The following is a 125,200-nucleotide window of genomic DNA, read 5'->3' on the forward strand; positions in this document are numbered from 1 at the left end:
AAACAAGAACAAGAACAAGAACAAGAACAAGAACAAGAACAAGAACAAGAACAAGAACAAGAACAAGAACAAGAACAAGAACAAGAACAAGAACAAGAACAAGAACAAGAACAAGAACAAGAACAAGAACAAGAACAAGAACAAGAACAAGAACAAGAACAAGAACAAGAACAAGAACAAGAACAAGAACAAGAACAAGAACAAGAACAAGAACAAGAACAAGAACAAGAACAAGAACAAGAACAAGAACAAGAACAAGAACAAGAACAAGAACAAGAACAAGAACAACAAGAAAGATTTTTAAACGTACCTGTAAGTACACTTGCAGCAAAACACTTTTATTTTGCAAAATATTACTGACGCAGCACCACTAGTTTGCAGCTTCTTCAACAATTTTCACTTCACTTCTCAAATTTCAAACACATTCAGGCACATACATGTATGCTAGCTTCATCCAAGTGTTGACCATTTTCACTCAGTCCACCTTTCAATCAGACAATCTTTGTTTTCAATCAACAGCGCCAGTACCATCACCGACCAAAGCATCCAGCACAGTGAACCCAAATAATTCAATTCGACTAAACAACTAACCTGGTGTTTGGAATTTTAACCATTCGCCGGTGTTCCATTACTGCGCTCTGCTGCTTTTTTTGGTTTTGGTTTCTTAACATAATTATTTAATTGAAGTATTGAAAAAGTGAGTAGGCAAGCGAGTAAGTGCATTTAGGCTTAATGGACGGTTGAATATCAATAGAGATTGAGCATACTCACTGAAATTTCATTGTTCAGTTGAATACTTCGCGAGGGGTTATCACTTTTGTAAATGCGGGCGCAGTGATTTCTTCTATGTACGCCATCAGTAATTATTTTAATTGAACGTGGATGGGAGTCTATTTTGACATAAAACGTATTTGCTTGTGTTATAGCAATGTTTAGATGGCAAAACAAAATACATGCATGCGATATGGATATGAGATACACTTTGGATTAAATTCAATTAATGCTAGCGAGAAAAACAATAATTTGCTGTGAAATTTAAAGAAACGAAGAGAACAATAAACGAAAAATTATCACTGGAATGAAAGAGAGCATGCATAGTTTGAAACATGATTTAATTAAGTAGAAATAGTAATGGGCAGGGTAGTTAATGAACGTTTCTATCTGCCAGCTGATATTTTTTAAATCGATCTTCATGCACCGTAATAATCCCAGACTAACAACGATCTATTTAAAAAAATATAACAGTACAGTCAATACAAGAGATACGCGCATAATGCATTCCAGAGAAATCCGCGTATCTCGAGTTTCTTCTAAAACATCGTTTAAGGGATAGATTACTTATTTTCACGATACGTAGCCCATTCAAAATTGATAGTTATGCGTTTTTTTTTCAAGCATGACAGTAGAATGCTATGAAAATAAATTTTTATAATAATTAAATGTAACGATTCTTTTAAATCTGCTAAATCTTAAAAAAAATCTGCATACAAAACTTAGTATAATGGGTATCTCCGAATCCGCGTTTGTCGAGAACTGCTCAACTCTGGTATTGACTGTAGTATCTTACACCGATTTAGTTACCTATACATTGTGTTATCCCAAGAGAGACATGAAATTAACTGGATTGTACGATGTACATACAAATTTCCTGATTCGACTATATCGAATTTACTAAATTGAAACATTCCTTTTATTAAACTGTGGTCGCAATGATATTTGTTCAGGAAGTAGATGTCAGCATGAGATGGGATACCATCAGAAACCTGGAGATATAGGTAGTTTTCGAAACATTATCGTGGTCGTCCTTCACTCACCGTAGAATATCGTGTAGATCGTCTATAGCAGGATCGACCCTATAACAGGGCTACGCAACAGAGTTTGAACTTTTTGTTCGAGAGCATTTTATCTGGCCACATGTGTCGGGCTGATGAAATAAAAAATCTATCAAAAATCCGATGCTTGCGTATAAAAATGTGTTCCGCTGACAATCGAGTGCAAAGAGTCAAAAAATGTGGGCAGCCAGTCAAAACTAAATTTTAAAACCCTGTATTACAGAAAATGTCGGGTAACATGTGTAGTTTGATCGTAACGTGTGTGGCCTGGCACTAAGCTATAAGTTTCAGTTTCGTTCAAGGTATACGCAGTTTATAATTGACAACTCCCCCCCATTATTTAACATTATTTTTTCAAGAACGGTCAGGTCGTTTTGCTGCCAAAAATTTTTCATTCGTCCTAAAAAAAATGACCAGTCTCGTAAAAAATCCAACTATGGACGATAACTGTTTCGCAATTGCAATTCCAAAATATTCGGACGATTATGCGCAATCCCAGTCCCGAAAGTACGATGATAAAGATGATGATCGAAAGCAATTAGGCTTGTCTGATGTGATTTGACTGCGGATAGTAGTCTGTAAATTAACGAGTCTTCCATGCAACTGGTTTATCCTGAAGTTTATGGCGATATTCACTATTTTAGCTATTTTGCATTGGTTAGCATGTTGACCATTGGAATTTGAAGGTTCGTTACGATCACAAACTGCATTAAATCCTCGACACTACATCAATTGACGACCTAGCACGGAGCCATCTCCTTCATACCATACCATACAAGAGCGATTTTGCAAGATCGTCATCTGTAGTTCCGTGAGATTGAGCATCATTTCCACTAGTATACAAACAACATTGCCTAGCAGTAAAAATGAATTGTTTACGTTGGATTCCACATTACTAAAAATAATGATTGTTGTAAAGAACTTTGCAAGAAATTCAAACGAAGTGTTCTAAAAGACGCGTCCGAAATCCTCACAGGCAATGAATTGCGCGCCTATGCGTATGAGCTTGAAATAAACAACAGTTGATCGTGTGGGTGTTTCAAAATAAACCAATGAAAATGAATTCAACGAAAGCAGTTTGCGGTATAAGGTAAGCGAAGTAAATGAAAGTTTATTTTTCTTTTCAGAAAACCTGGGCATTCGGCAGCTCCACTTGAGGATCGTAGAACGGTCAATTATGAATGGATCACAACCATTCGTTTGATGGAATTAGTTAAGGATATTAGGAAAACAAACAGCCATACGAGGATCCCATAACCCATAACCACCATACGGCCGTACTACCGATTACCAAAAATCCCATCAAAACGTATTTCTGGGACCAACTAGACCAGGGGTCGGCACAGCTTTCATGAATAGGACCAAATAGTTGTAGCTGCCTTAACTGCCTGATCTTTGAAGCTGCCGGTCAGACATTTCAAAATAGTTTTCAGACATATGAAGTAGGTAAAACCCTTGAAAAAAACTACCTGTATTTTTCAAACTTTATGGGATCTGCTGGAGAATACGATATTTTCAAAATTAAAATTGCAAACTATTAGCAGCGCATTTTTAATGTTTCATACTTTTATGTAATTCTTTTTTCATTTCGTTTCAAGGTTCTTCTTCTTATTTATCTTTACAACAGCCTCAAGAGGTCTAGGCCTGGAATTCCGCCATCTAGCTTTCTTTGATTTAATTTACCCTGAGCTAGATAGTCAAGTCCTGCGTACGGAGGATTACCACCCCAACGTTAATTTTTACCCCTTTTCAAAGTTACTTGGCTAAAAATACTAAGAATATCTGCGGGATGTGCGGGTTGGACTATATACCCATGTTTGAAAATAAGGTGACACATGCTTCTACTATTCACAACGAGCACATAACGGACGAGCACGTGATAGGAGTTTGATAGAAAAGCCTAAGAGTTAGGAGGCGTCTTCCTGCAAGAAGATTCGTATCTCATCCCATCGAAGAGTGCTGAAATTTTTTAAATGTTTATTAATGAAAAAAATATAAAAGAGTAAAAGAGTCAAAGAAGAAGGCAGGTCATATAAGTTGATATACATTTGCCCTGTATGTGCCCTGAACACTTAAGCTTTTTCATACTTATATAATTTGTCATCGCAACACTAATCTGTCTGTACTTGCAAATGCTTCTGTCAATTATTAGCGGTTTTCTAGTATTCCGAGGTTTCAAACTTTTTAGCTGGCGGGCAGCATTAGCTCGAAGCTAATTAGCCAGTAACTTGCAATCTATTTGCACATCAATATTTTCAGCAGTTTGTGGTTTTTTATTTGATTAACTATGAACATAATTATTACTTTAAAGAGTAAGAAACATTACTACTTTATTTATTTCATGTTATGTATAGACAAAAGCCTAGCCTGTATATACATATATAAAACACACTTTCAATAATCTTGTTTTTCGTTGTGTTTTTTGTTGAGATATGTGAATAATGTAAGCATGTAATAGATAGTGGTAGATAATAGTACTATACATAGGGCACGAGCGATCGGATGCGCTGAGCGCTCATCCTTCGACCGCCGGCCAATACGCATGCGTAAAGGATCGTTCCGTTCGTTAGAACGTTATATCGTTAGAATCGGATCGTTTAAAAAAAAATGTATCGCATAAACCCTGCAAGGTCGGACCGCCTTTCAAAGCGTTTCTTGGTCCAAGACAACACTGACGTCGTGAAACAGCGTCGTTTGCAAAGTTCACTTTTGTTCGACACTTACTCATACATCATATCATATGAATTAAATAGACATTTCATTTGGATTATTTGAAGCAATTGAAATGCAAATTCATTTTCATTTCTAAAAACTTGGTACCAACACTTTTTATATACCACTATAAAATTACAGGCATAGAAAATATGATGTAATTTTTCCCATCTGTGTGTAACTGGGAATCAATTCTCGTGTAACTCACTCATTCAATTACGACCAGATATTAATACTTAATATGTATTTTACTGTACTATTTCTAAATTAAGAATACAATATAAGGAATGTAGCGCCGAAAGAAGTACGGGCGACCCAGTAGCATGATGGTGGTAGCGCCGGTCTTCACATGAACGAATTGGAACAAAACCCCATCCGGACTACAATCCCCCGTAGCAAAGACCGACTCTCCGGCTACGTGGTAAATTAAGTCTAGTAAGCCAGAAATGGTAGGCAATGACCTAGTAGATCGTTACGCCAAGAAGGGAGAGAGAAAGAATAACGAAAAAATAATTTCTACTCTATATTGGTTTTAGAGATATGAAGTATTTTTGTGTAAGAAATTATTGTATTGTTTATTATGGGTTTCACACCGTCATACAAAAACTGTTTTAGTATAGTAATTACAATGTGAGAAAAAACTTAACCGTGCAAATAGACATGCAGCGATTTTTCTCAGTGCGAAATTTCGCAATGCTATTCGATGAAATGCGATGATAAGTTCATATATATAAAACGGCTTGTTGATGTAATTATTTGACAGCCTCAGTAGGCGCTGAATTGTCTCCAATGAGAAATGGGATTTTTGCAAGATTGAGCTACTTTGCGAAATTTCGCACTGAGAAAAATCGCTGCATGTCTATTTGCACGGTAACAGCGGTTTTGAGAAAAAAAATCACAATGTTTCAGTTTATCCGTAGAATGTTTTGAATCATACAAAAGTGAGTATATGAAAAAAACCTAAATAGAATATTAGGTGTACACAATTGGCAGCACGTTTCGCAAGATATGATGGTTTCGTATGAACAGAAAGAAAAGTCATATTGATTCTACATGATACATTGATTGATTCACCCATAAAACAGGACACTAGTATTAGTTTTTTTTATTCATCAGTATAACGGCTTGGTCGTAAATTTTATTGACTATACTTAATCTCTACTATTTCCACAAGCTGATATACTGCTATGTGGTGGGGAGACATTTCCTTCTCTCGCCATTAGAGTGCACCTTATCCCGGGAGGACTCGGTGTACATTGTTCTATCCTTTCGGGATCCCATAGTCTTCCCCCCTTTTCATTCGGACTCTATGTGACCGGCTATCTATGTGGATCGGCTATTCAGGTTGACAACTTCAGTGTCCTGAAGACATGCAGTGGCACACATTCCCTCTGACTTTTCCTGTCTACGGTGTAGGATAGTCGGCGTCATGACGTGCTTCCTTGACATCAACTTGGTGATCCCGTCTTCGTCCAGGTAGATACAGAATGTATCTGTCGCAAAGAGCGTACCAGACTACGTCATGGCATTGTCTGTCTCAATCGCTATGGAAGCGTCCGCCAAAGCGTCCCTAGGTGAAACCTCGACAACAATAGTAGCGCATATAATCAGAATGATAAAAAAAAACACTGGACGAACATCTGTAAAATGGACAAAATAATAGGAAAAACAAACGATAATGCGTACAACATACAGGATGGGGAAGGGGAAGGAATGATAGGGTGATTCCGATCTCTTTGACGAAGTCGAACAGAATCCGTACGTACACGTAGTCCTTCTCACCCAGAATGTCGCGAATTGGTACAGCAGGGGAACTTCTTGATGCCCGAACGGCTGCTAGAAGTTCGGGTCTTGCTTTATCGAATTGTGTTAGTAATACATATAGAATTCAACAATATAGTACCGTTTTGACCTCGTTACCCAAAAAATAAAATTATGGAATTATGGAATTTTAGGATCCGTTTATAATTACGCTCACCAAGACTATTACCACACCGCTTATTAATTTTACATAATTGCCACCAAGAAAAAGAATTGCCATGAAATACTAGAATATACAGCCAGGTAAGTACTGCCTTGTATTTTACAGGATAAAAATGCTAGAATATTAAAAATGTCAGGAATTTGAAACTGTCCGTACTTTGATTAAGAACGGTGTTACATTTCCATCATTTAAAGAATAGAGCTGCAGGGCGTATCATCATCATAGTACCCGAGATACGCTATTATAGTGGACCGCTATAACCCGGGGCAGATCCACGTATCTAGAGTTTTCGGCGTAAGTCAAATCCGGAAGTAAAATCGTTTCTATTTCAAAGTTGACTTCTTTATTTCTCTGCACTTTCTTCATCCAGTCGACTTTATAAATGAAAACGTAGAAGAAATAAAACAAATGTTTTAAATGAAAAGGAACATTCTACCAAGTTTCAATACTAATAAACCGCGTATCTCGGCGTATCTATTGCCTAAATTTTGAAATGTAAATAGGTAAACCGTAGATAAGAAAATAATTGGTTTTGGTCAGGTTTACTTTATTCCAAGTTTAGTTTTTCGTTGTTTTTTGTCGTTTTTTTTCTCTTCTAGGATTTAGATTCAAAACGGTCCACTGGAAACCTCAGTCCAATCATAGGATGCGGTTAAGACAGACATTAATTACCGATTACCTATTATTCGATGGGTGGAGTATCCGAAAAAGAGCCTAAAGCAGTATGCGGCACTCTATTAGCAATATATGTATTGCTTGACGGAAATAAAGCGGAACAGTAAAATTGCAGCGATATTTTACGGTTGATATTAGTGTTGGGTTAAAGTAATTGAGTGTGGATCGGATTCTGGTTTCAATTTCAATTATGAAATGTCTTTATCCCGAAACCAGATTTGACACCGGGATTTGGTCATTCGGAATCCGGCTGATTCATGATCAGAAATGAGAATTTGATTTCATTTGATTTTAAACCACAAAACAAATTTGTACAGAGCTCATTATGCAAAACAAATGTTTTAGTATAATTTTGATCATTATATATACCATATCATTATATACGAAAAGAGGAAATCAGTTAGTCAAAAATTACCAGCTTCATTCACAAGTATAAAAAAAAACTGCGCGATACACCTAGCGTTCATTTCAAGTATTTTTCGTATAATAGTTATCTAGTCCGCCTAGTTATCCGCCTAGCTAGTTCAGCTATACTGCTCCCTTGGTACGACCGTATCTGCGGATACGGTAACCTTAACCTAAGCAACGGCGTGGAGTGAATCGTGCTTACTATAGGCTCCACAAATACCTACGTTCCAGAAGACTTCATCAAAGCACGAAATTCAGTATATATCGTACCCTGTCACGTCCGGTAATCTTCTATGACCACGAGTCCTGGACAATGCTAGCGAAGGATGCCAAAGCGATCTGTGGAGTTAGTTGTGCAAAGGCGGATTTACCCTTTTCTTAGTTTTTTCCCATAATTTATGCAATCTAATATCAGTAATACATGAAAATAAATAAATAAATCATTTCAGTTTTATTAAGTATCATTTATTTTTCTATACAAATAAAAATCTTCAAAATATTACTCAATTATTTCAATTTCTCAATTACTTTCAAATAATTCCATTTCTAAATTAATTTGATTGGAGAAAATGACTGGCACAACAACCATGCGAGGCCTAGAGTCCTGCTGTTTCTGACTTTTCTTTGACCTTATTATTCCGTAGCCGAATAGTCAGTCTTTGCTTCGGTGGATTAGCCCGGATGGGATTTTGGATCGGTCCTCTTGCGTGAAAACGGCGCCAGTATCAATTATACCTCGGGCCACTCCAAAGATGGGCAAAATCAAACATTTTTTAATAACATTACAGTCAAATGTACATGAACATGAACACCCACACTACGTATTTTCTTAAGTTTTAGAGTTTTTTAGAGTTCGAAGAAATTATTTATGTGAATATGTAAGTTTTTTTATCAAAAAATCCTCACAAACTAAAACATACCCCTTTGTATCACAATCATATTGTTCGTTATGGGCTTTAATGCTTAGATGTGCACTACTAACAAGTTTATTGTATAAACCAGCACCAACTAATTTTTCACGAACAGGTCAAATGCAGTCTTCAATATTTCTATCAAATATGTTTATATTCGAGTGCATTGTCAGTACGTGCTGCACAAAATACTTTAAAAAAATCGAAATGTAATGCTTTCTGGAAGCACGACTTGCAACTAAGGTTGAGGCCCTCGCGTCCACTCAGTCCGCTAATAGGAAGATCTGTATCTGTAGTTGTGAGCAGGATGCGTGGAGAAGAAGGTGAATCATGAGCTAGCTGAGCTGTATACCGAAGCACCCTAACAATAGGAAATTCTGGAAAGATACCATAGAGTACGTGATAAGGATGCTGGACTCCCGTCCTACCTGGAAATTGCAGCAACCCATTCGACACGAAACATAGATGAGCACAGCGAGCTCGATGGCTGGATCAAGTGGAATTGAACTATCAACCCCAGACTCTGTACACTCCATCAGCAGTAGACCGAGTTCCTTGAAAACGGATTGATGACCTGACCATGACATCACTCAGCTATCAGCAGGCCAAAGACAAAGAAGTTTTCATCGAAAATGAAGCGTATTCACTTTGAGTCACTTACGTGGATCTTCCACGAAGCGTCATTCGAATCATAAGTCGACTCTCCATAGGCTGATTAAATTCTGAACCACAGTGGCGGGTCAGGCTCCCTCACAAATCACTGTTCGTTTCACTATGGTTGATGAGAACGGAGTGTGCGGTTTACGGACGTTGGCGTGCATTGACGTTTGCGGAATACGGTTGACAAAAGGATAGAGAAGACTGCTTGTAGAAAGGCGCAGACCGGGAGAACGAGAGAAATATTTAAAAAAGGAATGCCTACACTAGAAGACTAACACCCAATTTAGAGTATGTACGTTACTCTGTTGATACAAACACTTACTATCTTGGGGTTTGCCTTAAACAACGGTACAGTAACACTAGTTAATTTGGAAATATAACTCGTTAATAAGTTTGCCTCTTTTTTGGTCTATGAAATATCCATCTTTGTCGATTCTGAATCATTCTCTGTAAAAAAAATCTTATATGTTTTTAAAACAGGGCAAACTTTAAAACTCCAAACTGGCATGCGTCTCTCGAGTGCCTCCAGCCGCTGTATAAATGGCTCGACGGTTAATGTGTAAATGGCCCCAGACTTCGGTAGTTTCAACCAATGCGGCCCATGGACGGAAAAAATTGCAAACCCCTGCTTTAAAATAATGATTTATACCCATTCGTGCTACTATTTTTTTTATTTAGTGCAATTAATGTATTTCATATGCGTGAATATAATTCAATAGAAAGTGTGTCCGAGGACAGTGAATTCCGATGGAAATATGTGCAATCAGTATCTTAAGCATTCCAATCATTAAACGTTCACATTAATAATCTTGTAATTTCAATGTTTTGCTGGCATACTTGTTTTCTATTCATCAGTTTCTGAATATTCATTTGTGGTTGGTGGTATACCAGACAAGCAGTAATTCGATTAACAAGAACGGCACAACTTTGTATAAATGAAGCAAGCTACAGATACCTCGTAGATTAAATGGGTATTTAGTGGAGTCAGCTCATTGGATGATATTTCATTCATATACTCATCCTTTACAAAACAAATATAAAAGGAAGACTATACGGAAAAGGAGAAAAGGATGGGGTAACGCGGTGATGTGTTGGTAAAGGCGACGGTCTTCACACGTCAGGACCGGTTCAAACCCCTATCCGAAACCATCCCCACAATTAGTAATAGCAAAGACTAACTATGCGGCTAGGAGGAAAAATAAGTCTTTTAAGCTAGACTGTAACTAGCTCGTTACAGAAGGAAGAAGAAGAAGAAGGCAAAAGGAAAACAAACATAAAACTTAAATTAGCAAAACTGTTCTAAGCGTCACATCAAAACATACCCATACTGCAAAGCCAACAACCTACATTCGAATGTATGCTCAGATCTATGCCTACACCGATATTCAAATTTATAATGCGCAGTAAAACTATTTCAATCAAGCCAAACCGCTACACTAGAAGTTGCTTGCAACGAAACTGTTTGACTTCACGTTAATTGTCCTAATCTAATTAAATTGCAGTGTTGCTTATTGCTTCAGGCTCCTGGTAGTATACTTTCGATACTGTACCTTGTAATTTTCATCATTTAATGTGAAAACTTATTACCAAAAATATTGACGAAAATATGACGAAAAGTAAACATTCTACTTTTAATTATTTGTTTACGGCATTGGTAACTGTTTGTTATGCATGTTTATATTTTCGCAGCTATTTTATTCGAATTATAAGCTTTTACTCTCCGTTACATGTCGATGGAACATTATGTTAATTAATTGGTTCTTGTTCAAATAGTTGATTCCGATTCATCTCAAAACACCTACACAATTCGTTAGTGTTTGCGTTGGGACTCCACAAAAAAAGAATGTATTCAAGGTTCTTTTATTGAAATGAGGGGACCGAAACAAAACGGTGTAAAAATTAAGAAGAAGAACGTGAAACTAGAATTAACATAGCCGAAAAAGACACTAGCCAAAGGCTTAACTCTGTTAACTCATTCACAGTTCTGTCTGACCCGCGTAAGCGGCGTGCCTTTGTACTGATTTGCCCGATTGAAACTCGGGCAGTTTTCTCGTCGTCCGTTTTGTACCTTTCCACGCCGCGTGCCGGTTCGAACCGGGCACGTCTGTGGGCTAGTTATTCAAACTATCATGCTAATCTTTTTAATGAAATCCTGTAGCACATGTTTTAACATCTTATTATAAATTCGTATGTGCATCGAACCACATTTATTTGAATATCGATGATAAAAATTCGTCACGTGTATAAATTTGGTGCATGATTTTTTTTTACAGATAGTCCCCGATTTTTTATTGAAGTTAAATTTCGTTTACTATTTAAAGGCATCAAGTTGGTTTCATAAGTTGATTGCATAGTCTGCTTATTTAAAATATAGCATTTTAGATATTCATTTAAAATTGCTGGAACAAATGATCTTTATCATCCGATGTTTTTGTAAAATTATAGATTTTTTGCGTTTTTTTATTGTTAGTAATTGTCATTAATCAAAAATTTATTTGCGTTGTATCTCGGTAACCTGATTGCTGAGGAATTGCTGATTTTTTCTTTCAACGTGTAGTACAAAAAGCAAAATACATTGCAGTCAATTAAGAACATCCGATACTAAAACATTCAACTGAACATGACAATCTACACGAGTTCAATATGTGATACAGTAGTGAATATCGGGGACTTCCTGTATGAATAGTTTAAAAACTGATTTAGCAATAATCAATCAAATACATTTTGGTAAAACTACCCAAGCTAGATATTCTTACTCCCAAGGTATTCATAATTCTATTTACACAAAAGTGTTATGCAGTAGAGATACACAAATATTCAAATGAAATAATACGAATTGTTGGACATCATTCTAAAGCAGACTGCATAACACAACTGTGTAAGTGACATAACAAAAAAGATCAAAAATGTATGAATTAACCATTCATACATCGAATACATTTATTTCGGTGCGAAGACATCAATCAACCACAATTCACAATGAATGTGGCATGAATGAAAACAACGGTTAAAGAGTGAATGAAATATTTCTTCAGTCAAAAACCACACACATTCTCCACAACTCGTTTTAACGTGTCTCGCTATCAACAAACCTTTTTCTTTAGAAATGCAAAAATTAACACCTTCAAATCTGTTTAGTTCCAAACACCAATTTAACTGCGCGAGAGTGGGGCGAGAATGAATGTATCGCAGACGAAACAAATCTAAAAGCAAAACAAGTTGCACGAAAAGATCGGCGATCCAGATCATATAGAATACTGCCGCTAATGTGTAGGTGTTGATTTCAAAACCAAGATCAACGATCATTAAAACGAATGGACCGGAAATGAAAAAAAAACTGGTTCTACAGAATATGATATATCTCTTTTTCACTCTTTTTCAGAACTCGCTCGCTGGTTTATGTTGAGGAATCAAAAATTGTACACGATACTTGAATTCTATTAATCTTATGATCTCACTTATCTGAAAACATAGGAAGTGGAAGATTAATTGCAGAACATAACATGCATGTGTACTTCCACACTCAAACACACCGAAATAAAAGTTTATATACATTGGAAAAATATATACATGCACATGTATATATATGTTATAAGTCATAGATATAAATGTACGAAATATATTTGTTCATGTAACATATGCTATACATATGTGTGTATGTATGTATGTAAATATATATATATATATATATATATATATATATATATATATATATATATATAACCCCGTAGTTGGACGGTCAATTGCTTGGAGTAACAATTTTCACGTGTGGTTATGTTATATATTTATATTATGTTTACATAAATATACAATTATTAATTTATTAAATCCATTGATCAAGATATATACCAGATATTATTATTAGTAATATATGGATAAAAGTATCTCGAATCTCTATCGGACTGCACTCCTTCACACGCAAGGCCATCTTTTCAATTACAATGGAATGGAATTCATACTTGGCCCAATAAATAGACTAGGGATCAGCAAATCATTACGTAACGCTAGGATTACGGGGGATACTTTCAAGCTTACGATTATTTTTGTATGGATAGAAAAAGAGATTCAATTTTGTTTTATTTGATATAAAATAATGCCGATAAAAAATCTGTACATCAACAAAACAACCCATATTTTGGTATAAGACCGATCACTTCTCGCATAGCTATATGTGAGATATTTGCAAAAAGATTAGAATGTCAATTCGACTACTACAATGACAAAAGTTTACTGAAACGCCTTAAACGTGTTGAGTTTTAAGAATTCTTCTCGACAAGTATTTCAGCTTTAGACTCCGCAGGACTAATCTAATAAATAGCGGTAAACAGATTAAACTAGGGTATATATATTTTTAATGACCGAAGCGTTTCGCGACCAAAAAGCGGCTTTTTAACCCAGACAATCTTTACTTCACGAAAAAATATCTTCGCTTATTCTGTTCAAAAATAACGGAACCATTAAGTCATTTGGGCATGTATGCATATAGTGAACATACAGTCATTTCCCGAGTTACGCGACATACGAGATACGCGAAACTCAAAATTTTGACAGTTCGTTTAATTTTGTATCTGGAATAATTTTTTCATTCCACACCTTCCCCTTTCACACCTTCACCTTCACACCTTCCAAACATTCCACACCTACAGAATTATTTGTATCCAAAAGGAGTGATAAAACACTTTTACTCATTCCTATTCATCGATTTCATTCCAAAACGTATAATAAAACACTGTCACTCTCTTTTATACTCTTCCTATTTTATTCAATTATTACAATCCAACAAGAGAAACAACACATTTTACTCACTCTTACTATCCCGAAATCCCCTGGCGGGCATTAAAATCCAAAGAGAATGACAAAACACGTTTGCTCACTCATCATCAGTGTTTACAATCTCAAAAGAGTGATAATACTCTTTTACTCACTCTTGCAGAGTGATTATAATCCAAAGAGTGATAAAACAGTTATACTCACTCCTGTGTGAGTTTCTAGTCGGCACAGAGAGTGAGAGTGAGTATAGGCACAAAAGAGTGGTTAAAGGAGTCATAAAAACTCTTCGTGCTGATTTATACTCATTCACTCTCTCGAAGGTTTCAAATCACTCACTCACTCTTACTCAGCGTGCACATCACTAGTCTGTATGTGCCCAGCCTATGGGGCATCCATGATTTCGAGAGTTCCGTACGATATTTCCGACGTTTCCAAGGGTTCTGACGGTTCCAGACGACTTCGACAATTCCGACGGTGCTTTACTGGCGTTCATTTTTCCTGAATCGGAATCGAAGTCACACTAGCCACAGCCGGATCGGAACCGTGAGTGCGCTCCACAGAACCCATCATTAGAGAGCATACACACTGGGCGCAGAAGCAAGGACAACATCTACGCGTGTCTTCCTGTGCGCTTTCGTTCTCTCTTCCCCAAGCTTACGGTGTGTCATAGGTATGGGAATAGCGTTTCGCGAGAGTGTGCGAGAGAAAGAGATGTCTGAATCTCAGCCATGTTTTCCTTCATTTCGTGCACGAAACGACGTCCGAAAAAGCGACCGAAAAACGGAATGTTTACTTACTTGGGATGATTTTTTTCTGTTTGTCATTGATAGGGTTTTTCCATTCCATGACCAATTCGAGCCCATAGTGCAACAAATATGTCCAGGGTAGCTTCAAACCCTATTGAGGAGGACAAAAAACATGTTTTTTTACCCACGACACTAGTAATTATCAAAAGCATTACGTTGTGGAAATTTTGTAAAGTACATACATAATTGTTTTTGACATTTTGCATTTTGCAAAAATCATATCAATTTTAAAGAGCTACAATATGAAAACGGCTTTGGGTTGAGTCGAATTATTAATATCAATAGAAACCAGATGAGTTGAATTAATTTGCATCCCAACATTGCATCGATATTGGTTAAAGTATTCAAAAGTTATATGCTCCCAAAGTTTATGGCTACGCGGGTAACTGGTTGCCTGGAATATGATGTTTTTCTGGTTGCCAGTGACAGGGTTAAAATTTTCCCATCCATGACCATTGAAGCCCATAGTACAACAAATATGTCCAGGGTTGCTTCAAACCCTATTGAGGGGGACTACACACATCTTTTACCCAGCATTTGACGTGCAGTTAGCGCTATTGCGCATGACCTGCAAACAGAAAGAATAAAAAACAGTCAGTACATTTTTGCCCAGACCTCTTGCGCCTGCTCAGAAAGATCAACGATCAGCCGTGTTAACGTTAACGTTCAACATAACAACAGAGTGATAAATAGATAAGATAAAGTTCTAATAATCCGGAAAGACGGACACGTAGTGCGTAATGTGGACCAGATCGTTTTATGTGTGGTTTGCATCGATGATAACATTACTACTGACGACCGAGATCGCAACAACAAATGGTGGGTTAATCACCGAAGCAAACATCTGCAAGACTTCGATTCAACCATCTTCTTAAACAACAATGTATAGCATTAGTTGCTATAGCACAAATAAACATTTGTGTTTGAATTGTGTTGTGTAGTGGATGCATCCATGCCACAATTCTTGGAAATGCCGTGTAGCACAATCAATACGAAATGATCGTATGAAGGCCATCTGTATTCGCTTTTAGAAAGTCTCGGATGGAGTGGAACAATCAACGATGCGTTGCCACCGCACAACCCAAGCCAACGTGTCAAACGAAACGAAGAGAAGGTGTTATAGTAAATTGAATCGAAATATTATCAACTTTAATTTCTTTATATTCTAGCTTTGCTAAAACGATGTTATGAATGTCGATCACGAAGCGAGCTCGGAAGTTGCAAAGATCCATTCCTGTTGAATGCTACTCAAGTTGAAAGTGAACGTGGCGTGTCAGCTGTACCATGCGCATCCGGTTGGTGTGGTAAAGTAATCGAAGGAATGGGCTCGTTTCGTGAAGATGGTAAGTAAAATACGCGTTAACCTGCACTGTATGTCCTGTTGTCATCCATCTAATATATATATATATATATATATACGATTATTTATGTTACGCATACAGATTATGATATGGCTACCCAACGCATGTGCGTTCAGCGTGGACCCTCTGATTCCGAGGACCGCTGCGCGTACACCGTCTACAACCACAAGAAGGTCTACATGTGTTTTTGCCAGGGAGATCTCTGCAACGCGGCCAACACACCTAGATACTCACACCAGTGGGTCGGCTTTTACAGTAGTACGCTACTACTAATGTTAATGTTTTGGTCCTACTAAATATTAAAGATTTAAAGATGTCCAGGTAACCGATCACGATCAAAAGTCACCGATTCCTCACAAAGCGCTTCTTTTGGAAAAGGATGCTTAACACGATCAGCATCCTGTTGCTTCCAAATTTAGGTGATGCTTTATGGAAATCGCCTTGAACATTTTTGGCGTTGAACGTGTTGACATGCTTATGATAATTCCACCCAACTGTTAATACAAACAACAATACTCCTATTATACCTTTGTTTTTACAAACCATATTTTTATATATTTGTAATCACGTGTAACGTTCCATCCATTTTATTCCATTGCTATTTAATACTTTTATTAGGTATTTGTTAATTGTATAAATTCTCAAAACACGACTAAATTAGTTGAAGCCATTTTTATTTTTCGATCGCTTTTATTGTGTATGTCCTAGAGAAGTATATATTGATAAATAAACTATATTCTTTTCGTGGTCAACAAAACAATGTACCCATGAGATCTTAAATTCTTAAATTATTAAATGAATTGAGTAGTCTGCAAAGATCGGTTTATGATCATTTTTCCTTAACTATACGATGATTTTCTTTATGCAATAATTTATTGTTAATAATTTATTGTTCTCCAAAGTGCCTTTTCAAGAGTTTCGGATATTTTGCATGCTATCGATTTCCAATAGGTAAGACATTGTTGTTGTTTTTTTTAAATATTTTTCATACTTTAATTTATTTACTAATTGCTTTACCGAAACAGAAAGTTGCTTAAAAAGTAATACAAATTATTATGATAGTTGCAGTAATGAGTAATCCCAATTTCCAGAGTCCAATTGTTCATTTGTTTAACTCTATCGCAACAGAGCAAGCTATTTTTAATGCATGGGTTAAAATTTATTGTGCAATTAAAAATGCTATTGCTTGTTTAATCTGATTAAAATAACTATTATTCTTTTTTATGAAATCAAAACGAAAACATTTTATAATGATTTGCTCAACGCTTTAAAAGAATATTTTAATCTAGACTAAAATGTATACACTTTGATTATGTGGTCTTAAAAAATTTCTGTTAACATGTTTGCTTGGTTTTATGATATATTCCGTTAAACTGAAAAAAAATCGCGGATTTGAAACCCTTCATGGTTGATTTTTTATGATATTGTATAGTATAATTAGTTCATTTTATTTTGTTTGCGTGAGTTTTGCAGAGATATAACAGAAGGTATTATATAGCCTATATGGGCTATTGCTTAAAATTCTAAATCTTATCTTATCTCTATTACTTTTTCCATTTTGTCAAAATTCACAAGTTCTGTTAAATTATTGGTTCTGTTTCATTATATACTTTGCTACGAGGGAACGATTCTTATTAAATTTTATTTCGGTCCTGTACAGTGTGGGACTATCGTCGCTAGCAAAGTAATCACACGACCAAGCTGCCCCGACTGGAGACTATTTATTAGAAAATTTATGATAATTGAATCCAAAATTTTTTCATGCTACAACAAGCACAAGCAATGATAGAAAAATTTCTAAAACCTTTCAAAATATACAACTTTAAATGGATGTTTGATTTAACATACGTGACATGAAATTTTCTGAAGAGCAAATGATATCCCTAAACAAAGAATATATACATTCACATCTGAACTTTAAAACAAATTGAGGCAGTTATACCTCGAAACACAAAAAAGGAAAAGATATGAAAATGGAAATACATTACACAAACGACAAATAATTCACTCAATAAATAAAATTATCCAACAATTTATACCTCCATATACGGTTTCATTTAATAGATACGGTATACTTATAGTGCTATTAATTATATTAGTGGATTAGTGTGCCCTGTCAAATTTTAAAAACAATTTGATTAACCTGTAGAAACATAAATGTATGACGCACGCTGCTATGTTTGTTCCACCGATAATGTAGTAATCCCACAATAGACTATAGCTATAGAGCTAATAATTAAGAAACTCAGGAATCCATTTAATTAAGGATATATTAACCTTACTTTTTTTAAAAATTATACAAAATAAAGATTGCAAACTATTTTGTGGAAAAGGTTCAAGCCGTATACCGCGGTATAAAAGTTAAAAATTGATGCAACTTAATTGTGTTATTATGTTATCATTCCTACATCATTCCTCACGTTTCTATCTTAGTTCTTTGTTTTGTCCATAGGTTTAAAAAGTGTTTTGATCTTTTGTAAAAATTGTTACAAACTACAACTCGAAAATATAATTTTAATATTATAACCCTATATACTACCTTGGAATGGCACATTCGGCGGTACTGTGCTTACGTATGTTCCGATGTCAAGCGATGCGTCTTGACGCGCGTCACCATTGTTGAAGTCGTCTGCCTTTTCTGTGTATTCGATGCGGTTTTGGTTGCGGTCGCGACAGTGTTATCACCTGTTTCGATAACACCCGTCGTGGTTTGACTCCGATGGTATTTGGACTTGTGCGTTGACAGCGACCATTTCGTTTTGAACCGAGCGTCGCACATGGCGCAGGCATAGGAATCCTGCAAAGCAAAGTGTTTTGCCTGTCTGTGTCGCTTCATTGCATTCATTGAGCAGAATGTACGTCGGCATTCGGGGCACTTATGCAGCTTTTCGTCGGAGACAACCACTATTTTTTCCATACTTACTGCAAGTGTAAAAAATCAAAACATTCTCGTTTCATATAGTTTAATTTTTTTAACATGCCTGAGAAACAATATCCCAAGTAATAATATAATAACGGATCCCACTATTGTATTATTTAAAACCATTCTTCCACTGCGTTGCTAGTTTACAACGGATCAGTTAATAACATGGTAAAGGGTTCTATCGGCTTTAGAAAATAAGTTGCCCTATGTTTAGAGGTCATTTTTAGTAGGGAAATTTCTTCGTCAGTCGATAGGATTTCGATCACCTGTATCGGATTGTAGAAATATATGTTTATCGTATTACGTGTGAAAAAAAGGTTCATCAATAATTTAATTAAAATAGCTAAAGAAAGGTAGACTATTACAAACATTACAATTAAACAATAAAAAAGTTCTGAAAATCAAGAAAAATAAAGGTTTATAATCATAATATCGGGTCTAACGCTTCATACGAAGCTTTTACGTTAATATGTTATAACACTAAACGTTGTTCGTAGCAATACGGGCTGGTGGTTTATCACGAATAAAAAAAAGGTTCGTATTCCCTTTCACAAAAAAGATCGATCTAATAGATTTTTGTAATTTTATATTTTGAAATACTCCATGTTCACAACAGATCTAGTTTTGATAATTTTTCGTTTTTGTTATATTCTCTGCTCAACATAATTGCACAGTGCAGTTTTAAAAACTAAGAAAAACAGGTGCTCCTCCGGCCGTTCATATGCAGTTGAAAAATAATCATATTTACAAAAGCGGTCCAAGGAGCGTTATACAATGTCCGAACAAAAATAGCATCCTGAGACCGTTCCGTAAGAAACGAAAGGAATGAGCGAAGAAAAATTAAAATCAAAATATTTCATCCGTATTTTTTTTTTTTCAAATATATATTGGAATATATAAGAACGCCGCTGCTTCTAAGGCAATCTTTATTTCGGAGCATATAAGCCAACGCAAAAAAGAAAACAAAACAAATGCAATCAATAATTTGACAATTAGAATAGACTAAATTAAACGCTTAACAAAGACAACTTTATCTTCACGATAAACATTATCTTCACGATTCTTACTAATGAGTTGATTCTATCTGCTATGAGAAGTCTGCTGTTAATGTAGCCTTTTATCAAATTTTATCAATCGATATGGTAAATGAAATACAACATGAATGAAAGAAAACCCAAGCTCGATATATACAAAGAATGGCACATTGCTATTCGACTTCCAGATAATTAAACAGATCTTCACTGTATTTCAATCTGTTGCCCTATTCATTTCATCTCGAAGTTGTTTCGATTCATGTGTGATTCGAACATGTTCGCGCAAGCTGTATTTGTTCTTAAATTGTTTGTTGCAGTGTTCACACCGTTTTGGTTCGAGACGGCTATGCTGCGTGCGCACATGTCGCCAAAGATTGCTCGCCGTGATTAGCAACCGACAAACTTTACATCTCGCCCACTTGTTATCGCTATCAATATCTAAAAGTAGACAGAGGAGAGAAATTAAAACTTTAAATAGAAAGATGAGGAACATATGACCCGTGGGCACAAACATATGCCAAACAATAGTTAAAAAACATTTTATATGTAAAAACAAGCATACAAAATAAAATTGTATTTAATTTTGTTATTGCATTAAAGTGCATTGCCGGATACGTTAAAAGTGCATTCAATATTTTCAATAACGTGTGCCTTTTCTTATAGCGATACAGAATAAGGGACAAATCTAATACACTCACTAAACTCTGGAGAAAATCAACTGCATAAAATGTATGCAAGTTAGTAGTATGTCTTTTGTCGCAAAAAAAACCCATGCACACAGTCAAAATTCTTCAATTGTGTACATTCAGCAATGCGAAACCTCTTGAAAGTTCTACAGATCGTCAATTATGCAACTTCTATTCTGGATGCATTTGACACCGCATGACCGTAGTAGACCCTTACTGCACAGTAAGTACACGGGCTAGTCCCAGCCCTTGGATATACGGTAGCCCCAAGGTCGGTTGTCAGACAAAGGAGGCATGGTAGGCCTCAATTGAGTGCAAGAAAGGACGGTATATTGGATTTGGAGACAACGGCCATTGACCATGAGCGATTTAGAGAATTCCTGCAGCAAACCAAGACCGCGAATCGGTTATATCACCGAATATTTAGCAAGTAAGACAATTCTTTGGGGCTCTTGGTGGAAAATTATAAATAATATGCTAAACTTCCAGAGAATGAATGATCAATTCTACAAACAACATTTGAGCACAATTAGAAATCGGAATGCTTTTACAACCGTTGCGTTCAGCTGTCTGGAATAACTTAGGATTGTGCCATAGTGTAAATAAGTTTGATAACATAATGTAAGAATCAAATGACTGCTAAACAATTATTAGTTGTTTACATTAAGCTACAAACAATGTAATAACAGCTCGTAACTCCTGTACTCTACCAGCAGCGTTCAATTTTGGGTCAATTGCATAGTAGTCAAACATTTGCACGTCATAGTCCAGTAGGTATTTCTCTCTTTTCATAATGTTTGTGCATGAATGTTGAATTTAGTGAATATAAATAGTTATTGCACATTTTCGTATGTAATGTGCAATATGCTCTGACTTTTCAACAAATAATTGATGTACCAAACTTTATACGTGGCATCTGAAGTTAGTTACCAAACTTCATATGTTGACCATTAAAACTCGTTCCATGAGAATTTTTTTTATGATAATTTCTTATTTATTATTTTCCCATTAATTGGTTGAATCGGATCGGATTGTATGTGGCCCCCTTAAAGCGTTAGCGCACTTTACAATTTTTAAGCATTACATTTTCACATGCATAACAAATCAGTTTTACAATTTAAAAATGCGGAACACGACAGATTTAGTTTGAAACAATCACAAACAGAGGAACGGATCAGGGGGGCCAAAGCATGTACGACATTCCTCTACGTCAAGTAGCGATCAAGTAAGTTACGGAGTGACCTCGCCGAGACGTACACATTGAGTCCAGAGAGCAGCAGCGGGGGAGTCGATCAATAATCTTTGCGCGCTACTAATACGGTATGAATTAAGACTGTCTTTCAAGAAAAAAAATGCAAAAGGTATAATTAAAAAAGGTACAACTTCTACAAATGCACCGAGAAAAGCATTGGTCAATCGTAACCAACAAAGTTTACAATCTGAATGTTAAATTGTAATCATTGGCATGTTTACTTTAATTATAGATTTATAGTCAAATTGCTTTTTGGACTGTATTTTGAGAATAAAATTATATTTATGGAAAATTATAATTAAAAAAACATTTTTATACTTTTATCCTTTTTCTTAACATTTTGCCGTGATAATTGTATGTTAAATTTAAAAAAAAACTTTTTTAATTATTTCATACACAAATCGTTTCTTGCTTCCTTTGTTTAAAGTGGTTTTAAACATGGGTACAGTTTTGGGTTACATAGCATCGGCACGGAAAATAGTTTGTCACTTATCACTGCACTTCGTACGAGAAAACGATGTAAATAAAAAGGGTAAATCAGAACCTGTAAACGGAGAGAATTGACTACATAGACAATATGATTTTCTTTTTCTTTTATCCTACAAAACAAAAAAAAAACATAACACACGATAAGAAAGTAATTATCGTTTAATTGTCAAAATATTCATATACGTACGTAAATATAAGTAAGCGAAAAGTCAATAACTTTTTTGAGAGTGTGTACTATACATTATCCATCCACGCATTACGGATTAGAAAGTATGGGAGATTCGATTATATGAACTGTTTCATATCGGCACACAAGACTTCAATGTTTACGATCCTCGGCAATTATTATTTTTTTAATAAACAGCATTTTTTTGCATTTGTCCATTACATCGCAGAAAAGACAATTTCATACAAATAGTTTTTAGATACGTTTTTTTTAAAAGCTGTGTTTATAAAAATTAAGTTTTAAGCCTGGATGTCTTTAACATCAGTAACACTTCGTTGATCTATTTTTGCTTCGTTTTTGTATTAAATCGAGTCGAAGAAGTAAGATTCTAATATTGCAAAAAATGCATTCTTAAGTTATGTCCTATGTTATTTTAAGCTTGATTAAATGATAATAAACATCTGTAAGATTTTTTTCCGATTGAACGTCCGGGTCGTATATCTTACGATGTATGAACTATGGTCAAATTAAAATTATGACCTAGCTCCCGTCCCGAGAGTGGGATATAATGGGTTAATTTACAAACAAACTTTATGGAACGGTTCCATCGTAACGTGCTTCAATCTAACGCCACATGAAAAATGAAATTATCCCGATTCAATACCGAAGAAAAAAAACATCGTGCAATATACATGTTAATTATTCATCTACGAATTTTTGCTTGTAAACATAGCTACAAACATTGTGCAAAAAAAATTCTTCTGAGTTGCGCAGAGCACAGCGATTTTGCTTGTATTCAATGGTCGAGGTTTTTGCAAAGTTCTTCTTCTATTTGCGACAAAAGTGTATCATATGTTTGTTTCTACTCTTGTATAAACTCCAACATTCAGTAGCTTACTCTCTGTTCAGACTTTGATTATCTAACAGTTGGGTAGATTGCTCTTAGCCAACATAATTGTCTACGAGGGTGATGCAGTGGTTCCTCATTTCCAAATCCATTACCCATCCCGTTCTTTAGTTTTTAATTTCATTTAAAGAAAGTTTTGTTAAACGATTGATGAACAAACTAAACATGAATTGATTTGAATTCAATCGAATCTCATCATTGGACCAACATTTCTTTCCGGTCAACATTTTCTACAAGTTTGCAAATAGAAAATTGTCACTAGGGACCAGAAATCAAGAAAAAATAGATGAGGAAGTAATTCGAACCTAAATTCGTGTAGTTTCTTTATCATTCTAACCGATTTCACTACAAATTCGGACTACAACTTATCTACCAACCTGTTAGAGTTATATGTCTTTCTGTTCGGAAAGAGCATAATTTCAGCACTTCCAACTATAATACGACATAAAACTTTACATCTGTAAGACATATTGCAGATATTACGTGATAACAATATTTGCTCGCTTAAATCTTGAGTATGAAATAATTGACAACATTTCATCAAATAATTACAGATAATCCCCAAAATACACTATTATAGCGCACTGCTATAACCCACGAAAGGTCCGCTTATCTCGAACATCCACGTATGTCGAATCCGAGAGCCACATCGTTTCCGCTTGAAAGTTATAAAGTGTACTTCTTTCTTTGCACTTAATATATTCATAATGACTCGTGACTTTGTTCAAGAAAACATTTATAAAACACAAAAAAGATCATTGAATCAAATTAACATGTCATATCTACCTTTTTTTAATGGTTTTAACTAGCTGAACTGTCCAATTTCAAAACCCAGGCAAAAGAGATAATACCTGTATATATTTTTTTTTTTTCAAAAAGCCCACATGTTAGCATCAACCGTCAACCAATCCATCGATTTTGATTTTTTAAGCACAATGGTAGTTTAGCTTTATAAGTAAAATTTATCGCATACTGGCTTACATTCGATTCTCACATACTTTCATATACGCATCGTGTGTAAAATATAAGGTAAGGAAACAATAATTCAATTTGACGCAATGCACCACCTACATCTCTCTAAATCATTTGTCCGGTTTTAAAATATGACCACACTTGTCACGACTTTTGTTTATAATGATTTCTTAGATTTAGTTAAAAACTATAAATCCTCTTTTCATTTTTTCCATTTTATTACATGAAATAGGAATGGTAATTTCGCCATTTTGTTTCATAAAAGAAGCATTACGTTTTATTTTCTACACATGCGTTAAAACCCCTGGTAACATTTGCGACTTTATTAGACCGAAATTGTTCTAAAATCCTTAGATTCGATGAAATTGTCACACCAAAAGCGTTATTCTACACACTATTCGCATAAATCAAGTATGCATAGATAGACAAATGATGTCGGTGATTCCGTAAAAAAATACTATCATAGTACCTTTGCAAAAACAATAATGGCGAATTCCTGTATGTTAAAAGAGGTCTCATTTGTCACGTTTTAAACTTTGTTTATTTGAGAAAAGTATCAAATGGAGGATTTTTTGGTATGTTGTTTTCAGATAATTTACAATTTACTATTTACTATCAAATTGAGCCTCTGTACCATAGATTAAGTTACCAACAGTTATAAGCAATGGCCGTATTGCCCGTTCTTCTTGAATAAAAAAGTGCCTGAATAATAAGACCGTGTTTCATACTGATGTAACTGTGCAAGTGAAAATACGAAGCTCACGACATAAATCAACCTTTTCTTTATTCATCGCCGAAAGCACAAATATCATCGAAAGAGGCATCAACCATAATTCATAGAATTCGGTGATTTCGATCTTTTAACTCCTTCTATTAGATCAATTTACAGGCCGCCAGATTATGGTCTAGTACATCCATTTTTTGTGCAAAATTGTTACCAGGGATGTGTTTCTTGCAGTTTTCTTCATGTTCATGTTTATGCTGTATAGTTACAATAAATGTTTACATTCTAAAATCATGATTACCCTTCATTCAATCTAACACACAAATATAAATCCTTACAGTATGTACTTGATTGCTTGCATTAATTTTGATAAAGTAATTATTTCTTTTTTTTCTCAAAATGAGCAAATCGGCAGCAATACAGGCCGTTCCTCGTGAATAAAAAAAAGCAATTTCGATGCTACGAATCCCTGTTACGACGGTTTTGCGTTGTAGAATTGTATCGAAATCAATTATGTTAAGCTCAAGTAAAACGTTGCGGAGCGCTGGGGTACCGGTTTCTAACGACAGGACCGGTAGCAAATTCCAATCGAATGTATTACTGTAACCTGGGGCGGCCCGGTGGCATGATGGTAGCGGAGCCGGTCTTCACACGAACGGCCCGGACCAAAATCCCATCCGGTCCAATCCTCCGTAGCAAGGACTGACTATCCGGCTACGTGGTAAAATAAGTCGATACGGCCAGGCCGTTCTAACGAAACAAAAAAATGTATTACTGTAACGTAATGTGTATTACTAATAGCTTAGAAGACTATCTAGCTCTATGTGAAAAAAAAAGTCTAGTATACCCGTTAAGACATGCGCGCGCAAATGTCCTAGTAGGTAATTATGCCAAGTGCAAACTTTTTGAAACTATCAACATATTAGTTTCGATGAGTTGTCAAACGCGTTTCATTACCTGGTTCAAAGACATTTAAAACAATTGTATCACTAACATTTTATACTTATGCGTATTTATTCAAGTTTCCAGTTTAATAGGAGGTTTTAACGCCAAGCACTAAAAAGTTTCAAACAGGTACAGGGGACGAACGAAGCACGGTAATTTTATATTTCTTCAACCAATAGCTGAATACTTTGGCCAGGACGTTCTTGAATCAGGACGTTTATGGATAAAAAAAATGAATTCTTAGATTCAAAATGGAAAAATCTATCAGCGGACCCAAAACATGAAACATAAAGTAATATATTGCACCGTCTATTCACAATCCAAATCCATTAAAAATATTTTTTTTAAATTATCAAAATTAATGCAAACACCTAGCTGATAATGTTTACATTAATTTAATGCATTAGCCTATTGCAATTACAAACTATGCCTATTACACTGCCTATTACAAACGAAAAACACATATAAACGTTTACATAAAACCACTATTTGGATCGTTGAAAGCAAATGCTTCCATACAATTGAATATGACAATCATGAACCATGCATGCTGTATATTCGGACTGCAACCTAACGAACATATTACACGACATTTTACTAAAATGAATATGCAGATTATTCATTACACTCTACCCATGGCATACAAATTCGCAATAAGTGTTCGCTTATTGCAAATGATTGGCCGAATGGCTTTTCAGAATCTGCAATAGGTTAATCTGTAGAGTCCTTGCAACAGCAGGTAGGAGAGTTCTCCTATCGTTTCAAAATTCTCGTTAGTCTCGCCTAATGGCGATGGCTACACGGTTTAGACTATATCTTTTATATACAATACCTGATATTATAAATAATACACACGGTGATGAGCTCGCGTTTGTCACGTACGTGGGGCAAGTACCAACCAAGCGATGTACCGGGATCGGCTTAAGCGAGCCAATTATGGTATGATTTTCTCGTGCTTCAGCTTCATGTGACGCTTAAGATTGGCCGTGCGTGACAAGACTGACCCGCAGATAGTGCATTTCGTGAGGCCCCTGTGTATATGCTGATGCATCGTGAGCGATTTCCAGGCGGCGAAGCTTTTGTCGCAATCTTTGCACTTGTATTTTTTGAGTTTCATTTTTTGCTCAAACACTTCTGCAAGAGAGAAGAGAGGAAAATGTCATAAGAGCTGCTTATATTGGTATCTGGAATTCTTGTTATAGGAGTTGCTGCTGCAGTGTTACAATTTCATGTTGCGTGACATGCCCATATTTTTAAAATAATGGTTGTTGCTGCTTTTACATTTTGCATAACAGTACAGCCTCATAGACACTAGTAAATGGAAACAAAACTTCTTACGCTGTATACCAGGCACAATGTTTGGTAACGGGTAGTTAACTTCTATTGTAAAGCGTGCATATAAAATGGCAAAAGAAAAAAGCATTACGGCGTCAGACATGCCTGATTTGTAATTCATATTTTGTATCAATAACTGCTTAGAATGTTATTGTTAAGCAACAGTAAATGTAGCATCGCTACTAGAAAGACACAAGTCATCCATAGATAACGGAATTACTGGCAGCTATATGGCACAACTCTCTGCGTTCCATCTTGAGATGTGTTCGAGCAAAATGATTTAAAATTTAATCCAAATTAAATCTAATAAACCTGTGAAATCTAATACGCTTCTGAAGCATTTCAAGAATATCAATCGATTTTTTCAAGAATATCGAACAGTTCGTTCAAGCAGATCAAAACGTCAAAATATATACAAAAAAACACGGCACACGGTCAAAATCGCATCCCGATCAATGTGTTGCTTTCATTTCACTCACAATGTTGTTTTTTTATTATGTGTGTACTAGTTTCTAAATAATTTTTCTTACTCTTATTATAATTGCCAGCAATTAATAAGTAAAAGGACGTAAGATACATTTAACATATTCTGGCATCTATGATAATGAAGAAATGATGCTGCCTAATACAGCACCATTTTCTCCATCATATAGTCAGTGTCGTCATCACAGTCCTACTGTAAACAGACAGTTCCGAGACTAGTTCATCAAAATACTAATTTGTGGTATTTTGTAGAATCATTTTTTTTCGTATAATGCATAGTTTATCCTAGAATCACATCTTGTATAGATATGCATTACTATACCAAAACAAAAACAAACTAAATTGGAAAATGCGTTTGATACAATCTAAAAATGCACAATTGATCGTTATTTGCATTCGACAGTTTTCCTACTGTTAATAACACCAATATTCCGTAAAGATAATAATGAAACAAAGTTTATTTTTTTCTGAGCCCCATACATATCAGCAGAACCTGATAAAGATATGATATGATAAACATCATAAAAATAGCTATACCGCACCAAATATTAAATATTTTTTTCTTCTAAAACGACAATTAATTAAATATTGCAAGTCATCGTGTCCATTGAACATGAGAGGTAATTTTATGCAATTACGTTAAGTACATTTCATCTAACCTAGTATAAACAATATACTCTAAATTTCTTCAACATTCATTGCTGTTCTTATATTTTTGTTTTTATAAAATCACCGTAACTATCCAACTAGCTGTCTATTACTCCGATTTCATGTTTTTAAAGTTGAAACGGGCATCCAGCTTCAGCGTCACCTGGTGGATTTTGTTCAGGTGTATACGCATGTCGTAGCTGCGCGAGAAAGAACGCAAACAAACCGGACACTTAGTTTTCCCCGAGTGCAAATCCTTATGCAGTGTCAAAGACATCGGGTGCTTGAAGCCCTTCCAACAGATACTGCACCGGAAGCGAAGTTCTGTGTCTGGAAGTTTAGAGATACAAGAGAAGAGGAGAAATAGAGGAATGGAGGCAACGAGACAGAGCGGACAGTGAATGCGTCATTAGACAGACTGTCCAATGACGTTAAGCAACTACTATTTTATGTGTTAAACATACGCACAAAACATTAAAACTTTGAAACAGACATACCACGCTAAAACATTTCATGTATATTGAAGCCAATAATGTTATAACACAATGTAAGCAAATACACAATGAATGAAATTCATAATGAACGTGAACGTAAATGCAATAGTTGCTTTGAAAAAGTGCTGTAATCTGCTTTTTCGGCTTACATTATATAAATGTATGCTATACGACAGGGGTATCCAAAATAAGATTAAAAAGGCGTCAAACAAGGTGCAGGCGGCGCTCAAGAGCAGCCTCCAGTGCAGCACGGGATGCGAAATTGCATTATTAAAATAAACTTCTATAGTTTTCAACCTTCCAAATAAGACCTGCAACATTGAAAACCAAAAATTGCCGAAAAAAATATCTCGTGCGCAATACATGTGCAAATGACTCGAACAAAACAATACACATACAAGTAGTCCCTAGCCAACAATCCAAGAATAATATGCAAGTGGCCCGGGCTACGGTACTTTTAATCAATGCAGTCCGACGGCAGAAAAGTTTGGAAAAAAGAACAGAAAGTTTGTTCTACGATGAAATGATAGCACTTTCATTCCTCGAGTTACGCGGTTCTTGACTTACGCGGATTCGGAGAGAGCGGGTTTTATAAAGTTGACGATTAATGGAGTTTTGTATGTGGAATTGAATTTCAAATTTACAAATTTCTCAATATAGACATTATATTTTATTGTTTGCAATTTAGCTCGAATTAAACGTCCCTTAATACGTTATATAAACGATGTTTTCAAGGAAATTAGAGTTGGGTGGATTTTCGAGATACGATAATTTATCAGGAAAGCATCTCCGTATCTCGTGTATTGGCTTTAGATTGTGAAAGGTCTGTACTAATGTACACATTTTTCCAAACAATTTAATGGTAAAAAATGTAACGAACGCGAGTAATAAACTCGTCGTAGCTAAAAATCGATTTAAGCTCTGCGATATTCCTCTGATATCAAACTGTTATGACCATTACTACTGGTAAACAAAAATATAATATTTTTCCCTATATTATTATCTCTCATGTTCTTGAACAACACCGGTCAAGTATTTTCTGATCTTTGAGAAAACCTATTGTGCGGACTTTCAACCATTTTGCATTGTTGCTTCTTCATTGTTGATATAATGCGTACAAAATCGATTTATCTTTTTCTAAATCGACTTTAGTTAAAACGGCCAGGCTGTTTTAACGAAAAAAATACATCTTTTTAGAATATTATGTTGGTTCAGAAAAGCGTCGATTTGATAACAGAATAAATTGTGTTAGGAATCAAGTGTATGCTGTTAGCTTAAAATTTCAAACCGGTGCAGGTTGGCACGCAATCTCGTTAGCAATCCGATTAACGTACGACACGTTCGATGTGTGCTTGGTGGAATACGCCATTTACACATAGAAGCCTGCAAGATTTTTGAATTTGGTTTCGTTAAGATTTTCCATCCATCCACAGTTATATACTGCCTTCTTTATCGTAAAAAAAATCTCCAGGCGGTAAATGCAAATAAATTTAATTATCGATTGTATAGTAAGAATTGTCAAATACAACAGTATAGTTCGACTGTAGCTAATATAATATAGTATGTATTATACTAATACAAAAAAAAAAACAAACTAAAATATATACTTAAAATTTGCCGTTTGTTTTAACATGATATGTGCTACCCTACCATCATCAGCATATTTCTCACTCAAATTTACGCACCCTTTTATGAAAGTAAGAAAAGAAGCGCTTACTTACAACCATCCGTAATCAACACAATAACCTGACAAATCGCTTACCACACCTTGACATTTGAAATACTGTTTCGGTGATGTAAATTCAGCAGTATCAGTTCAGCAGCGCACTTTGCGGAAGCTTGAAAGTACCGATTCGATTATGTTTATAAATTTCTTTATTACGAGCAGGTCGTATCGACTTATTTTTACCACGTAGCCGGATGGTCAATCATTGCTACGAGGGTTTGGTCCGGATGAGGATGGGATTTTCCTCAGTACTGTCGTGTGAAGACCGGCGTCGCTACCAGTACACCACCGCGACGAAGTTTCGATTAGTTAACAATATGAAAAAATATCAGAAAGCGTCTAAACCCTTTTTTCAATAGTAAAACGTAAATAAGGAACCATCCGTTATTACACCCGTGGTATTACACCCGTACGCAGTACTGACTACCCAGCTAAAGGTAAAAATAAAGACAAAGCAATCCTAAAATGACAGTCTAGACATCTTCAGGCTGTTGTGCCAATGAATCAGAACCATTTTTAGTTTTTTTACGATTGCTTTTTTTATTCTGAAAATTATCCGGTGCTATATCTTGGTCTCAAAGAACAAAAACTGAGTGAGCCTATCACTTTGCATCGCAGTGTATACTTTGAAATTCAAATTCCTCGCAATCAAACATTTGTAATACTGTAGTGATTGGAGAACTTTATATTAGCATAATAGATGCGCTTTAGTACAGCCAAATCCAGAGAAATTAAACCAAATCCAGAGAAACTATTATCAGTACGGAATTTATATTTTTAATAAGGTAGAAATTTACGGCGAACCGTATAATACACGGAACTGTATGCATAGACGAACTGTATGCATAGATTTGACGTCGACGTCAAATCCAGAGAAACTATTATCAGTACGGAATGTATATTTTTAATAAGGTAGAAATTTACGACGAACCGTATAATACATACGGAACTGTATGCATAGACGTCTTGGTCCACTCTCCATTCTGTTCAGATTTGTCAATTTCAATATGTGCAATAGAAACAATAGACAGCAAGAAAAGCATCATCTAGACCAGGGGTCTCTAAACTGCAACCCTCGAGAGCGTGCAGCCTCCGTGTAAATGGACTGTTAGTTTTTGTGCAAATGGCCCCCATCTACAGTAATTTCAACCAATGCGACCCGTGGACTGAAAAGTTTGAAGACATCTACACCAATGGTCGCCAACCTGTGGTCCGTGGTACATGTAGAAGTGATGCTCGGAAGAAATTGTTGGGCAGACCGTTACTACTTTAAACGCCGTTTAAGCGAGTTTGGTTGCTGATTTGACAGAGCAAAATATCGCAAGCCGCGCAATTGACATTTGTATCACTATCTCCTCATATGTGATTGCCCAAATTAAAATTCGACTTAAGTTTGGAACTCTCCAAGTTATTATATTTTGATTAACACCTAGTATGACTGATTGTCCCGTTTAACTGCTCGAATTCAGGAGGATACATCGAACAATTTAATAATGCAAAGTTTGATTCTAGCGGCACATGTGGGTCGAAATGAACATAAGTTGAACCAGGGTGGTCCACGGTACTAAAAATTTGGGGGTTCTAGTGTTGACAGAAACTTACATTTAAAATTACCAACAGTCTGATAGCTTCATAAAAATGAAAACAATAATATTTCCAAATATTTTCCTTATCCCATCACATAATAATGAACAGTAGCAACCACAACAAATGAAATCATTCGGTTATCGGTCGAGTAATTCAGATTGCCGAAATTAATACTATTGTGTTACTGATTTTCCCAACAATTTAATGTAAATAAAACGATCCATACCTTGCAAAATATTAGATTTTGTCTGCTCATCGGTTGATCCTTGGAAAATGCGACCTACAGAAATAACATAATGGTAATAAGATCATAAAACGAAAATAAGAAAATCGAACAACAGCATCATCATGAATTGGATATGTGACTACTTACTCATATCCATTTCCGAGCCTTCGATCTCTATATTGTCCTGCGCCATATCTTCGTCTTCATCCTTTTCTTCTATGTTTTCTGGCACCAGTTCGTAGCTTTCTGTGAAGCAAAGAAAACTTAATTTTACTAATTTGCTTGTAAAAACTGACAGAATAAAAACAGTTCATCTAAAAGGCTCTCGTTGGAGATTTTTCGAGACCAATTGTACAGCAGCTACCTTGGAGGTACGTATTATTTGAGCCGTTACCAGAATTAATCGGCTCTCCAACGCTGATAAACTCCGGGATTTCCATCTTCAGTGCAGAACCAGACGTTTGACCATTTTCTGTATACTGTTCAGCTAAGGGAAATATTTCAAAATATGTTAGAAAACCATTTTGATACTGCATAATTTCCTAAATATATCTAACCATGTTTTTGTTCCACTCGTCCATCGTTCGTAGCGAGAGTATATGTTTCTGTCTCATATATTTCATTTTCACCCGATTGCCCCGAGGTTGTCGATGTAACTGTTACCGTCGATCCAGAAGGAACTGATGTATTTGACTGCGACGTGATCTGTTGGCCCTTTATTTTTTTCTTTCTAGGCTGAACGACATTGTCTACAACCTCCTGCAAGGTAGTAGCTTGGGTAGTTTGGTGCTGTGGTTGTGATTGAACCTGGGATGTTGTCTGTTGCTGATTCTGTTGTGACTGCTGCGTCTGCTGTACCTGTTGCTGCACGGCTACTTGCTGCACGGCTACTTGCTGAACTTGTACCGGTTGCTGTTGTTGTTGCTGTGGCGATGCTTGTACCTGTATTTTGGCAATTGTAGGTTGCTGTTGTTGCTGCGCGATTGGCACAGCCAGGGTGGTTGTTGAGGCGGCCAGGGCAGGCATTTCGGGGGGCGCTGATTTGATCAGAGGTTTAGTGATGATCGGAGCCGTCTGTATTTGTTGTACAAGCTTCGGTTGATGGACTATAGTAGAATTTGATGGCAAGGTTAGGTACAAGGAGTCGGTTGTTGTGATCGTAGCAGATTTGTCCAGTACGGCTTGGCTTTGTATTAGCTGCTGCGCGATAGCAGACGTAGTGGTGCTTGCTGGCTGACGCGAGTCTGACGTATTATCCGTGAGTCCTCGAATCGCCAGTATCTCTGCTGTATGTAGGAAGGATGGGAGCTGTTCCTGTGGTACGCTCACCTCACCCTGATACATAAATTCCACCAGCGACATCAGGTCCGTGTAGCGCACATTTTTGAAAATAATGACGGGATGCTGGCAAGGATTCTCTTTGAATACATCCTTGAAGTATGGGCTGCATGCTGATAGCAAAATTTTATGAGCGCGTATCTTGCGCCCTTCGCAACACAATGTCACATCTACGAAGTCTTCTTCATAGCGCAGTGAGTCAAATGCTCCGGCTATGTAGGAAGTGTAATTGTTCCACCTTAGAGAAAATTGCTGTGGATTCATGTTTATAGGATTTGCAAGTTGCCGTAGGGCAACTCACTGCCAACGCACGAACACTAGTATGTTTCACACTTGTTCTATTTTGCTGTTGTTATGTGAAACGCCGTTCAATGTTTTATTCCACTAGCAACATCTACAAAATGGTGAATGCAATCGTAAACGAAGGGAAAAAAGAAATAGCAAGAAACGGATAGAATGAGTATGAGAGAGGGAGATAGAATTCATAATAAAATAATAAATTTAATATCACATTTCACACTATTTCCTGGTATTTCTTTTTACAATAAGAATGCAAATAATGTTTCCGGGAAGAATGTTTTTAGATAGCAATCATTTTTCGCACAATAATGGATTAATCGTCGCCAATTTCAAGATTTAACAATGGAGCGCGTATTAGAAAAGGAAAGCTATTGCAGATAGGTTGTGCAAACACAAACTAGTTTCTACTAAGATTTCGCTATTACTGGTGAAATGAAAGTTAGTCACAACTATTACCGCAACACATTGAACTTACTGTTTATCAATTTACCAGTGCCAGCACAGTTTTTACCGCGATTTTGCTTCAAGACGCTATTCCAACCTCCCCCACCGATGCCTTTTTTCAATTGTTCTTCCTGTTCTTCTTACGAAGTATAGAAGGAAAAACACCCCTTCATGGATTGTCAAATAGCGTCTTCTACAATGACAGCTGCCCAAGGTTTCTTGAGTTAATCAAATTTTAACGCTCCAAATATTTCTATTATTAACTATAATACGAACCAATATTTTTTCCGTGTTGAGCTTTTTTTATTTTGGTAGCGCACGTAAAAATAATTTCACAATTTTTTACTCTACACTGATCGTTTCGTAATGATACATGACGTACATGCGTTACATTGAGGAAAGAAAATTCTAAGTGGGATTGAATTCTTCAAGCAAATAAAATTAAAAAATTAGGCATTATCGATTTTTAAAAATTGTTCATTCCTAAAAATTTTGTGAATGTTTAGGTAGATTATAGTTAAACTCCCTGGAAAATGTTCCATGATGATGATAAACAATAACGTTAAATATTTGAAATAAATTTACGCTTCTAGCGTCTACCAACAAATATTCTCATCAGAAACATGCACGATCCGAATACGAAACACGGAAACATCATTACGGGTACAGTCTATTCTCGAGTTACGCGAATAATGCGTGCCAGAAAAAATCACATAACTCAAATCCCCTTTCGAATATCGTTTATATTTAGTATACAGGTATCGATTTCTTCTTTTCGCGTTACGAAGCACTTTCAAAATTGTTATTTTTGCGTTTATTTCGACATTTAGAATATTTTTTTTACCAAAGTTAACGTTGAAAAAATTAAATGAAATTAAAATGTAACGTTTTTTTTTTGAAAATTTGAAATTACACGACTTACCAAAATTTTGAGATTCGCGTAATTCGAATGTTGCGTAACTCGGGAAAAGACTGTACTTATCGCACCTCCCCGCAAGACATTAAATAAAAACGTACATATAAAAATATTTCAATAAGATATATCAATTATCTTTGTGTACTTCTTGTGACAGGAAATTCTACAACTTTGAAATACGTTTATAGTTCGTAAATTATAAATCTACTTTATTTGTTGTTTAGAAATCCTCATAGCCAGGCAGAGGGAATTGCTCACTGTACAGCTCAACTTCCTTGCGCAAACTTTGCACCTTGGCGCTAAGTGTGGTGTCTTCGTGAATGACACGCTTGAAGTCGACGAGTTTCGGCCCTGAAACGTTGGCAATATCCTTCGACAGGCGTAAACCACGATCAATAAACTCTACTACTTGCTGCATGTCTTTCTCGAGCAGGCCACGAGTTGTAAGAGCAGGTGTACCCAGTCGAATTCCAGATGGATTTAGTGCGGATTTGTCACCAGGAACGGTATTTTTGTTGCATGCGATGGAAATTTCCTCCAGAATGTATTCCGCGCGGGCACCTGTAATACTGGCCGGGCGAAGATCTACCAGCACAAGATGCACATCAGTACCACCCGTCGCCACGGAATACCCTTTCTCGAGCAAACCGGCACAAAGCGCACGTGCATTTTTGATTACTTGCTCCTGGTAGGCACGAAACTCCGGAGTCTGTGCCTGCAGCATACAGGTCGCAATACCAGCGATGGCGTGATTGTGCGGACCACCTTGCAGTCCTGGGAATACGGCCTGATTAACGCGCGACTCCAAGTCGTACATCACCTTCTCCCCGTTTGCTTTCACAGTGCGTACGCCCTTCCGGAAGAAAATGACACCTGCACGCGGTCCACGCAACGTCTTGTGTGTCGTTGTGCTGACCACATCCGCATAGTCGAAGGGGGATGGTATGATACCAGCGGCTACCAGCCCAGATATGTGTGCCATGTCAGCGAATAGATACGCTCCATTTTGGTTAGCAATTTCACGGAATCGTTTGTAGTCCAAGCAGCGTGAATAACACGATATGCCGGCAATGATCACCTTCGGTTTGAACAAACGTGCCGTTTCCTCCATTTTATCGTAATCGATCAACCCCGTTACGGGATCGACTTTATATGGCATGCTTTCGAAAAAGATGGACGTGGCCGAAATTTTCTTCGTCTGCGTCATGAAGCCGTGCGTTAGATGTCCACCATCCGGGAGATCTAGGCCCATTATGCGACCGTGCGGTTCAATCAACGCAGTGTAGACTGCGAAATTTGCTGGTGATCCAGAATAGGGTTGAACGTTGCAACCCCACTCCTCGGGGTTTAAACGATATGCTTCTAACGCACGTTTTTGAGCCAATAGTTCGATCTCGTCAATAAACTCGTTACCTCCGTAGTATCTGTGAACAGAAATCGAAATAGCAATGCAACGAATGCCCTTACATTATTATTTTGTATTGAGAATAATATTAATTATCATTGAAAACGACCTTTACCTTTGACCGGGTAATCCTTCCGAGTATTTATTATGCAAGCAAGAGCTTAGGCACTGCAATACTGACAGAGACGTGAAGTTTTCGCTGGCAATCATTTCAAGGCCCCTGGTCTGGCGCTTCTTCTCCTTTCGTATCAAATCCATAAGCTCCTTATCCTGATCCCACAGGTTCTCATGCAAGAGCTTTGCATTTCCAGCCATCTGAAACAAAAACCCGACAATTGGCGACATCCGTTATTATTTATTCTCAATATCTTGATTATCCATTGTTGAATGTTCCATTGTTCATTTTAAATATTTACAGAAGTCTTCGCAACGTGCTTGCTCATGTTGATTGGTGACAAATAGTAGGGCTGTGACTTCGATAGGAGCGGAACGTGTTGAAATAAAACTGTTAAATGATCTTAATTGCACAACGTATGCCAACGTGGTCCCAGTAAATGGGTCTATAGTGTGAGATACGATCCTACTGACTGATTGGTGAAGAGCATCAGAAGAATTTATAAGCCCTCTACACTGCTTTACGAATCGAAACACGCAGAAAGCGATCTGATTAAATCACGATCTTGGCCCATCGTGCAAGGGTACCCGTTCAGCAAGGGTAGGAGGAAAGTCGGAAAGGATGATAGGAGTCGATGAAATCAGTTCAATTGGAAGCTGAAGGATGGCAATGGGGAGAGTTTGAAACAAAAATAATACGTTTGTTGTGAAGAGCATCTTGAAATGTGGCGTCGACGTTCGTGCCCTTATCTATGTTTGAAATATAACGCAAACCCTGACTACCAACAGCTTCATTGTATACCAGGCACCATCAATTTTTTAGTCGTCAGGCGGCAAAGATTACATTACTGTACAATATAAACTAGACACAATCTTTTTAAGAACACGCCTTTAGCTTTACGCCACGGTTCTGCAACCGTAGGATAATCGTTTTAAGGCGTAGTGAATGAAACATTGAACATAAACCAAGTAGAGGTTAGGGTTGTTTACCATATGTAAGAAAGCTTTTTTTTTGCTCGAAGGCAACAACGCACAAACTCGTAGCAACAAGCCGCAGTGAGATTGATGAAAGCCGATCGCTCTTATCGCATGTGTTATGTGTGCAGGGAACGTTGATTATTAAGCAAAACAAAGCAAAAATGGTAAATAAGTTCACTAAGATAATAAAAATTTACGTAGCGATTTCATTCTAAATTATATTGTAACCGAACCTATACAAATGGCCCTTTTTCCCTGATCGATGCTGCATAGTTCAACCAACACAATGAAACCGGATATGAAATCCTTTTATTACATGTATTAAACTTGAACTTAAACCTCGTGGTTGATAGATCGGTTCACGCTTGGAAATAGCGGGAATAATTCGTTACTAGGACAGTTAGGGATAATAATGGTATAGCAATCCATTAACACAAAGTAAGCAACTTACCTTAGAAGCAGATTTTGGCAACGACGAACTGAACCTGGCCTGATCGTTATTCACTTTAGCCCCAAAAGACTCGTGCAACCGTAAACCGGTATCGGATGTAACTGGAGAACAATGCTTTGGCAGTTGTGCCGGCAGAGATCTCCCAACTCGTGCAACTGTTGACAGGCGTCGCACGTTGAACATAGGTGCGAGCGAGACAAACCCTCTCAGTGCTCTAGCCATCGCTCTATATCGGTTGTGAGAAATTTTTTTTCTCTCTTGGCGCGTTTACATACACACACTTAAACACGTCGTTACTATATCCACCAAGATCGCACAGCCACAGAAGGTCAGACTACACTTAAAGCCGGCAAAAAGGTTGCGTGAGTGGCACCGTGGCCTTCTTACGCTGCTGTCAGATGTTTTCTGCAGTGCATCGTTACGCACCCAGGCAAAACGGATCCTACACCGCCAATCCGGCTATCATGGTTGTCATCCACCGAAACCCTGGCTACCGCAAGGGTTATCAGTTTCACGATTGGGAGGCCGCTGTTTGAGCGCGATAACCTGCAGTATGTTTTAGCTTTTGTTCTATAAAGCACGTAAAATGTAGTATCGATGTTTTTTTGACCACGAATCACGGTGAAATTTCATCTTAAGTCTTCGTGTGGGGAAGAAAATGACGCATTTATATTATGTATATGGTAAAGCTGTGTTCAAAACAAATACAGAGACAATGTTTACTTTTGCTACAAGTGTGTATAGAACAGCGTTTACATCTATTCCGCTTGAGGTTGAGTTGGTATTGAAATCTGACAATGGAACTGACTATGGGACGGTTAACAACCAAATTGGATTTGTTTGTGTAGTGTTATATTAAAATAATTTAATGATCTTTGCTGAATCTATATATTTTACCAATTGCTAATGTTTTCTTACTTGTTGGTATGCCGATTTTCTTTTTTCTATTGAATGTTGTAATTTTTAGTTAATGGTTTTATTTCCTAAGACATATGGCCGGTCCTATTGAAAGTAGAAGTAAAAGAGCACCCAATGCTCCAACCGGCGGAGTAACTAGGGAAGTACCAGGATTCCCAGTCATATCGGTGAATTATCTCGCAGAAAAGAGGAAGATTTTGACCATCGGTTTCAATAACTCAAAAATATATATAGTCAGGCAATCATCCTGTAAAATCAGCCAGGGCACGAAATATGGAAATATGGAAAATGAATATCAGATCATATCAAGGTATCGCAAACCTTTCTTGATTTATGAATGTACTAACATAGTTTAGCTGAAAAAGCAATGGAACGATGTAGACGGAAAGTTCATCAAGAAAATTAAGTGCTATGTAAGGAAAAATATGCCAGAATGCTAAAAACCGCGGAACTTCAATTAAGTGGGAAACTAAAAAGCGAATATGATTCCTAGAAGTCGAAAATAATAGTGAGCTAATCCTCTTAAACGAATGGATGAATGGAGTTTCCCCTGTCATGGGTAGGTTAGTCCATACATATTCAATAAGTTCGGATAACCGAGATTCTGGTATTGACTGAAAGAAAAGAGCGTTTTCCTGGGTTGTTGCTGTTGTTGCTTCCAGTACCATTCAGATCCCATTTTATTTTAAAAAAGATAAAGAGTGACACGATTTATAAACCGTTGCTGTACAAACTATCATTGTGATTAATTTTTTTTCAAAAACAGAGCTATTTTATCATTCATGTGACTGACCACAGCACCTTAATGATCGAACACGCTTTAATGCTTCCAAAGTTGCTCTAAAAGCGCGATTACGAACAACTTCCTACTAATGCCGACATTCATTTACAATCGATATCTAAAGCGTATGATGGTTTATAAGAAATGAGGTAAAGTATCATACCGAGCAGATCAAACTGGATAAGAATAATGTACAGAAAGACTGCCACAATGATAGTCTTGCATATTTTATCCAACAGCTTCATCCGTTTGAGGTGTGTAAGTGCTCTCGGAATATTTTCGTCCTTCTCCTTCAGTAGGTACCGCCGGGCCCCGAGAATGCAATTGCGAAAGTACAGTGTTACATCGAATTCAATAAAGTCACGGTAGTAGAAGTCTTTGCTTTAAATAGAAAGAGAATTGCTATGAAATAAGGCAAAGATGAAAAAAATGAGTTAGTACTTGTCTTCTGGCTTAATTTCCGACGCTAGTTTTATAAAGTTGCCATTTTTAAAATCCCAATTGTTCAAAATAAAGTACTCGAGTGCCACGTTTGCTGTGTAGATTTTCCTTTGTAATTTCGCCAAGCTATAGTGAAATAAGGAATATTCGTTTAGCAGATAATAATATTTAATACATTATCTTACAATATCATACTTACAACGGCTTTTGACCCATCAGACGAAATATTCCATCAATTAAAATAGCAGGCAGTATGTGGTATAGAAGCACTCGTATCAAGTTGTGTATACGAATTTGTGTAATACCCCCACCAGGGGCCCAAATGCATTTGTCCAGTGGAATCTCATCGGATAAGGTACGACCCATCTCTACAATCTGTGACATGGTAGAGTTTCTCAAATTGGAAATGCAGCAATTGTATATCGGAAGATCTTGATTAGAGTTGCTGTAAACATAAGAAAAAAACACAGTTAAGATTCATACAGTCCAAACGAAAAACAAATCCTTAGTTTTATAAACTAAGTTATATAGTCTAATAATAAATTAACAATACAAATTGAAAATGTTAATAAATCGTTGTTCAACGCAAACCATTAAGAATTACGCTAAACCAAAAAGTGTCGAGATGTGTTTACTAATATGTAGATGAACTCTCCCTTGTAAACCAATATTTGTAAGAAGTTTGTTTAACAGCTAAAAAAAGTTTTCTTGTACATATTAGCCGACATTTACGTCGAAGTAAAAATTAACAATACCCAACAGTGTAGTATGAATTGCTCAACTGGGCATGTTACAGTGGCCTCTTTTAAAACGTTCAAAGGTACACAACGTACGAAAAAGTTGTCTGGCCGCTTGACCAGTCTGACCCTAGTTTGCTTAAAAGCTTCATCTAATCTAGTTTGTTGTGCTTTTGGTGTTCCGCAACAGTTGTTACATTGACAAAGTTGAACTAGCATACCATGTAACAAATACCAAAAACCCAGATTCAAGGTTACTGGGCAGCCAATCAAAATTGTTGATTTTGTGAGCGGTTCAGGCCATAATTATTTATGTGCGTAGGTAATATGTTAAAAATCGCTTTAAAAATTTATTCAGAAAATCGCACAATTCCATAACCTTCAATACCTCTCGTACACAAGACCATGACCTATATATTGCGGCCCTGTTATTGGAATGTTAAAGGGCTTACTTATTTGAGTTTTTCGGATGAAGGTTGGTGAATCGTAGAACATAAATGCACTTTTCAGATCACCACAAATACCGGCGATTTTTTGCCGATTGTTGGTGTACAAACTGCGATATTTCATTTCGTTCTATTCAATTTGAACCATGTTATCGATTAACCAACCGGTTCCCACCCGAAACTTCTCATTGTTTCTAATAGCTACGATTACGTAATGCATATGCAACCAACGTGGAGGTAAGTTTGGAACAGTAGCATCAATGGGATACATCAATTCATCGGAGCTAATTGCCTTTACTCGGCATAATAGAAGCGGTTTTAAATTATTAAGCTTACCTGGGCATTGGTTCAGTGCCACGTTTCCACGCGGCAACGATCATTGCCTTGATGCACACGTCCACCGGTGTAAAATCGGCTATGTTGTTGGGATCGCAGTACATTGTACGACATATGCCAATGCCGCATCCGACCAACAACCCAACCGGGCCGTTGAAGTTGTCCATCCAGCCTGGAATAGGGTCTTTCATGGACGAGATGACAATCGATGGCCGGAACAAAATCATGGGCAGACGGTCCTTATGCTCATTTACAATCTGTTCGGCGAGACTTTTGGTAAACACGTACGTGTTTGGCAAGAATCCCATATACTTCGGTGCGAGCACATCGAGCGTCTGCTCGTCGAAGGTTTCCGCAATGCGTATTGTGTCTCGCCAATCGGCGTAGGCTGGATACACCTATACGGAGAGTCGATCGATCTTACACCTGGATGTTCCAATATGCCTTGTATAAGTACATACCTCTTCCTCAATTACATATCGATCTGGGTTCGAATAGGTAGAAGAAACGTGCATTAGCACACGAAGTGAAGGTAACTGTTCTGCAAAGTGAACCAGCTCACGTGTACCGCGCGTATTCAGCAAAATTGCGGTCTTGAGTGGATCGTCGAATCGTACACTGGCGGCTACGTGAAAGATGACCGACACATTGCGCATCAGCTCGATTTCATTCTGAGACAGGCCGAGCCCTAGAAGGGAAACATCACCTTGCACCGGAACCATCTTATTTAATAGTTCCGGCTGCTCCTCGCGAAGTTTGTCGAACAACTAGCACAAACATAAACATTGAAAATAAATCAAAATGCCCTGAACGGTTGCAGTTCATTGTACAAACCGGTAGCTGCTGCATCTCCAAAATACGCTCCTTTATCGATTTTTGCTTTTTCTCACGAATCAGAATGTAGATATTATTTAGCTCAGAGCAGGATCGCAGAAGCTTTTCTATTAAAACTTTGCCCATGAATCCTGTGCCGCCGGTGACAAAGATGTCTCGACCGGTAAAAAAATCCGCAATAGAAGGTTTAGAGGGGTCATAGTTCTGCTCCATCGGGAGCAACCCGATCGGATGATTGGAGAAGGTGTGCATCGTAGAGCTGTGATAGAGTTTTATCTTTCACAGCGGATTTCCAGCAGTCCGGAAAATTATGTCCACTTGATTGGAGATGTTGGTTTTTAGCAGTTTCTTAACTTTGCAGTGTTTGGAACAATCACGTTTATAGTTTACATCGATACTATCACCACTTGTATTGCTAGTTTCTACCACTATACTGCGCACCGCAAGCGCGAATGGCGAGCAACCGTCCGCGTGGATACGATCGCACTGAATGAACGATCAGACGATACCGAACCTCGTAAGTCGCGCACCAACAATGACGACGATGGCGACGAATGGTAACGAACTAAAGTTCGTTATAGTTAGATTAGCCACTAAAACGAATGAAAAAATTAAAACAACAACGAATTATATACTTCACAAACCAGATACACTCAAGGTTTTCACAAACATTGAAAACTGGTTCGTGTAAGGTTATTTCCAACAGGTGTTGAATAGTATTAGATCGAATACGGAAACATTCCTATCGTTCTTCATCCGAAGAAAGAGTGAGAGAGAGAGAGAGAGAGAGAGAGAGAGAGAGAGAGAGAGAGAGAAATGAAATTTTCCGTTCCAGTCGAGTATATATAATTCTTATAATTATACAATATAGTATGAATCCACACGACAATATGAATAGATATCACCTGGACTTCTCAAAAGTCATTTTGAAGAATTACGACTCTCGTGATCTATCTGTTAATTCGTTTATGTTTTGTTTTACAACGTATCTCCTCTATACCGGACCAGCAAAGGTAGATTTTAAAAAAACTCTGTTGCTGAGGTTGAACTAAAGATTAGCACCTCTAAGTTGCGAGAGTTTTCAGTGAGGAAGGTCAACAAATTTATGGCCATTCAGTAAATTGCTGTCTGGTTTCAACGTGTAATGCAGAAATGTTTACTAAAGAAACAAAGCATGTTGTAACGCTAGCATCCGTGAGACCGTCGCACATGAAATTGACTGGAATTTGCACTGGTTTAAGGAACGGGCATTTTTGGTTAGGCTCATCATTGAACGGTTGTAGATAATATGGAAATGTTGTAGACGGGATTACTTATTCCAACGCATATTTTATCCGTGGCTATAGAATCACCAAGAAGCGTTTACCAGGCAAGACTGGAAGATTCATCTTCTTCATCTTATAGAATTTAAATATCGTATAAAAAATAACCGGTTACGTAAAATTTTTGGTTTTAGGTTTGGTTTTGGCATAAACCTACTAAACCTGTTCAGCACACCGAAGGCGTGTGTGTCGCCCTTTTTAATGGGCGGAAGCTTACCAACAAGTGGCACCATTTGAGGGCCGAAAAAAATAGATGTTTGGATGTTTCTTCAAGATATATAAAATTTTATCCCTTACTTAGGTCAATGACACTTTTTACATAATGAATCCACTGCAGCCAGATACGATTTACAACAAAGTATAATAAAAACTGCCCTGGCAAACCAATTGGGTCTAAAATGAACAAATCAGCGTGTTCCTGCCCTAAATTGTATACCTTATTAGCTCGGACTAACGCGATATGTTGATTTGATATTACACATTTCTATTTCAATTCCCTTCTTCACGGCGACGGCGTCGGTCTTCACTCGGCAAGACCGATACAACATCCCATCCGGAGCGTTCATCCGAAACCAGGACTAACTACCCGCCTACTACTAAAACAAAACAAATATTTTGAACATTAACAAGCCTGAAACACGTGGTATCAAACAAGACACGGAAACTCCTTGATGAACATATGAACGTATTTCATCAGCTAATGCAATTGGAGGGTTTTGTGTGATTTTCTCATCGATTGTTCTAACTGTGTCGATTTCAGTCGTTAACTCATTGATAATTGTTGATAAACTTTGCTTTTGCACAACGTGACTAATTTGAAACATCGACTAAGGATGATGAGAAGGTTCTCTAAACTAGCCAAGTGTGAAACCGGTTCATTATTTTAATTATGCGACTAACGGAACCTATAGAGCTGATTATTCGGTTTTAATCAACTTATATACACGAATACTGGATACAAACGAAGCAACCAAACTGGCAGCAAGCATTAAAAGGAAGAAGGAAATGCAGATATCTTATATGAAGGAATGGAACCACTTTTTCAAGCCCTTTTGGGTCATATGCACACTTTAAATATTGAATGCATTTGAATTAGTTATTTTTGGATTTCGTAAACAACAACAGTAAGAACTCCCAAATGGCGAACGAAATTTTATTTTTTCTGTGCTTTACCGCTTTTTGAACAGTGCAACAAAAAGGTGACACTATCTGGGAGGTAATGTGTTGTTTATCCGTTATAGCTTTTAATTACGGCACAATGAAAGCAACATGAGAGTAACGATGAGAGTAAACAGAAAAAGGTTTTATGTTATTTTTTTTCCTTTTCATCTTTTTATACGAATTGTATATTGTAGATCTTAACCGCTTCGTTGTGGATCTGTGGACTTAAATACACTTACCGAAGAATAGAATATCCAGACCGGTATAAAAACAGTAGCGTTGTTCAGAGGTTATTTGAACTTTTTTTCTCTTATCATAGTTTTTATACAATTGTTGGAAATGATGAACTAAGTAGACCACAATTGTAAAGGAATAATGAAGAAATCTCAAGAAGGCTATGAATTAAAAAAAAGTTAATCAAGGTTTTAAAACATTAAGCAAGTAACCTTGCTGGCCTTCAGTAGGTAACAGGTCCAGAATGGAAACGTGCGATTAGTGATGAAACACGTTCACATTAAAAGAATAACACGTGAGGACTTGTTGATCTTTTCGCCGGAGTGGGTGTTTGAGATGAAATATTCCGATCTATAGACAGATATAAAGCGCATCTACTCCTGAAAAGATGTTCTCAGAGAGAACGATATGATTACTAAAAAACGCACTATGCACCCGTACTACAATTGTAAGAAATTCCCTACGAGTAGCAGTGCAGTAGCAGAAGCAGATGTGCGCACGGCATTTCGAAATAGAAAATATTCGCTTTGATATTATAATATATGGAAAGAATTATTCATGTAAAGAAACAGTTTTTTGTTCGTAAGAACAGTCTCTGTCTCGTCGTGTCTGGCGATGCTACCACATATACCACTAGGTAAATTCAAATTCGAAATGAACGATATGATAAATTAAAAAAAACTATGTTGGAGCCAAGCTCAAACACATCAAGCCAAAAACACCGCGTGAATAAAAGCGATTGAATCATTTTGATTTTCAATATATAAGCGAATGTATTCAAAATAAGAGTTTAAAACATGTTTCGGTAGAAGATCAACTTGTCGATAAATTTTCTAAACGACTTCCCATAGACGCAGATTACTAAAAATAACGTTCTACATGGTTTTAAGAGAGGTTATTGAAAATATCGAACTTAGTGTATCAAAATTGTGATCTAACAGAATAATGGAGAAATCTTAAGAAGGCTATGCTTTGAAATCTCTAGCAAGTGCATCAAGGGTTGTTAAGACTATAATATTACCACCAAATATTTGAAACAATATAGCATTCTTATTTCTATTAGAGATTTCTCCATTGTAAAGTATTGTTATTCCACTATCGATTTATGTTCAAAATCCAAAACTCCTAATCGAGGATTATGCACAGTATGCACAGCATACGCAAATACTGCTGTTTTCTAAATTATTGATTAAGAATAAATAGAATAAATCTATCGCTTATACTATTTGTTTAAATCTTTAATTTAGTTTGGTTTTGGCTCTTATTGGCTTATATGTACGAGGGTGAGCATACGGATGTACTGAATATGTAAATCAATCTATTATGTTAACTACTTTAATGCAAGTTTATTGAACTCCTACCTTACTGCTTTAGTTAGTATTTGTGCGGACGAATCGCCTTTTCGGGATCGAACAATTTTGGATCATTTAGGAACTCAACAGCCTTATGGTATGTAGGCATAAATCCAGCATTTTGTGCCTTAATGATTTCCCGTTCTACTTGCTCATGTCGATTTTTGCACAAACCGGTTATGTGCCGACCGTAAACACGGCCAGTGTAAGGACTTTGAAATTGCGACAATAGTTGCACGTTTTTGTAATCCGGGTTTACGCCATGTTTGCACAAAATGCACTGTACTTTTTCCTTTGCGAATGGGTTTTCTTCAAACTGGACTGGGGTATTATTATCGACGGTAGTCGTGTAATATTTAAGGGTCGGCAAATCTGCTGCAGCTGGCACTAGTGCGGCTTTGTTTACATAACCTAAAATAACAGTCGGTGGCCACATTATACAAACATTTTAGAGAAAAGTATAAAAACATCTTACCCCAAGCGACACCGAGTCTATTTCGTATCCCGTACATCATGATGTAATATACCAATATTCACAAAATCCTAGAATATTGATACATCGACACTGGAAGCCAGCAAAATACCTGAGGTGAAGTCTTGTAGCTTATTGACGTTACTGCTGTCAAAGTACCCAAATGACAAAAATCGATCATTTGACGAATAACGTCAAGAACAGAGATGACGTCAAGGTGTATTAACTTTTTTAAATTTATTCCATTATGACGGACCGTATGATCAAGGTGTATCAATTGTAACGTGAATTTTGATTAATTATTAAGAAGCGTCCAGACTGTAGACCATAACAGTTATACGTAACAAAATTTTGTTATGTTATACTTGTTACGCGTAACAAAAACAGAATGGCGAAATGTCGAATCCGTACCGTAACATATGCTCGAATTTAGCAAATTCGAGTTGTTTTGCACCGGGAACAATTTTTAAAAATTAGCAGTTGATCTAAGCACGGAATTAAACTTTTTCCCATGGTCTTTGTGCGAAAATAATGTATTTCAGCGATAAAATAGATTCTTGTTACGCTACGCGGGGGATTTTGCGTCCACACTTGTTACGGTCCGTTCAGTGTTGCCAAATCATCCTAAAACGCAATTTTATGTCAATTTGGTTGCCAGAAACGCCGATTTTCTGCTCGAAAACCATTCGAGCGTATGTTACGCTTACAGTCTGGACGCTCCTTAATAATAGTTTGGTACAACGACCCCTTTTTTCGCACCAAATGCAGTGCACGGCAGAGACTCTTTCTCGGGAATCCCGGGAGCGAGTTAAACACCAGTTCATTGTTTAGGCATGGATGGTCCGCTGTATTTCAAATGCTTACCGTAAAGGTGTGATGAAAACTGAATTATTATTTCTGCAAGAATGTTGCAGAATGATAACTATCTCAAAAATATCGTAATCAAACGAAGCTCAAAAAACAGTACATTTTGGCAAAACACTTGGTTTTGCGTTTGGCGTTTCCGCTACAAATAGCCTGGCTTTTTAGGTGCGGTGCCAGTCCTAGGTGGCTATACATGCTTTATTCACTATTTATTAATAATTTTTTCCGTTCACATTTATCTATCACTTTGTTTTAAAGCACGAAAAGCACTGTTTACACGGTGGTGATCTGTTGTGTTAACCGATAATGGCGGCGAGTTGATTTGCTAAGGATTTTCACTCGAAAATTATATGAAACTTGAAAAATGCATTATAATTAGGAAGGAGTTGACCCACTTATGATGTTTTTCTCAAATTTACTTACATTTTGTAAAGAGTTGTCCGTTATTTTCACAATTTTCTCTCTGACGCACATACATCCTAAACCCTCAAAGGTATTTGCAATCAGCGATACCATGTCATAAAACCCTAGACCCGAAAAAGAGTGACAGCAACCTGGCGTTAGAGTGAGATATCATGAGAAATCGTGTTACTTTGTCAATAGGGGACCTAGCAATGTCACCACCCTAACTTTTGTTATGCATATACCTTGGTTTCTTATTCGATGACAAGAACAGCAAAAGCATGGTTGTCAATTGTTGTCAATTGAAAATGGCGGAAAGCACTTGCGTGTGATGCAACCAGTCTTACTTCATGAAATATATTTCTTCATTGTTCACGCATTGAATGATGCATCACAATTGTTTGTGCACACGGACGGTAAGGTCGCTTGTGTAGAACTGTGGTTGTGTTTTCGTTGTGATTCACAAATTTGTTTGCCGTTGTACGCGTTTGTAAAATTGATAACGTTTCAAAGGAATAGTTTTGGTTGGTGTGACATACATTAAAATTAGATAACTAGTGTTGCTGCGTTGTGCGAGTTGCTGTAGCAGGAAGTAATCGTGATGATGAAATCACGCCTGCTGGGACTGGCTGGCATTTTAGTGCTAGGTAAGTACAATCATTATTGTTGAGGATTGCTAAAAGGAATTGAGCGAAAATAAAAAAATCAATCAACAAAAGTAAAATTAACGCGTCACGCGTAGGTTTACGTCCCGCATTCCTCTCGTAATAGTAAATGGCGTCTTAGCGAAAAATAATCATTTTCAAACATTTGTAAATTTATTTCCATCCCACTCACACCTAGTGTGAATTCGAATATGCTGACACATTGCAAGTCATTTCATTATCTACCTGTATCGATAAATTGTAAGCCAAAACAAAGGCACAGCCTACGAAGAACAACACGTCTATGTCGGAAGCAAAATGGTTGCTACCGCAATTTTTTTTCATTCCATTTATGCGAATGGTTGATCGACAGTTTCAAAACAAATTTTGCGTTTGCTAATTAAATTTCAGGAAAACAATGATTCATTATCGTTTCTACGAAGGGTTTATAGGCTTGTTCTCGATAAATCTACTATGTCTTTATTCGATTAATACACATTTGTGACGCAAAAATTCGTTCGATTTAGAAACCCAACTTAACTTCCATTTGTCGGTGTTAAATATTGCAGAATCTCCTAATACTTCCTACTTCCACGCTAGTAACATTATCTAACTGATAACAATTGTGAAGTAGCAATTTGACAACAACTATTAAAATGAAACCTAATTAACGTTCTCAGTTCATGGAAAATAACATTTTTCTTTCTTTTTTTTATATGTGCCTAATGTCTTGCGATCAATTGCTAGCCTGTTCCGCCGTACTCAGCTCACCCGTCAAACAAACAAGCAACTCATCAAGCAACCAGCGGTTGTTGGGTGCAAAAGAATGCACTTGGGGACCATCTTATTGGTGTTCTGATATCAGGTAAGCGATTAGAGACTGCATAAAAAAACTTTGCAGCGTTTACACAACTGCACGCTATATAGTTGCAATATTATTTTATGTAGGTCGTAATTCGAAACGGTCTGTAAAATGCGTTTCCTATTTATGTGGTACATGTACATGCCTGTACAATTCATGTTTACGATTTGTTGCGGTAAGCATTGCGTTTCCTAGTGCGTCCTAAACATAGTTCGAAATTCCCGAGTCCTGTTTATTCGTCGGTTGAACGGTTTAATGGATTTGTCGATTTACAAAAAAACAGTATGTATGAAATTATCACGACCACCGCAGTTATATTCTCATTCGGCATTGCGAATGAGGTGCTAAGTGATAAGAAATCAAGAAAAAATTGTTGTTCTTGGTTAGCTTGTGTTTGTGAGTTCTTTGTGATGATTTCGCAGGCTTCGGACACTTGTGTCCTCATTTTTTTGCCTCTAACGCCAATGAAGGAAATCATGGTGTAGTAGTGACGATGACGCATTCATGCCGATAATGGCTTCTTCTGTTGATGCCGACGTTCTTTTTAACGATGAGGGGAGGTTATCAGCAAATTGGCGGAGGTTAAAACGATCATCGTCTAAAAGAACAATACGAAAAGCAGAATCCGTGGAATACGAATGACAAGTCCCGCACTAGGAGTTGTTTATTCGTTGTGTCTTTGTTGTCTTTAAAATATGTACACACTTATCGGTATCAATCAGTGCAAACTCGGCAGTTTGTCCGCCATGTGATGGACGAGTCATCAACAAAAATTACCACAAATAGCTGACTGTATGGAAACTGCTATCTCCTGCGTTCCATTCACTCAAGCTAAGCGTATTGGATTAGTTAGCATTAGTTCAGGGCCCAACAAAATAGTATTAAAATCTTACCTTTGTGAATAAAGGATGACGGGAGTTCTAGAAAAACAACAACAAAAAAGGTATTATTTTATTAATCAGATTAATATATTGTTTCAAATTAATCGAACTTAAAGTTAAAATTAAATATTTAATCGATTTTTCTTAAACTATAATTCCGTGAAAATGATCTCTTATGTCAAAATGCTACGTCCTATACGGAACTGTTCAGAATTACACAGCCCGGCATAAGATCTGCCTTTTTTATGAATTATTAAACTTGTTAATGTTATCCTTCCCGTATAATCAATTTTGAGCTTCGAGTGGGGAGAATTTCCTATCCCGATTCGAAGCCACCATTTGTTGCATTTCTCCGATTCTGTGTATGCTGGTAGATGCTGTGAAACTTCATGCATGTATGAACGAATTGGATTAGTTGTTAGGTTACATGACTGGTGTGACGTAAACGTTGAAATTCAACAATAAAAGTAGAAGAATAAGCATAAAAGCATGGAATATGCACAAGGTCTATGTGACCGTGAAGAATTGATGATATAAAAACACACTCATAGGCAATGCAATGATATGGCGCAATACGCCCCAGCGCACGGTACCAACAATACCATTTACTAATTCAATTATGAAGGATTCTGTCTCTAGCCAACTGAAATATGTAAGTCAAGACGTAGTACCGATAACCTTATCAAACGAAGTGTAATGTAGAAAACCGCATTGTACTAGCAAATGCGTAATCGATTATGGATAACATGGTAGTGGAACGTCGTATATACTTTCACTTCAGGTAATTGACCTTATGGAAATTTTCGATGTTTTAAATTCTTATATGGATTGATTCGATACGATATTTAACAAACAGGGTTTTTTGTAGTGAATATTTTACACAAGAAGGAATCGAATGCCGGTTTTGTAAGACAAAAGAGCTCTTAACTCAGAATAATACGGTGTGCTGGAAAAGTATAATTTAATGCGTGTATAACAACGAAATTGTGGGAACTTTCATGAACACATGTTTGGCACTAAATTAGTTTCATGTGTTGGTGTGAGTTTTTATTACGATTGTTTCTGGAATGTGTGTAGAAAATTGGCACTCGGCAAGTTTTCTAATGTGTTGTTGTTTTTGCTTCAGTACGGCTAGCAGTATAGCAATACGGTACTCGTTTTTCTTGAATAAAAAAAGCAAGCTATCCTGAAATTACTCAAACGGTATGATTCATTGTGCAAAATTACTATAAATGCAAGCGCGTCTCACTTGCAGATGTATTGCAAATACATTAAACCATATACTTTGAGCAGCTTTGTCAAAGGAAGAAAAGACGAATAGCATTTGAATTCCTGGAACTTTGTTTTTGCTTGGTACAGAAGTCAAAACTTTACCATGATATGGAATGGCAACATTGCCATGATATGGAATGGCTTGATATTAATGCTAGAACATTATTTTCATTCATCTAAATTCAGAATGTTCCTTACAGAAAGCTTTGTTTAAAAATATAATATAACACTTGTCTATTATTATTTTTATCACAAACTTTTTCAATATAGAATCCGTGAAAATGCAAACTTTTTTAATTCGATAATGCTATTTTGTTGGACTCGATTTTACCACTCTCTACATACAGGACCAAAATGTGACGAATATATCACCAGGAAACGAAATGTTTCTGGCACCAAAAGCACTCTTGAAATATCGTCTGATATCATTCTTCTTTTTCTTTTTCTTATATTTTGCGGGGCAGGGATTATTCCACGAAAAAAAAACAATGAACAACGCAATCGTGGAAACGGTTACTTTCATGAACACATGTTTGGCTCTAAAATGAGTTTCGTGTGTTCATGCGAGTTTTATTGTGATTGTTTCTGGAAAGTGTGTAGAGAATTGGCAATCGACTTGTTTTCTGATCCGCTGCTGCTTTTTCCATCAAGGCCATCAGTAGAGAAATTACCTAATGGGTATGATTCGTTGTGTATAGTTACTAAAAAACAGGTGTATGTCACTTTCAGACGTAATAAATTTGCATCTCAAACGGTTATTAAACACATTCTCTCTCTTCTTGGCGAAACGACCTACTAGGTCTTGCCTGCCACTTCTAGCTTACTAGACTTATTTTACTACGTAGCCGGATAGTAAATACTTGCTACGGGAGATTGGTTTGGATCCTGTACTGGTTAGAAGAGGGAAAGGGACTTTAGGGAATGTTCAAGAACAAATACAGCTATTTTCTGAGACAGTATATTCCTAGCAAATGATACCCTACTTGGGAGCATACTGAGCAAGCCGAGAATGTTCGATCTATCCTTAGGATTAGTATGTCGTTAGGAATTTTGATGTTCACTAGCAAGTGCAGCGTTGACCTCTGGCCGATGACAGCTGGTGTTTGGTGATGCTTTTCAGACCCATTGCCAGGCAGGTATCTTTGCACCCGGAAATCTATCAACCATTAATCGTCAAAGAATGCTGGTACGTCAGGTGATACATACCCGTTCTCAGGCAAGGATGGTTGGTTAGTATATAGCCTATGTTCGGATGATTATTCGGAGGGGTAAAGAGAGAAAATATCGTATGATACTGAAGATCCAGGCTATGTACATTGATTGGGCGCCACAAAGAATTCGGTTAATCGATTCTGTGGAATGCATGCGATCATTTCTGTGAAATATGCGCCCGTTACAAGCCAGGCCGTTTTGCTTATAACTAAAGGTCACTTAATCTAAAATTCAATTCACATTCATTTGAATCCCGGGTGTACTCGGTCGTGTTGCTACAATCATCAGCTATGGATTTATTCGACTTGCTGCTAAATTTCTCAATTATTTTTTTATCTTATGATTAGAAACGCTAAGACATGTGGAGCCGTAACGCATTGCATTCAAACTGTATGGGAGAAGCAACATTTTCCGGTGGATAATGATGAGATCTGCAACATATGTTTGGATATGGTAAAACAGGCCCGTGATCAGTTGGAAAGCAATGAAACACAATCGGATCTAAAAGCAGTCTTCGAGGGTTCCTGCAAGTTGATCCCGGTGAAGGTTGTAAAAAAGGAATGCTGCAAACTAGCCGACGATTTTATCCCAGAGCTGGTGGAGGCACTCGCTTCACAGATGAATCCGAACGTCGTATGCAGCGTGGCCGGACTGTGTAATAATGCCGCTATTGACAAACTGCTTGCTGAAATGCCCGCCACTAAGCCGCAGATGGAGGAAGACGTGGATGATGAAACAGCATCGAGCGAACTTACTGCAGCCAATGATGATACGTTTAGTTGCGAAGAATGCAATTCGATTGCTGGTCAAATTGAACGACGGTTCCGGTCGGCTGATCGGGATAGCGTACTGGAAGGATTCTTGAGAGTCTGCGGCCAAATGTCTTCCTACTCGGACGCTTGCTCGAGCCTCGTTCTTACATACTTTGGAGAGATGTATGAACATTTGGATCGCAATCTAAACGCGGACGCTGTATGCCATCTCAGCGGAGCCTGCTCAGAGAAGTTCCATCAACACGAGGACGGCAAGCAAATTGAGATACGACCAATGGGAGGAGTCGGTATGCTGCCGGTAACCGGTGACGATGTTCCATGCAAACTGTGTGAGCAGCTAGTTGATCATCTGCGTGATGTGCTGATCGCAAATACGACGGAACTCGAGTTTAAGCAGGTGTTGGAGGGTCTTTGCAAGCAAACTAAGACCTTTGCTGATGAATGTAACAATTTGGTTGAGCAATACTATCGCGAAATCTACGAAACGCTAGTTCACAATCTGAACAGTAATGACGCTTGCTTTATGATTGGGGTTTGTCCCAAGGGAGATGGTGTGATTGACGATGGCCCTATCATGCCGATACTACCGATCGGAGTGGCAGTTCAGTATGAACAAAGCGAAGTGTCTAAACCGTACCGTCGTCCGCTGCTTGGTGAGAACGAACCCGTACTGTCGGCTACGGAGATACAGCAGGCACAGTTACCTATTGATCGCATCATGGGTGCACCTAGTGCCCTTAATTTAGTTGAAAATGGCAAATTCTGCACACTCTGCGAATACTTCATGCACTTCGTCCAGGAGGCATTGAGTGAGCCGGCGAATGAAGACGAGATAAAGGTAGTGGTAGGTACCACCTGCAACCGACTGCCGGCATCGATTCGCGGCGAGTGTCATAACTTCGTAGATGTGTACGGCGATGCGGTGATTGCGTTGCTCATCCAATCGATGGACCCACGTCAAATCTGCCCAACTATGAAGATGTGCCCGTCCACCAACGAAGATGTGGAGATATTTGCACCTGGTCAGATTGAAGTAACGATTGAGGCTCGTGCCGGCAACGATAAGCCAACCTGTCCGCTCTGTCTGTTCGCCGTTAGCCAACTGGAAGAGTCAGTCAAAACGGATCGCTCCAAGGAAAACATTAAGAGTGCTCTTAGCAAACTCTGCACACACTTGTCACCGAAACTGCGTCTCGAGTGTAACGATTTTGTAGACACGTACACAGCGGAGTTGGTCGAAATGTTGGCGTCTGATTTCACCCCGCAGGAGATCTGTGTCTTCCTGAAACTATGCGTTGACCAACGCCCAGATCTCAGCCTGCTCGGCATGGAACTCGACTATGAAAAGCGCGCTTCGTTTGGTCAGCGACCAGCGATCGCACCGGCAGGGCCGTCTGGTGATGTCGAAACGAACGAAATACCCGATACTACAGTCAATGGGCAGATCACTATTGACCACATGCCGATGAACAGCACACCAGAGTGTCTTGTGTGCGAGGAAATGGTAAAAGCGGTCGAAAAGCGCGTCAAAAACAAGAAAAGTAAGGAGCAAATAAAGGAAGCACTAGAACACGCTTGCGATCGGCTGCGCAAGTATCGTACCAAATGTGAGAAGTACATCGATCAACACAGCGACCAAATCGTCGATCTTTTAATGAAACAATTGTCTCCAAAAGAAATCTGCAACACACTAGGATTTTGTGTTTCGAAGGAATTCGCTGATGAGTGTGAGTATAATTGCCCTTAATTATTATTACTACTCATATTATTATTTTTATTGTTAGTATTATTATTATTTTTATTATTATTATTATTATTATTATTATTATTATCATTATTATTATTATCATCATTTTATTATTATTATGAATATTATTATTATGGTAGGACCCTCCCCTCGTCTCCCTACACAGAACACTCGATAAAAATCAAGCTTAACATTGCATTTTCTATGTTTTATTTATGTATGTTTTTCCGTTTATCCTTTTATAGTGGAGGTTGATGAAGCACTTCTCGATTATGTTGTAGAACCGGCTATTATGGAGCCTGGAAAGGATTTGTTTCTATCCGCCGCGGGAGCTGTGGAAAAAAATCAACCGCCACAATGTGCGATTTGCGAGTTCGTCATAGTGAAAATCGAATCGGAACTGACAAACAAGAAAACTCGTGCAGAAATAGAGGACGCAGTGCGCACGGTTTGCAACAAAATGCCCAGCACTATTACCAAGCAGTGTGATAAACTGATTGACCAGTACGGCGAGTTCATTATCAAATTTCTACAAACATTGCCGCCTCAAGCGATCTGTACTCAGTTGGAATTGTGTGAGAAGCAGCAGGGGATTCTGAAGCAGTCCGAATGTAAGTGATGTTCAATTGAAGATGCGGAAATGTCCACTATTTTGATCTTAACGTTCGTTTTTTTTTCATCTCTTTTTTGTTTTGTTTAGTGGAAATTGTCGGATGCGCTGTATGTCAGGGTGCGGTTAAATCTCTCGATGAGCTGATGAATGGTGATCAGTTGCAAGACCACGTTACGAAGTACGTGGATCGTATTTGTAATGCACTCCCGGCGAAGCACTATACACAGTGCGATGAATTGTTGACTGTATATGGTATCAGCATGATGCAGCAACTGAAGCATTCGATCGAACGTGAGCAAGTGTGCGTTAACATCGACAAGTGCAACATGATGTCAACACTGTTGTCCCTGCCGGAGTTTGCTTCGGGCGAACGCGTCATTGATGAACCCCTTGAGGAGGAGCATGTTGAGAAGAAGGATGCCATGCTTGTCGGACTAAACGAGTGCAGCTGGGGACCGGCTTACTGGTGCAAAGATGAAGCCAGTGCAGCACAATGCAAGGTAAGCGTGCATTTTCAAATAGTTTTTTTTCACAATATTTTATCATCGATTCATATTTTATTATCTTTTTTTCGATACATAGTCCACGAGCTACTGCAAGGAGCGCAAACTTGGTTTCTGGATGGAAACTGTATAAATGATGTGCTTATCAAGAGTATAGTATAAGTATTTTCAGCTGATGGATGGCAATTGAATGATCCTAGTATGCGTTATACTTGTATATTCTTCACGCAAAAGACCAGGAACGAAGCTGATGAAGAGTTTTTACAATATTGGATTTGAAAACGAAACAAAAAACGTAATCGATACCAAGAAGTGCTATTTTTATAGAAGATAAGGATATCGAAGCTAGAAAAAATAAAGGAATCTTGAGAAAGGGACACATTGAGTTGATGAGAATGTACACTAGAGTGACTGCAAGTTTTTGTACGCGTGAAAAGAGAATCGATAATCTTGACAGAGCAAAGCTTATACTTTAGCCGGCCTTTTTTTTTGAATAACTGAAATGAAACTGAAACTAGTAGTAACAAAGCTTAAAGTTAAAAATTCAGGCTGTTAAAAGAAAAGCAAAAACGTTTATTCTACAATGAGGCATGTAGCTACAGAATTGGTATAGTGTAGTTTTGATATGCAATAATGATGGAGGTTGGAAGAAAATGTACGGTACAAGGCATCTATATTGCTTGGGATTTTGTATGAATCAGCTTTTACAAATCATTTACTATTATTTCTAAAACGTTACAACAACTACGCGGCTTCAGTTGTCCGATGTACATGGTGTAACATACGCCTTGCAACTAATAATGTGCAAGGGCGAATTGATATTCTCTTTTCGTAACACAGTAAAATTACAAAAACTAACAACTAAAACGCAACGAAACTATCGTCTTCACGTAGGAAGTTCGTTGTTGTTGATATGATAGCCATTAGCAAATGTTTTAGCGACTGAAGGTAAGAAATAATCACATGTGTATGAAGTGAAAGGTTTTCTCTATATGTATTTCAGTTACTGATTTAATAAAACGATTGTTAAGATGATCATATCATTCCCATGGTGTATTAATGTGAACCAAGAAACCATGTTATTAGTGGTATAAAATACCATGCTGCCACAAAGGTTTTATCAGACATAATATGACAAAAATGGTTGTTTGTTTTTACCCTTTTTTTCTCTGTGAACCCTTATTTGATTGATAACAATCTCCAGTCCTGAATATTTGGATTAATTGAGGGTTAAACAAAATGTTATAGAAAATTGATCAAGCTATAAACTTAGGACACCTAGTCCGCTGATCATGTTATTAATAACGAAAAGATTACAACTTAACTTCGTAACTGATCTCTGTCATCTTCAACTACAATCAAAGGAAAAGCCATGATTTAAAATCTACATCCAGTGCGTTTAGTACATTTTTATTTCATAACTGCCGATGAGTTATGGTGTATGATAGTACATTTATTTCATAAAATTCGAAATAGAATGCGAATGTGGCCTAGTTAGTTTCGTAAGTCACCTGCCATGAGTTAGCCAGCTCGTCCACATAGCTAGCACGCTCCACGCACTCAAATCTGCAATTATGGGATAACCGCTAAGCTAGCAAGGAACTGCAGAGGATTGCAATCGATATGTGTGGTGTATATATAATCATCCTCTCTTCGATGTCTTCGATCCAGAACTCGGCAGACGGAGTTGGTGGTAGGCATTATATGCAGCCGATGCCTTCATGATGCCGCCTGTCAACTTGCCTAGGAAGTGGCACGTAAACCGTAATAGTAGGGCGACTACAGGAAGTGTGAAATGCTAGGGAATTCACCCCGCCATTAGCTGCGACTCGCTCTAGGCATGGCAGTGTCTCCAGTGCGGCGCTTGGCGTTCATCGTATTGTCAATACTTCGCCATATGTTGTAGTTATCGAAAGGGGTGAGATGGGAGCAGAAGGATTGGGGAAGAAATGAATGATTGAAAAATAAAACCCGCTTCTACGCATGGACGTGACAGGAACATCCAGGAAACCCATTAGACGGGTTGACCGGGTATTATGGTATTACGTTCCCTGTGGTCGGGTGCATGGTAGTTGAGGGACGATTACCTCCAGATGGCTTTTGGCGTGCAGAGTCCACTCTTCTCGGGAGCCAAACATCCGACCGCATAGTTCGCAGGGCCAGGATAGTGTATGATGTGATTGCTGTGCGCCGACATTGCCTAGTTGCGATCCTTCGGATGAACCAGACTGCGAAAGTTGGTTGGAAGGAACTTGCTGCTGCTGCTGCTGATGGGATAGTTGAGTATTCAACTGGTGTTGCTGCTGGTGATGTTGGTGTTGTGCGGCAATGTTGTTCACGACCGTTGTTAACGTTTGCGTTGCAAGAGCCTGATGGTCAACCAGTATGGGTGGCTTATTGTCTTCGTTTTTGAACTCTTCCTTTTCTGCTAAAATTAAATGAAAACAGGGAGAAGACCGATGGTGCAGAAGAGACAGGATTGGTGACATGGAGGAAAGAAGAACAAGAAAGACAACCGATTAGCATACAAAAGTAGCCTATGGAATTATCAATAAAGGAAATCTTCGACAACGGAGTGTCTTCCTGACTAGATTATGCACTTGCTTCAGCAGCTCCGTATTTCCTTTCGAACCCACTCCCTTTAAACCAAACATGCCCAGATTCAAACCTATCGTAAGAGACCGATTCTGGCGCTTTCCGAGTGGTGCAATATTCGTCGGCGTAATGTGTTTGAACTTGTTCATGTGTATCACCAGCTTGTCGCGGCGTGCGAACGCACGATCGCACACCTCGCAGACGTATGGCTTCTCGCCGGTGTGAATGCGCATATGGATGGTTAGCTTATCCTTCCTGGCTAACCCTTTCCCGCACACGGTGCACTCGAACACGGGTTTTGGCGGTGCGGACGGGTCCGCGGTCGACACTGCCGGCTTCCCTTTGGTCGGAGTCGCTTTTGCACGTGAGGCACCAGAGGCAGCAGCAGCTGCAGCTGCCACGGCAGCGACAGCCGCGGCGGACGACTGCTGCACCTGCTGTAGTGCTTTTAGGCGCGTTGCTGGATGCATGGATCCTCCTTCCGCGTACGGTTCCGTGAAGGGTATCAGATTGGGCCGCGGTATGTTGGGTGGTATCTCCGGTGACCTAGGCACCGTAAATGGGGTTCGGTGGTTCAGGCAACGTGCGTAAGACCGAACGTGTAGATAGCGGAAAAGGAAGAGATGGTGAGGTTAGATATAATCTAGCAGTATCGGACAGGACGATGTACCAATTCCCCAAACTTTGAAGAACGCGTACTCCACCTTCAAATCCCATCCCGACGTCATCCGGCACGGTGAAGGTGCTGCTGCCGCTGCTGCTGCTGTTACAACCACCCCCACTACCACCCCCGTTTCCGGTGGCTGTTGTTGCCGCAGAACTAGCTACGGTGGTGGTACTGGTGACGGATGCAGCAGACGCAGCAGTGTCATTGCCTGCGTTGGACGCATTTGCGTGCGAACCGGCGTTGATTTGCGGCACCTTTATCGTGCTTGTGTAGTGGTTGACGTTCGGATTCGGGAGGGCGGAGGGCGAGCTGCCGGGTTGATGTTGCTGCTGCTGCTGAGATTGATGGGATAACTGTCCTTGCTGCATGAAGGAATGACCATCGTGGCTGGTTTTTGTTTTCTTCACAGCTCGCGAATAACTTAAACTATGTTGTTGTTGCTGTTGCTGCTGCTGTTGTTGTTGTTGCTGTTGTAGGTGTTGCTGTTGCAGTTGCTGCTGATGCTGGTGCTGAAGCTGCAAAGCAGCCTGGGCCATTTGCTGCTGTACAGCCATGTGAGCTTCCAGATAGGCGTTCTTTTGTGCGGGTGTCATCGTGTCAACGTTTACTGTTCCATCCTGCGGGTGTAGATGGAAAGAGATTGAACTGTTCGATAAAGTTTGACACAAATTGAGAAAGAATCGCATATGAGCGGCGGGAGAAAATGCATAGATGCAGGAAGAAGCCGCACTGCTAGCTAATAATTGCCCCTATGATGTAACTATGGTTTCTTACTAATGCAATCCAATAAGGTGAGTAACTCAAAGACACCAGCAACAGCTATGAAGGAGGCACGCACAGCACAAAAACCAAGATGCAGGTTTGTCCTCCGTCGGGTCAGTTTGGTTTACGCAGCCATGTTCAACACGCCGTAGTCGTGGTTTGTCCCAAATGTAAACTAAAAGTGTTCGCAGTCAAGGGAGCTGTCAAGAATGTCCGTCACACGCGTACACGGTACGTATGTTTGCGTGTGCACTTTGCGTGTGGAGACCCCTGAGCTGCGCTGCGTCATGGCAGTACCGAAGCTGTTGCTGCTACCACGCCACGCTAATTCGCGACCCATTGATGCGCTCCCGCATTGTTCACTTTGGAATGCTCGCTCTCTTGCTCTGGTTTGCATTTTGGTGCTGTTCAATTGGTGGTATCGATCGTTAGAAAAAAGCAACAGCAGCAAGAAAAGCATGAAATAGGGTACGGGCTTGCGGAGGGTCAACGGGGCCGGGCATGTTTACAATCCGTTGACGTACGCATTTTTTGTCGGTCTCAACGAAGTTTTGTGTTTTTGGAATTTCAATTCGGTCATAGAAGACAGGATAATGTGGCTTAACGGCAAAAATAACAAAACCTTTTCGAAAACAACATAATTAAATCTAATTGAATAATGTTTTAGTTTACACTTAGCTATCTACACTTCAAAACTGATTGATACGTGCATTTAAAACCATTTCTTTTTTCATTATGTGGAAAGTTGGAAAGAACTGTTCATGATATTTCTTTGTGAATAAATACTTTCCATTATTTTCGTAATGTTATATTTTCTAGAACATATTATTTTGTTTGACGAATGCATTAGTTTCCTGTCTATTACAATGTAATTGCTGTAACTATAGAGCACATATCAATGGTCAGTGGTTGGCAAACGGACATATCGTAGGAACACTAAAATTATAGCAATAGAAATTTTTCGATCTAGATATGTTATTGTATTTTAAAAATTGATTCGCTTTTACAGAATCGATTTTTTTTTGGAAAAATTAAAATTGAAAAATGTTTCAATATTTCACAACATCACAATATATAGAAATATTATATACACATAGAAAATACGGCTGAAGCCGTCCTAATGGGTTCATAAAAATTTATAAGTACTGAAATATATATATGTCAAAGGATAAAATTAAATAATAAATTTCGGTCTTCACTATGACCGTTACCAATACATATCCGGACTTGTGGTTGCTTGTACGATTCAATTCACGGTTCTGCCTGAAGTCGGGAACGGGTCTATCGGAAGCAATTCTGATCCTTGGATACAGTGGGTGCGGTTAGTCCAAGTCGAAATCGAGTCAGACCCGTAGCATGTGTAATGAGTTTGCGTTGACCTTTAGGTATAAATAGGTTCAGTCGACCAGTTTGGGTAGCGAGTTCGAATCCGACTCTTATATAGGTAGATCCAGTTAGATTCAAAAGGCACCGATGTTGCAGCAAGTCCAGTTGTTTGAACAAAACATAATCGACTCTTCTGACTAGAGATTAGAATAACAACTCACTTTGAAGAATTGATTCCAAGTGAATGAAGTTAACTTTTTTACCGACTCATTCAAGCATTATTGTTTGGTCGACCGGAGCGAGGGGATGTGTGTTATCCGTTGCTGTGTTAAGAGTCTTGCTTAAGAAAACAAACTCATATATACAATGTTAATTTTATGACATTTTGCCAATGTAGAACGACCATGCCGTATTGTAGACCATTAATAGACAAGTAAAAGTACAACAACAATAATAACTCAGCGAGCAAATTATTTCGCAAATGAGTTCAAACAACTTTGTATGGAGATTCGAGTTAACTTACCCATTAACAGAATTTTACTTACTCATTCACTCTGACTCAGTATACATAATACTACTTTTGACCCGTTGGTGCAGCGAGATTGAATCGGAGGAGGTTCAACCCAAATTCGCTTCAAGAACGGGTCGGTGTCGATTATCGCACTTTGTTATCTCACTACTGGAAACTCTGACCCTACTTCTACCCTAACCCAATTCGCATTCGCAATTGTCGGTACTTCTTGAATTCTTGCACCTACTGTATTTTCCTGTAACTTTGGGTCGACCCAAACCAGCTTGAGTCACTTATGGATGACTAAATACAGGTCGACTCGCGCATCACTAACCGGGATCGTACCCTTGTAAGCAAATTTCAGCTATGGTTTTAATGCGGTTTAAGTTAGTCAACTTGGAAAGGTCGTCCCCAGTCATTAATGTATATATTCTAGCATAGATCTGTCTCCGAAACATACAACCGGTTCAGAATGCATAGCCAGAATAGATAAATGAATGCACATCTTGTTCAATATAATACAAAGCAATGTCCTCCATATCAGGTCAAGAATTGGAGGAAGGTGGGATTTTGGTTTTGATAGTAACGTTTCGCATAAGAACGTGTGGCTTTGGGAGACATAATATTCAGACCACTGTGTATTGAAGTAGCGTCCAGGAAAGGTATACTAGAAAAATAACACAGTTTACACGAGCGAAAACTAGAACGTCGAAAATTAACAGACGACCGGCCCATACTGCTTATCCGCTTTGGTAGCACGATGCGTATCCTGTACCTCTCGCTTATTCGACCTCTCTACTGACGAACAGACTGCAGAAGGGATTACCGGTTTGAACAGCATCAAGGCGGCAAAGGTCAAGGGAAGGCAGTAAAGTTTGGCTCGTGACTGTTTGATATGGCTTGGACAGATGCCGTACATGCTTGTTGTGATTCACCATTAGCATCAGCTCTGACATTTTTCATTACAAGTACCCAGAGCTAGCCGATGCGTTGACCCACACGATGCTTTCAATGCGGATATCAGAAGGTTTTCTGTAAAGTAATGAGAAATCTTGCAGATTTTAAACAGTGGTGTATCTGCAGCGGTCCGTTCTGTTTTGTTTTTAGGATGCTCTTTTATGTAGCATTTGATTGTTGATTGTTGTTATTCAGAGTGTATTGCCGTTCACGAGTTGTATTAACAAATGGGACACGAATAACCTAATAGTTTGGGTAGCATTGTTATTGTAAGCAAAATATTTGTAAACATGTGCGTCATTTTTGCACAGGGTTTTGCATTTTCCACTTCGGAGAGGAAAACTCTTCTGTATGGAGATGGAATTATATGCTATTTAAAAGCATCGACTCGTTCGATTGCAAAGAGCAGCTCGGAGCGAAACACTGAGAAGACGACATCAAACTCACCGCTCAATCGCTGAGTGGTTTGATCTCGCCAACCATACGTAGCCGGCTAGCACTTTTGCTGCTGGTGTGAGGCACATCGATCGATAACGGACAATACACTGGCTTGAATGCGAAAACTATCGGAAATACCAAAATGATTTTGAAACTAAACTTTCCCTGTTTGACCAGGTTGTCCGAAGGGAGTTTTATTCTAGAGTTGCACGTTTGCACTTTGGGTATTTTGCCATTGTTTAGAATTCCTCTTGCATGTGCATAAATATTAAACAATCGAACCTTTATCCGTTTTTCTGCACAACGTCAATATCACGACGTTAAAACAAATTATGTGTTGGACGTCGCCAATTTGGTGCTGTTGAAATAGTTGATGGAAGATGTGAAGCACTAGAACTAGGTGCAGACAGACGGAAACGCAACAAATCTTCACCAACTACACTCACGGCACTACACCCGGATGCGGAAATTGCTGCGTAACAAACGATCTGACCGTAGTTGTCAGCGCTCTACGAAAGAATCCCGAACCGTATTGGCTCACTTTCTATGTCGTGTTGAGTATCTTACCTCGTATCATGCGTCTGGTTCGGCAGAGGGCATATTTATGAGGGATGGAAATGTCGGGATGGATTTCTTTCTGAACGGGTGGGACTATGTTCAAATTGAAAACTCCTAGTGCGGCACTGGCTACTTCTAGAGTACTGGGGTTCCTGTGAGAGCTTCACAGCGAACCTCCGATACGGCGAGAGTGTGGCAATAGCGAAGGATGTTTCGGATCGTAATGTTTGAGACAAACAATAGAAAACGAGAGAGTGCAGGAGAGGTACAGGAGAATTGGAATTGTATAGGAGAGGTAGTTCTGCGTAGTATTTAACTATCCGCATGTAAACGCAAATGTTACCTTTAATTTCCAACCCTCTTCAAAAAGGGTAGAAAAACAATGTTGGAGAGAGGTGTTCCTAGAAAAGCTATAATGTATAAATATTATCTCGTTTGTAATGTTTTGTTTAGCTTTGGTTACACTGCTGCTTCGAACATGATAGAGAAATGGAATTATATTGATTCTTGTTTAAAAACACGTAGGCGAAAGCGGAAAATAACATGTATTTTGTTTCCGTTTGTTTCGTTCCAAACAACATTCGACGTTGGTAGCAAAACACTTCAGCTAAATTTTTAGCCTTCTAAGCCAAACAAAAAACAATTAATAATGCAGACGTAAGTACAGTGGGTGAGTTTTCATTTTTTTTCCTTTCAAGTACAGTTCAGCTAGCTGCCCAAAAGCGTTGTGCTCTCCGCTTCATAGGAGTGCGTTCACATACAGAGTGTGTCTGGTGAAGTTTGCATACATCGGCAGGTTATCGTTCGAGTAAGAGTTAGGTGAGGGCCCGTTTAGCGATATTTTCTATTGCTGTTGATAATTGAAGCCATTTGTATTTACCTATCTGTTATGGCCCAATCTGATCTTTTGGAGCCACGCACTGACAGCCGCTCGGCTATGGCAGGCGATGGTCATGTGTGCGATGTTTGCGTGAGTGTCCTAGGGCGCTAACCGCAGGATCGGGTCAGCGCGCAATCGACAGGCTAGTTAGGAAAAAGATAGCTAAGCGTTCAATATGCTGCGGGTGGTGCCTATAGCAGTAACAAACAAACAGAAGAAACAGAAGAGTTTGAAATCAAAAAGACCATTGTGTTCATTAAAGCTGATCATTTAACTAGGATAGGGTCTGTTAAACTAAAGCTGCGAGATTTAGTTGGCCCCGTATGTGTGAAAGGACAATGAAAGAATTACTACTAAAATCACACGAACTCTGCGTGTTGTACGACAAACTCATTGTTGTACAGTGGATTACAGGTCAGGATTATTGGCTCGACCGTGAGCGGTTTAAAGGATTCCTGCAGCAGACCAAGACCTGTTAAGTTTTATCGTCTGATAAGTCAGTAAGTCTTAAACACGGAACAGTGTTAAGTTTTTCTCTAGTTGGCTGAAAACTCATATTAAAAGCGCTGGAATTGGTACATGTTTCAATTTTGTAGGGTTTGTACGATGTTGTATGTGTATGTGTAGTATAAACAAATACCTTCGCTATTACATACATTCTTGGAATTCCCTATAAAGAATCCGTGTTAACCTTTTAGACCGATCAAGAATTTTAAAAAATTTGATAAAATAGATATAGAAAATACGATATAGACAATCTTAGTAATATGGTCTTCATTAAATAAAAATAAAATGCAGAAATTGCGGTTGAACATTGACTATGCGATTGGTGATGTTTTGTATGCTTTGGCTGTAACTGTTATGTAGTTGACGGTGTATTGATTTGAATTTTTTACCAGATATACCTGACTCCTAAAGCTTCGAGGCAATGCAAAAACATATATATATTTTTTCTTATCATGCACGCTGTATATGAGCCCTTAAGGACAAGTCACGACAGATAAGTGGATGTAGATTCTATACATAAGTATTAGAATGAGCGCTAATCGCTTTTGTGGAGTGGGAGACGTTAGTCACCGAAATTATATTACTACATGGTATGACGAATGAACCGTGACTGTTCGATATAAAAGCGGTGCTGTAAAATACAGCTATCAGCGGATGTTAACGAATAGAGTTTCACGAACGTTGGTGCTTCCCAGATGAGCGGTATTAAAAATCTGTTTCATTCCAATTTCAGGCTTTTCTCCTTACCTTTGCCGGTTCGTTGAAGCGATGGAATGTACATATATGCATTTTAAATTTATGTAATCTGGTGCGCAACATATATCTTTACTCTCACCTCAAGGGTCGACAAAGGGAGCAACCTCACGTTAATTATTTCATTCGGTACGTACAATGACCCACGGTTAAGGGCGATAAGCTCATTGGCTGGTGCTTTTCGTTCGGTTCGGTTTGGCTGTTCAAGATAAATACTGCTGCTGATTTAAGCGATATACCGTCCTTTTGTAAGAAACCTTTTGTCTTTACTCTTATGGTTTATAACCAGGTCAGCGCCGCAAGGTCTGATCTGATTAGTATTACCTACCATACTCAATTTCTTTCCTCTACGCATAGGCATAGGCAAACAATGTTTTCTTGGCAAGCGTGTTAACTGGAACTAAAATCATAATAAACGAAATACACATTCTTATAACTATGCTTGGTATCGTATCCAATTGGAAAAAAAGTATTTTGAGCTATGCTAAGCGTCAAGTTTGTTTACGGGTTTTGTGTGAGTTTTTAGCGTCTCATTTTCTGTTCATCATCAAAGCAAACGCATACAGCAATATAGTCATAGTTCCCTTGAATGCTTTTCTCTGACTTTGATGGAAAACTGGGATATCTGAACATTTTCATGGTCAATAAATTCTTATAATGATGATCGGAAGATTTGTTTTTCTTCCAATTATTAACTCAATGGTTCCTCAAGAAACGTGTCAATTTTACCCATTTCATTATGGCGAGTGAACCAAGAGGGAGGGATTTACTAACCTTTCAATTTCGCCCGCATACTAAGGGTAAAAAAAAAGAAAAGAAAATGATGTTGCTGGTGGACCGGTTTCAATTGATTGATTGATAAATTTTCTGCCCCATGAAAATGTTCCTAAACTTGAGTTGAGGAAGAGAGGAAGTGGAACAGGGGGGTTTCTACGGAGATGAAACAAAACAACAAGTATAACGTCTTATATTTTCCGCAGATGTAACCCGCACTCGGTTTCGACCGTTCAATCTGAACATTGTGAAAACGTGAAAACGATGTCGTTTTTTTATGCTCCTTCGGGCATACAGTAAGCGCAAACGAACCTAGAAAAAGGTAACCATACATATACACCTTTGCGTTTAACAATTGCGACGGAATGTTATTATTTCGCTAATTGCGTATGCCACCGTTGGCCTCGAAAGACGAAAAACGCAGAATAAACGAAAGAGGAAAAAATGGTTGACGATGGGGAGGGGGGATGGAAGAGGTGTGCGCGTGTGTTTCTATTGCAAAGGAAGGAAAATAGTTGCTAACAATCCAGGGCTATTCATCTTTGTGAGTAGCAGGTGAGGATGAACATGATGATTATGGTTATCGTATGAGTTACCGCGCCGTTCTTCAACCCGCTTTCCACCCCTTCTCCCATAGCATATTTAACCCCTTTACGAGATGACGGCGTAAGATGAGCATATGAAGATCGCCACGGTCGGCTTTTGTTGTACAGATGCGCGGGAAAGTGAAATTTGCCTACGTCTGTGTAAATCTGATCGCGTATACAACGCTGAGTGGGATTCCTCTTTTTTCAGATTTCACTGTTTTAGCAAAGATTGTAATGAAACAAATTCCCAAACGAAGTTTCTTGGCAGTTAAGGAGCCTTCGGAATGCGAAGCAGGATTGGTGCTGATTTGCTGGAATCGTAGATTAAAAGATGATACTAAGAGAAGGTATTCACGGGCTGCGATTTTAGGACAAAGAACGATTATACTTTCAAGACAAATAGCGACGCGGTAACAACTAATGGGCTATCAGCCCGTGCGTCTTCGTACATTTGTACAGATCTTGACTAATTTTCCACAGGGTTTTGATTTCAATTGTTAGCCTATTATTTCTAAGAGTTATCGCTAAATTTTTAGTTTGGAATAACCTATATTGTTTGTTTAAATATAAAATCGAAAGTAGCTAGCTATCCATGGGATCTTCCACTTCAGTAAAGTCGGAATTTTATAGAGTATAAATCTTCCACTTCAGTAAAGTCGGAATTTTATAGAGTATAAATATAAAGAGCATAGAGAGAGAGTATAAATATATAGAGTATAAATATAAATATATAGAGTGTGTAGAAGATTAGTATAAATGATGGAATTGTTGAATTCTTCAAAGCAACACTGCGTTTCTATTAAACATGCACGTTGTATAAATCCTTTTTAATAATTGTATTTGTAAATGTAAGTACCTTAATAATGCAAGTAGCTCTGAGCTTACACTGGGTCAGATGACTTATAACGCGAAGTCAACCTAGTTTATACTTCTACATGTTATCGTAGGCGAACGCATGGAGATGAGCAACACGCTGAGATTGCTTTGTAGGTTTATATAGCCTTTAGACGATGTCAAAGCGTGATTGTTTGGTAAACGTTCTAAAACGGCTCAACTCCTCAAAACTATGGACGCTTAAGCTCGAACATACCCACTCCGAAAGCAACCTGTACAGACTGACGATAGATGATTAATTTAAAAATATGTTACTCCAGAAACAATATAGACCTCAATCAGTATAAAGTGTCAAATTTTATTTATTTTACAACGGATCTAGCGTTACGTGTACATTTGTAAATAAAATTGTTACAAGATTCTATAGCATCGAGTAGGCTAAGTAGTCCGCCCATTGATAGATAAAATAAGAAAATAAGACACCAAACTTATAAAATTTATTCAGATATAAAACATATGACCACAAATCGGTTAGGTAGAAAAATTCAACGGGAGTTGTACACAATTTGGCACTTCGTTCGCTTAGTTCTTATAGAAGCAGCAATCCGTGACACCATACACACTTTCACCCGGTCATGATGAATCATGATGTTGATGAGTACTTTAAGAGCCTTCGCACTGTGCGATGCCTAGTACGGGAAGCTTCCCAGATGATGAAGCAACGGTCCGGTGTCAGGAGCATCAAAAGTGTGGTGCCTGTACGGTAACGGGTGGATAATTATCATTTTCTTAAATTGTTCGCCTAACCGTCAGACGTCACGTAAACCGAACGCGTTGCAGTACCCGAGTGTGACCCGCTATCTGTTATTTGATTATAAAAAAGTTTCTCTCAGCTTTTTCTCTACATCCAGGACAATAGGGTTGTTGCGAGGATGAGCTAAACTGCGATCATTGTACGATCATCGCTTTGGTATCGGAGAGAAAGTGTGTACATTCGGAGTAGATCAGTTTTTAGCAGAAGTTTTTTTTTGCTGTAACGAAGTTCCACCTCGTCTTTTGAAAATGTCGGACGGTCTTTCATGCAATTAGTCCAAGCTCACTCACTGGCAGGGAAGTGTATTTGTGGTAGCGTCGAATGTGGAACGAACGTCAATAAAAGGGTAGGGGTCGATGTTAAATGCAGGTTCTTCGTAGATAAGCTGATCCATGGAGTTGATGGAATTGATTCTCAATTTGTATGCCTTGGGTTGTGGTCTACAAACATAATATGCATGTCTAATTAATTACGATCGGTGCATCATTTTTTAAACTATTTATTATACTTTGATCCCGCTATAGCTAAATTTCGGTGAGATTTTGAAACACTGTGTCTACAGTAGTTGCACGAATTATTGTAATATGTTATCACGAACACGTTTCTGCTCGTAGATTTTTTGGTCCAATTTTTTGTTTGTTTTAATTTTGTTACTTTATTTTGCCTCGGTTTACTGAGGTACTGCATACTTATTGCTACCTAATTTTTAGGGTTAAGAAAACTTTTCATTAATATTGTATACTTTAACCCGAGGATGCCTCTTATAGATGCGAGATTCTTAAATTTAGTGTTATAAGGATTTAAAGTCAAGTCTATTTATGTATACAATCAAAAGTAAAAGAACGACCAAGTACACCCGGGATAAAGTGACCTTTCACTTTTTGGAAAAGGAAATGTGTTCATACGAATGTGAATTGTATACTACATTAAGTTACCTTTCGTTCTAAGCAATACGGCCTGGCAGGTTTTCATGGATAAAAAAAGTATAAGAACTATATGAGAAGATATTTTAAACCTGATAAAAAACCGTGCAACCCAAATATGTCTATGATCTTTAATTATTCTGTACTACTTGTAGTAGTACTACATGTTAGTAGTAGTAACATCATAAAACAGCAGCGTTTTGACTTATATTATCATTATTCAATTCGATATATGTTATTTGACGAGGACTTAAAAATGTAAGTTTCCTGTAACAAAAAAAGCGTTGTTCAATAAGTAAGCTGAACAGGAAACGAAACTTCCTTGACAGGGTGTGTTGAATTCAAACCAAACGGGAACGTTACGTAATACCGATCTAATTCGCGAATAAACAAACAACAAAATAGTTTTCACCTGTGCAGAGTAGTTCCGGTTGTTGTGAAAAGATAACTGTCAAATTTTGCCGATCAGCTTTATAAGCGAAGGTAGCTGCATTCGGAAAAAATAGGTGAATTAAAATTTGCGCAATAAAAGTTTTCACTTCACAGGCAGCAAAGCAAGCTAGCATTCTCCTGTCGATACCGACACAGTATGTATCGAGATATATGTCAGGTATGCATCTGCAAATCGTTTCCTAGTTCCTGTTTGATTGCTACTTTCTGCGCGTAACTATTTCCTGTAAAAGGTTTGTCAAACTGGTTTTCCTTTTGCTCCCTGAACTCGTCCACTGTAACTAGTTCGCGCTAGCAATACGGGCTAGCCGTCACTTGTAAACCTAAAAAAAACTTGTTCGAGTATTTCAATTGCCTTAATGGGGTTGGAAGGTGTTTTGGCGTCTTATGTGTAAGGGTTTTAGTACGTTGAAACAAAAACGGTTGGTATCAGTGCAGCGAACACCAGCATGCTAGCAATGATGCAATGCTATTCTGTCGTATTGATCATTTTGATAACAAATCCTTCCGGATCAAGTCCAATTAAGTAATATTTATATAATTACTTATGTTTCTACACGAGAATGAAAATTACAATATGAAATGAAAATATGTCAATTTTTATTACGATTTGTTTGCAAAAAAATCTCAGTGCAAATTATCTTAAGTGCAGATTAAGTCATGGGTGGTAAATGAATTTTCCTTATACAGCAGGGCACTGGCACTGCAAAATGGGAAGGGGTCAGGCATGTTATTGTTTTAATTGTTTGACTATTTATTCTTCAGTCATGATTTATTTGGCACTCCATTTGAATGAAAATTAAATGGCGATAAATTGTGGAACATTTTTAATATCAGTATTGTTTGCTCCATGGGCGTGATCATTTTTTTTTGTTTCGTTAGAACGGCCTGGCCGTATCCACTTATTTTACCACGTAGCAGGATAGTCAGTCCTTGCTACGGGGGATTGGTCCCGGATGGGATTTTGGTCCGGTCCGTTCGTGTGAAGACCGGCTCCGCTACCATCATGCCACCGGGCCGCCCCAAGGCGTGAAAATTCCTTCTCAGGATATAATGATGATGTAAAAAGTATCGGATTATCGGACGCAAATATTAAAACGACAATCAAGATTACCATACAATGCAAGATAACCAGAATGGCAAAACATTCAAATTGTTTTTAATTGTAGATGCTATCTCAATAAACTTTAGTGGTAGTTAACAGACGAACCAAGTGCATCGTTTTGTGTGTTCCACTAATAACATCTGTGTGATGTGGAGGGGAAGTCGTCAGTAGGGCTGTTACATTGCGATTAAATGTGTACCAAACACGGTTTGTTCACGGAGATCGAAACGAGGAAACGAAATTGGCGGATTTGTCGTGATTTCTTACATACGACCGTGCGCGTGTGGACAATTTTCTTCCCATCTTGGGACCATAGTTTCCATGTATGGTAGCATTTCACTGGTAGCAGGGGTGTTTTTAATATTTGAAGCTGCTTGGCCCATTGCATAGTGTACTAATTTGTCATGTCTGATCAAGTCCCATGCTAGGGTTGCCTATCATGTTTTCCCTTCCTTCTTCCCATGAACTTGCGCCAATTGCTTTTGCTTTTTTACACAACAACTAAATCTGGACCGCTGAAGAATCTGGGTGTCGAGAGATTTTGCAGTCATATGATATACCGCTTCTACTGTTCGACCATACCCACGCGCGGCAGCATTTCGGATCTAACTGTGGCACGTGCAAACGAGTTGTGCTTTCCGTGTTACTTTAAAAAAGAGCAGGTTGGGTACCTTTGATCCAAAACCGGTAATAGTGGAAGCGTGCTCGCATACATATCTTGTCTGGAATCGCCACCAGTGGCGTCTGGTTCGTATGTAAGCGTATAATTCTGTCGGCGAAAGGAAATGGAAAGAGATGAACTGCCAGTAGGTTAGGCCGCTTAGGGTGGTTGCTAAACTGTAAGGATGGAAGAGAGTGAGTTACAAAGGTGGTACAGAAAACATGACGAGGAAAGACAGAGTAGAGATAGTAAAAACAGTGTTTGGCAGACTGTGAGTGATGAAAAGCAAAAAAAAATAAATCAAAATAAAGAGAGGCAGGCGATGAAAGAGGTGTAAGATATGGCAATGGCAATTGGAGCTTCAAAAGTTTAAGGTAGCCCCACAATCTTCAATCAACACACGGTTTGTTAAATATCTGCTAGAGCGGGAACGCGATCCCGCGGGGTGGAATGGAAGCGGAAGCAGTAGGGGCATTGTTGTGGAAGAGGCTGGAAGAAATCGGGCAGAAATGGTAACTATGGTTTGCCAGCCGGTATAGGAAATCATTGGGTTGGCTGATTGGGTAAGCCGCAGCGGAGAAAGGCTATAAAACCGATCGGAAGTGCTGGAAATTGTTTAGTTTCGGACAGAATACCATCCCATGCGGTTCAGGTCTCAAAAGTGTGATCGTCAATTCGTACCAACCACCGGAGTGTACTAACAAGCACAGCGCTGTGGGGAAGTTATTCCGTAGCAACAAAGTGAGTGACCGTTGCCGCATATCGCGAAAAGGGGTCGACATATTAGCGGGATCAATCACGTGCTTTGTGAAGTTTTAAGAAATTAAATGCGAGAAGGACAGTGACTACGCTGAACCGTTGTTGTGCAAGGACACGATTAGTGCAATGCGGTTGGCACGTGTGAGTGAGCAAAACTTTTGATACAAAATCTGCGTTTTTTTTGCAAATTTTTATACTTTTCACCAGTCTTCGTTCTCGTCCGCGCTAAGCAGCCGCTTACCAGCAAACCTTCAATCAACCATAGCGCAATTTACTACAGACTGCCATGGTAAATCAGTATTTGGGATGTAAAAACTTGAACTATAATATTGAAAACTCTTCTGTAAAAGTGATATTTTTACAACATATTTTGTGATCATGTTTTATTAATAGCTCAGTTGGATAAAGACCAACAGCAATGTAAAATGTAAACATATGAATTGGTATTCACACAAAATACCAGGTCTACAAATATTAAACCGCTGTCTACTCTAAATTTCAAAAGTCTATTTCTCGAAAAGACAAGAAGCAAATGCCTTGAGAAATGTGTACTCTCTTCCGCCAATACGGTAAAGAGCCTTCATAAATGTAATAATAAAGTAATTGTTAGACACATATTTTGGCCATTTTTTTAGCAATTTTTGAATACTTTATCAACAAAACAGTTCGTCTTAGGTCACAAACCATTTAGTAAACAAAAAAAAATCGTATTCTGAAAGTTTTTTGTGTATTACGCTAGTAACAAATTCAAGGAAGCAGCGTTTTTCTGCATGAGGGTTAGAATTTTTTTTTTGATTTTATATTTGTTGAAAGGTGACAAAAAAACTAACGATACATTTTATATTATAACACTATGTTCACTTATGACTGAACAGCGGTTTTATATTAGAATTTCAATGGTGCGATTAAAACTTGTTCCATTCGAACGTCAGGAATGAATTAAAAATACAACTATCTGAAGGTCGCTCTCATCCATTACGATACAACATAAGATGTATGGATAGTAATGACAGTCTGAAAGTCTTTGTAACAAAACGAATTAATTTAAAAGTTTAAAATTGTTTTAACAAAAATTCACTTTGAGCTTTTTGCACTCATTGAACTTATATTTATATTTTTTTTAATTTAATTTTTGATATTCGACAACAATTTTGTTTTCGATTTTTACTTCTGCTGTAAATGCTATTCTGGTATGAGGGATTTATAAAACAAAATCGAGTTTTAAAGAATTCTTCAGGCTAATATTACAAACCATAATGGGACACTCATGTAAACAATCTCTTAGATGTTTTTAAAACACACTAAAACATCTTTTTCGTTTAGTTTCCAATACAAATCATTCGGTCACGCTTGTCGTCTCCACGCCTTGGCTGTTACACAATATTTAAATCAAACTAATGCACGTTTACACAGCTAATAAAAAAAAATCGATGCAAGTAAACCTGACCAATTAAGTTGTAAACTAAGCGATGCTCGCAAAGAAAACTTATTGCTGCAACTAACTTTACGACCCTTGAAAAAGCTGAAAAGTGTGCGGCCGTAAAGAAGAGAGTTGTTCCATAACATGCAAATATGATGACGATTGGGCAAACTTAACAATCGAAAAAAAATATTCATCGCAACGAAAGTAAAAAAAGCGCTTAATTTTATACGTATTTGGTAACGTGTCTAATAGAAATAGCAGCGAATAATTAGTAGGCACAACACCAGAAACTGGTTATGGAAAACTGGTTTCAATGATTTATAATATTTTTTTAAATTTCTGTGAGAACGATCAGGCCGTATATTTTTGATATGCAATATTATCTCACCTACATCTACTTATATTTGTTTCAATCAGTGTAATAATCTGTAAAGCAACCATTGCCGTGAATTGCCAAACTATGGAAAATAAGGTCTTGACAGAGAACGTCTTTTAGGTTTCCGGCGTTTGTGAAAGCTCACAGCTTCCAATGTAATTGCATTTATCTACCGCTACAAGCACTGTGAGGACTCAAATACATGTGGAATGGAAAACGTTTCCAAAACGATGTCGATAGAGACATCGGACGAAAAAAAAATAAACAAAATTTGAGGAAAATCGAACGCAGATGCTTATCACATGTATTGTGCGGGCTGGTTTGATTGCTGTTGTGTTACTGAAGAGACGATAAATTGCTAGAAATCGGAACCACGGTGATCGGATAAAGAAGAAAGTGCCGAATGCGCGTCTCCTACATCATCCCCCCGGGGTGGGTTTTTCCTGCAACATCATTCACCACCGTCCCCGGATGCCCCACTGTTCCCTAGTTTGCCTTGGCACGGTGGACGGCTGAGGTTTTTTTTCTGGGTCGGTAGCGATCCCCATTACTTTGGGGTTGCTGTGCATGCCGGTGGAAAGCTGTTTACTCCTCAAGCCCGTTCGTGGGGTGCGAGGTGCGACAACTCGACGCTGGTGTAAAACTTTCCATTTCGACGACTGCCCTTACGGTGGGTGCCTTTGCGATGGGTTATCTGCAACACATTGCAGAAAGTGTTATTTTTAGCGCACTTGCGCGGTTTTATGGAAATAGCCCGGCTAAACGGGCAAACAATTGTTACACCTCAAGCGCCGTTTCGATGGATTATGATGTGGGGTCGTAGATAGCGTAGAAGTTTTACAATATGTTTCAATGAACCGACGTGGCTGGATGGAATGCAAAACGATGGACCGATTACTGATTGATGGATAGTGAATTTTATCGACCGAGATGTATTTCAAAGAGATTAAATTTTTAAACAAAAAAAGCCTGTCGGAAAGCCTATATTCGGCACAATCTGAACAAAAATTTGCTTGCCAACTTCAATTATTTGCGTGAGCTTAATTTTTAGTTATTATTATTATTTATTTAGTTTTCAACTAGTGCCAAGTCCTTCCTAATTTTGCACCACTCCACTCTTCAATATTTGAGTCCCTATAAACAAAATAATAAATAAATAACTTTAACAGAAAACTCTAGCAAACCAGAAAACTTAATGAACTTAAGGTCTCTTAGGCCATATTGTCGAACTGCTTGAGGTTATATTTTCCGGTTTAATACCAGCATGTTTTAATTTTATGACATTGTTCGGAGTATGCACGATATATAATGCCCTGAAGGTCTTGCGTAGTGTTTTGAACATTGGCGTACTAAATATACCTCTATATTCCCTTAATGTTTCAAATTCCTGTTTTTTTTAATTGAAAAGTTTATGTAAAGTCAAGAGATGCTATTGTTAAATCTAAAACTAAAGTTTTATTTTAGATATAATATAGGATTTTAAACAACTGCTAAAATTAATTGCGCGCCAAAAAACGACATTTTTGCTAACAGAATCCATGAGACAACATGAAACTGTTTGTGTAAGAATTATTAATTGGAATTATTGGAATTGAAGCCGATAATCAAAAAGATTTGTTGTTTAGATCAAATAACATAAAGCAATGTATGTTTCAGTGGCCCGGTGCTGTGTTTGATAACGGCGCTGGTTCCAAACTACTGGAGCGAGGCTAAATCCCATCTGGATCGTCTTCCATAGCAAGGGCTAACTATTCGATTACGTGGTAAAGTAAGTCTAGTAAAGCACAATTTGCAGGCATAACCTCGTAGGTAGTTCTCAGGAAGCAGGAATTCTTTCATTAATCGTTAATAATGTTGACAAACTGTAACCTTTTGTTGGTATTGGTATGGTAAATCCAATGAGTTGTTAGAATATTTGTAATTATTTGGAATTAAACCCTTATCAGCATTGATACACAAACATCATATGGCTGTGTACAGAGTTTTGCAAAAAAAAAAAAATGCTGATAAGACGGAGTATGAATTCTACTTCTTACTGCTTTAGCGAATTGAGGTTTATACTCCTATGTTCATAAAGGTTGGTGCTTTAAGAAAATTGTACCTATGTACGAAGGACTATAAAAATACTTGCCCTTACCTAACATTACAACAAATGTGCGGCTAATAAGAAAGTATTGCATATCGTTTTCTATTTTATGCATTTAATTTTATTTAATAATTTGATGACATATTGTGTGCATCAATGAGCTATGTTTTTATTCGAACTGTCTGTTCAGAAAATAAAACATAATAATCGTGTTGGTATTTAGACTACATTCTCTGCACTCATGGCCAGGTGGGGGCAGCAATCTGGGTACGGTTTCGAATAATTCGTCTTAGTAATGGTCATTCCAGGGCCAGCCGAGATTACTCCGCATCTAAGATGTCAATAAAAATGATTATTTACACGTCAACTGTTGTTTTTATAAAATGGGTATTAAATCTGAGCTACCTACCCCGCAACATGAAGCGCGTAATCAATACCGCAGCTCATCGATTCACACCGATTTGGACGCTGACGGACTTCATTAACGGGAACCGATATTTTCAATGTTTCATCATAGCAATGACCTTCTTGATCTTTATGAGTTATTTGGATAAGAGAGTACAGATTTGGTTATGAAAAAGTTATGCACAACGGATAGGGAAATTAAACTGATAATAATATTATGTTGTACCCACCTGGACTTTTAGCGTTAGGAATGATATAGACATATGCTTGCGAGACAGCAGCTAAGCAGACAAGCACAACGCACGCCACTAGCACTAAACGGTTGATTGCCGGGTTCATGGTGGTGTTTTTGATAGTTGGTTGTTAAGTTTCACAGAAAATATAAGTGGTCACCTATTTTCTGCTGCCAGTCGAATCGTTCTTTAACCACCGAGAGTTTGATGCGATGTGATTACTCCAGAGCCACCACTAGGAACAAATGGCTATGAAGTACAGCTGACAAGAATTCTAAAGTTCATGAGGGCATCGCTTGACAAAAAGAGAAAGATTCCGAGTAAAAGAGCAAAGAGCATATGGATGATCGTTTTAATCAACACGGGTCGGTGGCAATGAGGATTTTAAAGATTCGAATAGCGACGAGACGTGGACCTTTATTCCGTCAAGTCATATTTTTTATCAATAACGACTAGGCCATATTGCTCACGGAGTCATCATGATGAGATCATAATAAAGCTACGTCAGCTGTGCGTAATATTCCAGACATTTTGATAGATTTCGGGGGAAATCGGGATCTCATGTCTAATGAATGTGAGACTTACAATTGACTGTTTTCGTATACGTCATAAGTTTGTTTTGAATGTCAATATCAATGAAAATCGCGTCACTTGATAACGAAGCAAGATCAGAATTTTGTTAGAATACTTGAAGAGTTAGTGCCGAGCAAATGTATGATCTGTTCGCAGAATGATTTTTTGCTTGGTTTAGGTTTAAAGACAAGGTTTTTTCCTCTTCTGATTCATCTTTTTCATTTCATGTGTTTGTTACACAATTATTTAATTCTTGTTTTGTTGGTAGAACATAGGAAAGTTTTGCGGCGCTCTCATATGCACTGAAAAAAGTAAAAACAAAATGATAAAAGTGATAAAAGGGAAAAAGTGGAAATAAAACAAATAAACTTAATAGTTTTTTTTCATTGCAACGTAATAATTGATGTTAAAACAATATTAAAGAGATATTGTCTAACATTTTCCGGACCAAACAACAACATCCGGACCAATCCTCCGTAGCAAGAACTGACTATCCGGCTACGTGATAAAATTAATCTAATACGTCAAGACGAGAGAAAGAGAGAGAGAGAGAGAGAGAGAGAGAGAGAGAAAGAGAGAGAGAGAGAGAGAGAAAAACTAGTACATACTGTAGTAAATGCATGAAGTTTCGATATTGGATATTAATTGCATCGTTTTGTCTGGATTTCGTGGCTTGATTAAGGATGTACAGATACGTGGTTTCTCTTATACGAGGATTCGCAGATACGCGGGTTTTCGAATTTTTGACAGCTGAAAATTTGGTGGAAATAACCGTATTATTATTATTTATTGTTATTAGTAAGATTTGTTTTTCAATTAATTTAATGTTTTCTTTCTAAAAATCGTTTAATTTGTAAAATTCTGCGACTTTAAAGTATTTACGAAATTGCATCAGAATTCGACTTACGCGGAAATTCGATATCCGTAGAATTTTTCGGGGATATAGCGTATCTCGAGGACTATCTGTATTCACCTTTCACAAACGTACGACTTAAACATATTTGACAAATTTTATCTAGAAATTAGAGTATTCTAGCGTTGTTATTGTTTTTCTCTTAGGTGCTGTCCATGAGAATGAGTATATCAGCAGCATTGTTAGTAGTTTTGGTGGTGCTGACATCGGCCGAAGGCGTCGAACGTCGGCGGCCGCTTTTTCGTCGAGGTTCCACAACTACTACTATCAGTCCGTTGACAGATGACAGCGAAGGGTCGGAGAGCAAGTTCAAGCCGAACGGTAAAGACTTGTATACGGTAAGCGATTCATATCCCGTTTCGGGCAGCATCGGCGCTGGTGGTGTGTCTGGAAACTTTAAATCAGATGGCGACAAACTAACGGTAAGCGAATGGTTAAGATGTATTCCGAATCATCCATTTCGTAACTGATCACAAACAACCGTCGCTTTCTCTATTTGACAGTCATTTTCTGAGTACACATTTGGCAGCACGAAACTCTCCAACAGTGGATCCGATGGTGGTGTGCCGGAAGGATCTAGCTCGGACGAAGAGTCGAGTTTCAACAACTTTAAGAATCACAAAAAGGCCTCCCTTCTACCCACGACTAATGCCAGCAACAAAGACAGAAAACCAAGCAGTGGGGCGTTCGATTTTTTGAATGGTGATTTTGCCAAACCTAAACTAACGACTGGCGGCAATGTGCATCTGCTAGATTCGACTTCAATTGCTGGGCTCGGCGGCAAGACGAAAACGTCCTCGGCAATTTCCAGCAAATTTTCAATCTCGCATCCGACCCCGAGCAGTAGTAAGGCGGCTGGCAAACTGGCTCATTTGGACGACTCGACGGAATACGACGTATATGCTAGCCTTGGACATGCCGCTGGAAAGACCAAATTGGGAGCATCGGGCAAACACCGAGGGTCTAGTAGCACGTTTCCTTCGGCCGCCGGAAGCTCGTTCGGTTTCGAGGGCAAGGTTAAGAAGGTGCCATTCAAGTACGAGGACGGAGGAATAGGTGCGCTTGCCGGCAAGGGCAAACAGAAACCGAAGGTGTCAATTGACGATGACACGTTCGGCAGTTCATCTCTTGCATCTTCCAGTAACCACTTTACCGGACTGGGAAGCTTCGACAGTGGCAGCTTCGGTGCGGGCAACAAACAACAGCAGGGTGGCTCAAGCACATCCAAGAACAAGTTTAACTTTGCCGAACCGCCACCGCTGGTAAAATCAACGCTCAACACGCTCAAGCACTTTGGCGAGGGACTAATAGGTAATGGCAATGGGGCTGGTCGAGCACCGTACGAGTTCGACAGCGAAGAGAATTACAAATTCGGTACCTACTTCGGCAAGAGTCACTATGGTGCCGAGGAGAGCTACGAGAATTCGGCAGAGCCACTGCCCAGTAAAGGGAAATTCCCGAAGCTTGGGAGTGTTGCAGCTGCCGGAGTCGGTGCGGCCAATTTGGGTAGCAAGTTCGCCACCGACTTCGACGTAAAGAACATCAAGCTCACTAGTGAAGGTGGCACGTTCGCTAACGTTGGACATAAGCTGCCCGGTACACTGACCAAGAACACATCACCACACCACAAACTTCCCCAGTCGACACATCACCTGCCGCATCACCTACAACACCACCAACAACAGCAGACGATTCCGCATCCGGCCCAGTCACACGCACACCTACACCCGCACACGCTCGGCACTACCGGTAGCATTGTTAATCCTAATCCTCTCGACTTTCGGCCAAAATTTAAACTACAAGATGTCCCCAATTTGTATCCCGCCGACCATATAGGTGCCGGTATAGCGGCCAAGGGCCAAATCGAGAGCTTCCTCAACTCGGAACACGCACTGAAGGACGAGTCTCTGGTGGCGCAGTTGCTCGGCGACGGTAGTCCGGCTGCCCGTCCACACTACCACCAGTTTCTGAAGTCGCAGGAAGATGAAAAGCTGGAGAAGGAAGCGTTGCGGCAGCAGATCGAGTACCTGAAGGCACAAGCAGCAAAGCGTCCGCTCGACCTCGGAAATCCAAGCCGTCCGCCCATCGTGTCGAATGCTCAGAAGTTTCGACCGGTTCGTCGCATCCCCTCCCACGTCCGACTGGGCGTAAAGGCTCCTTACCCACTGCCCCGCATTCCACACTATAACGACCGTCCATACAGCATCAGTTTCAAGATATAATTCGTTCGATGCTTTAACCTACCAAAAACAAAAATCTATATATAAAATATAGGTGCAATCGCTGGTCGAGAACAGCATCAGCACATCTACAGCCTGCTTCAGTAGGATCCTCCTAGACTCCATCTAGATCACTGCTGTCATTCATTCTCCATTCTCCTAAAATACATTTCCCTCCTACACCAGGCGCAAAGTCACAATTTGTTACCGTTTGCTACTATGATTTCACGTTTCATTAATAGTTTGTATGTTTCCATTATTTATTTTTTATTAGCTTATAGAACAAAAAACTACCCAGACCCATTCAATTGTTGGGGATCGGTTTGGAGGAAATTCCCTTAAAAGATAGGAAATTTAAATAAAACAATAAAAATGGTTGGTTTCATACAAATCTCTCATATAATACTATCATTTTTCATACTCCTCAGTCATGATGACTACAATCATATGACCTCAGCTATATTCATTAGTATGGCGTTGTTCTTTTTATTTCAAATGCATACAGTCAACTATCTTATGAAAACAAAAAAAAAATTGAAGATTTATTCTCCATGATTGTAATTAATTTATGTTTATGATAATGGTCAAATGGTTAAATATTTTAACTTTAAACAAAACTTACAAACAGCTAACAGCTAACTTAGAAATGTATCATACAGATGATGATAGGTCTCACCTAATACCCGAGAGAATATGTATGTGTGGTATGAGAAAGATATGCGCGTGTCTCAATCCTTTTTAATTACGAGTTTAATGAGAAAACGGTAATACGAGAATGAGCGATGGCAAATCAAGTTACACTGTATTTCATAAATAGTGCAGTTTTTACTATTGATTTTTCAAATCGGTGGCATTTATGTACAAAAACACGACTTCATAGCAACATTTGTCAACAATAATGAGTGTGAAACATACGCTTTTTTTCAACGTGAAACACTTAATAAAAATGAAACATTTTTAATAAGTACATATTTGTGACCAAGGTCCGAGGAAATTCCCATCCGTACCAAACCGCCGTAGCAAGGAATAACTATCCGGCTACGAGGTAAAATAAGTCCATAAGGCCATACCGTTCTAACGAAAAAAAATTTGAGAATCAAGAATCGAGTAAAGCAAGGATTTTTACACAGGAACTATCAGTCGCAATCATGCCTTCGAGGTGAGCAGACGTATTTCTCTCACGCGCTAAGATAAACCCATCATATCAATTTGCAACACTGACTTTCCCTGTGATGGGAAAGGGTAGGATAGCAAGGGAAAATAAATCCCTTACTATCGGTAACGATTAACTAACACAGAGCTGCAAGCGTGCAAACACAGAGCACAGTTTTGCATTGTTTAGTGATATTGGCGATAACGAGCCTGTGACAAAGCAAAAGCAACGTGGCCCAAGTTACTTACGTGGCACAAATAAAATACCATCGATGACGGTAAAAAGTTCATCGGTGATGCTGTTACACAAGACTATCATCGCTGCAGGTGTAGTGAGTAATAATACAAAGGCAACGTATCACGGTACGGTGCAGTTAGACGAAGTCAATAGGTGCGGGGATATGAGAGTTGACAAAATGCTAAAAAATTTGTCAACTGCAAAAAATTACTATATCGTTGCCGCGCACACAATTGCACAGCTTTCGACAGTTGTTACCAAAAAAAAATGATGTCATACCCCACGGACAAATTCTTCGTTAAGCGGGCTTCACAGGGGCTTCACTCGGTCCTAGTAAAGCCCCTGTGAAGCTCGCTTGACGAAGAGCTTTTTTGTGCATGTATTGTGCATGTTTGCAGCGCGGTAACCGCGTAGGTATGGGTGAGTAATTTGTTTGCATATTGGGATTATGTCCAGCGGACGGTGCGAAAGTTTCGAAAAGTTCGAAAAGAGCGAGATAAGAACATACTTGACAAACAATAAAACAGAGATAGCATGTGCCGATACGTAAAAGTAAAGGCCAACGAGGTTTGGAAGTGGATGAAACGCAGAGAAACGAATGAAAGCTTGACCGCTGGGAATTTTAATTTTTTGTGTAAATATTAAAAGATTTGAAAAAGAATGTTTTATTTTAAGTTATATTTCGTTCAATATTTCGATTGTTACAGTAATTTCGGATTTAAATTTATTAATTAAGGTGGTCGGTGCCTTTGTAGGGATGAAATGCAAATGTTAGCAAGACTGCAAGCACCGCAATGGTCTTGGATTTTGTCCCGAGTGTTAGCGATGACCATGCTACGACGACGGCGGGCTCTGCGTCTTATTAGACATTGGTGGATGACACCTATCCTGATTCAAAGAAACGAGGCTGGTAACAGATTGCTTGGAACAATAATGGAAAAGGAAACAAATGAAGCTACTATCAACCTCTTGCGAATGCCAAAAAAAGATTTTGATCTGCTGCTTTCTTTGATAGAGCCCGCAATTAGTGTGCAGGATACGAATATGAGGCGTGCTATCACAGCGCAGGAAAGACTGCTTCTAAGATACCTTGCGACAGGTGATAGTTATGCAAGCCTCTATTTTTTATTTAAGGTATGAGAAACAGTATATTAATATTTCTTTAGTGATGCATGTTATTGTTATGTTATGTTATTTAAACTAATTCGAATCGTTTGCAGATATCAGTCAGATCAATATCAAGGATAGTCCCATAAGTGTGCAAGGCCATCATAGAGGCACTCAAGGATCATGTTCTAATGAGTATATTATTATTTATTTATTTATTTATTTATTTATATTTCCATTATGACGACTCTATTATCGACACCGTAGTGTTGAGTGGTGTACAATTTTACAAGTCATTTCCTCCTTGCAATTTGTCTTATCCCGAGCATACTCGGTTGACTGAGTACATTATTAACTAGATATAAAGTTTATTCCGAATCGGAGTCTTCCAATTGATTAGTTATTTCTCTAACTATCTTCTTGAAAACTTTTTTTCGTTTGCCACTATCCATCACTTGCAACAAATTGGATATTGCCCTGCTGTATACGATAACATCTTCGTCAAGGTTGTATGCGTTGGCAAAAACTTCTTGAACCTTTCCGAACAAGTTATTTCGCCGTTCTGCTGGAACTTGCTTGATCATCTGCATAAAAGTTGCTGCGATTTCAATTGATTCTGGGTCTGATATTGCCGAAGTTTGGTTTGTTAGGGTCTGTAGTAGTTGAATAAGCTCGGCATCGTTTTGCATGAACTCGCTGATTACACGTGTTCTTGCATTCCAGGTTTCTGCAGCAGTTCGTCTATTTTGTTGATGAAAGCGTGATGGTCTTTCGGAAGTTTGTGGTTCTGATTCGTGCAAGTCTGGTTGTTGAGGTATGGATAGTGGTGCTGTTGGTGATTGTGAGTGGTTGGTTTGGCTAGTGGCAGGTTGTACTTCAGGTTGTAATACTGATGATTTTGGTTCCAATGGTTGCGAAATAAATGGATCGGGGTTTGCGCTCTCTACAGGTTGCTCTGTCGCTATAGTTGTATCTACAATTGCTCGGAACGTTGAGGTTGTTGTTGATAGGTTTTTTCCAAGCTGTAGTATAATGGAGTTAAAGGTTGTAGTAAATTTCACGTTATATTTAACTGTTAACAGTTGTGGGTTTTATCCTAAGCCTGTTGTTTTATGTAGCTTGTAAATTTGTTGGTTTTGTATTGAATAATGTGAATAATAAGTATTCTAGACCCATTGCCGTTAAACCAGAAGTAGCCCAAGTAGTGGTCCAAGCCACCGTCTATCTTTACAATTTCTTAAGAAACAGTACTTCGTCTAATAATTATTTTCTAAACGACGCAGTGGATCGCATAACATACGGCAACATTATTTCAGGCACCTGGCGTAGCATTGTAGAAGAACCATCCGTACCTCTCGCTGGGATTAGATTAAGATCATCCAGCCAAATAATGCAAATGCGAATGCATGTTGCAGAATTTTTATATGAAGTTCCATAATAAATAATGATTATTATTTTATACTGTAAGCCATTCTATAATTCTATAGGGATTGAACAGTAAATACTAAAAATTTGAATGTAAATGACTTGTAATAAATAACTATTAAACCCTGTAAATAATATAATGATTTGAAATAAATGACACAAATTATTAAGGAATACTTTATACGAATTATTAAATGAACGAGTTTATGTAAAGGCACGATCGAGTACACCCGAAATAAGGTGACTTATCATGGTTCGGAGAAAGAAATGCCTCCCAACTAATGTGAAACATAACATAATTAAAACAAGTACATAGTTACAAGTAAAAAGCTATCATAATAAGCAATATGGCCTGGACACACTGTATGAAAACAAAAAAAAACCTATGTGTTATCTACTGATATAAGTGTGTGGCATGCAACAATGTGCAATGTAATTGAGTGGAAAAAACATACGATGGAATTAAAAAAATAACTTACCGTATCAATAGTAGGAGTGGCTTCTTTAACATGACTCATAAAACTCATGGCATCATATGCGAACCAATGTGGTTTATAAATGGCTGCTGCCGCTAAACACATAACAACTTGATTAAAGTACTACCACATTTCAAAAACACGTATTAACTTACACGAACCAGTTAGTTTACTTTGTACTACTTTGCCGTGATAAAAACGATATGAACCGCAAAGAGATTTCCACTTCCATTCCAGATCAACAGTTGGAATATTTAAAATTGTAGAAATTTCATTCCATGCATCCAACTGTTTGTTTTTGCACTTGATGTTCGGGTCTTTTCGGTTCCACAGGCAGCTTCTAGCTTCAACTAAATTACATAACATAAGTACAGTCTCGTGGCTCATCACAATTTGCTACAATAATCAAATAGAATACAGTAATAAATAATTTTTTCTTTTCAAAACAAACCTCATTAAAATATATTACCTTTTCTACTCTCTTTTTCTTGGCGGATGGTGGCTCCATTTTATTTTATCACAGCACAAATGTTTGTTTACTGTGAAAGTTAAAGACTTGGACTTTTTTTTGTTGGTATAACCGGAACTGTATAATAAACATTCGAATTTATTGGTCAAACCAGTGGCGGATCTTACCCAATCTTGCCCCCAAGGCCCCCCAACCTTCCATAAATCAAATCGGTTCAACCGTTCCAAACATGATGTCTATTAGATGCAATGAAACAGTGGTTACATCGAAGTACACATTGATGAAAATGTGGATGCAGTTATAAGTAAATATCGAACCAAATTAACATTGAAAGCGACACTGTTGAGATCAACGGGGACAATGTTAACTTGAGCTGAGAAACGCTGTAATCAAATAAGTTAACGATTCAAAATGTGTTCAAGAGCGTAAAGTGTACAAAGTGTACCCATACTTTGTCAAGTGCTATGCTGTAACTCAGTGTATAAACTGATTGTTTATATAATCAAATTAAATTCAATTCATATTTAAATTAATTAAATTGAACAAATTATATATAATTAAACGATAATTTAAAATATCGAGAAGACGTCATAAATACGCAAGTGATAAGTTTTTTTTTCAGGTATTACAAATAATTCCTCGTTCCGGGGTTCTTTGGTGTAGCTTCATCGGCCATACATGGTAATTTTTTACCCACCCAAAGCCTTTTGATTTTTACAATCACGTTAATTAAAACCGTAAGTACAGAGAAATAATACCAAAATCCCAGAAACAGTTGTTGACTCATTAGAATTCTTTTTTTTCGTTAGAACGGCCTGGCCTTATCGACTTATTTTACCACGTCAGCCTTTTCTACGAGGGAGTGGTCCGGATAGGATTTTGGTCCGGTCCGTTCGTGAGAAGACCGGCTCCGCTACCATTATGCCATAGGGCCACCCCTACGCAAATAATTCTTTATTCATTGATTCATTATTACTGAAAATGACCTTTCTCCAGAAGCATTCGCAATAGGAATGCTGAGGAGTATTTACAATAAGGTTTCTATATTTGGAAAAGCGCATGACATGTCTTTGACTACTGTATACATGGCGTTCAAATCAACTTTGACAACGTTTTCGGCATTCTGGTTATCTTACATTTCGGATTCATTCGACTAAAAATTGATCTAGTTCGTCTTCCAAACTTGTTGCATCAATATCATTTCGATAAAGCTCTGATAATGTGTTAATTGAATTCCTCTTTATTTTCTAATGATAAATTCCAGTCGTAATAAACTCTAAATGGTTCTAAGACAGATTCATATTTTTCAGCTCTTTGCTCTTTGGTTTGTCAAAAACAGGGTACATCAAAAAGTAACATCCAACGTGCCAAGCGATGATAGCGAAGTAAAGCAAGCAGTTCTAAAAGTAATGATTTCTCTTTCGTTAGGTAGACATTAGAAAATACAGTTATCGGTTTTTGTTTGGTGACACAGCATAGCGACACTGTTTGCTTGTAGAAAAATGCATACACACTTGTAAGAATTGGGGCCACAAATTTACTTTCCGCAAGGGAAACTGGGGTCCCGGAACGTTCCGGCAATCGTGAGAACGTTCCGACAATCGGACAATAGATTGCGTGTGTATGTGTTTGCCATCAATCCGTGCACTGGCCAAATCGGTTTAAATGCAAGGCCCCATATACTCTACAGGACACCAAAATCAACCGAAGCAGTGCTATGAGGGGCCACCATACGGACAGCTTCTGCGGGCCACAAATTTTACCCCTGGCCCGGTTCCTCGCATATCGGGATTGTTCTTGAGGACAGCTTAATTTTAGTTCCTTAAGGCACATCAGTTTATGCATTTCTTTTTGGAAGGGTAGGAACGTTATTGCATTTTGCTTTGTTTTGTTTTGTTTTCTTTTTTGTTGCCCCTTTTCGGAAGGGGCCCTATTTGTCACGGGCCCTGGCGGCCGCCTAGTCCGCCTACCGTTTGATCCGCCACTGGGTCAAACTTACCTGGGTACTAAATAAACACTGGACTGAACGCAATTATGAAATGTACCACGCTTCTTCTAATGATAAATTACCGATAACACATGTAAGAAATTGCTCTTCTTCTTTTCTCCGGAGAGTTGTTTGTCATTTTCTGCAAACGTCAAAACTTTGTCAGCATTTTGTCAAAATTTTGTCAGCATTTTGTCGTGGATTTTCTATAAAACGAAATTTGACAAAAGCTCACAAAAAGTTACAAAAGCTCCGTTTTGACAAATTTGTCAGCATTTTGTCAGCTCTCGTGGCCCTGCACCTATTGATTGTTTGAATATTGCTTTAAGATTGTGTTATCGCCAAAGAATGAGGCCACCGTTATTAATAATCAGCCTTTATGTTCAATGTGTTCTTTTATATTCATTGTTTTTCGTTGCATCATAAATATTATCAATAGTTCCTTCCCTATCGGCACAACAACGTCAAGAGGTCGAGGCCTGCCATTTATGGTTTTCTATTACTTAATTTACACATAGCGAGATCAGTCCTGTGTACAGAGGATTGGTTCGCATGGGTTTTTATACCGGTCGTGTTTTGTGAAGCCCGGCACCGCAACCAATCCATCACCGGGACCCCGTTACCGAAATAATAGTTAATGGTAAAAAACACAATCCAAATGAACGCTTTTAAATTTTACATATCGAAAATGCTTTTACATTTTGTTTGTTTTTTTTGCTGAACGAGGTTTGTCGAGGGCATCAAGTATGTTGTATTTATCATTTTACCGTTTTTATCGTACCTTTATTTATCGGTTTTTTAACGTTTTCATATTTTATTATTTTGTTTAATTTGACACGAGTTCAATTTGTTTGATTTGAAAACCACGCGAAAGGGAAAGATTATAAACATCTTAATAATATTAGTAGTTAATGTACAAACTTACAAAAAATGCCGCATAATTTCACTATGACTGATTATTTTATCACGATGTATCAACTAACAGTTGAATTGAATGATTCCATTATGAGTTAATTTAATTTAATTTAATTTTAATTTAATGGAAAATTAATTTTGTTAACGGTACAAAAGTTTACATTTAAATAAATCTAAGCTTGCTCATAAACTTGCTTGGTGCTTTTATACGATGAAGTTGCATGTGCTTTCACAAAGCTTACATCTTGATTCATAGATGGCGTTAGCAGAGCTTTGTTGCCGACGGGTGTGTGATTCAAAGCGTATATTGCCTATATATAAAGGTCGTTGACCAAAGCACTTAATTGTTCGTTTTGGTGAAACACAACTCAGCAGAGTTTCTGCGATGCGGATGATTGATATTTTTGTAAAAGACGCTTTTCTTAAATGTAAATGAATTTGTGTTAATAATAATGCATACCAATAAAAAAATTTGTTTTCTCGTTATAACAAAAGATTTAGTCCAAATGGGCAGTTTTGTCTCAAAGAATATTAAGAATTTGGCTTAAACACCACCCAGCAAACCATTGAAGGACTTTTTGGCGATAAAAATAAACCAGATCAAAGTGTTTTAGCAACACCGGTGCAAGATAAACACTCGCCTTTAAGCAATATGCAACGCTTGTCCGCGATTCGGGCGTGAGCTTAAGCTGGAAAGGATGGTTAATCGATTGATTCAGTTTATCATCGTACGGGTGCATTTGATAGCGACCGCATCTGATATGGGGAGTGCTGTCGTCAAACAGTATCGCGATGGCCCAGCGGTCACCAAGTGTAAGCATTTTTACATTGACGTCAGTTGTTTGAGAGCACGCTTCGCAGTATGTCGAATAAGGAGAGTCAATTTATCGTAAGCGGTCAGCCGCACAAATCTGACATTACTGCCGGTTGTGCATCGTTGGGCACGTTCGTACGGCGAAAGTTGTTGCAGAACGGTTCGGATATAGCTTTGGTGTGTTTTCCATCAAGCGTTTCTGCGGATCACTAGGTCAACAGGTTTTTAAACCCTATACCTTACTGATTGTAGATCGATGGTGTCTATGGAACTGAAGTTACGTACATGGAGTTACTGGAGCAGGGCGCCCGAGTTGCTGAGTGTCTACGCCGGAAGGCTGGGATACGTAGCGGTGACGTAATTGGTCTAGTATCCGAAAACCGGATGGAATTCCCGGCAGTACTGATTGGGTCATTTCTGCTAGGTGCCACAGTTGCTCCTATCAACCTCACTTATTCCGAACGTACGTGATGCATTGTGCACGACTTTCCGCATAAACTAAAAAGTTGTTATTATTTTAGGTGAGTTCGTGCACGCTTTCAATTTGTCACGACCGCGTGTCGTATTTCTGTCACCCTTTTCTGCCGACCGAGTAGTTGCAGCTGCCGTGCAGTGTCGCGGATTTGTGGAAAGACTGGTATTGTTTGGGGATGAGAATCTTTGTGAAAATGTGTCTTCTAGTGTACCTTACACACTGATGGAACATTTTCTTGCCCCAGTTTCCTTTGTCAATCCGCTTGTGTTTGATATTTCACCTACGAACGTGTATGAGCACGTAGCATTGATCATGTGCTCGTCCGGCACGACAGGACTACCCAAGGGCGTGCAACTTACGCAGGCGAACGTGATGGCTAGTGTGGCTTTGACAGAGTAGGTATTCTTTCGGTAGGTTGGGAACAATTTTGATGTACAAGGAATCTTCATTAATAGCCATGGTGAAGTTAATAATATTTAGTTTTTAAATACAAATACGGCAGGTATCTGGTACTGTATCTCATACCATCAATCTCCAACTGACGTAACAGTTACACCTAAAGCTAGTATAACCATTTCGTTTTCCTTTATCATTGCAGGGAATCGTCGTCGTTAACGGAAGTGCGGGATCCTTTGGTGGTGCTTTGTGTGTTGCCCTGGTTTCATGCATTTGGTTGCCTAAGCCTAATTAATGTCCTGTGCATTAAGGAGCGCATGGTGTCTTTGCCCAAGTTTGAAGACTTTCTTTATCTTGGTTGTATTGAAACTTATGGTTGCAATACACTGTTGACAGTGCCACCCATTGTGCTGTTTCTTGCGAAGCATCCGCTCGTCGAAAGCTATGACCTTAGCAGTGTTCAAACAATCATTTGTGGAGCAGCTCCACTTTCACGCGAGACGGAGCAGTTACTCCTCACTCGGTTGCCCCATATAAGTCACGTTCGCCAAGGTTATGGTATGAGTGAGCTTACGCTAGCCACTCTTATCCAGAGCGGAGACGATCACAAACCGGGAAGCGTTGGTCGTGTCCAGATCGGGACACAGGTAAAGGTAATCGACCCAACCACTGGCCGAATCCTGGGACCAAATGAGCGTGGAGAGCTGTGTTTCCGTGGCACGCAGGTGATGAAGGGGTATATTGGCGATGACAAGGCAACGCGACATACGATCGACGCAGACGGTTGGCTGCACTCTGGTGATGTTGGATACTACGATGAGGATGGTGAATTTTTCGTTGTCGATCGGTTGAAGGAGCTGATTAAGTACAAAGGATACCAAGTGCCTCCGGCAGAAATTGAGGCAGTTCTGCTGACACATTCTGCTGTACTTGATGCTGCCGTAATCGGTGTACCGGATGAGGCAGCAGGCGAGCTCCCGTTTGCGTTTGTTGTACGGCAACCAGATGATGCCGGAGCTGCCATCACTGAAACAGAGATAGTGAAGTATGTATTTGATCGAACTTCGGCAGCAAAACGGCTGCATGGTGGAGTTCGCTTTATTGATGCTATTCCGAAGAACCTTAGCGGCAAGGTTCTGCGTCGCGAATTACGGGAGTTGGCGGGTGCAGAACTTCAACGTGCGAAGTTGTAACAAGTTCTTATCAATGAACCGCTTAAATAGATAACTTAATCGGGGTCTACGGCCTGTTTGCTTAAATAAACTGATAAGGGGCTATATCGTAAACCTTTTCAAATGTATCAATAAGTTATTTGCCGATCACCTATGAACATTTATCAGCGATTTAATTACAATCTAGGGCTGAACGTTAACTAGATACGTGGGCTCATAGGGCGGTACTGATAATAACTCGGTTATTCATTCAGAATGACCAAGTCACTTTTACTTGAATGCTTTAATAATTGAATTGTGCTCTCGCTTTTACCCGAAACCCCTCTACAAATCGGTGACTACTCTACTAAAGATAAGATCACGACATTAACAACGATTTATTTCTTGTAAGAAAAATTCATACTCATAGATTCAAAGGGTACTTTTCAGAGCGAGGGGGTTCAGAGGGGAAACGATTCGATAGTACCGGAGGTGCTTATGACGGCCTTCAGTATGTCGACAAGGTTCAATGGCGATAATGTAATACGATATTGTAATTGTAATTCACAGGAATAAGAAAGACGATTTATCTAAAGATGGTTTTTAAACAAATATTCCAACACTTGAGCCAATCCACCTACTAACTACATTTTGTGATAGGACGGAGAGTCATGCGACAAATTTCGAGCGTTTCTGAATCCTGTGAATACTTATTCATTATTTATATAATTATTTTAGATAAAGAAAAAAAGGTATTCATCATCATCACACAGTTGTCAGTCGTAGCGAAAAAAAGTGAAAAAACATACATATTACACAATATATTTTTTGATATAAGTAGCATGTATATTTTCTGAACTGACACGACGACTCTGCACCGGTAACTATGTATTTGATTAAAATTCTTTTGTTAAAGATTGAAAGAATCGTTTTAGTCTAAATCCTTTTTGTTATATAATTATTTACTTATTTATTGTATGTCTTTTAACGTTCCTCTTTACAATAATACTATGAGGCCTGGTCAAATTAAATAATATGTTTTACTTTATTATAAGATTATTTTACCCGCTTCAGAAAATCTTTAACTAGTTTGCGAAATACCAAATATTTCTAACGGAATTTATTTTTAGATTATAATTATGAAGGAATTACTTTATTTACGATTACGATTTGGTAACAATTAAAAAAAAAATGAAAATATTTGTATGTTTTAATTAATATTTTCGTTTGTTTTGTTTCGCACAGGATTTAACAAAGAAAAACATTATTATAGAACTTGGAAGATTTTTGATGATTAATATCAATTACATGAGTTCTTTTGGTAAAGAAAATAATGATTAAGCCTACTTGTTTTGCTTATATGTATATAAATAAATTGAATATGAATGAAAGCAGAAAAAACTAAACGGTGTTGAAACTAGCCTCTTTAAGGTAACTAATACTTTCATTCTTAAATTTTATTCTTTTCCAGCTGTGTGTTCTATTCGCCAATCTATGACCTCTTTGCTTGGGGCTACGAAAGCGAATTGGCGACCTGTACGAGTATATGCTACGAAGATTTATGAAAGGCAATAAATTTAATTCATACTCGTTCATCTCGCTGAAGATTAATTACACTATCCCAGGAAACGAAAGGCATTTCTGTGTCTGCTAGTAACTGGTTGAGTGTGCGCGTTTGTGTGTGAGTACGACATAAAAAACGGCTCATTTCACGCGGATGCTGTCGCCGCTAGCGAAGAAGTACCCATGACAAGGATGCCTCCTTGTGGGTTGCGTGCATACGTAGGCAATAGGGTTCTTTTTTATGTTTTTTCTTGTATGTTAGACTATATAAGGTGTACGGTATACGTGAATACGAAATTCAGGTCCTTCAGACAACCCGTAACCTATTTTTGTTTTTGCCTGCTAAGGTGGCGATAGCCTCCATGCTTCAAGGATGTAGAGAGTCGATTGCACTCCTACTCACGAAAAGAAGTAAACCCCACGAGACCATTTGTTCTGGCCAACAAATTCTTTAATGTGACCGAAAGACGAACTACTACCTGGGGCATCTTAGGTATGGCAACTTACGAAAGGCTCGACGGAACACATCGGAATAACATCGACCTAATATGAAGTGGAGTATAACGGCACTCGCGATAAAATACGGTAAGCTAAGTTAATCACCTTTGGAAGTTCGACATAGAGATTGCATGATGCCAGGTCAATCAGACAAGATTTCATTTGTTTGTAAGATATTCATAATATTTACTATTTATGTTTGCTATCACGGTACTTTACTAACAAATATGAGATATAACAAATTTAAATATACATAACCATTATCGGTACGCCTGACATGCAAAGTATTTATAATGTAATTATTTTGTAAGCAATTGTTTATGACAAATTTTGATAAATCCGTAAGTGTCAATTTTCTTCAAATTATCTTGAAATGATCCTTATTAACAATTTACATAATCAAATACGATCTTAGCTTTATACTATACAGTTGTGTGTATTATTATAAGATACACAAAGATAGCTGTTCTCATGAAAAAAACTCAATTCCGTTCGTTAATTTGTTCCGAGAACAGAAAAGATAATAATAGCTGTTCAATGATAATACGGCGAAGTGCGAAGTTATATAATAATAATGAATACTTTTTTTTAATATGAGTAACACAATTATTTGAATGATACAGGCATTTTACATGTAATGGCTATATCACACGATGGTTTTTTTTCTGTTGAATCGTAAACAATTTTTAACCTATGGCATTAGACATGACCAATAATTATTCTTATTTTAGAATGGATATTTTTGTTAAAGACAAAATTAAATGTGAACATCAACTTATTTTAGAATGGATATTTTTGTTAAAGACAAAATAAAATATGAACATGAGGTGCGAACCATGTGCATCCTTTGGCAAACGGTTTAATAGTGATATTTTATTTATTATTATTGATATTTATTATTTTTATTTAAAATTTAATTCCGATTAGACGCGACTGAGTTATATTTTTGACTCGAGTAAATAGCGCGACTGAGTAAATAGTGAAATTAAGAGAGCAGACACTTTAATTCTAAACACCTGGATTAAAATAGAAAACATAACGAAATATATTCCAACACGTAATACTACGTTCGAAAATCAATACGTAGCTTGCAATTTGACCGTTTTTTCGGAGATACATCACACAGAATCAAATTATCTGTGAGGAAATCTGACATGAAGAAGGGGTAGAATAAACAATACAGAAGCTGGTACAGTTTCGCGATGAGAAAATGTCTGCGATGTCGTACACTTCTCCAGGGTGGTATGTATCAACGCAGAAGTTGAATCTCTGCTTAGAATGTAGCCTTTTATCTATTTGTTTTACTTTCGTTCACATGTGTCCTACGATTTTTCTTTCGTGCCAAAGATGCGAACCGAGCAGTCTTAACCGTTTTTCTATCAGTTCCTTCATTTCCGCTCCTAATTTTCCTTATATCTTTGTTATGCTCAATACAATCCCATTTATTTTGATCCCTTCTCCTATTATCACCGCAAATAAAGGTAGTGAAAGAACGGCTGTTTCAATGTATCTGCTTTGCTCCATCCAAACAATAACGATGGCTGACATATCTCTACGCAAGTGTATGGGCAATGACTGTTTGGGTCCGGTGTTTCTTTTATTCTTAATTTTACTTTCGTAGGTCTTTCAGGAATTAATCGGGTCACGTAAGTACTTGCCGGGCCTTTTTCCTAAAGGAGCACATTTATTGCCTCCACTATGCTATTAATTGAATAGCACTGGTTATATTTGTGATTTATGCACATCGATGTCCTTTATTCAAGGACGCATGCAATGCCTTTAAGTATTGCTATGAAACCTCTCGATTGTCTGTCAAAATGTTGAGAATAAAAGACATCGATTTCAATCGATGTCATTCATTGATTTAAACGCTTTTTTGTTCTAAGAGTAGAGAATGAAGATTGCACGGTGATAAAAAAATCACGTATTCTGGTTAAGTTATTGACATTTTTGAACTTAAGAACCCTTATGAATGCACTTCGCTAATGGTTCCTTCCCTTACTGCCAAATATATAACGCATCTTTGGCAACGATTGCTTTCTAGTCAGCTGTATCACCTGTCACCTGTGACGTACTTTCATGGTTAGGCAAAGGTGGAAGAAACCTAACCCACAGCGAATTCCGTTGCATTCACTGGTGTTCATTATGTCAAATTAAATTAAACTAACGACACATCACTATTGTTAAGAAGTTTCATAAACATTCAACATTTAAGCAGTGTGAAGATCAATCAGCGCTCTGCATTGGTATTCTATGACATTCTCCTTGTCCTGCTGGTGATTTTAAGATGCTCAACGACAAGCCAACTCTTGAATCTAACTGCTGGCTTGAAGAAAGATGCATGCGAAACTATCATGGCAGTTCAGCTTTAAAGTCAAGAATTTCCTGGTATACAAAAGGATGAGCAAAAGCAAATATTATCAGTTGTGTCGGTACGGCAATGTCATAGCGGCGAAGAAATTTCTTCCCGAAAGCAAGAAGAGCCCTTTAAAAGATGTCAAGTTCTTAGCAATGGCTTGGAACCTGTTCTTGGGCTACAGCTTGCTGCATGATACAGGATGTTGAAATCAGTTGTACTTTGGTACATCCATTTTCAATAGTAGCAACAAAAATGAAACACTTAAGCAGTATCCAACGCTAGCATAACATTCGCATATATGTGAAGGTTTTTGTCATTGCCATTTTTATAATAGGATGTTGCTGCAAAATACAGTATAAAGGCATGCTTTTGTTCAAGAAACTGTTTTTTTTCTGTTATAAGTCAGAAATTTTCAAGAGGATTTACCCCATTTATGTGTATTATGAAGAATTATATAGAAGCCGCTTTAATAACTACCACTGGGACTACTATAGGTTTGTTAGAGACATTCACGGCATTGCTTGGCCTTGCATGGTTGAAAGAAATCGTCCAATACCACTAAATGGTTCAAGCTGTAGAACAATATGTAAGGGAACATAGCATCAAGAACATCATTGGTAGACGTTTACTATTTTATAGGAAATTTCAAACTTTGCTAATAACATTCAATTCAATTATCTTTTTAGTTTTAAATAAGACTATACAGAGCTTGAATCTTAAGGAATGTCTGAATGATGATAGTTGCAAATCCCAAGTGCAAGTGAGATGGACGAAATGGGAAGTATCTCTCATCTCTCTCGCTCAAACTTTCCATCGACGAAAATACGAAAGTACGAAATGCCATACAAAACCAGCTGTTTTCAGATTTCCGATACCAAGAGAGCATGTTTTTCAAGAGGTGACATCTTCTTTCCCCCTCTCCCCCCTTCTCCCTTCATCGCTCACTTCCCGGCGCTTCCGGATGATAGTTGCAAATCCCAAGTGCAAGTGAGATGGACGAAATGGGAAGTATCCCTTATCTCTCTCGCTCAAACTTTCCGTCGACTGGCACGAAACTCCATACAAAACCGGCTGTTACCAGGAGAGTATGTTTTTCAAGAGGTGACACCTGATACCAGCTGAGCAAGATGGCGGCAAGATGACGGTAGATGGTGCGCAACTTCGTATGCAATTCCATACGAATTTCCATACAAAACCAGCTGTTTTCAGATTTCCGATACCAGGAGAGCATGTTTTTCAAGAGGTGACACCTGGTACCAGCCGAGCAAGATGGCGGAAGATTGCGCGCAACTTCTTATGCAATTCCATGTCAATTCCATGCCTTTTAGCCGTCGATTAGCCGTCAATTAGCCGTCTATTAGCCGTCGATTAGCCGTCATCTCCCCCCTCGTGTCACCTCCCCCTCGTGTCATCTACCCCTCGTGTCACTTCCCCCTCGTGACACCACCCCCCACGTGTCACCTCCCATGTGTCACCACCACCCATGTGTCACCACTTACATCCCATGGGACACCACTTACCTCCCACAAATCACCACCCACCTCCCATGGGTCTCCACTAACCTCCCACAAGCCACCACCACCCAATCGTCCGCCATCTTGTGCGTCATCTTGTTCGTCATCTTGTCCGCCATCTTGTGTGCCATCTTGTTCGCCATCTTGTCCGCCATCTTGTCCGCCATCTTGTCCGCCATCATGCCCACCATCTTGCTCGCCATCTTGTCCGCCATCTTGTCCGCCATCATGCCCACCATCTTGTCCGCCATCTTGTCCGCCATCATGCCCACCATCTTGTCCGCCATTTTGTACGCCATCATGCCCACCATCCTATCCGCCATCTTGGCCGCCATCTTGTGTCCGCCATCTTGTCCGCCATCTTGTCCGCCATCTTGTCCGCCATCTTGGCCGCCATCTTGTGTCTGCCATCTTGTCCGCCATCTTATCCGCCATCTTGTCCGCCATCTTGGCCGCCATCTTGTGTCCGCCATCTTGTCCGCCATCTTGTCCGCCATCTTGTCCGCCATCTTGTGTCCGCCATCTTGTCCGCCATCTTGTCCGCCATCTTGTCCGCCATCTTGTCCGCCATCTTGGCCGCCATCTTGGCCGCCATCTTGGCCGCCATCTTGTCCGCCATCTTGTTCGCCATCTTCTCCGCCATCTTGTGTCCGCCATCTTGTCCGCCATCTTGGCCGCCATCTTGTCCGCCATCTTGTCCGCCATCTTTTCCGCCATCTTGTCCGCCATTTTGGCCGCCATCTTGTCCGCCATTTTGGCCGCCTTTTGTGTCCGCCATCTTGGCCGCCATCTTGTCCGCCATTTTTGAGGGGAAGGGGGGAGGGGGATGGAAGATGTTACCTCTTGAACAACATGCTCTCCTGGTATCGGAAATCTGAAGACAATTGTGTGCGCGACAACGGTATAGTGGTTTTCACAGTTGCCCAGTTGATGTGGCCATTGGACAAATTTGTCAACTCTCGTGGCCCTGCACACATTAATGTGAATTTCGATCGTTCGCTTGATTTTCGCGTATGAAGTTTGATGCTAAAATTTTAGGTCAGTTGTCCGTGCGTCAAGAAATCCAATAATTTCTGGACTGATCTCTTCGGTCATTGTGAAGACACTTGCGATCATTTCGTCACATTTACATCAGTATGAAACAGACTACGTGCTCCTCATGCACAATTCAATAGTCAGTAGCAAATTATAGGTTTACAACACCACAAAGCTCTCACTAATTTTTCTCAAGCAAACTGAGTTTTCAATGCAAAAAACGAGACCGCTTTCAGCACGCACGATATCGCCAACAATGTTTTAGCAAGACTGCTATGATAGGTTCTTCGCTGAATACATTGTTTTTATATCAATGCATACTTGATTTCTTCAAGTATCGTTTTTCGTGTTTTTTTTTAAATTTAGATTAACGATTTCGCGGAGATGATCTTCAACCGTATGGAGTTAGAATTGGAAATTTTAGAACAATTCCAGTCTAACAACGATGCATATGTTACCGAGATTACAACAATGTAGTTTGAACAGTATTCTTCACGGGGATATGATGAAGTGTTTGGACAGTTTGGAATGGGTGGACATAAGCTGAACCTACAATCCAGCTTCGAATAAGTAATAATCAAGAAAGACATAAAATCTAAGGATATTTTCGATCTAATTGTTTCCTTTTTAATTAGATTTTGTGCTATAAATTAACTCTGCTGCTAAATTTCCAAAAATCGCACAATCGGCACAAATTTTTTGGGACCCCCAACACGGCGAGGCCCTAGGCGACCGCCTACTCCGCCTACCGTTTGATCCGCCGCTGAACCGTTTCATTTATGCCACCTATATCTACCGATAGCTCGCGATTGCCTTGTGCCGCTGCAGGTTTCAACTTCCGGAAAATGGACCACAATAAACTCTTTAAGTCACTATCCGGAATAGACTGGTCCTTCATCGAAGACGCTGACAACATGGACGACGCCGTCTCCTCGTTCAACTACGTGTTTATAGCAGCTTTCTCCCTCTATTGTCCTTCCTGTAAACCTGTTCCTTGACCCCCGTGGTAGGACCGGGTACTACAGGTTTTGAAGACTGATAAAAGTGCGCTTCGCAACCCCTCCGTAAAAGTAACTTCATCTCTTTCGCACTTACAAATATGCATCATGCGCCTATCCTGCTTTCAATCGGTTTCATTACGCATAATATGTGGTGAGATTGCTATACTGCTTTTCCGCCGATCCTAGGTCTTTCTGGCGCTTCATGAACTCAAGTCTTAAACAAAATTTCCTAATTAACAACAAATGAAAGTTAACATAAAACGTTATAAAAAGTATAATATAAAAGAGCATTAGAAGAGAATGTTGCATACTGAAATTCTTGTGAATATCCAATAAGCTGTAAATAAGAACAATAACCATGCGTAGGAACAATAATAAATGAATTTAGCTTTGATAAGGAAATTTCGACATGTGAAAATTGTATTCGGAGAAAATCATCACTACATCGAACCTTAAAAAAACAATTGAAAGGAAAAGCAACGATAAAAAATACATAGACTGTGCAGCGGAGGATCAATCCCCTTGGAGGCCCAGGGCGGAAATAAAGTTGGGGCCTCTAATTTTAAAAACGATGCAGGATGGAAGGGGGATATTGAGGGGACTTGAAATGAGATAAGGCGAAAAGCGCAGTAAGAAGGGGCCTACTCCGCCTACCGTTTGATCCGCCGCTGGGCCGCTCATCTTATTCAAATGGTCCGCCAGGGCCATCACCATCTTCGAATACAATATCGGAACCGATTATATCACCACCAACACCAGTTACCACTGTACCTGCACTCTTCTAAATGGAGCTACAATCATACGTGCGCCAACTTCGAGAAGCTGCACGTGGTGGAATTTACAACTAAAGCATCCAAGGAGCACTTTTCCATCGAAATGGTTCGCTCGCTGTGCTTCCGGGATATTCGCCATGCAACACTCAGTTATACTTCTTCGATCTTAACTTAACTTAACAAAAAACTCAAGCACAAGTAGTTGGTGGTGAACTCAATCGCTATTGTCTGTCCTGCAGCGGGTATTTATCACACACAATCTCCTAACACGGATGTTCAGTCATACGTAAGAACGCATGTCTGTTCGCGATGAACTGCGCCTTTACCTCCTTTCACGTAAAGCAGGTATTGACCAGTGCCGAAACAACGCACCGACTGCAGGTGAGATGGGTCATGTGTGTTTGTGACGATATCACCGGTAGCACGGAATATACACGGGAGATTGTGCTGCAACATCGTGCTAAAGGATCCTTAAGGCCAGTGTATGAGACCATCCAGATGATGCGTCCACTACAGTACCCGATCCTGTTTCCACGGGGTGAAGCCGGTTGGACTCATGGTATGTTTAAGATACGTCGCCGAGGAAGACAGCCGAGACCATCGAGCACGGGGACAAACACAGATAGTGGTGCCGTCATCAATGAGAATGATCCCCAGATGGAGCCGAATGCAGAGGAAAATTCATCCAATCAAATTACTCCACGTAAATATGCCACGTATATATTGCATATCCTGGCGGGAGATCGCTCATTCTCTGATGCATTGTGAGGGGTAGTCACCTGTCATACATTTTGCAATACAGAATGAGCGAGTTACTAAGTTATGAAATTCGATTTTGATTTGAACGGCTACATCCATGATCATTCGCTCACGTCGATGTTTTAGGCGATGAACAAAAATTAACGGTTGATTTCTGCGGAGAGCTTCTACTTACTGAACTACTTCAACAATTGATTATGTTTTATAGCATTCTTTGATCCATTAGGTGCAGGGCCACGAGAGTTGACAAAATGCTGAAAAATTTGTCCAATGACCAAATCAGCTGGTCAACTGTGAAAACCACTATACCATAGCCGCGCACACAATTGTTTTCAGATTTCCGATACCAGGAGAGCATGTTTTCAAGTGGTGATATCTGCAGCTTGGGACAAATTTGCCCATCACTATTGCTATTGCATACTATCAAACACGTGAGATCGCCAATGCAAGTGGGGTGGGGTGGTTGGGGGCCATCATGTCCGCCATCTTGTCCGCCATCTTGTCCGCCATCATGTCCGCCATCTTGTCCGCCATCTTGGTCCGCCATCTTGGCCACCATCTTGTCCGCCATCTTGGCCGCCATCTTGTCCGCCATCTTGTCCGCCATCTTGTCCGCCATCTTGTCCGCCATCTTGTCCGCCATCTTGTCCGCCATCTTGGTCCGCCATTTTGTCCGCCATCTTGGTCCGCCATCTTGTCCGCCATCTTGCCCGCCATCTTGGTCCGCCATCTTGTCCGCCATCTTGTCCGCCATTTTGTCCGCCAACTTGTCCGCCATCTTGGCCGCCATCTTGGCCGACATCTTGGCCGCCATCTTGTCCGCCATCTTGTCCGCCATCTTGGCCGCCATCTTGTCCGCCATCTTGTCCGCCATCTTGGTCCACCATCTTGGTCCACCATCTTGGCCGCCATCTTGTCCGCCATCTTGTCCGCCATCTTGTCCGCCATCTTGTCCGCCATCTTGTCCACCATCTTGTCCGCCATCTTGTCCGCCATCTTGTCCGCCATCTTGTCCGCCATCTTGTCCGCCATCTTGTCCGCCATCTTGTCCGCCATCTTGTCCGCCATCTTGTCCGCCATCTTGTCCGCCATCTTGGCCGCCATCTTGGCCGCCATCTTGGCCGCCATCTTGTCCGCCATCTTGTCCGCCATCTTGTCCGCCATCTTGTCCGCCATCTTGTCCGCCATCTTGGTCCGCCATCTTGCCTGCCATCTTGGCCGCCATCTTGTCCGCCATCTTGTCCGCCATCTTGGTCCGCCATTTTGTCCACCATCTTGTCCGCCATCTTGGTCCGCCATCTTGTCCGCCATCTTGGCCGCCATCTTGGCCGCCATCTTGGCCGCCATCTTGGCCGCCATCTTGGTCCGCCATCTTGGCCGCCATCTTGGCCGCCATCTTGGCCGCCATCTTGGTCCGCCATCTTGTCCGCCATCTTGGCCGCCATCTTGTCCGCCATCTTGGCCGCCATCTTGGCCGCCATCTTGGCCGCCATCTTGGCCGCCATCTTGTCCGCCATCTTGGTCCGCCATCTTGGCCGCCATCTTGGTCGCCATCTTGGCCGCCATCTTGGTCCGCCATCTTGGCCGCCATCTTGTCCGCCATCTTGTCCGCCATCTTGGCCGCCATCTTGTCCGCCATCTTGTCCGCCATCTTGTCCGCCATCTTGGCCGCCATCTTGGCCGCCATCTTGGCCGCCATCTTGTCCGCCATCTTGTCCGCCATCTTGGTCCGCCATTTTGTCCACCATCTTGTCCGCCATCTTGGCCGCCATCTTGGCCGCCATCTTGGTCCGCCATCTTGTCCGCCATCTTGTCCGCCATCTTGGTCCGCCATTTTGTCCACCATCTTGTCCGCCATCTTGGTCCGCCATCTTGTCCGCCATCTTGCCCGCCATCTTGTCCGCCATCTTGTCCGCCATCTTGGTCCGCCATCTTGGCCGCCATCTTGGCCGCCATCTTGGTCCGCCATCTTGTCCGCCATCTTGTCCGCCATCTTGGCCGCCATCTTGTCCGCCATCTTGTCCGCCATCTTGGCCGCCATCTTGGCCGCCATCTTGGCCGCCATCTTGTCCGCCATCTTGTCCGCCATCTTGGTCCGCCATTTTGTCCACCATCTTGTCCGCCATCTTGGTCCGCCATCTTGTCCGCCATCTTGCCCGCCATCTTGTCCGCCATCTTGTCCGCCATCTTGGTCCGCCATTTTGTCCACCATCTTGTCCGCCATCTTGGTCCGTCATCTTGTCCGCCATCTTGGCCGCCATCTTGGCCGCCATCTTGGCCGCCATCTTGGCCGCCATCTTGGCCGCCATCTTGGCCGCCATCTTGTGTCCGCCATCTTGGCCGCCATCTTGGCCGCCATCTTGGCCGCCATCTTGGCCGCCATCTTGGTCCGCCATCTTGTCCGCCATCTTGTCCGCCATCTTGGTCCGCCATTTTGTCCACCATCTTGTTCGCCATCTTGTCCGCCATCTTGTCCGCCATCTTGTCCGCCATCTTGTCCGCCATCTTGGTTCGATATCTTGTCCGCCATCTTGGTCCTCCATCTTGGTCCGCCATCTTGTCCGCCATTTTGTCCGCCATCTTGTCCGCCATCTTGGTCCGCCATCTTGTCCGCCATCTTGTCCGCCATCTTGTCCGCCATCTTGGTCCGCCATCTTGTCCGCCATCTTGGTTCGCCATCTTGTCCGCTATCTTGTCCGCCATCTTGATCCGCCTTCTTGTCCGCCATCTTGTCCGCCATCTTGTCCGCCATCTTGTCCGCCATCTTGTCCGCCATCTTGGCCGCCATCTTGGCCGACATCTTGGCCGCCATCTTGTCCGCCATCTTGTCCGCCATCTTGGCCGCCATCTTGTCCGCCATCTTGTCCGCCATCTTGGTCCACCATCTTGGTCCACCATCTTGGCCGCCATCTTGTCCGCCATCTTGGTCCGCCATCTTGTCCGCCATCTTGTCCGCCATCTTGTCCACCATCTTGTCCGCCATCTTGTCCGCCATCTTGTCCGCCATCTTGGCCGCCTGCTTGTCCGCCATCTTGGCCGCCATCTTGTCCGCCATCTTGTCCGCCATCTTGTCCGCCATCTTGTCCGCCATCTTGGCCGCCATCTTGGCCGCCATCTTGGCCGCCATCTTGTCCGCCATCTTGTCCGCCATCTTGTCCGCCATCTTGTCCGCCATCTTGGTCCGCCATCTTGCCTGCCATCTTGGCCGCCATCTTGGCCGCCATCTTGTCCGCCATCTTGGCCGCCATCTTGTCCGCCATCTTGTCCGCCATCTTTTCCGCCATCTTGTCCGCCATCTTGTCCGCCATCTTGGTCCGCCATTTTGTCCACCATCTTGTCCGCCATCTTGTCCGCCATCTTGTCCGCCATCTTGCCCGCCATCTTGTCCGCCATCTTGTCCGCCATCTTGGTCCGCCATTTTGTCCACCATCTTGTCCGCCATCTTGGTCCGCCATCTTGGCCGCCATCTTGGCCGCCATCTTGGCCGCCATCTTGGCCGCCATCTTGGCCGCCATCTTGGCCGCCATCTTGGCCGCCATCTTGGCCGCCATCTTGGTCCGCCATTTTGTCCACCATCTTGTCCGCCATCTTGGTCCGCCATCTTGTCCGCCATCTTGGCCGCCATCTTGGCCGCCATCTTGGCCGCCATCTTGGCCGCCATCTTGGCCGCCATCTTGGCCGCCATCTTGGCCGCCATCTTGGTCCGCCATCTTGTCCGCCATCTTGTCCGCCATCTTGGTCCGCCATTTTGTCCGCCATCTTGTCCGCCATCTTGGCCGCCATCTTGTCCGCCATCTTGCCCGCCATCTTGTCCGCCATCTTGTCCGCCATCTTGGTCCGCCATTTTGTCCACCATCTTGTCCGCCATCTTGGTCCGCCATCTTGTCCGCCATCTTGGCCGCCATCTTGGCCGCCATCTTGGCGGCCATCTTGGTCCGCCATCTTGGTCCGCCATCTTGGTCCGCCATCTTGGTCCGCCATCTTGTCCGCCATCTTGTCCGCCATCTTGGTCCGCCATCTTGGTCCGCCATTTTGTCCACCATCTTGTCCGCCATCTTGGTCCGCCATCTTGTCCGCCATCTTGCCCGCCATCTTGTCCGCCATCTTGTCCGCCATCTTGGTCCGCCATCTTGGCCGCCATCTTGGCCGCCATCTTGGTCCGCCATCTTGTCCGCCATCTTGTCCGCCATCTTGTCCGCCATCTTGGCCGCCATCTTGGTCCGCCATCTTGTCCGCCATCTTGTCCGCCATCTTGTCCGCCATCTTGCCCGCCATCTTGTCCGCCATCTTGTCCGCCATCTTGGCCGCCATCTTGTCCGCCATCTTGGCCGCCATCTTGGCCGCCATCTTGGCCGCCATCTTGTCCGCCATCTTGTCCGCCATCTTGTCCGCCATCTTGGCCGCCATCTTGGCCGCCATCTTGTCCGCCATCTTGTCCGCCATCTTGGTCCGCCATTTTGTCCACCATCTTGTCCGCCATCTTGGTCCGCCATCTTGTCCGCCATCTTGGCCGCCATCTTGGCCGCCATCTTGGCCGCCATCTTGGCCGCCATCTTGTCCGCCATCTTGTCCGCCATCTTGGTCCGCCATTTTGTCCACCATCTTGTCCGCCATCTTGGTCCGCCATCTTGTCCGCCATCTTGGCCGCCATCTTGGCCGCCATCTTGGCCGCCATCTTGGCCGCCATCTTGGCCGCCATCTTGTCCGCCATCTTGTCCGCCATCTTGTCCGCCATCTTGGCCGCCATCTTGGCCGCCATCTTGGCCGCCATCTTGGCCGCCATCTTGTCCGCCATCTTGGTCCGCCATTTTGTCCACCATCTTGTCCGCCATCTTGGTCCGCCATCTTGTCCGCCATCTTGCCCGCCATCTTGTCCGCCATCTTGCCCGCCATCTTGTCCGCCATCTTGTCCGCCATCTTGGTCCGCCATTTTGTCCACCATCTTGTCCGCCATCTTGGTCCGCCATCTTGTCCGCCATCTTGGCCGCCATCTTGGCCGCCATCTTGGCCGCCATCTTGGCCGCCATCTTGGCCGCCATCTTGGCCGCCATCTTGGCCGCCATCTTGTCCGCCATCTTGTCCGCCATCTTGTCCGCCATCTTGGCCGCCATCTTGGCCGCCATCTTGGCCGCCATCTTGTCCGCCATTTTGTCCACCATCTTGTCCGCCATCTTGGTCCGCCATCTTGTCCGCCATCTTGCCCGCCATCTTGTCCGCCATCTTGTCCGCCATCTTGGCCGCCATCTTGGCCGCCATCTTGGCCGCCATCTTGTCCGCCATCTTGTCCGCCATCTTGGCCGCCATCTTGGCCGCCATCTTGGCCGCCATCTTGGCCGCCATCTTGGCCGCCATCTTGGCCGCCATCTTGTCCGCCATCTTGTCCGCCATCTTGTCCGCCATCTTGGTCCGCCATCTTGGCCGCCATCTTGTCCGCCATCTTGTCCGCCATCTTGTCCGCCATCTTGGCCGCCATCTTGGCCGCCATCTTGTCCGCCATCTTGGCCGCCATCTTGGCCGCCATCTTTGCCGCCATCTTGGCCGCCATCTTGGTCCGCCATCTTGGCCGCCATCTTGGCCGCCATCTTGGCCGCCATCTTGGTCCGCCATCTTGTCCGCCATCTTGTCCGCCATCTTGGTCCGCCATTTTGTCCACCATCTTGTCCGCCATCTTGGTCCGCCATCTTGTCCGCCATCTTGCCCGCCATCTTGTCCGCCATCTTGTCCGCCATCTTGGTCCGCCATTTTGTCCACCATCTTGTCCGCCATCTTGTCCGCCATCTTGGCCGCCATCTTGGCCGCCATCTTGGCCGCCATCTTGGCCGCCATCTTGGCCGCCATCTTGGCCGCCATCTTGGCCGCCATCTTGGTCCGCCATCTTGGCCGCCATCTTGGTCCGCCATCTTGGCCGCCATCTTGGTGCGCCATCTTGTCCGCCATCTTGTCCGCCATCTTGTCCGCCATCTTGGCCGCCATCTTGTCCGCCATCTTGTCCGCCATCTTGTCCGCCATCTTGGCCGCCATCTTGGCCGCCATCTTGTCCGCCATCTTGTCCGCCATCTTGGTCCGCCATCTTGGTCCGCCATCTTGTCCACCATCTTGTCCGCCATCTTGGTCCGCCATCTTGTCCGCCATCTTGCCCGCCATCTTGTCCGCCATCTTGTCCGCCATCTTGGTCCGCCATTTTGTCCACCATCTTGTCCGCCATCTTGTCCGCCATCTTGTCCGCCATCTTGGTCCGCCATCTTGGCCGCCATCTTGACCGCCATCTTGGCCGCCATCTTGGTCCACCATCTTGTCCGCCATCTTGGTCCGCCATCTTGTCCGCCATCTTGCCCGCCATCTTGTCCGCCATCTTGTCCGCCATCTTGGTCCACCATCATGGCCGCCATCTTGCCCGCCATCTTGTCCGCCATCTTGTCCGCCATCTTGGTCCGCCATTTTGTCCACCATCTTGTCCGCCATCTTGGTCCGCCATCTTGGCCGCCATCTTGGTCCGCCATCTTGGTCCGCCATCTTGTCCGCCATCTTGCCCGCCATCTTGTCCGCCATCTTGTCCGCCATCTTGGTCCGCCATTTTGTCCACCATCTTGTCCGCCATCTTGGTCCGCCATCTTGTCCGCCATCTTGGCCGCCATCTTGGCCGCCATCTTGGCCGCCATCTTGGCCGCCATCTTGGCCGCCATCTTGGCCGCCATCTTGGCCGCCATCTTGTCCGCCATCTTGTCCGCCATCTTGGCCGCCATCTTGGTCCGCCATCTTGGCCGCCATCTTGGCCGCCATCTTGGCCGCCATCTTGGTGCGCCATCTTGTCCGCCATCTTGTCCGCCATCTTGTCCGCCATCTTGGCCGCTATCTTGTCCGCCATCTTGTCCGCCATCTTGTCCGCCATCTTGTCCGCCATCTTGTCCGCCATCTTGTCCGCCATCTTGGTCCGCCATCTTGTCCGCCATCTTGGTTCGCCATCTTGTCCGCTATCTTGTCCGCCATCTTGATCCGCCTTCTTGTCCGCCATCTTGGCCGCCATCTTGTCCGCCAACTTGTCCGCCATCTTGCCCGCCATCTTGGTCCGCCATCTTGTCCGCCATCTTGTCCGCCATTTTGTCCGCCATCTTGGTCCGCCATCTTGTCCGCCATCTTGTCCGCCATCTTGGCCGCCATCTTGTCCGCCATCTTGTCCGCCATCTTGTCCGCCATCTTGTCCGCCATCTTGGTCCTCCATCTTGGTCCGCCATCTTGTCCGCCATTTTGTCCGCCATCTTGTCCGCAATCTTGTCCGCCATCTTGTCCGCCATCTTGGTCCGCCATCTTGTCCGCCATCTTGGTCCGCCATCTTGTCCGCCATCTTGGTTCGCCATCTTGTCCGCTATCTTGTCCGCCATCTTGATCCGCCTTCTTGTCCGCCATCTTGTCCGCCATCTTGTCCGCCAACTTGTCCGCCATCTTGGCCGCCATCTTGTCCGCCATCTTGTCCGCCATCTTGTCCGCCATCTTGTCCGCCATCTTGTCCGCCATCTTGGTCCGCCATCTTGCCTGCCATCTTGGCCGCCATCTTGGCCGCCATCTTGTCCGCCATCTTGGCCGCCATCTTGTCCGCCATCTTGTCCGCCATCTTGGTCCACCATCATGGCCGCCATCTTGCCCGCCATCTTGTCCGCCATCTTGTCCGCCATCTTGGTCCGCCATTTTGTCCACCATCTTGTCCGCCATCTTGGTCCGCCATCTTGGTCCGCCATCTTGGTCCACCATCTTGTCCGCCATCTTGGTCCGCCATCTTGTCCGCCATCTTGTCCGCCATCTTGTCCACCATCTTGTCCGCCATCTTGGTCCGCCATCTTGTCCGCCATCTTGCCCGCCATCTTGTCCGCCATCTTGTCCGCCATCTTGGTCCGCCATTTTGTCCACCATCTTGTCCGCCATCTTGTCCGCCATCTTGTCCGCCATCTTGGCCGCCATCTTGTCCGCCATCTTGGCCGCCATCTTGGCCGCCATCTTGGCCGCCATCTTGGTCCGCCATCTTGGCCGCCATCTTAGCCGCCATCTTGGCCGCCATCTTGGTCCGCCATCTTGTCCGCCATCTTGTCCGCCATCTTGTCCGCCATCTTGGCCGCCATCTTGTCCGCCATCTTGTCCGCCATCTTGTCCGCCATCTTGGCCGCCATCTTGGCCGCCATCTTGGCCGCCATCTTGGCCGCCATCTTGTCCGCCATCTTGTCCGCCATCTTGGCCGCCATCTTGGCCGCCATCTTGGCCGCCATCTTGGCCGCCATCTTGTCCGCCATCTTGTCCGCCATCTTGTCCGCCATCTTGGTCCGCCATCTTGGTCCGCCATCTTGCCTGCCATCTTGGCCGCCATCTTGGCCGCCATCTTGTCCGCCATCTTGGCCGCCATCTTGGCCGCCATCTTGGCCGCCATCTTGGCCGCCAACTTGTCCGCCATCTTGGCCGCCATCTTGTCCGCCATCTTGTCCGCCATCTTGTCCGCCATCTTGTCCGCCATCTTGTCCGCCATCTTGGCCGCCATCTTGTCCGCCATCTTGTCCGCCATCTTGTCCGCCATCTTGGCCGCCATCTTGGCCGCCATCTTGGCCGCCATCTTGGCCGCCATCTTGTCCGCCATCTTGTCCGCCATCTTGGCCGCCATCTTGGCCGCCATCTTGGCCGCCATCTTGGCCGCCATCTTGTCCGCCATCTTGTCCGCCATCTTGTCCGCCATCTTGTCCGCCATCTTGTCCGCCATCTTGGTCCGCCATCTTGCCTGCCATCTTGGCCGCCATCTTGGCCGCCATCTTGTCCGCCATCTTGGCCGCCATCTTGTCCGCCATCTTGTCCGCCATCTTGGTCCACCATCATGGCCGCCATCTTGTCCGCCATCTTGTCCGTCATCTTGAACGCCATCTTGTCTGCCATCTTGCGGGGTAAGGGGGGGAGGGGGATGGAAGATGTTACCTCTTGAAGTACATGCTCTCCTGGTATCGGAAATCTGAAAACAGCTGGTTTGTATGAAAAATAAGTGTATAAACATTGCATACCTTACGGCGGAAAATTGGTTGCAAAGTTAGTGTATAAACATTGCATACCTTACGGCGGAAAATTGGTTGCAAAGTTAGTGTATAAACATTGCATACCTTACGGCGCATGGCATTGCAAGTTGATTGCATACCTTCCGGCGCAGTACCAGGAGCTACCTCTTTCGTGGATGCTCTCCTGGTATTATACATTCAAAAACTGGTAGTTTTTGAAGAAATTTTTCACGACCAACGGGAAAGATAGTGTTTAAATATTGCATACTTTTCGGCGGTTTTCGAGCAAAATTGCTGTACAAGGTGCTACCTCTTCTGTGGATGCTTTACTGGTATCGGGAATCTGAAAACAGCTGGTTTGTATGGAATTTCGTACCAGGCGACGGGAAGTTTGAGCGAAATGAAGGATGCTTTCCGTTTCATGCTATGCTACAATCCAGCTTCGAATAAGTAATAATCAAGAAAGACAGAAATGGTATTCCAAGAACCATGAGGTATGAAATATCAAACGGAAAAGAGAGTTCTAATGATTGCAATATGATTTATTTTTTTTTATTCATATTCTATGACAATGCTAGCTATGTCGTAGTACACTGACAGATTGTGTCGGTTATAACATCATTACCGGCTTGCAAACTTGCAGAAATTGTGACAATCGAAATACTAAACACAACACTCCACCACAATACTGTTTCGAAACACGTAGGCTGGACATTCACGGTTCAATCGGGGAGAGAAAACAATACCACACCACGAGTATCGCAATGGCAATAGCTTGCAAATATTGCGGAAGATGTCGTGCCGATAAAAAAGAAGGAGTTTGAGTACACTGCATACTTCTCTTGCGTAGCCGTGTAACCGGGCCGATATGCTATATAGAAACAATAGTCAAATGCTCAATGCTATAGTCAAATAGAAACAAATGTTTTATATAACCAAGGATATATAAAATCGAAGGATATTTTCGATTAATTTTCTGCCTTTTTAATAAGATTTTGTGCAATAAATTAACTCTGCTGCTAAATTTCCAAAAATCGCACAATCGGCCCAAGTTGTTTGGGGCCCCCAACACGGCGAGGCCCTAGGCGACCGCCTACTCCGCCTACCGTTTGATCCGCCGCTGAGACTGTGCTATTAAGGATCAAGCCAAGGCATTTGATCGATGATGGCGATATGGTATTCTTAATACCTATAAAGCAGGTTTTGCAATTTATAAGTATTTTCTTTAGAAATATTTTAAAACTGCTCTTCTTTAACAACACGTTTATTTGAAATTCATCAGTCGTCAGATTTGTCATTTTGTTTAATCAGTAATGATATTTTATTATGATTATTCGGCATCAGCCCATTTTATGATTTCTGTGACATTGCACATGCCATCAAGCATGAGACACGTGATAAAAAAAACCATCCCACATAATATTCATATCGCAAAATGGTAGCAAAAAATAACACTTTCATGGTAGTTGGATGAGATTAATTTACCACCATAATTTTTCCACCTCATGCACTAATTGAAATGATTGATCGGATACAGTGGGAAGTTAAGTGAAAAATATATGCCATATCAATTCAATTAAGTTCAGCATCACAAATCTAGCGCAGTCTGTTCGAATTACATACTCTCAGACACGTAAAAGCGTTTCCCCGTTCGCCGTCAATTCGATCAATAATTAACGGCAGTTTAAAAACAAGTCGGACGCATTCGGTGCCACAGCTATGTATCGATAGTGCCACCCTTTATTTGCGTGCATGACGGTGCACATCGTAGAAATTGACTCGTTATTTGCGGCAGGTCACGACCACGCACCCCTAAGCTCTTTGACCCAGTTCGGTGTATTTAAAGAATAGCCCAACTCACATCAATAACCATAAACAGAGCTTCTAGCCAGTTCAACCATCTTGAGGCTTCCTGCATTGTGCCGTACACGCACGTATCAAGACACACTTCGGTACATCTACGTCGCCAAAATGACTGTCCTATGTTGTCACTGTTTTCATATTACATTTTTGAATGAGGTATGGTAAAAATTCCTATTCATGCTATTTTGTAGAACTGCTTTGTAAAAATGTTTCAAGCATAGCGTGCTTTTATTCGATTGTTATTTTTGATTTGGAGTGTCTTTTTTCATGATCAGCGTAGCAACTTGGCTGTGATGCCTTGGAAAGCTACGATACTACGAAGTTCCAGTCTGCTTCCTCGTGCCGACCGGAACCGGAACAAATGAGCGCAACTTTATTGCAACCTTGTATCGATTTTGCAATTTGAGGTGCTATCATTGTCACGCTGGCTTGATTTTTATGCGCCATCTTGGAGGAACGATTTCTTTTGCTTGCGTCGTCGCTTCCAATCTCGACTCGGTTGGGAGGAGCACCTTGGACCGGACGATAGCATCTCACTCCTCAGATTTCTTTTCGTGAGTGAAAAGGACACGAAAATGATCTATGGAATAATAAGGGCATAAACATCGATACTTTGCTACGGTACGGACACGTGTGGCTTTAAAGTGTTATTTTTCCATCACCCACCTAGCTATGCTTCGTCCCTACCACATCGGGTTGATTATTTAGCGTATCTTTTCACATCATGGCCTGTATTCTACATCCTGCGACATTACACAGCGGTTCACATTCCAATACACAGACACACACTCCGACTAATCGATGCATGGAGCACCATCGTCCATCGGCTCGCTTGATATACACACAGTAACACAATTCCTCACACATGCATGCACACACAAACATCCAGGATGTCTGGGATCGCTGCAAATAAATAGCACGTTCGCATACACGCAGCTTGTCACCGAAGGTGATTGATATGCTTTTACAGGTATACCAGCTTTCTGAAGGTTGCGAAAGAATGTCAGGTTGTACAAACACGCTTCGGGCGATGAGGTAAGGATAACGTGATGATGGTAGCTTAGCACGGACTGTAGGTGCCTGGTGAACAGATAATCAAAGACCGTCGGGTTATGCAGACGACAGCCGATCAACGTCTTTACCTCGCACGGTCTTGGGAGCAGATCTGTTCGTATGGACGAATTTTTGTTTTGTTTTCATATCCTGTGTATTCTTGTGTAAGTTATTTCCGCTGCTGCTGCTGGTTCAGATGTGGTTGAAAGCATATTTTCGTCGTTGGAGCCATCTTCGCGGATTGAAGTACTCGCAAATAGGTGGTTGATTTTTGAGCGGAATAACATGTGACATTATCGTAAGCCTCTTCGCTTATGTATAAAAGGCATAAACAAGTATGATTCTAAAAGTAAATGAGTGAAAATAAACTACACTTTTCTTATTACAAACTACATACGACTGTCGTTTATAGCGTTTGTTTAGCATTTTCCGAAAGCTGTTTTCGTTAGCAAATGAAAAGTGGGAAACTTCTTATTTTTTTCTTTACAATACAATGCCATCGCACATATTATCACTGAGAATAGATTTACTAGGTTAAAAATAAACTTGTTGTGATTATGTTATAAATGATGATTTTGATGATTTTGTTTTTTTTTAGTTTTGAAAATGTTATAAAACAGCATATCAATAAAACATATTTAAAAAGATTGTGACTACATCGAATTTAGAAACGCCCATGCTTCATGCTCTTTTTCTGCAAATTAACACTCAGGTGTAGAGAATAGGGAAGCGGCTTATTGGGGGATCGTCCAATGTGGGGGTTATTGGTAAGAACAACCACAATTCTCAAAAAAAGTTCTGTTTTATAATTTAGTTTCACATATTACGCAGCAACACGTAAGCAATACGACCTGGACGTTTTGCTCGAATTAAAAATATCATAAGGGCTATTGTTTTATACCGCTTTTGGAGCTCAAAGTTTCAAAAACAAGTGATGAAAATTTCAGAAGTTAATTTATTTATATTTGGTTTTTTTAAACGAACAACAAAATGATGGTCGAATGAGTAAATGTATCGCTAATGCTCAATTTCAAAACTCATTTTTCATACGTGTTGTATAATGTTATACAGAATTGTTATGAGATTTGTGAACCGATAGATTTGAAAGATTCACCAGATATCAAATTTACTAGTATTTGTAAAACGTAATTTAAAAAAATCTCTTTAAGAAAATAAAACAACGTTACACTAAGATGGGGGAATCACCACCCTTCGATCAACACCCGGTCGTCTGTCAGGAAATTTCCTTTCGCATCTCGACACATTGCGGTGGTTTTAGGAACAAATTCGCACCGTGCCTCCTTCAGTCTTTTGGAAAAGAAGCGGGTGTCCTCCGACTGGGAAAGCTGCTCCAGCAGCTGTTCATCGGACTCGTCAAAATGGCGCTTCTTGTCGATGTCCTGAAAAAGCAGAGTCTGCCGTTTCCTCAGTCGTTTGTATTCTCCACGTTCTGACGAGTTTTAAGCTGTAGCATGCGGGCGATTGGGAATATGTCTGCTATGGTGATCTCCAGGTGTAGCTGATGCGAGGGGCGTGCTGGAAGAAGTTGCTGCTAATGTTCATGTGCTTGGAAATTGGAAAAGCAAAATTGGTAAAAGTCAATCGTGTGAAGGCTGGTGCCGCTTCTAATACACCACCGGGCTGCCCTTCCACACATATGGGCCCACAAATCCTTCTTCATCACGAACGCGGTTTAGTCGGAATTCGCCAGCTTTTTGACACAGTCCATATCTCAGAGGCGTAGGTGAGCACTGGAACTATGTTTATCAAATGTTTTGAGAAGGATTTCCTCAGGGTTTCCTCAGACTGTAGAAAGGCCAGTTAGTAGCCAGTACCTTAGCGCAATGTTGTTGTACCTCTCAACAGCAATGTTGTTGTCATTGCTTACTTTTGCTGGTAAAAGTATCAATGTAGAATAAGTACATGGCGCATTTCTACATAAAGATGTTTTCTTGTGAATCGCAGCGTAGCGTAGTTCCGTATTATAGTTGTAATTGTAAGTGTAAATATGTTGTAAACAAGAACTTGACAATTAAGATACATGTTAAAATTAACTGTAGTAAGTTCATAAATGGTAGGCCTTAAACTGGAAGTCGTTACATCAAGAAAATGACAAAGAAGAACACTGTGACACGAAAATTCACGATCTTCTTCACGTACATCTTAGTGGGCTATTTATATCCGTTAGGAATGGATGTTTGACATTGAGTGACATTAAATAATAGAAAATAATCACATTTAAAGCTTATGATTATACCGATCCGGATTAGGCACGAAATGACTAAAATAGCAAATGAAATTACGCATCCAATGCAGTGAAAATGATCACAAAAATAATTATTCTTTTCCAAAACCCCTTCGTTTAGGTTTAGTTGATCCATTCCGTAGATGATTTTTTGGTGAACACGATAAGAAAAATTTCATTGCCCGCATCATTCGCATGGTCTGCAGTGTTCTCTTTCTTTCGAATCGTTCGTAAAACGGTATTTTTATTTTTCCTGTTTTACTTTGGCATCCGTTTTTTTTCTTTTCTCCTTTTTATCCGAAAAATTTCTTCCAGCGCTGGAGCGCGATTAAACACATTTGCAAATTTTCCCAATGACGTACACACACTCCATACCCCATTTCTAACACCTTGTTTTCATGTCTTCCGTTTCTTTAATGTACCCTTCTTCACACAATCAGACCACTTTTATCGTCCCCGGTCAACCACTCTTCAGATGTCTACCCCGTGAGTCTCCCGCTTGCTTGCATGCCAACAACAAAGCAAACCAACCTTTATCCACTCATTCACTTGTCGCCACATCTCAAGTGCTCATCCTCAGCTAAAAGGTGTTTTTTCATCTTTTCTTCATCCTGTACTTTGTTCGAATAGAATGTATATTTAAAACGAATTTCACTTTGCCATAATTTACTCCTAACACTTTCGCATCGCGCCGCCTAGCCATTTCACGACATAACCCATGTCATTTTTGGAACCGGTTCCTGTATTTAGATGAGATAATATTTTACACTGGTTCAAAAAGTACATTTTCAGTTTTCTCTTTCTAGATGCTTGCGTTGTTTATCTGTTTACTTGGATAAACGGCGAGGCAAGCCAACCGTAAAGGGTAAATGGAATGGTAAATATTTTTTTCCTTAGCTATAGTTCAAAAACCGATATGTCTTGGCCGTTCCTTATGATCGAAATTGTTACAAAACGAAATACGAATGTATTTCATTAATGTTTGAAGTATTGATTAAGTATTTTCACAGATGAAGAAGTAAAGAATATATTTGACTCGAAAAACGGAACGGAAAAATCCATAGGAATAATATGTGGTTAAATGTAAGAAATACAGCTTGGCCGTTCTTCCGATAATTATCGGTTAAAACGGAGGTCAAATATCAGGTACATTTTTTGTCGTTGTTCAAGTTACTTCTGTACCGCTGCGAATTGGAATGTGAAACATTTCCACTGAACTGAACACTGAAGGACGATTCCTAGGATTGAAGAGAAGCATCAAGTACGTGACGGAGTAAATGTTTTAATATGTGAGTCTGTAGGAATGTACACCACATGCTATTTTCGTTATTTGCCTTTTTCGTTAGTAGATGGCATGCAACTTTTGTTCGTTGTGTATAACGGAGCCATGCCGTTTCAGCTACCTTACAAACTACCGAAGAGTTTGAAACATTTGCTTTGCCCAACGATTTTGTTACAAACTGTTAGCATGGATCAAAGAATATGGCAATGCATTTTTGCAAACATGCTACTTTTGCACCTTCTGCTACTCTGTGGGCCAACCGGAACCGGTCTGTTCTGTGCGGAAGTATGTGGGATAAATAGAAGTAATGAAATTATGACAATGACGATAATGGTAATGCAATGCTAATGATGATGATGGTGCTGATGTCAGTAATGACAGCCCAGTGGATTTCCATGCCGATGGTGAAACTGATTGTGAGGATGGTTTTATGGAATTAATTTAAGCTATGTTACGCATCCGCTGCCATGTCCTGTTTCCATGCTTTTTAGTGGTTTTTGCCATGCCATGGAAAACAGACATCTCTGGACTGTGTTCAATAGAATTGTTATGTAACGTGAAGAAGCGGAAATGGGATAAGTTAGCAAGAAATTGCGTATCACGATTGAGAAACAGAAGATGTATATAATAATTTGGAATGAATATGTAATGTCACGGGAACATCATCCTTAACAAACAAGCATACATTATTCGTAAATAGCATTGCATCAAGGGTATACAATTTATGCGCTTATATGCGTTGTTAGAAGCGTAATAAAGTGTCAGTGCTCTAATCATAATGTTAATAATTAGATGGTTAAAATTGATACAAACACTGTGCAGTATATTAATAAATTATTAAGTCACTTTGTGGACGTTAATAATAAAAGAAAGTTTTATTTCAATTTAACTTCAAACCTATCCTTTGAAGCAGTTCAGTAGTAGTAAACTGTCGAACTAAATCTAACTTTTTTATATGCTGTTCTGCCGAGGCTGCATACGTGGGATCGGGATGTGGTTCTCAAGAATGAGCTGAGATCGTCTGTGGCCTATTTATTTGGATGCTTTGCTCGCATCGCTGAAGTGTTGGGTTGGGTCGCCAGTGATCTGAATCACCAGTATTGTGTCACCAGCAATACGATCGCTTTTGGGTTTTGCTGATTTTCTGCATTAAGGACTCATTATTCATAAATGTTATAGATGAGTCAACTCAGTTGTAAATTAAATATTCGTGAGTGATGATTGAACTCAACATATCCAGGAAAGACTAGGTTATGAGGAGCTGATGGAAGGACGTCATAAAGAATATCCCCTTTTATCCCTTTCTTATATATTGTTTTACAAAGTCGATTTATTCATCCTCTAAATTATTGTTTCCATCAACGTGTCACATAGATTATGCAATACGCAACAACAGTGTTGTAGAGTGTAATAGTTAGCATCGTGTTCAAATTATGTACTGGAGTTAGTTTGGGGTTATTAAGGGAATTTGACTCAACGTGACCGGAAGCAACCGTCGATCTAGACAACATATTATGCTTTGTGACCGTTTGCAATCTTGAGTTAATTAGTATTCTTTTCAAGACCCGCCAGATTATTGATCAGATTCTTCTTGGATTCTGGATGTTGGATAAGATTCTTCCAGATTTTGAAGTACGATTTTAATTACGAAATGTGTATTTATTTTGCCTCGTATTTATGGGCAAGAGTATATCTAGAGATTCAATGTGCTAGGGATTCAGTATTTATTAGGTGCACCGCGAAATAGTTTATTTTTCTATAGCTCTCACTTTGTAATAACGTGATCGTGCTAAGAACGTAGTGATTGGAATGTAAAAAAGGCGTAGAAAAAGGTGTAGAAAAGCCAGGTTATCGTTATGGTCGACAGCAACAATAGCAGTAGACTTGGTTCTATAGTTTAGTCCAGAGGTCGGCACGCCTCGTGAATACCAGATAGTAAAAAGACAAATCTGAAGCTGCGGGCCAGACACTTCAAACGAGGGTGTTGTCATTTGAAATAGGTGATCTCATTGGCCCTTTGTTAACATTTTCTTATAAATTATTAAAGCGTACCTGCCAGGGTGCACGTAGGGTTTATTTTCTTCCAACATTATGGTTGCAAATCGTCAGCAGTGCTTTTTAATGTTATAAACCTTTTACATTACATTTTTACCTGCCAGTGCTGCTTGGTTCAAAATCCTTAGAATACCTGCGGAATGTAAAAAAAAACAACGTTATCAGTCGGATTTTGAAATCATTGGAACCAAATTCTGCCAACTTCAAGCGCTGTTACATGGTACCGATAATAGTTTCTTTAAGATATCAACAACTCGCAAACAAAATTGTCTTCAATACGTTATCAAGTGTTGCTTTAAACGACGTTGGCGTGCCATCCAGTGTAGCGTATTAGCACATGGATATCGCGAGGTTGACGATGACAAGTGAGATGTAGATTTTGCACTCTCGGTTTTAGGTGTTTATTTATGATAAAAGTGTTGAAACATAAGCAAATCCATAGTTAATCGATAGTTTGTCACGTGGAATGCAAAAGAAAAAAATATTGTTACCGTCTACTTGTGCAACGTTTCAAAAGTTGAACGTTTTTTGCCACTTTCTGGTTGATTTGAATTCATGCAAAATATCGAAACGAGTAAAAAAACGCTAACTTGGGTAAATGTTGTTAACTAGATGTCGGTTTGTGATGACAGAAAAAAGTTTTGGATTTCCAATATTCAATATGGTAGCCGTGTGATGCTTTTGACACGTGCAATTTTTTGTACGATAGGTTTTTGATAGCAAAATTTGAGAACACGCCAAGACAACATGCAGCAACTTTTGCATATTTGAAGCTATAATGAATTAAGTTATTCATATTCTGAGCTGTAGAATTTTTGCTTAGATGCTTGTAAGAATTATGTTTTCTAAACGTAATTGTGTAGTCAGGCAAAATATATTGTTACCCTGGTAACACATAATATTCATGAGTTAATTTTATTTCGTACGCAAGATGATCAGAAGCTAATGAAAATAATTTGGTAACTAAGTGTAAGAACATACATTAATCATTAAAAAAACAGTAGTAACTTTGTAGTAAATTATAATTATGAAAATTTGTTTTAAACCATCCGTGCACTGTATTTTTGTCGTTGAAACAGATGTTTCTTCACACTTTTATATGGCTGAATCTTGTCAGGATCTTACCATAGCTTATCATGTAGGAAACTCGTTATAGGGTAGGCGGTCCAAATAATTACATCGATTTGCATATTACCTCCGCAAATGCTCCCACTCACCTCCGTCGTAGCTTTTCCGCTCTTCGCGCAAAAGCGTGAGTTCAGTGTTTCAGACGAACATTTCCTTCGTAACAAGATTGAGCCAAAGCTCCACCGAAAATCGGCTAAAACTCATTGCAAGACAACGTCCATGGTATGCATATACTGGTCCTTCGTCAAGTTTAACTTTAGCTACCGGTGGCGTGGAGCAACAACCGAGACGTTCGTTTCGATGATAATTAAAAATGCTAATTTTTCTCCGTTCTGGTTCCGTTTTCTTATGGAAAGGAACTACAAGTTGCAGATTGAATGGTTGAACAACGTGCCTAGAAATGCTTGCAGCAGTGAAAGCCTAGCTATTAAATTATGAAAATTTTATATGTTATGTTTTATGAGCTAAACGTTACTATGCCCATGAACTAAGCGTTTAATACATCACCGGGATGGAATCGAATCTGATCATGACTGGCCTTCTTGTAGCATGGATTGATTTTTGAATCTACGTAGTAGTTTTATACAGAGTATTCTGCAATTTATTGGTTTCTAAAAGCATTATGACATATGGCCGGATATTTTTTAATCTGTCTCACAGTTTTTGTACGGTAAAGATTACTGCATCCATGCGTTCCAACAATTTTTGACATTTTCTCAGCATTTTTTTCTGCGTCGCACAGTTTTTATGCAGTTTTCCATACATTTGTGAATGTCTTTACTTGAAGCGATAAACAGGAGAACAAGAGGACCATAGGAAAAATCTAAAATCAATATTTTATTATTTCTCACTTTGCCTCCAACTTCCATAGTTAGAGGACGTATTTCATTCGAAAGGGTTAGAGGAAGGGGATGGGGGATGGTAAAGTAGTTTAATTGTTTTGGCTTTAGTGTGCTAATTGGTGTCTTCGCCAGTTTCCGCCAGTCGATTGACAGTCAATTGTACTGTGAGTGTTATCGATCGAGAGCGATAAGCAAGCTTAAGCTTCAAGATTTATCGACTGTTGTGCAGTGCATGTGTGTGCTGTCTATCGTATGTTACAGTAAGTTTATTTCCCCGTTTTAACGTTTCTTTCGGCTCAGCTCCCCGTAGACCTTTGGCAGCATCACGCAAATAAAAATATTTCCTCTCCCGTCAATTCAACATGGGACGCTGCTCCTTTTTTTATAAGTTAGAATAATTTAATTCAAAACTTTACCAATAAATCCATTAATATAGATAATATAATATAATATCAACCCTCGGACCACCCCAAAAATAAATACCCAAATACCCAAAAATACCACCCCAAATAACCCTTATAATATTAATATTTAGTTAATATTTATTTAAGCGAATTTAATATTACCGTACTTACTTGACGCAAAAACCTTAAGCCCGTTCACTGCTCGTGCCTAATGCTGCTCCGTTACACTTCATTCAATCTGCACCATTACTACCGCAGCGAAACGAACGACTTTTGCAAAGCATTAAAAATCTATTAACCCTAACTAGTGCTCATCAATAGGAGGAGAAATCACATTCTCATTGCTATGTATACTACGCAAATTAGACACTAAGGATAAAAACGTGTAAAAAATGAAAAACCCTTACCCCGACGGACAAGACTTACACGAACTGTTTACATTACACGCTAAAGCAGAGTGTTGAGTAGAAAAAAAGGAGATCGTAAGAAATGGTGCGATGAGGTTAACAGTGTGTGAAGTGGCCTCGAGCCTCATAATATGATGCTTATATGATATAGCACAATGTAATGTATTTTTGTCATTTTTTTTTGTTTATTATATTCATCATTGGGAACCTTTACTGTAATGCAACCATCATGTGAATGTTTTTTTTTAAATACATTTTTGATCGATAAATAAAAAATATTAAATATATATCAGTATATTTCATAATATTATAAAAAAGTTTAATATATATTACTTTATACTAGTATAGCAGTAGCAATAACCAACATGAACAAATTATTTAATACAAACTTATACTTTATGGAAGAAACTGCGTATTCTGGCATCTGTTTCAAGAAAAGCGACCATTCCGATGATTTCCATTCCACCAAGTCAACGACTGGGCGCCTCCATCGCGTCAGATAGAACCCTATTCGGGCAGGCTAGAGAGCCTAATGCACGGGCGAAGGATGAATGAGTAGATAAAATGCGACGAAACAGGGTCACCAATACATCCTTAACAGCTGTTTCAGACTCGCTGCTGGAAGGTATGACGCCGTATTTGGGCTGAGCAACAGGGTTGAAACAGCGGCGATGGCAATGGCTCGGTTTATTGGTAAGAACAGGTCGTGAGGGTTCGGAAAAACTTCCAGTCGTACACCTACCTACGGTTTGCCAAATGCTGAGTTGTCTATGCGCAGGCGCCCACACCCTACCCTATCTCGTTGCTGTCCTGGGACGAAAACCCACCCACCTGACGCTCGTTTGCCATTCCGTTACTCGACCCGACTGGACGGTTTGTGTGAGTGACTGTTCCGGTCATACCTCCTACGTTGTATTTGTTGAACCATGCTCTCTTTCGACGGCCCCCGTGCATTACTGCACCGTTCTGGCTGCACTTTGTCCCTGGTTTTCTCGATCAACAGATTGAGCAGCGCAACAGTAGCGCTGAGTATGACTTCCTGTTTTATGACTCTCACAAATGGACACCACGCTCTGTCTCGCTTCTTTTCGGTTTTTGAGGCTCTATTGCTTACTCGTTCACATAATGTAGGAGTTAATATTGAACCAAATAGGAAAAAGTGGCGTTTTATACAGTGCGAAAGAAGACTAGTAACGTGAAGCTAGAATTTGCAAAGAGACAACAACAAGAAGAAGGGACAGCATAAATGAGTGACATCTCACAATACAGCTGCGGTCGTTAAAAAAAACACAGAATCTGGGAATAGACGATCACAGACGCATGTTATCCTTCTGTACATATGTGTAAGTGAAGGTGAATGAGAGAAAGGTTGTGAGCGAATAGAGCTCCCACCGAGAAAACCCGGAAGCAGGAAACTGATGAAAATGAGTTGGAGCGAGAAATGAAAACTTAAACAGTTAAACTGTCGTTTCCAGGCAGGCAGCTTTAGCCCGACCGCTCGACTGACGCAGCCAGGTGCGTATGTGTTGGTGTGTTGGAACATTCGTCTGTATACGGTGAGAGAAAAATTAAACCTAAACGTGCATCACAACATTCCCGCGTCTGACTCGTCTTTCATTCGTGCATGACGTCTGCTCCTGACCTAACACTAAATGCCAGTTTCCAGGTTTCGCTAGTGCGTTGGACCAACTGCAAAAGGCCATTCAAGGCAAATGGCCAAGGGAGGTTAAGAATACAAAAAATAGCTGGTGAGGATGAGAAAACCCCAGAGTGTTTAACATTCTGTCCTTGGAAAAAAAGAGTTAGGAAAAAAATTAAAAATTAGAGACGAAGTACACAGCTATCAGGTGGAAGGGATAATAAATCGGTCTGATTGCAGCACCCGGCAACCACTGCCATATTGCTGGTGCGATATAAAGCAATACGGCTCACGAAATTCTTGCGTGGGAAAACGAATGCTTCGGTGACAGCTGGGTTCAAAGTGCATGTAAGGAAGAGCATGGTTCCATGCAACAAGATATGCTATTCTCAGCAGTGTGGAAAAGGGAAAGGGGACGAGAAGAGTAAGAAGAAGAGCAACAACAACAACAAAACAAACACAGTCACACTGTACAGACAAGCTATTCATCAAGGCCGAAAGGCGGAAATTGAACAGGTGTGCGGTGAAATGAAATCCAACTAAAACATAAGTAAATATGCCAAGGTTTTGTTATTATATTTGTTATTTTGCCTTTCG

General features: G+C 40.0%; 10 protein-coding genes across 21 annotated transcripts; 4 read left to right on the forward strand and 6 right to left on the reverse strand.

Annotated features, from left to right (window-relative positions):
* Positions 1-15,352: 15,352 nt before the first annotated feature.
* On the forward strand, positions 15,353-17,433 carry LOC128307433 (uncharacterized). Of its 2 annotated transcripts, none has more exons than XM_053045276.1 (3): positions 15,353-15,872; positions 15,928-16,101; positions 16,201-17,433. In XM_053045276.1, the coding sequence occupies exons 1-3, from the start codon at positions 15,800-15,802 to the stop codon at positions 16,413-16,415; spliced, it is 462 nt and encodes a 153-aa protein (XP_052901236.1). In that variant the 5' UTR covers positions 15,353-15,799; the 3' UTR covers positions 16,416-17,433. The 2 variants fall into 2 exon arrangements, with proteins under 2 accessions (XP_052901236.1, XP_052901235.1); XM_053045275.1 differs by having other exon boundaries at positions 15,353-15,577.
* LOC128307431 (protein abrupt-like) lies at positions 17,400-34,929 on the reverse strand. 5 transcript variants are annotated; one of them, XM_053045271.1, is made up of 6 exons: positions 34,830-34,929; positions 33,274-34,448; positions 33,111-33,203; positions 32,864-32,962; positions 32,717-32,770; positions 17,400-19,041 (listed from the first exon to the last, which is right to left on the reverse strand). In XM_053045271.1, the coding sequence occupies exons 2-6, from the start codon at positions 34,316-34,318 to the stop codon at positions 18,689-18,691; spliced, it is 1,644 nt and encodes a 547-aa protein (XP_052901231.1). In that variant the 5' UTR covers positions 34,319-34,448; positions 34,830-34,929; the 3' UTR covers positions 17,400-18,688. The 5 variants fall into 5 exon arrangements, with proteins under 5 accessions (XP_052901231.1, XP_052901230.1, XP_052901232.1 ...); XM_053045270.1 differs by having other exon boundaries at positions 33,081-33,203; XM_053045272.1 differs by lacking the exon at positions 17,400-19,041 and adding an exon at positions 20,000-20,514 and having other exon boundaries at positions 33,081-33,203.
* Positions 34,930-35,699: 770 nt separating this feature from the next.
* Positions 35,700-39,280, reverse strand: LOC128306646 (serine hydroxymethyltransferase). 2 transcript variants are annotated; one of them, XM_053044216.1, is made up of 3 exons: positions 38,663-39,280; positions 37,235-37,434; positions 35,700-37,138 (listed from the first exon to the last, which is right to left on the reverse strand). In XM_053044216.1, exons 1-3 carry the CDS (start codon positions 38,882-38,884, stop codon positions 35,935-35,937), a joined length of 1,626 nt encoding a protein of 541 aa, XP_052900176.1. In that variant the 5' UTR covers positions 38,885-39,280; the 3' UTR covers positions 35,700-35,934. The 2 variants fall into 2 exon arrangements, with proteins under 2 accessions (XP_052900176.1, XP_052900177.1); XM_053044217.1 differs by lacking the exon at positions 38,663-39,280 and adding an exon at positions 37,536-37,799 and having other exon boundaries at positions 35,703-37,138.
* Positions 39,281-40,230: 950 nt separating this feature from the next.
* Positions 40,231-43,853, reverse strand: LOC128306674 (putative fatty acyl-CoA reductase CG5065). Its single transcript, XM_053044254.1, has 7 exons — positions 43,826-43,853; positions 43,156-43,748; positions 42,783-43,088; positions 42,322-42,719; positions 41,002-41,247; positions 40,803-40,928; positions 40,231-40,742 (listed from the first exon to the last, which is right to left on the reverse strand). Exons 2-7 carry the CDS (start codon positions 43,405-43,407, stop codon positions 40,463-40,465), a joined length of 1,608 nt encoding a protein of 535 aa, XP_052900214.1. The 5' UTR covers positions 43,408-43,748; positions 43,826-43,853; the 3' UTR covers positions 40,231-40,462.
* Positions 43,854-46,678: 2,825 nt separating this feature from the next.
* On the reverse strand, positions 46,679-47,837 carry LOC128306675 (28S ribosomal protein S18c, mitochondrial). The gene is made up of 2 exons (XM_053044255.1): positions 47,700-47,837; positions 46,679-47,635 (listed from the first exon to the last, which is right to left on the reverse strand). The coding sequence occupies exons 1-2, from the start codon at positions 47,737-47,739 to the stop codon at positions 47,247-47,249; spliced, it is 429 nt and encodes a 142-aa protein (XP_052900215.1). The 5' UTR covers positions 47,740-47,837; the 3' UTR covers positions 46,679-47,246.
* Positions 47,838-49,374: 1,537 nt separating this feature from the next.
* LOC128306806 (uncharacterized) lies at positions 49,375-58,507 on the forward strand. The gene is made up of 6 exons (XM_053044420.1): positions 49,375-49,609; positions 50,354-50,471; positions 54,181-56,333; positions 56,599-56,964; positions 57,054-57,466; positions 57,549-58,507. The coding sequence occupies exons 1-6, from the start codon at positions 49,564-49,566 to the stop codon at positions 57,600-57,602; spliced, it is 3,150 nt and encodes a 1,049-aa protein (XP_052900380.1). The 5' UTR covers positions 49,375-49,563; the 3' UTR covers positions 57,603-58,507.
* Positions 58,508-58,858: 351 nt separating this feature from the next.
* On the reverse strand, positions 58,859-65,157 carry LOC128306936 (uncharacterized). 6 transcript variants are annotated; one of them, XM_053044616.1, is made up of 5 exons: positions 61,506-62,027; positions 60,735-61,348; positions 60,138-60,610; positions 59,557-59,897; positions 58,859-59,357 (listed from the first exon to the last, which is right to left on the reverse strand). In XM_053044616.1, exons 2-5 carry the CDS (start codon positions 61,322-61,324, stop codon positions 59,352-59,354), a joined length of 1,410 nt encoding a protein of 469 aa, XP_052900576.1. In that variant the 5' UTR covers positions 61,325-61,348; positions 61,506-62,027; the 3' UTR covers positions 58,859-59,351. The 6 variants fall into 6 exon arrangements, with proteins under 6 accessions (XP_052900576.1, XP_052900573.1, XP_052900574.1 ...); XM_053044613.1 differs by lacking the exon at positions 61,506-62,027 and adding an exon at positions 65,008-65,157 and having other exon boundaries at positions 58,859-59,897; XM_053044614.1 differs by lacking the exon at positions 61,506-62,027 and adding an exon at positions 64,735-64,989 and having other exon boundaries at positions 58,859-59,897.
* A 13,264-nt stretch (positions 65,158-78,421) lies between these two features.
* Positions 78,422-78,992, reverse strand: LOC128307330 (U-scoloptoxin(16)-Ssd1a). Its single transcript, XM_053045109.1, has 3 exons — positions 78,851-78,992; positions 78,625-78,748; positions 78,422-78,546 (listed from the first exon to the last, which is right to left on the reverse strand). The coding sequence occupies exons 1-3, from the start codon at positions 78,957-78,959 to the stop codon at positions 78,435-78,437; spliced, it is 345 nt and encodes a 114-aa protein (XP_052901069.1). The 5' UTR covers positions 78,960-78,992; the 3' UTR covers positions 78,422-78,434.
* A 429-nt stretch (positions 78,993-79,421) lies between these two features.
* Positions 79,422-82,561, forward strand: LOC128306429 (uncharacterized). Its single transcript, XM_053043951.1, has 3 exons — positions 79,422-79,427; positions 80,486-80,761; positions 80,843-82,561. Exons 1-3 carry the CDS (start codon positions 79,422-79,424, stop codon positions 82,559-82,561), a joined length of 2,001 nt encoding a protein of 666 aa, XP_052899911.1.
* An 8,628-nt stretch (positions 82,562-91,189) lies between these two features.
* LOC128306959 (uncharacterized) lies at positions 91,190-93,205 on the forward strand. Its single transcript, XM_053044640.1, has 4 exons — positions 91,190-91,318; positions 91,394-91,604; positions 91,663-92,011; positions 92,215-93,205. Exons 1-4 carry the CDS (start codon positions 91,190-91,192, stop codon positions 93,203-93,205), a joined length of 1,680 nt encoding a protein of 559 aa, XP_052900600.1.
* The last annotated feature ends 31,995 nt before the right edge of the window (positions 93,206-125,200 follow it).

This window comes from Anopheles moucheti, chromosome X, assembly GCF_943734755.1.
Source record: "Anopheles moucheti chromosome X, idAnoMoucSN_F20_07, whole genome shotgun sequence".
In the NCBI taxonomy this organism is placed as follows: domain Eukaryota; kingdom Metazoa; phylum Arthropoda; class Insecta; order Diptera; family Culicidae; genus Anopheles; species Anopheles moucheti.

Coding starts and splice junctions, on each gene's coding strand:
- LOC128307433 (XM_053045275.1), top strand. CDS start 15,499: ATGTGGACCAGATCGTTTTATGTGTGGTTTGCATCGATGATAACATTA. Junction 15,578..15,927: donor CGAGATCGCAACAACAAATG/GTGGGTTAATCA, acceptor TTTATATTCTAG/CTTTGCTAAAACGATGTTAT. Junction 16,102..16,200: donor GGGCTCGTTTCGTGAAGATG/GTAAGTAAAATA, acceptor TTACGCATACAG/ATTATGATATGGCTACCCAA.
- LOC128307431 (XM_053045270.1), bottom strand. CDS start 34,318: ATGAATCCACAGCAATTTTCTCTAAGGTGGAACAATTACACTTCCTAC. Junction 33,204..33,273: donor ACGAGTGGAACAAAAACATG/GTTAGATATATT, acceptor TATTTCCCTTAG/CTGAACAGTATACAGAAAAT. Junction 19,042..32,716: donor AAAATCTAATATTTTGCAAG/GTATGGATCGTT, acceptor TTACACTTGCAG/TAAGTATGGAAAAAATAGTG.
- LOC128306646 (XM_053044216.1), bottom strand. CDS start 38,884: ATGGCTAGAGCACTGAGAGGGTTTGTCTCGCTCGCACCTATGTTCAAC. Junction 37,435..38,662: donor TGCCAAAATCTGCTTCTAAG/GTAAGTTGCTTA, acceptor TTTTTGTTTCAG/ATGGCTGGAAATGCAAAGCT. Junction 37,139..37,234: donor GAAGGATTACCCGGTCAAAG/GTAAAGGTCGTT, acceptor TTCTGTTCACAG/ATACTACGGAGGTAACGAGT.
- LOC128306674 (XM_053044254.1), bottom strand. CDS start 43,407: ATGCACACCTTCTCCAATCATCCGATCGGGTTGCTCCCGATGGAGCAG. Junction 40,929..41,001: donor CTGATGGGTCAAAAGCCGTT/GTAAGTATGATA, acceptor ATTTCACTATAG/CTTGGCGAAATTACAAAGGA. Junction 40,743..40,802: donor GAAATTAAGCCAGAAGACAA/GTACTAACTCAT, acceptor TTCTATTTAAAG/CAAAGACTTCTACTACCGTG.
- LOC128306675 (XM_053044255.1), bottom strand. CDS start 47,739: ATGATGTACGGGATACGAAATAGACTCGGTGTCGCTTGGG. Junction 47,636..47,699: donor TAGACTCGGTGTCGCTTGGG/GTAAGATGTTTT, acceptor CTGTTATTTTAG/GTTATGTAAACAAAGCCGCA.
- LOC128306806 (XM_053044420.1), top strand. CDS start 49,564: ATGATGAAATCACGCCTGCTGGGACTGGCTGGCATTTTAGTGCTAG. Junction 49,610..50,353: donor GGCTGGCATTTTAGTGCTAG/GTAAGTACAATC, acceptor ATCAATTGCTAG/CCTGTTCCGCCGTACTCAGC. Junction 57,467..57,548: donor CCAGTGCAGCACAATGCAAG/GTAAGCGTGCAT, acceptor TTCGATACATAG/TCCACGAGCTACTGCAAGGA.
- LOC128306936 (XM_053044613.1), bottom strand. CDS start 61,324: ATGACACCCGCACAAAAGAACGCCTATCTGGAAGCTCACATGGCTGTA. Junction 60,611..60,734: donor CTTCAAAGTTTGGGGAATTG/GTACATCGTCCT, acceptor TACGGTGCCTAG/GTCACCGGAGATACCACCCA. Junction 59,898..60,137: donor GAATCGGTCTCTTACGATAG/GTTTGAATCTGG, acceptor ATTTAATTTTAG/CAGAAAAGGAAGAGTTCAAA.
- LOC128307330 (XM_053045109.1), bottom strand. CDS start 78,959: ATGAACCCGGCAATCAACCGTTTAGTGCTAGTGGCGTGCGTTGTGCTT. Junction 78,749..78,850: donor TCCTAACGCTAAAAGTCCAG/GTGGGTACAACA, acceptor TAACTCATAAAG/ATCAAGAAGGTCATTGCTAT. Junction 78,547..78,624: donor TACGCGCTTCATGTTGCGGG/GTAGGTAGCTCA, acceptor TTGACATCTTAG/ATGCGGAGTAATCTCGGCTG.
- LOC128306429 (XM_053043951.1), top strand. Junction 80,762..80,842: donor CAGATGGCGACAAACTAACG/GTAAGCGAATGG, acceptor TCTATTTGACAG/TCATTTTCTGAGTACACATT.
- LOC128306959 (XM_053044640.1), top strand. CDS start 91,190: ATGTCGAATAAGGAGAGTCAATTTATCGTAAGCGGTCAGCCGCACAAA. Junction 91,319..91,393: donor ACGGTTCGGATATAGCTTTG/GTGTGTTTTCCA, acceptor TACTGATTGTAG/ATCGATGGTGTCTATGGAAC. Junction 91,605..91,662: donor CAACCTCACTTATTCCGAAC/GTACGTGATGCA, acceptor TTATTATTTTAG/GTGAGTTCGTGCACGCTTTC.